Source organism: Malaclemys terrapin, chromosome 14 (assembly GCF_027887155.1).
Source record: "Malaclemys terrapin pileata isolate rMalTer1 chromosome 14, rMalTer1.hap1, whole genome shotgun sequence".
In the NCBI taxonomy this organism is placed as follows: Eukaryota; Metazoa; Chordata; order Testudines; family Emydidae; genus Malaclemys; species Malaclemys terrapin.
The window spans coordinates 18,160,308-18,304,486 of NC_071518.1; the positions used below are offsets into that span (position 1 = coordinate 18,160,308).

Sequence of the window (144,179 nt, forward strand, 5' to 3'; positions counted from 1 at the left end):
CTGGAGTTACTTCCCATTTACATTGGAGTGAGGGGGCTTCAGCCTCCAGTCAGCCTCTGAGAATCAGTCTTTCAGTCTAGCCACACACCTTCCTTTGCGGAGTTGTGTGCAGCATGCTGCCAGTACACCATCACTTGACTGACACATGCAGGGCAGCACTAGGGTAACATTTATGATATGGGGAAGGTTTCTGTTCAAAACGCACATGGAAACTGGAGGAGAGAAGCATGGATCCAGGGTTTGATCTGTTACACTGGTCTGAATCCTGAGTCGCTTGAATGCCACTGGAGTTATTCAGAGTGCACACCAGTGTAAGGGAGATCTTAGTCTAAACTAGAGCCTTTTACAATTGATCACACAGCACTTCATAATAGTATGTAGCAACTTCCTGGTGTTTAAAGTGAGCACTCAAGCCTGCTAAGGGAAGGCTGTGTTGCTACAGTAAGAGGAATAGAAGGTAGAATCAGTCAAGTCCAAAGAGAACTCTGGATTCTTCTAGTAAACTGTAGCAGAAAAGGTTTCTTCTACATAATCTTCTAATTCACATTTAATTTTGTATGAATTAAATGTAAATGCTGGGTCAAATTCAAACCTGGTGTAAGAGGGTGCAATTCTATTGCAATGATTACTGTAGCTCCATTGAGCTCTAACTCTTTCTTAGAATATTTCCGTTTTTACATTGACAATTTTTCTAAGCATGAATGATTGATTTATTTTTAGATGAAGCCTAGAAAAATTCCTCACACCCCTTTGAGACCTTGAGCAAGTCACTTCATCTCCTTTTGCCCCCCTACCTTTTGTCTGACATATCTCATTAGACTGTAAGCTCTGCAGGGCTTGTGATTTTCTTTTGATCTGTGTTTATATATCAGCTAGCACCATGGGGCTCCAACTCAGGAAAGAATTCTCCCCCACCATGTCTAGATATTTTTCTGTACTTTAAATTCTGGTTGGCTTAATATAGTCTTACTTGCTAGTTATCTTTGTCTAGCTTCCCCACCCCCTCTGAGATTTGTACAGATGAATTACTTGGTGAAAGATACACTGCAGAAAGATGTAGGTAATAAAACCTACAATAAAACTAATCCTCCAAGATTCCATTCAGGCAAACCTTTACACCAGAGCAGGGTCCCAGTTAAGTCAAGGGGCTATTCATGGGTGCAGGGATACAGCCACACACAACCGCTTGTAGGATCGAAGCTTTATTTCTTTCCACTTAACTTTTGAAAGACTGCCAGGGGTCGGCAACGTTCGGCACGGGCTCTTGGTAGAATCTAGAATGGGAGTGGCGCGGGCGAGCGATGTGCTGGCCGTGGCTTCTCGCCGCTCCCATTGGCCTGGGATGGCGAACCGCGGCCAGTGGGGGCTGCGATTGGCCGAACCTGCCGCGTCAGCAGGTAAATAAAACTGGCCCGGCCCGCCAGGGTGCTTACCCTGGCGAGCCGCGTGCCGAACGTTGCCGACTCCTGGAGACTTTGCCACAATTCTTTTTTGTTTGTTTGTTTTTGTTTTTGTTTTTTTCCAATTCAGAGTTGATTTAGTCCAGGAACAGCTTTTAGAATTGGACAAATGTTAAAATGAAGGGAGATTTTGTACTGAGAAAAATAACTCATTCACCTCCACCAATAAATCCACAGGACAAAGGACTGGGGAGAGGAATTTTATCTACAGGAGGATTTAATTAACTAAATGATCAATTGCATCTACATTATCACGCACCTAAATTAAATAGATATGTGAAGTTCTAAATTCAGCTGTTGCAATGGAGGACCTACGCTTTGAAGCTAATTAGGTCAGATTTCTAATCCTTTCAAAGTAATTGTGAATAGATTGCATTCAGCAGCCTTAGAATATACACCCCGATGTCTGCTACAATAGCACTGGTTGGCATCATCCTACTCTCAGATAAGCAACCTTATCGCACTGGTACTTAGGAAAACATTTATTTGCAAGAAGAAATTAGGGCCTGTGGTGGGGCGATTACCCCACACCTAGAGAGACTGGGCTGCGGCAGGCCTAGGCGCCTGCGTAGACGTGTGGCCAATCAGGAGAGGGCTTACTGGGAGCCAATAAGAAGGCAGATTGGAGCCAGCCAATCAGGGCCTGGCTTAGCCATATAAAAGGCTGCCCAGAGCAGGAGCAGTCAGTCTGTCCCAGGCCTTCAGAGGGGAAGGTCTGTCTCCAGAGCTGGGAGGCCAGCACCACGGACAGCGCAGTGCAGGCCAGCCTGAGAGAGTGGGAGAAGGCCCTACTCCATAGCCTGCTAGGCGGCAGGCCTGGGAGGAGGAGGCCTAGCGTAGTGAAGGGCTGTTGGGGAAGCGGTCCAGAGGGATAGTCAGAGGAGGAAGGAGAAGGAAGACAGTGAGACTGTCACACGAGGGCCTCTGGACCGGGACTCAGAGTAGTGGGCGGGCCTGAGTCCCCCCCCCTTTTTCCCCTTTGTTTGCTGTGCTACCCCACGTGCAGCCACGGGCCTCAGGGAGCGGCCGGTCAGAACCACACCAGATCCTAGATGGTGAGGATCGGACTTGAAGGTGTGGGGCTGTTGTTTACCCCTCCCCCCTGGAAGGGGGTGTGATTGGACAAAGGGACACTGTCGGAGGGCAGTGCTCCGGAAGAGGACGCCGACGTCGGGAGCGACGCAAGTCCGTGCACCCCACAGAGGCAAGACGACAGGCGGAACGCCACCCAAAGAGGGCGCTCTACTGGCGCAAAACTAATTCCCCGAAGCGGCCAGGAGGAGGCGCCACAGCGGTGAGCTACCAACCCTGTCACAGGGCCTATGAACTGACTTCATGAAGTGTTGGTTTTAGAATGGTTTTTATTCCTGCCTCTGCTGATGACCTGCCGTTAGACTTTGGGCAAGTCACTTCATCTCTCTTTGCTTTCCCACCCATTGTCTGACATGTCTCATTAGACTGTAAGCTCTTCAGGGCTGCTGACTTTCTTTTGCTCTGTGTTACACAGCACCTAGCATAATGATGTTGGATCTCGGTGTTACTTCAATGCAATTCTTTAACAATTAGTGAACAGTTCCAATTCCTAGTATTACAGTTGCCTCATCTTACTGCAAGTTGAGAGAAAATTTGCAATATCTGAACTCTGAACTGGAGTGGAAATGAGACTTAAGTGAGCTGAATGAGAGATATGGAAGAAAAATATTTGCTGAAAATCATAGTCATATAAGTAACAGTTTTAGCTCATGCAGGGACTAGACAGCTATGTACATTTACATTGATACGGGATATCGTTTTTTGACTTTTAAATCACTGTTTCAAATTCAGTCTAGTTCCATAGAGACCAGGTATCCATCTTCTGGTGTTTTAGATCAAATGACTTTGTAGTCTCAGTCCGGTTTCTAGCAGGCAGGTTGCAATTGTCATGAAAATTGCCATCCTTCTTGGTAATCTCAGCAGAGAGGTCAAGGTGTGAGTGGGCCACAAGCTTGAACCTTCCATCCCCTATTGCGGGTTTCTCCAGATAACACCAAAGGCATGGTATGTTGCATCTCCATTAGCAAACTCAGCTTGTAGTAATAGGCTCCTTTGCACCCTGGCATTGACTACACTAGCAAATTTCATAGTCCTAGTTCACCACTGGTGCGTTCATTTCCACGGGTGGGGGCAGTGATGGAAGCTGTACTGCAGGCAGGGCCTCCAGCGTATTTCCTAACTTTACTGAGCTGACAGCTTCCACCTTTGCCATTCCATCGCTGCTGGAGCTGCATTAGTAGTAAATTATGTGTACAAAATGTGTAGCCGTGACTGGGCCCTAATATGAGGAAGCCTGCAGCTGTCTGTTATGGATAAACAGGACTTTGGTCTCCAGAGGCGTGAATCTGGCAGTTGTCACTAGTACCATGTTCACTTATTTAAAAAATATTATACAAATTGTCACCACGTAGTTAACTCAGAAAACATCTTACGGCTAGGTGATAACCAGCAATGGAATGTAGCTGGGCAGTTCATTCAAAGCTACTCTTTGGTGTTGCACTGAACCTCAAGCTGTGGGATAATTTAAAGCCTCTAGAAGTGACAAGTCCTTAATATCCCAGCAGTACAGTAGAAAAGCACATGTGTGAGAGCAGTCTCCATTTTCTAGGTCAGCTGTTTCTCTAGTGCATATAAATGTCTGCTAGAATAAACATATTCCACTATCTTTAACAGAAGTCATAAACTCTGTGACAGGGTCCAAGCTGTGTATGAAGCTAGTCACATGGGCCAAAGGTCCTGGAAAGTTTCTCCAAGTCTTTATGCCAAAAATAGCAAACGCTAAGTATCTAAAATCAAAGGGTTGCTATAAATAGACTCCTCTAAGCCTGCAGAATATCCATGTCATATGTCAGGAAGGTTTATTTTTGTTGAGAGTGTTGACACCACCACTTGAAAATCAAGGCTGATAGAAAGACAGCGGGTGAACCGTGAGCTCCAAGAGTAACACTGTACAAAGAACAACGTGACTCTCATGTGAGCTAAGCAGGGGAAGGCTATCACTCGTGAGCTTTATGTAGTTATCTGGTCTCTTCAGTAGTGTAACATGGACCTCCCCTCGTTTTGATTGGGTCCTCTAGCATCCCTGCATTTTCCTTCATTGAAAGGCCCTACAGTGGGGTGACCCTCCCTCTACCCCAGAAGGGCTGGATGCTGCACTGTGCGTCAGCCACATGTTGTTAGATATTTGAGTGTCACCAGATATTATTCTACCAAGAGCTGAGTTTTCAGCTTCTGCATTATCCCAGCCCTTTCTGACCTGGAAACATTGAACTCTGACTCAGTGATCTGCTGCTAGACTTCCTGGCTCCCTATGTATCTTCTTCAGATGGTTGATGTCCAAAGCCATGCTTCAGGGAAAAGTCTGAATCAAAGTGGTCTCTATCTACTTATAGATCCATCATCACCCTACTCATATGCGCACCTCACCATCTTTAATGTATTTATCTGCACAACACTCTTGTGAGGTAAAGCAGTGCTATTATGCCCATTTACAGACGGGGAACTGAGGCGCAGAGCAGTTAAATGAGTTGTCCCAGGTCATACAGGAAGTCTGTGGCAAAGCAAGGACTTGAATCCAGGTTTCTCAAGTCTTAGGCTAGTTGCCTAACCACTAGGCGATCCTTCCTCTCCCTGAGGAATGGTGAGTTTCTCTCACATGCTGATGAGTTCAGTAGAAGGTGGTACAGCAGAGTTGGAAAATTCTGTGAACTCTTTGAAAAAGGAAGCAGTCAGCTATTTTCTTTTTTGTGTATTCTGTGGATGTCCTAGATGTACACAGCAGTTTGCAACTCCCTACCTTGAAGCTCTTACCAATCTAAAGAAGATGGATGGGCACAGCAGGAACAGATGACACAGAGCAAGGGAGGATGAGAGAGAGGACGGTATAATGACTGGTCACTTGGGAGGCTAGGAGACAGGTCTTGAAAGTGACAAACAGGTTACATGAAAACTCCCCTCACCAGAGCAACCAAGTCTAGGACAGACACCATTTGGTATGTCCTCTGTGACAGGAATCCTTTGGGTGAAAGGCTTCATCCTGTGGGCCAGGCTGGGCTTCTGAACTCGAGCCACATCCACCCACTATCTTCTGGCTAGAGCCTGTTGCTGATGGCAGCGCACGCACTGTGCTGCTGTGGAGCAAGATTCGTCCCTTTGAGGACGTGGTGTGTGGGATGGCAGCTTAGCTAGCTGTGCTGCCAGTGCATTGCTGTGTGCTGTTGATTCATCCTGCCTGGCTGCCTGCGTGTGTGATGGGGAAGAGGGTTCCTGTGGCCTCTTGGCCCATTGACTCTGCAGAGGGCAGGACTAAGGCCTTAATTTCCTTCCAATTGATTAAAAATAATGAATTACCCAACTGGAAATTCCAGTAAATCAGACAATATTTCATGCCGATGTTGAATGAGAGCTCCATGGACCTGTCTTTCCTCTGCTGTCTTACCACCTTATAATTTTTTTTAAATCTCTTTTGAAACCAGACTCCTCTCATCCCCTTTTCTCACTGCGGAGTGCAGGAGGCAATGTTTCTGATCAGCCAGGAAGCATGTTAAATATAGTGCAGCTCTGTTGGAAGATACATAGCTCAGTCTGGCCTGGAAGTCTAGGCAGCAGGGTTTCCAAGTTCCCTATGCCAGCAGTGCCTGGGGAGTACTGTGGAGGCAGGATGCTCAGCCCTTGAAGTCAGAAGGAACTTTACGTGGCCACGGAGCTTCCCACCAGCAGACATGCGGAGTATGAGAATAGTGCAGAATGGGGTCTTTTTGGAGGGGTAATGGGCAAGAGGGAAAAGGCCACACCTATCCTACAAACTAATAGACGTAGATAAGTCTCTGAGTAAGTCTTTTCTGCTGCAGGGGGCGTATTAATGCAAAAATCTCTCCCTTTGGTTTGTGGGTTATGTAAAACAGATAAAATGTGGCGAAATCTGTGCATCCGATGCTCACATAAACGAGAGCCTGCCTTTGCCTCCAGCCTGAGATAAGCATCCTTACAACCATGCAGTACGCACAGTTTTGAATGTACTTTTTGCTGCTTTTATGAAATGATGAAATCAGTTAAACTAAATCTCTTTTGTATGAACGAAGTCATGAGGCGTGATTCTTTTCTATTTACACTGGTGTAAATCTGAAGTAACTCCACTAAAATCAATGGAATTAAACCATTACAAAACCAGCTCGCATGACAGCACAATGAGGCTTTCTAGCCTACATGTTACCAGAGGGAACACAACTCCAGTTCTCCTTAGAGGCTCACAAATTCTTTGTCACACTGGTTACGCAAATTTTTCCTCCATGAACATGGGAAAATTCAAACAAGTCTAAAAACAATACAATTGATTTGCCCCTGAGTTTTTGTAAAAGTGAAGCCCCTGCCAAGTTTCCAGGGAATGTGTTTGATAAGGGCTGGGCATCCTCGTGACCTTACTAAATACTACCCTTAGTGTGGGAATATATCTTACACACCATGCTGAATAAGAATAGTAACAAACAGATAGCTAAAAACAGACTACTTCACACCTTGCGTAAATTATTCCAGTATCTGGTGGGCGACGTGCTAAAACCAATGTGTGAGACTGGAAGTTTGATTTAAAAATAAAGGAGTATAAAAAGAGTGAACTCAAATGTTAGCTCTACGGTAATTAAAATACTCTCTTACCTGGCATCTTTCTGAAGCTAAAGTTACGCATGCAGGCTTACATTGCAGTTCACCACATTAACTATGAATAATAGGATAGACAACTGGGGAGCTCACGTTTCCTTCTTTTCCATAGGTTGCTAATGGAAAAATAGCATTTCCCAAATTAAAATGTCATGAAGTGAAACTAAAAGTATAGTGGTCACCACTAAAGAAAAACACAACAACATTTCCCTTCAGTATCATACCATGGCATCTGAAAACCACCTGTTATTTCCCACTTTAAATATAGGGAAATAATACAGTTTCTCAGATACTACGGACTGGTGACTTAATAAATGCTGACTTTTTTAATAATGACACCTGCCTGGCCTGGCATTTAATGAATAACTAGAATTTAATTCAGTACCAAAATGTATACAGAGCGCGTTGCCTGTATTTGACATAGTCTATCTTTCTCTGTTTCCCAATACCACCTGCCAGTTTAATGTCCTCTCCTACTATGCAACAGTTAATATACAGTAACCAGGCCAAGTGAAAAGGTACATATGGGGGTTTGATGTTCATTTCAGTATTTGTCAACTGTCTGCTTTATAGCGCACTAAAGGTATAATGAGAAAGTTTACAGCAGAGATCAGGCTATATTGATAAATTTAATTCATTATTGAAGATAAATTTACAAACTCTTTGTAAATATGTTTGATTGCCATACTGCCTAGTTCCCATGGTAACAAGGCTTCGCCATTATGTAGTAAACTACAATAAAATATTACAAGAGTACAATTTGTTCTTATGTAGTGTTGACAGCCAACCAAACTGGTTAGCAGCATCTAGAATGATTCAACTCATCCAAAACGCATTAGCACACCCAATCAATGCATCAGGTTTTTTCTCAGTCACGATTATGAAGAATGTCAAATTACACTGACACAGAAACGCTCCTTATTGTTTAAATGATCAATTAGGCTTCTCCCAAAGCAATGCCTCTATTATGTTAACCAATGAAAGACTGTGCATCTCAGTGGTAACAAACCTTTGAGATATAATTAGGAGTCTCGTTATTTTTTTAATCAAATGTAGGTTTTTTGTTTTAAATTGCAACGGTCTCTTGCAGGCCTGAGGAAGACTCACAATTTATTGTTGTTTTATTCTATCTTAAATATAATTTTCTTCTAAGTACCATTTTTTCTTGTCACACAGTTGACCTTCCAACTAAAGCAACTAGTTTCAGCAGTATAAATAGACACAGGAACTCCTTTCATTCTGATTGTGAACAGGGCTTTGAAAACATACTCTCCTACTATGATTAACATCACCATCCACTCTAGACTACTGGAAGCTGAGGCATCTGTCTGACAATAGAAGAAAAAGACCTTGATAGATTTTTTGTGTATTAGAGGTGATGTAATTTAGTTCATCTCTCATAATCAGTCCAGTATAATGCTTTCTTTTTTATAATCTTATTTTTAGATTACAGTGATTTCCTCCCCCCCCCCCCTTCTTCCATACACACCAAGTTTTCATGAAAGATGCTTTATAGTGAGCACAGAAGAACGCAAACCCTCCTCACTCTTCTCCTAGGACAGGTACAGCATGGACCAAGGAAACTGGCCAGATTTTCAGCAAAACTCAGCCATACTTTCAAATGTGCTCAGCATTCATTACTCGGTCAGATTTTCAGACGTGCATGGCTCCTCTTTAGGCAATGAAATCAATTGTGGATGATGAGCCCTTCTGAAAATTCTGTTTAATGTGCTGAAAACCGTAAACTATAAGGGCCTAATCCTGTAAGATGCTCATCGTCTTCTGAGAGTTGGTTAGTCATTGAAACCAATGGGTGATGAAGGAGCCTAGCAATTTGCAGGAATGGGCCGTAAATTAGGCAGGTAACTAAGTAAATAATGTGAGTAGGGAGTAAGTAAATTATGCAGAGAGAATGCAGCCGCTGGGAGAGCATTACTGGAAACAAGTAGATCATGTAAACTGCTTTGGTTTCTGAAAAGTTATTGATAGACTATTAAAAGCTTCCACTCCAACGCTGGTTGAGACAACACCAGAATGGATATTAAGGGCCTGATTTAATGCCCTCTGAACTCAGTGGTACGACTGACATTATTTAATTGGGAATTAGACTGGGTTTGAGCCCTATTCAGGAAAGTTGATCAAAAGAAATCAGTTTTGAGGTGGGATTATCCATACTAACCTTAGTATCTCTGCTTGGTCTGTCAAGAGATTCTTATCAGTGCCAGTTGTGATGGTGCTTCTGGTGATGTGTGGATAACTAAGAAATGGACTGGCCCCACCAATTTCATAAGCTATTAAGAAAGTCCGGTGATTTATTTGTTTTTCTTTTAAGAAAACCTGTACTGTTCTCCTCCGCTCTTATTCCTCCTCAGTCTTTCTAAAGTCTTGGCAGTATCTTAAGTGTTATTTTTATTTTTTGTGCTATCGAATTAAAAGCTTATTATTAGATCTATATTTTCAAATGCAGAAGTCTAATACATTATTGACATTTGTTAGTGAAGCAAATTAAATATTGAAACTTTCTATCCCATGGCTGAGTGGGTTGCAGGATGTTTACTTCTGCACTTTTTTCTTTTTAGACAAAAGTGATATTAAAGTGTCTTTAAATTCTAACATTCACATTACAATAAAATGTGGCAGAAAAATCTCACTTTCCCATCATATGTTTAAGTATATGACTTTGCACTTTAAATTTTCCTGTGTAATAGTTATTTTGCGCTTTAAGTTATATTAAAAGATGCAATGATTTACCATTCGGAATCAAGACAAAATAGACTCTACTGTCTGACAATAACTTTTCATATATTCCCTGTTGGCTCCACCTGCAAGGCACCCTTTCTGATAACAATGGGTCTTTTAATATTACACTTTCTACTCCGTGCTCTGCAGATATAACTTTCAACTGGAGACTGCAGTGTTCTGGGAATCCTTGCAGACTCTGGAATGTGCCATAAATAGAGCATGCACTCAGAGGTAGGAAAGCATGACTTACTTTGTAACTATATACTTGCCACAGATCCAGCTTCCATCCAAAGTCAAATTGTTCTTGTCAGGGATGCCAAGTTGTCAGTCATTCAGAGAAAGCACTTGCAATGTGCAAGGTGACTTCTCAGACCAAGGGATTGGGGTAGGGGGAGGAGGGGGAGTGAGGTTTCCCTTTTGCTGAGTAACTGCTTTCAATCAGGTTTGTTAGTGTCTAAGGTGCCACAAGTACTCCTGTTCTTTTTGCTTTCAATCATTTCACTAGGCTGTGTTGTTTTTAATTTGAATTATCTTCCCAGACTAAGATCAGACTGATTTTTGCCTGTTTTCAAGGAGGCTGCAGTACACTATTCTGAGGTGTGATCTCTGATGAGCCCATATTGGGAGCAGCGGTTCTGCTATTGAGAGGAAAGCGAACCCTTTTCCCTCTCTCCCGCCTTCCCCTGCAGAAGACGAGAATGTAATTGGACTAAAAAATGAACCTTCCTCTTAATTGTGTTCAACATTCTCAGCTGTTAATGTAGTAACCCTTTTAGCTCTTCTAGAGGAAGGAACCAATGTGGGGATAGCTGCTCCAGCACCTGACTACATAGGGCGTATATTCATATTCCAGGAAGGGGCTCCAACACCACAGGACTTCATTGAATTGCTGAGCAGCCAAACCAGAGGCATAAGGGGCATGCCAAAAAGTGCCCCTAATTAATAAGCATTATTGCCATTGAAATAGGGAGGAATGCCCCTCTTCACATTGAAGCTATGGAGAATACTGAAGAGTGGAATACTGGAAAAATCTCTTGGTTCTCTTGGGATAGCGGGGGAGAGATTCCATTGAGTCCTATGTATTTTTTGTATAAACAAATGAAGAAAACATTCAGTACAAATGTTGGGGAATCATATGACTTTATAGGGGCATGGTCTAGTCACTAGACTCTAGTGGTCAGAGCACAGGACTGGGATCCAGAAACCCCTAAAATCTAATCTTAGCTCTGGCCTTAGACAAATCAATTGTCTTTGCTTTAGTTGCCCTACCTGTAAAATGGGATGATAATATTGCTCCTAGCTACCTCCCAAGAGAGTTGTGAGAACTGAATAATTAATATTTGTGAAGAGCTCCAAAGATGAAAATTGTTATGCAGTATCTAGGCTAGGAACTGTGGTACCTCCTGAATTACTGAATATCAGAAATATGTACAGAAGCAACTCATAAGGGCTGCTACTTACCCAGCTTTATCCAAAGGGGGCAGGGCCAGTTCTCAAAGTGAAGCTTAGCAATAAAGGAAGCATCAAACACAGAATAAGTTGTCTCTGGGATCTGTTTTCTTGGTCTTCCTGCTCAGTTTTTGGAGGAGATTTTGGAGGATGGGCAGTGGCTCCCCTTCACTTGCTCAAGTCTTTGACTAAAAAGCTGTGGGATTCTGCTTTTACCTCAGGAAAGTACCCAGATTTCATTTGCCAGATATGAACCATTTTATTAACATCATCAGTGGGGAAAAATATTATACACCAATCTGGTCCCATGAAACTTTTTGTCTTTCTCCTCAATTTCCTCTATGGGGGGTGATTACCCTCCTCTGTGCAGCTTTAGTATTGATATGAAAAGCAGCAAAGAGTCCTGTGGCACCTTATAGACTAACAGACGTATTGGAGCATGAGCTTTCGTGGGTGAATACCCACTTCGTCGGATGCATGTGACGGATGCATCCGACGAAGTGGGTATTCACCCACGAAAGCTCATGCTCCAATACATCTGTTAGTCTATAAGGTGCCACAGGACTCTTTGCTGCTTTTACAGATCCAGACTAACACGGCTACCCCTCTGAGTATTGATATTGTCACTTCTGGCCTGTAAGTACTCATTACTCAGCTCATCAAACGAATTACTCCTGCCTTTACTCCTGATGAGCTGAAATGAAGAAATCAACCCTTCTTGTCTGATTTCAGAAAAACAGCAGAATCAAGAGACCCAGTCGTGGATGGGGCTGAAAGTAACTCAAATCAAGTTCGGGGGGATGGCAATCATGTTCTGAGTTATTGCTTTCTGAAAGTGTCACCCATGTGATTCTGAATTTTGAAAGTGTTGGAATGAGACAAAGATGGAGACAAGTCATGTATGGGTTTGTGTGGGCCCCACTGGTGCTAGTTTTTCTTTAAAACACCAGCAGCCTTTAAGGTGACTTAGCTAGCAGCCATACTAGAATCACCTCAGCCTATGTGATCCTCCAATAGCATGGAGAAGGTATAATGGCTCATACACCACCCTTCTCCCTTCTGCTAGGAAAGGAGGTGTGGGTGGGGACATGGGATTCCCCCAGGTCATAATGATTCCTGGTTTTAATATCAGCTCCTTGGGACTATTGGCAGTCAGTGTAACTCTGAGCAGCCTTCAGGATGCTGTAATTTACACTGGGGGGAACTTGTCTGAAACACATCCACAAGATCTCCTCTGCATCCCCCTCCTCATCTGAGCTAGATGTAGCTCAGGATCTGGGCCAATATTATAAGATGATTGTAAGCTCCAAAAATATTTGGGACCATAGCTTCAAAGGGATTCTGAACATGTGGCGCATTTGAAATAAAAACTGTGCTGCTGATGCGAGGGATTGTTAATGGTAGTGAGAGCCAGGTACCACGCAAGTAACTTTCCTTGCTGTTGAGCCAAGGTCCTCAGTCCTAGTCTATCACAGCCCTGCTTTTCTAGCCCTGGCATCCTAATGATGCTGAATTATTGAAGCACTGAAACCCAACATACCACCAACCCTCCTGTATATTTAAAAGCTTTTTCTGTTATTCTTTTCTTGGTAATTCCATCGGTTCTAGTTAAAGCTTGGCCTGTCTCCTGAAGTAAGTCAGATGGGTCTTTCCAGTCTAGTCAGCTTTTTGTCTTTTTTGCTATTGGGAGGCGCCATGAAAGTTTAGTTTGACAACTGTGGTTCTGCTACATGTTGCTATAGTGCTCTGAATTTGGTCCAAATAACAGAGGAAAATCTGAGGTACATAAAAGGCCCTTTGGGTACATCTGTGGTAATAAAGCAATAATACTTATAGCCTCTGGCTGGACCCTGCAACATCTTCACTTTTCATTGGCTTCTGTGGGAGCTGAGAGGATTGGGCCCTTGTAGAGTATTTCATCTGATGAGCTCGAGGTATGTCACAAAAATATTGAAATCCCCTCTTCCAGGCAGCAAAGTCTTATCCCCATGATACAGAAGGGCAGGATGAGTGCCAGAGAGGATAAGTAACTTCCTAGCAGTCATACACTGAGTAAAATTCAGCTGTCCAGCCTCCCACGCTAACCACAAGGTACATTAGAAAGTAGATAGGTAAGACTCAAGAGGAGAAACCCAGGCAAGGTGGGAGCATATTGCAGTGCAGCCACATCAGGAAATACGATTTCCTACTTAGGCTGAAGAGGAAGCTTTAAAACCAATTTGTCTTTTATGGTGAGTAACACATGGCTCAGGGACATCATTGCCTTTCACCTAGAAGAAGACATAAAACCTACTATAGAAAGAAAGCCACACTGACGACAATGAAGTTCTGTTGGGGTACATGAAAATAAACCAGTAGGTAGAACTCAGATCTTAAAGAGGCAGGGATATTGGAGGCAAAATTAACAGACACTTTGCCTGGGATTTTCAAAGGGGCCAAAAGGAGTTAATTCATAGAAGTTCATTGAGAGTTGGGTGTCTAACTCCTGTAGGCTCCATTGAAAATCCCACCCTGCAGACTTTTCTAAACTATTATCCATTCACAGGGGAACTCTTTTTGTGTTATCTGTGCACATGCACGATTTATTCTTTATTCACATATAGAAATATTCGAGCCAGGGTCTGGGCACTGGACAAAAATTAAAAAGAACATGGCTTGGGTCAGAAACGCCCTAAACGGACCTCCCCACTGTCCACAATGAATCATTCTCTTTTGTTCTGCCTGTCAGCCTTCCCCAAGTCCTCCCCCCCCCCCCCCCCCCCCCACAAGCTATGGAAAATAGAAACATCTTGCTGAGTGCTCTGGAGGTCAGCACACATGGGCTTTGCTGGACTAGTTTGGTAGAATTGCTGTCCTTTGGGACAGTGGTTGCAATCTCTGGATATTCTGAGCAGGGAGGAGAAGTGGGCTCACTGGTCCTCTCCCTAGGACTGTGCACAAGAGAAGCAATGAGCCAGATGAATTCCTGGCGCAACTCCATCTAACTCAGTGAAGTATCCATAATGGGGCAAACCCATCCCTAGTGTAATCGTCTCAAAAAACCCTAAAAAAAAATATACAAATTGGTGGGAACAGCTCTTCCTCCTGCCCCCAGTGTTCCCAGGGCATGGCCTTGCTTTGCTCCTTCTTTTCATAGAAATCCTGCTGGGCCTGTATTTATTTCTGGTTTGTTCTATTTCGATACAGCTACAGTAGATCCTTACTTGCTGGGAGGGTTACAGAGAGTTCAGCCTTATAGTTTCTTTGTATAAACAGCTCTAGCTTTAGAAAAACACTCCGAGCCTCCTTTTGGAAAAGGATTTTTTTCTTGAAAAGAGAGACCTCCTCTTTTCTAAGGGCACTATCCAAGACTGACAGCGATTCTCTTTTTCCACTGCTTCAATTGAACTAGCCCTTAGAAGAAACCTGTGTAGTAAATACAGTCAGAGTTGCAGTGTGGTTTCATTTGAAAACATGCTCTTGGAGGTCTATAATCCCTACGAATTACTGCACTGTTCCATGAGAGCCAAACGCATATAGTTCTCATCACCTTTGTATGGCATTATGGCTCTGATTTGGCAAGGTACTTAAACACATGGCTAACTTTGTGTGTGAATAGTCCTACTGAAGTCAGCACACACTTACATCAGTTGTTAATTAAGCACATGCTTCAATCAATGAAGGGTGCAGTACTGCGTACACACATTTAAAGGCTGACTTTAAAAAACATGGCCCTTTGTCCTCTAGGCAAACAGAAATGTCACAGAGCTATCTGAACAAAAATAAAGTTACAGTGGGTTCTTACTAAGCAGGCATACTCAGCAGCCACACAATAGACAGCAGGGAACACATTTGGACAAAGGGTAAATTAAAAGCTCTTTTTGAAAATCTGACTCAATGGTTTATTCTTAGTAATTTGGGACCTGATTCAGCAAGGTGCTTAGGCACGTTCTGATTTCAGTGAGGTTGTTCATGTGCTTAAAGTTAAGTACCTTGCTGAAACAGGAGTAGGTAAGATTCTGATCTTATGGACCAGCTACATGCCTGATTTACTCTAGATTTAACTTGAACACCTTTTATACTACTGGTTTTTGCAATTTTTTCCTAAGATCTAGATAAAAATCTGAATCTTGTGTAGGGCTTAGAGACAGCCATATCCCTGCCTTACTATCTAATTCACTTTAGACCTAAGTCAACTTCATTGTTCCAGTTACTGTATTTAAAATGTGGTGCCCAAAATAGCAGGAGGCTGACAACAGGCCTCTATCTAAACAGAACATGTTTTCCATTTTATCATATATATGATTTGTAAAGAAGGGAGCTGGGTTGCTGTAATGGGAGAAGAGATGTTACTGCCTCTGTCAGGGTAAAATAATAAAAAGGGGTTTAAAATAAGTGCTAAAAGGCAGTAGGGCAGGGGTCGGCAACCTTTCAAAAGTGGTGGGCCGAGTCTTCATTTATTCGCTCTAATTTAAGGTTTCACATGCCAGTAAACGTTTTAATGATTTTAGAAGGTCTCTTTCTATAAGTCTGTAATATGTAACTAAACTATTGTTATATGTAAAGTAAATAAGGTTTTTAAAATGTTTAAGAAGCTTCATTTAAAATTAAATTAAAATGCAGAGCCCCCAGACCTGGGCCAGGACCTGGGCAGTGTGAGTGCCACTGAAAATCAGCTCGCGTGCCGCCTTCGGCACGTGTGCCATAGTTGCCTACCCCTGCAGTAGGGGAACCTACTGGTGTTAGTGAAACAAAATGAATTTTTAATAGTATCACAGTAAATAGGCAGCTTTGGGATTGTCACCCCCTCTGGTGCAGAGTGAATCTCATGGTACCAGAATGGCCCATTTCATTGGAGGGGAGGGGAGAGTCACCCTGGGGGTAGAAGTAGATTTAATCCTGCTGGAGGTAGGTGGGCTTTTGGAGCAGTGGTTGTAAAGACAATGCAGTGACACTACCTCCTTCTTGACTGGTGCCCTCTTTATGGGGGGGCTGTGCTGTCTGGCTGTGAGCCAGCCCCACAGAAGGTGGGTTGAGGCACCATGCAGCTCCCTTCCTGGCAGACTTTCCAGCTGCAGGAACCCCCCACCAAAGATAGCACCGGCTTATACGGGCACAGACCCTGCATTAGGGACCCTGTCCCTTTAAATCAGTGCACTGTACAGGATTGTTAAAAGAAAGCTGATTAAACTAAAATCAGAGCATCAGTGGGGGGCCCTGAGCTGCCAAGTTCTCAAACTTACCCCAAACTGTGGGGTGTCTTGGTTCAGACCCATCCCTGCTCTGTACTAGACATGTGCAAACCTTTATTTTGAATGTACTCAGTGTGCTGTGATTCCAGCTCACCCTCACCCATTCAGTGGTCGCTCAGATTTTGTTTATGGCCACAAACCTTTGCCCAAGCCAGTCATGGCTCTGGGTTTCATTTGGAGATCCATGAACCTCCTGAAGATGCTGTTTGCTGGTGGAATTATTGTTTGAAGTATGTTAACTGGCAAAGGACACCTGGGGTAAGTTTCATGGTTTTTCTCCTGGATGGTTCAGCCTCTCCCATGTGACCAGATGATCAGCAGTAACGTTTTACTTGATTTCTCAGAAAGAGAAGCCGGATTTTAGCTGAGATCTCTGATCTAGATGGAAAAAGCAAGGGGGAATCCTAGTCCTGGAACTGACTCAGGGAGCAGCCTGAATTTGCACATCGTTGTTCTTTCTTCCATTAGTTGTTATTATTTATATCATACTTAGTACCGTCATAGTTTTGAAAGGGAAGAGTTCCCTGAGTGGCTACAGTTTGGATTTAAAACATCAGCAGGGAATTGCCAAAACACTACTGTTTAATGTCATCCGACAGAAGGCGGCCATGGGCTAACATAAGGCAGACTCTGAGACATGTCAGGGTTGCGACTGATTATATCGGAATGCAAATCTCAGAGCCTGCTTTTGCACATGTTTGGCTTGTAAGTAGTGCGTGAGTCTGGGTTCGTGCATGTGTGGCAGGCTGGTGCACACAAATCTGCACTTCAGAAGATTCGTCGCTGAGCTGGCCATGTCCCAGTGACAAAGGCCTTTGGAAACGTGAACGTTCCCAGTATTGTGTGGAAGGACAAGGCTCAGAAAGCCTATGTGGGGGATTTAAGAACAAACTTAGTAGAAATGGACTGAATAATAAACCTTACATAGAAGCATAGTGGAATCTCTTCCTCTCCCTGAAAGATTTATCTCCTGTGGCCATAATATAAATATCAAAGTACGGTGGAAAAAAGGTCTAAGTAACTCCTGCCTTGATTTCAGTGATTCTCTGTTGGAGTTACTCTATGCCCAGACATCTATGGCTTGAGGCTCTTTATTGCTTTCAGGTTAATTGAAATCCTGCCCAGTGTGTCAGGTCTGAAACCTCAGAATCCGGGTACAATATATGTAGAATATTTCCCAGGCACTCCAATACCATGGTAATGAGTACAGTATAAAAACCTAGATAGATGACATGAGAACGTGGAGATTTCTGGTTCCCTGGAGCCTTTTATCCTTTTGAGAATATAACAGTGGAAAGAGTCAATTGAATTGCCTTGCTTTTCTAAATCAGTCCTCCTTAGCAATAAAATGATTAGTATCTGAAATAAAAAAAAGCAGCATTAAACTGTTATACTGTCAACTCGTAGGTGTCACTGTGGTTACTGGAACAAATTCGTAAGTGGTAGGGAAGGAACAAAAGAAATCATTTATAGTGCCTATCTGGTTAGCTAAATATTTAGTAGGTCCAGACTTAGCTCTGTGCATAATTTATTAATAGAAACTGTTTCACCTTGTTTATTTCTGGTGGGGTTTATCAGGAAAATGTTTTGAAACATTACAGTGTTGTTGTTTATATCTGTTCTGCAGTGACATAAGCAGAATTTGCCAACTTTGTCTTCAGGGAAAACTCTGCCACTTGGGGCTAGATCCGTTTATGAGATTATTCATTCAAGGAGAATCTATATAAAGTAAATTTACTCCAAGCAAAAATAAACACATGTTGCAGTGTTTTCCTTCTGTCTTGTTAACAAGGTTGTTTATTGCTTTAAACATTTAATAAAACTCTATCTTTGTGCTTCTTTTCACTCCACAGTATATTCATTTCTAAGCATCTTCACACACTGGGCTATTGAATTTTAATCTTGTTTATTGCATTATGGAAGAGAATTCCTGTTTTAATGAAATTCTGTTGAGATGTTGTATGAATCTGTTATTCATCATGCTGACAGCCAGATAAATAAAGACTGCTACTGAAATACACTACATTTTAAATAGATTCACTGAGAAATGATTCAGTCTTCGATGGAATATTAGGTAAAGTGAGAAGGAGTGACAGGAGTAGGAAACTGTCTCAATTGTTTACCATAGCACAGAAAACACAGGCAATGATTGTCAGGTTGAATGCTGAAAACAGCTGAATTACTACTTCTTCCTTCAATGCTTTGTGTGAAAGCACATTAACAATGCTCAGATGCCAGAGTAGTGGGCATGATATAGTTAGACAGATTCTGGTGATGTTGCGACCATTGGGTTTACAATTGTTATTTCTCTGCATTCTGTATTGAAATACAATATGGAAAGGGCAGAACATCTTTGGAACTAGGTACTGAATGTGGGTACTGGGTTGTGTACTCGAGTGTGGCCTGAATAAAATATGATTCCAAAACAGGGTGCTTTAAATAAGCTTTGGGGAAAACTGAGTCTGTGGGTCTACAGTCCTGGAGATCCTACCCTGGAAAACATGTTTGTTGCCCAATACTAAGACCATGGGATCATAATTTATGGGATTTTTTCAAAGAATACTTACCGTACAGAAACACCCAGTATTTCCCTTTTTTACAGAGATCCATGTAATAAATCTGTCCAGACACCCTAAGAAAAATCTTTGACCCAATTCAGAACTACAGTAAATGGTGCAGCTTATGCCAGGTCTGCATTTAGTCTTGTATCTCTAGGCCTCATTAACAGAATTAAATCAAAGACTAGGGTTTACAATTTTAAAAAGGCTAATTTTAATAAATTAAGAGGACTGGTAAGGGAAGTGGATTGGGCAAACATATTGCCAATTCGGAGGAGGATCGGGATATTCTGCAGGGAGACTTGGATGACCTTGTAAATTGGAGTAACAGAAATAGGATGAAATTTAATAGTGAAAAGTGTAAGGTGATGCACTTAGGAATGACTAACAATTTTAGTTACAAGCTGGGGACGCATCGGTTAGAAGTAACGGAGGAGGAGAAAGACCTTGGATTACTGGTAGACCGCAGGATGACTATGAGTCGACAATGTGATGTGGCGGTGAAAAAAGCCAATGCGGTCTTGGGATGCATTAGGCGAGGTATATCTAGTAGGGATAAGGAGGTCCTGCTTCCGTTGTACAAGGCACTGGTGAGACCTCATTTGGAGTACTGTGTGCAGTTCTGGTCTCCCATGTTTAAAAAAGATGAACTCAAACTGGAAAGGGTACAGAGAAGGGCCACTAGGATGATCAGAGGAATGGAAAACCTGTCGTATGAAAGGAGACTCAAGGAGCTCGGGTTGTTTAGCCTAACCAAACGAAGGCTGAGGGGGGATATGATTGCTCTCTTTCAATATATTAGAGGAATGAATACCAGGGAGGGAGAGGAATTATTTCAGCTCAGTACTAATGTGGACACGAGAACGAATGGATATAAACTGTCTGTGGGGAAGTTTAGGCTTGAAATTAGACGAAGGTTTCTGACCGTCAGAGGGGTGAAATATTGGAACAGCCTTCCGAGGGAAACGGTGGGAGCGAAGGACCTGTCTGGCTTTAAGATTAAGCTAGATAAGTTTATGGAGGGAATGGTTTAATGGGATAACATGATTTTAGTCAAACGAACAGTGTGCCATTGCTGGTAAATAGTATAATGGCTAATGAGGGTCGGGCTGGAGAATCTTGCCCACATGCTCGGGGTTCTACTGATCGCCATATTTGGGGTCGGGAAGGAATTTTCCTCCAGGGTAGGTTGGCAGAGGCCCTGGAGGTTTTTGCCTTCCTCCGCAGCATGGGGCAGGGGTCGCTAGCTGGAGGATTCTCTGCTACTTGAAGTCTCTAAACCAGGATTTGGGGACTTCAACAGCAGAGTCAAGGGAAAGGGTTGGGACGGCTTTGTGGCCCGCATCATGCGGGAGGTCAGACTAGATGATCATAATGGTCCCTTCTGACCTTAAAGTCTATGAGTCATCTTTCATTGGAAGGACCCTACCATTCCTTGGATGGGCCTCATGGTAAAAGATTCCAAAATAAGTTACATTGGCTTAATTACGTCATCTTCACATGGCTGATTAACATAATGAAATGAGCTTTGAGAAGGTAACATGCATGAAGATAGAAGGGGAAATATAGTGACTGAACTGGTTTTCAGAGGCCATGAAGATAACTGCAGGTTTGCTGACAGAAAGGCACGTGCTCAATTAGGAAAGATGGAAGCATAGCCAATACTAGGATAACAGCATATCCATCCTTCTAACAGCTGTCCAGACTACAAACACAACTGAATCAAGTGACATGATGGCAACACAGTTGCAATTTGTAGAGTGGACAAGACCTAACCATGTTTTAACTATGTTTACAAAGGTAAGGTCCTGTTTACATTATAGGTTGGAAGTGTGTTCTGTCTAGGTCAGGAGACAACTGAATTGTAACTGGGTTTCCTGACTCTCACGTATATGTATCATGAATGAGCCCTTAGCAGGTGGCTGGTGAAAGAAATGCAGGTTAGCTATGTTGGAAGCCATGAACTATGGTAATATAAGTTCTCCTATAGCGCAGGGGTTGGCAACGTTCTGCACATGGCTCGCCAGGGTAAGCACCCTAGCGGGCCGGGCCAGTTTATTTACCTGCTGACGCGGCAGGTTCAGCCGATCGTGGCCCCTGCTTGCCGCGGTTCGCCGTCCCAGGCCAATGGGGGTAGCGGGAAGCGGCGGCCAGCACATCCCTCGCCCACGCCGCGTCCCGCTGCCCCTATTGGCCCGGGATGGCGAACCGCGGCCAGTGGGGGCCACGATAAGCCGAACCTGCCGCGTCAGCAGGTAAATAAACTGGCCCGGCCCGCTAGGGTGCTTACCCTGGCGAGCCGCGTGCCGAACGTTGCTGACCCCTGCTATAGAGGTTGGGGTTTGAGTAGGTTGCATAGTGCCAGGGATCAGAATGTAACCAGTGACTGGCCCAAGACCTCAGCGCATCGTCTGACACCTGCCAACCAGAGACCTCAGACACAATGCAGGGTTAGCCCAGGTGAAAGTGGACACCTGAGATGTCTATTTTTGCAAGTACAGGTATTTGTAGCACAGTCCCATGCATCAGCACAAACATTGTTATTTGATCAGATAAGGCCTGTGCTGTGAGAGCTATTCATTATGGGTCTGCTCCTATGAGGTGCTATGAACTCCTTCAGTACAAGGCATTTGGCATTTTACAGGATCGATCCCTGTGTGGATAGTCAGGGGACAGAGATATGTGTTTTTTCTTTTTCCTGTTTAATTTCCTCCATTATATGCAGTGTAGTTGTAGCCATTTCAGTCCCAGAATATGAGAGAGACAAGGTGGGTGAGGTAATATCTTTTATTGGACCAACTTCTGTTGGTGAGAGAGACATGCTTTCGAGCCACACAGAGCTCTTCTTCGGGTCTGGGAAAGGTACTCCCAAGGTCACAGCTAAATGCAAGGTGGGACAGATTGTTTAGCATAATTAGTTAGCACATATGTAAGGGACTGTTTAAAGGAGAGTGGCCCATTAACACCTCTGCAGTCAGAATAAAAAAAGAGGGGGGGGGTTCAGATTGTAATAAGCCATAAATCCACTGTTCCTTTCCCAGACCTGAAGACGAGCTGCGTGGGTTTGTCTACAGATGCCAGCTGGCTCGGGCTGCAGGGCGGTTTCATTGCTGTGTAGACATAGCATGACTGCAGCACAGGCTCTAGGACGCTGCAAGGTGGGAGAGTCCCAGAGCTCAGGCTCCAGTCCAAGCCCAGCAGTCTACACTGCAAAGAAACAGCCCCGCAGCCCGCGCCCCACGAGCCCGAGTTGGCTGGCATGGACGGCCACGGGTTTTTCTTTGCTGTGTAGACGTACTCTCTGTTTGGCTCAAAAGCTTGCCTCTCTTTCTCACCAACAGAAGCTGGTCCCATAAAAGATATGACCTTCCTCCATTATAGGTTTCCTTCTGTGCTATAAGAACAACCCGTGTGACTGGAACTTGAATATTTTAGTGTGCCCTGGCTTAGCCTAGGTTACTTGCTCCACTCTGGATTGTTTATGTGCTGCTGCTTTGCCTTTGCTGTTGGGCAAACGCTAAAAATAAGAATTTGCTTCTCTAATTTGCATGGGTCTTGGTTCAGTGTGTATGATTTCATTGACTCCCTTTCCCCCAAGCAGTGCACAGATGTTCAAAGCCTTATGACTATGGACTATGCATTCATTGCTGTCATAAGGCAGAGGGGTGTTTTTTCTTCCAGAAGTGACATGCCAAATTGAGACAGCCCTGATTCTTTCTGTGGGGACTAGTTAGAGAGCACAGTTCCTTGCTCTGTCACAGCAGACTCTGGGCTCTGGGGATCTAATTATATTTATTCCCAGGACTGGAAATCTCATTAACAGCTTCCTAAAAATCTGTATTAAAAGATGTTTTGTAAAATGTGTTTTATGGGGGTTAAGCCCATCATTTTCTCTGTCTGTGTCTTTGCTTTAAAATAAATGTAGGGCTTGTGCATGGCATAGGGCTGATACTTGGAAGACAGAAGGTTACTATTTATCCGGAGAGTGGTTATGGTACAAGTAGTGTCAGTGTAAGCTTCCCCCAGCTGCTCCACACATGTACCTTGAGCCTTGCATGGAGAAGCCATCTCTGGGAATGAAAAGGTAGATCAGTCTCCAGGCCCATCTTGTCCCTGGCTGCTGTCAGGACAACCAACACAAGTACCTATTGGTCAATTGCAGTATTGTTTTTCATTGTATGGACAGCTGTCCTCAGGAACTGGACTTAGACCACGAGCTTACATCACATTGGTCACCAAACAGGCCTTATATGGTAATGATGTGGGCTGGGTTGGAACCGGAATAGCCATGTATTCCATTACCAAGCCCTGCTCTAAACCACTGGAATGTTTTGAAATGTTACTCATGGTGGTAGTTTAGAAACAGGCACAGTTGTATGCACACAGTGGCACATACCTAATTGCATGCAGCTATCTAGCGTATGCACTGTTAGGCAGATAGCTATACAGTTGCATTCATGATCAGACCTGTCCTCGCTTACAGACAACCCCCCAACCTGAAGCAAATACTCACCAGCAACCACACACCACTGAACAAAACCACTGACCCAGGAACCTATCCTTGTAACAAAGCCCAATGCCAACTCTGTCCACATATCTATTCAAGTGACATCATCATAAGACCTAATCACATCAGCCACGCCATCAGGGGCTGATTCACCTGCATATCTACCAATGTGATATATGCCATCATGTGCCAGCAATGCCCCTCTGCCATATACATTGGCCAAACCAGACAGTCTCTACACAAAAGAATAAATGGACACAAATCTGACATCAGGAATCATAACATTCAAAAAACAGTAGGAGAACACTTTAACCTGTCTGGTCACTCAATAACAGACCTGAGGGTGGCAATTTTGCAACAGAAAAGCTTCAAAAACAGACTCCAGTGAGAAACTGCTGAACTCGAATTGATATGCAAACTAGATACAATCAACTTAGGCTTGAATAGAGACTGGGAATGGCTGAGCCATTACAAACATTGAATCTATCTCCCCATGTAAGTATTCTCACACATTTTATCAAACTGTCTGTCCTGGGCTATCTTGATTGTCACTTCAAAAGTTTTTTCTCTTACTTAATTGGCCCTTCAGAGTTGGTAAGACAACGCCCACCTGTTCATGCTCTCTGTATGTGTATATATATCTCCTCAATATATGTTCCATTCTATGCTTCCAAAGAAGTGGGCTGTAGCCCACGAAAGCTTATGCTCAAATAAATTTGTTAGTCTCTAAGGTGCCACAAGTACTCCTGCTCTTTTTATTTATAACTTTTGTTCTTTTCTGACCCAAATCAGTAAAAAGCCACACCTGGGTTGTATGCCACTAATGCTTACACATGGCAGGAACCCCCCCATAGATTGATTTCCCATTGTTTCTGTGGTCTTGCACAGCCTTCTGCACCTACTTACAACTGATAGGTTTGGTTTTTGTAACTGAATTGAGCTGTTAATCATTGAGAAATATCATATAAATAAATGACCTTGAGCCAGATTCGGTCTCAGCCACACCTGGGTAAATCCAGAGTCATTCGAATGACTTCAGTTGATTTAGTCCAGATTTACACCAGAATAGCTCAGATTATAATTTGTGTCCCGGACTGCAATCTCTTTTTCAGTCTGGGATGGGTCAGACTCTTTAAGGGAATAATGAAACAACTATGGCAAATCGGGCAAATTTCCTCTCTGACAATGTGATGGCAGGAAAGGCCATTGTAACTTTGGGTTACGTGCACTGAGACCCCCCCATTCTGGATCTGGGGCAGATAATATAGTATCCTCCTAATACAGCCCTTGTGAGAGTACCAGCAACGTTGTATTCAGTTATTACCAGGGAGGTAGAGACAGACGTAAGGGACTTCAGAGAGGAGAAACTCAAAGGATTAAAGGGCTGCAAAGACGAGCAAGATTAAAAGAACTGTGTCTATGTGATGCATTAAAAGGGCGTTGATAATTATATGCAAATATTGAAGCATGGAAACACTGAGGAGGAAGAAGAATTTTTAGCATGGTGTATTGCACACTGACCAGTGGTTTACATACTCCCTCTGAAGAATAATCAGAAGGGAATAACCAGAGGCAGTGTAAAGAAATTAAGAAAAGGACATTTTAAACTAAACACCAAGAAAAATTTCCCAACGGTGCTCTAAGCTGTTGTCTCCCTTGGGCAGTGGTTGAAACCCCTATTGCATGAGATATTTAAAACACCTTCCCATCTTCAGTTTCTATAGTTCTGAGCCTGTCAGGCTGTGCAGGTGCTACCTTGAAGATTCCAGGTGAAATTCTGGCCCAATTGAAGTCAATGGGAGCATTGTTATTGTCATCATTGGGGCCAGGATTTCACCAATAGTTGCAAGAATAACTTCTATGTATGTAGTTAGAAGAAGTGGATAACCCATTATGGGCCCAGAGTTTCTTAAATATCCTCTGTGTTTAATGAAAAAGTGCAAGATAAGTCACAAATGGCTCTAATAAAGTCAAGGCCTACCTGGATGTACCTCATTTGGCCTTAATGAAAGGACATGGATTTACCCCATTTATTGTAAATCCAGGCCCTCTGTTTATCCTCATTTACTTAGCTTCATAGTCTTTCTACTGAAAAGAGCTTTGAGAAAGACATTTCTGACCTTTGTAGAGACATTCTATGCTCAGAACTGGCAATGAGGAAGTAATGTAATAATTACAGTTATGCAATGGCACTTGATAAATTAATGTGGACTCTAATGGAAGAAATAAAAGCTAATGCTATTTCTGGGATGCCACTTAGTAAAATATCTTGAATAAAGACATGGAGCATCCAAACACTGAAGTTGTGCAGTAAGGCACAGATGGGTTTGATCTGGAGGTCTGGGGGAGGTAGATTACACTGAATTTACAGAGGACATGGGATGTTCTCTCTTTGTTTCCCAACTCCCTGACAAGAAGGACACATTTCACCTGAACATTTTTTAAAACTTCAAAAAAAGTTGGGTGAAAGGTGGTGTATGGAGAACCCTTGAGAAGCAAGTCCTCTGTGTATCCATAGAACAGGGAAAGCACAGGCAGGGTTCCCAATACCCATGTGCCTCAGCAATTCTTTAGTTCTTGTCATACCACAGAAGAAGATCCAAATTCCATAGTTCCAGCTATCAGTTCCTGATTGATTCCTATCTTACTTGTATCCTGAACTCCTGTGTCCTCACCTTGCTATCCTGATGTATTCCATCCGTGATGTCCTCTGTCGTGGGTCCATTCCTCTGAACTTGGTGTAGTATGCTGTGTACCTCTGTACCTTACCTGTAGTAAATTCCCCTTTGTCCTCATGTGTTTGGGACCTTGACTTTATGTCAGTTTGTTGTGACAACCTGTACCTGTATGCCCTTTGTTTATTGTTTTGCTGGGGTCCTATAAATGACTGTTTCCTGTTTGAGTCATTGTTTAATAAACCAGTTTGCTTTATAGTTAATCCTGTCCTCCGTTGATAGATGCGGTTTGGGGGAACAGGTCTTCTGGGTGGGGACTCTGAGGTGTGGAACCTAGAGCACATCCATCCACGTTGCTTCTGAAGAAGTGAGGTTTTTTACCCATGAAATCTTATGCTCAAATAAATCTGTTAGTTTTTAAGGTGCCACCGGACTCCTTGTTGTTTTAGAGCACATCCAGTTCCTGGTTAACAGCTCCAGGATGCTAATAACATACAGCTGCTACCAACCAGGGCACATTCCCAGCTGAAGCCAGGATGTACTTGTGTGTGGATAAGCAGAGGACTGCAGTCTCTGGGATTATTAATCCAATGTGTATTATGAGTACTCCATTCCTCTATGATAGAAGTGTGACCATTTCTAAAGCTCATAAATGACCTTGCAAGGGCAATTGCACAACTTCAGGTGGACAAATTCCAAGCATTTCCTGTGTGGCGTTTACCCCTTGGGAAGCCCCTGATACTGACATTCTGAAAGAGAGGCCATGCAAAAGCCAGCACTCCTGCAGGTGAGGGCTGTGTCTGGATTGCTCACCCTGAGAAGAGCTGTGGGTGGATGGAAATCAGAAAGGCCAGCAGTGTCTGAACAAGCTATCCCAATGACTCAGATGAGGAGCTCCCACTGATGAGCAGGGGAGTTGGAGCTGACAGGTAGAAAAGCCAAGGCATGAATGTGTGGGCTGCTTAACAGACTTCTGTCCCAGATGTACGAGTTCTGACACTAAAAGAATCAGTCTCTGCAGCAACAGAACCTGATGTCACAACCCAGCCCTTGCATGTTGTTCTTCTCATCTTTGTCCTCAAAATTGAAATGCAAATTAATCTTCATTTGGATCAACAGAACAATTCCATTCCACCTTAATGATTAAGAAGGATTCAGCTAATCTCGTTGCCTGGGTTTTGGAAGTTTTACAGTAGATTAAATTATTCCCAATCATTACATTTGCAATGCAGACTAAATTTATGACTGTATATTGTGGGGGTGATTATTTTTTTAAGTAAGGCTGCTTTGATAACATTTCCACTATATTATCTTTTACAATTTAATTTGTCCATTTACATTGCTTTTTAAATTCCTTCCTCCCTTCACATTTGACTGACAAAAGTAACAAATTTGAGTTGCTATTTATAAATTTCAGTGGGTGAGGTTGTTTTGTGTTGATTACATTGTATAGTTCCTTCAGTTCTGTTCCTTCAAGTTTATCCATTTCTTGTTCCTCTCCTAACAAATCAATTGGGCAACAACAGAAACAGCTGCACTGATAAGAAAAGCTGCTGTGCAAATCCTATCTTGCACTGGGGATCCAATAGCACATAATGCAGTGGCTGATTTGTTTGCTTTCAACTATTTATTTTGTAACTGCATGTGTTTCCTGTCCTGAATGGGGAGCAGCTTCAATAAGAGAACCAGACAGCCCTTGCAATAGACCTGAAGCTTTCATCCATATACATTAAATGCATACATTTATAAAGCTTGATTAATGTTGTGTTATCTCTGCTTTCCTGTGTAAGAAGGGAGTTTGTATATAGCACAGCTGCTGTGTAGGGTTGCCAACTTTCTAAACACATAAAATCGAACACCCTGGCCCTGCCCCTTCCCCAAGCCCCTCTCTCCCGCTCACTACATTCCCCCTCCCTTGGTGGGTCGCTTTCCCCCATCCTCACTCACTTTCACTGGGCTGGAGCAGAGGGTTGGAGTGCAGGAGGGGGTGAGGGCTCTGGCTGGGGGTGTGGGCTCTGGGGTGGGGTTGGGGATGAGGGGTTTGGAGTGCAGGAGGGGGCTCCAGGTTGGGGAGTGGGGACAAGGGATTCAGAATGTAGGAGGGGGCTGCGGGTTGAGATAGGGTGTTGGGGTGTGGGAGGGGGTGAGGGCTCTAACTGGTGGTGCGGGTTCTGGGGTGGGGCCATAAATGAGGGGTTCAGGGTGCAGGAAGGGGCTCCAGGCTGGGGCAGGGAGTTGGGGTGTGGGAGAGAGTGATGGCTTCGGATGGGGATGCGGGCTCTGGGGTGGGGTTGGGGAGAGTGGTTTGGGGTGCAGGAGGGGGATCCAGGCTGGGAGGTGGGGCTAAAGGATTCGGAATGTGGGAGGGGGCTGCAGGTTGAGGCAGGGGGTTGGGGTGAGGGGATGGTACTGGCTCTGGACTGGGGGTGGAGGAGGGGGCTCTGGGTTGCGGGGGAGCTCAGGGCTGGGGCAGGGGGTTGGCGCTTGGAGTGTGGGCTTACCTCAGGTGGCTCCTGGTCAGTGGCTTCTTGGGGCTAAGGCAGCCTCCCTGCCTGTCCTGGCTCCGCGCTGCACCCCAGAAGTGGCCAGCAGGTCGGGCTCCTAGGTGGGGGGGTCCAGAAGGCTCCGTGCACTGCTCTCACCCACAGGCACTGCCCAGCTCCCATTGGCCGCGGTTCCTGGCCAATGGGAGTGTGGAGCCAGTGTTCGGGGCAAGGACAGTGCGCAGAGCCCCATGGCCCCTCCGCCTAGGAGCCAGACCTGCTGTCCGCTTCCGGGGCACAGCGTGGCGCCAGGACAGGCAGGTACTAGCTTGCCTTAGACCCACAGCATTGCAGACTGGACTTTTCACGGCTTGGTCGGTGGTGCTGACCGTAGCCACCAGGGTCCCTTTTCGACCGGGAGTTCTGGTCAAAAACCGGACACCTGGCAACCCTACTGCTGTGTGATGCTATTGTGTTGCCTTTGAGAAAGGATTAAGTATGTGGAGGAAAATAGAATAGAAAGGGGAAAGGTCTATGCTAAACAGACCCCTCAGTCATCTTGACTCTGTTGCTCTGCATTTTTCAGGAATATGATTTTTTCTGTGTGACTGGTAGTGAGTCGCTCTGACTGGCTGGAGAAAGGAACCTTGTGGACACACTTTCAAAATCTACCTAATTCTGCATCCATCTTTTTGCAGGCATGCTCATTAGCACCTGGCAGAACTCTGATTGTGAGGAAAAGAAGTCAAGACTGTTTTTTTTTCCACTCCCAGGTGTGTTGTTAGCATCATTTGTCAGAGTGACTTTGATATCAAGAAGGCAGAATCTGCAAGCTAGTTGACTACTCAGTAGGGCTGCCAACTTCAGATCCAGATCCAAACTCTTCCAAGGTTTGGAGGTCTTTGGATCTGATTTTTTTTTTTTTTTTTTGTGGTTTGGGCTATTTTCCAAATTTGTATGCATAAATGCGTACTCCTGGGGGAATTTTGCATCACTGCGCGTGTGCAAAATTAATGGCCCCCGCAGATTTCTTTGCTTCCCTGTAGAAAAATGACTCCTGACAGGGGAGGGTTACCATATTTAACAAATAAAAAAAGAGGACCCTCCACGGGGCCCTGGCCCTTCCCGTTTCCCACCCAAGCTCTGCCCCTTCCCCACCCCAACCCCGCCCTAACTCCGCCCCCTCCTCCCTCCCACTCCCAGCCACGCGAAAAGGGCTGCCCGAGCGCTACCGGCTTCACGGTTTGCCGGGCAGCCCCCAGACCCTGCGCCCCTGGCCGGCACTTCCCCAGCGCAGCTGGAGCCCAGGAGGGGAAGCGCCCAGCCGGGGGCGCAGGGTCTGGAGGCTGCCCAGCAAACCGTGAAGCCAGTAGTGCTTAGGCTTCGGGCAGCCCCTATGCCTCCGGACCCTGCGCCCCCGGCCGGGCACTTCCCCTCCCGGGCTCCGGCGGCGCAGGGTCCGGAGGTATGGGGGCTGCCCAAAGCCCGTAGCACTCGGCTCTTAAACAGAGCTGAAGAGTCAGGGGAGGAGCAGAGCCGCCGTGGCCGGAGGCTCTGCTCCTCCCCTGACTCTTCGGCTCTGTTTAAGAGCCGAGCTGCCCGAGCGCTACCGGCTTTGGGCAGCCCCCATGCCTCCGGACCCTGCGCCTCCGGAGCCCGGGAGGGGAAGTGCCCGGCCGGCAGCTGGGGTCCGGAGGCAAGGGGCTGCCTGAAGCCCATAGCGCTCGGGCAGCTCGGCTCTTAAACAGAGCCGAAGAGTCAGGGGAGGAGCAGAGCAGCCGCGGGAGGGGAAGTGCCTGGCCGGCATTTTCCCGGACATGTTTGGCTTTTTGGCAATTCCCCCCGGACGGGGGTTTGATTACCAAAAAGCCGGACATGTCCGGGAAAAAACGGACGTATGGTAATCCTATGACAGGGAAACAAAGGGAAGCTGCAAGAGCAGTCATGCACCCCTCCCCAGCAGTGTAGGCAGATTAGTTTGTACGCTTAGAGCAGCTGGTAGACACGTAAATCACTGCCGGGGTTGGAGGGCTCAGCAGTCATGCATGTGAGAGAGAGAGCGAGACACTCTGTTCTTCTCGCTTGCTATTGCGGCATGCTCAGAGTGGAGGGTCAGGGCTTTGGGATGTTTCTGAGGAGATAAGTGTGGAGCAGGCTCTGACCCTCAGGCAGAGCAGAATGTAGCAGCCTGCCTGCTTAGTGAATTGTTCCCATTGTTCTTAGTGAATTCCCCCAGGAGTATAAAACGTGTAAAAATGTTAAGGCTCCTTTACATTGCCAAAGTGGTGTTAAGGAGCCTTACTGTAAAGGACAGTGCGGCCTTATAAATGCTTATGGTGCTTTAGTGATTAGAACTGGTCTAAATTTTTGGACTGAAAAAATTTCCTATCAAAATGTGCTCCATGAACTGTTTGCTACTGGCCTTTCCAGAGATGGTCAGTAGCCAGTCTAAATTGTGAGTTTGAGTCCCCAGCCCTCACTTACTCTTCAGTTGCCTATGATGTAACACTGAGCACATGGCTGCATATATTTGTTGACTAATAACTAAAAGTAAAGGGTCAATACTAGCTATGTTACTATTAGACAGAGGGGGTTTGGTGACTTCTTCCAATGCCCCCCACTCCTATTCTCCATCCATTGTTCTATAGTTTAAAGAAATTACCAAAATAATTGAAACAAGCACGATTATACTGCATTATTTTAACAAATAAAATATGCCGAATTTTAAAATATTGTGTGCAGAATTTAAAAAAAAATTTTGGCGCAGAACTCCCCCAGGAGTAAATGCTGTTTCAGTGTGGTTAACTCGCATGATGTTAAAAGTGCCTCAGCAGCAGTTAATGTAGCCAGGATAAGGGTGTGTGTGTGTGTGTGTGCACATGCACATACAAGGTAGGAGTATATTTACATATCCACAGTTGCATACATGCCTGCTCCCTAAAATCAGTTCCTAGCTGGTCCAGGGTCAGTTAATTGAGCAGTGTGCCCACTCTTTCACCTATACAGCAGTTACGTATTCAAGTCAGACGCACTCATCCATAAATCAAAAGGATCAAGAGAGAGCTTATAAACTTTTACATCTGTTTCAGGTCTAGAGAAAACAATTACCATATTTAAGGTGTTATAGCCATCCTGGGGATGGAAAAAAGTTTAAAAATACACTTCATGTTTACATTCCTTTTACAGTAATGGCTCTATTCTCATTTTTGGTTCATTTGTTTAATGGCTGATTGCTGATTTTAAAGCTTATTTTGGATTGGAAACTGTTTAGTTTCAGCCCCTCTTTAGTTGCGTACTATATATGGATCTGAACAACTATCACCCAATTTCTGTTTCAGCCGTGACTGCAAAAATTGTATGAGGATTGTGGGAGTGGGAACGGATGTGCTGTTAAAGTCATCAGTGTATAACTGTGAATATCTTACACTTTTAAGAGTCTGGTTTTAGACTTTAACAAAGTGCAATTTCTGTTCCCCTTAACTGCTTAGCTGCTGAATGTTAAGGTAGGTTCTGCCAGAATGCACTTTCTGTGCTGCTAAAAATAGCAGGTATGTCCTAATGATTTCCGTGGAATGTTAATGGTGTAGTATCGACCTACTAGTAAAAGAATTAAGGAACTTTGCTGCATTTGGCTAAGTGATATCTGACTGCCCAAATGAAGGCTTTCCACAGGACAAATCAGAATGTTTTACTCAAATATGGAGCTACAATACTGGTTTATCACTGTGGCACAAGAGACTTTCATCTGACTTGTTCCTGAAGACGGACTGTGATACAATCTGTTATCTTTTGTGCTGCACAGCTCCTGTTTATGTCTTGAGACGCACCTTGGGAATTAAGGTCTTCTTGATATAAAACTTAATTCTCAAGGAGCTAATGCATTTTTATTTGCCACTCAATCTTTTTTTTTAAATCTCTTACTCACTAGAGGAGACATCATTGCTCCATTTGTTTAATTATAGCTTTACTTTTTTTTAATGAATGCAAGTGTTTTTACAGTTCGAACTATAACTGAATATACTGTATTCATTCCATGCTGCAATGCATCTTGCATGATTGCAAGGAGTGGGTTTGTGTGACCATCTCCTGAGGACACTCTTAAAAACAATGACAGGTTTCAGAGAAGCAGCCGTGTTAGTCTGTATCCGCAAAAAGAAGAACAGGAGTACTTGTGGCACCTTAGAGACTAACAAATTTATTAGAGCATAAGCTTTCGTGGACTACAGCCCACTTCTTCGGATGCATCTAATAAATTTGTTAGTCTCTAAGGTGCCACAAGTACTCCTGTTCTTCTTTTTAAAAAGAATGGTTCAGCTTTTGTCAGGCTTGCCTGGCTAAGTATTGGTAATTGGCAATTACAGTACTCCTCAAAGCACCTGCTTGAACCTGGACACTATTCCGTGAGCTAGGAAAGAGATTTATTTTACTCAGAGGTATCATCTTTTTAGGACAGGGGATGAATATGCATAATGCAAGGACAAGAAGAGCAGAAATTCAGCTGGTTTTCATGCAGTGAGGTTGCACATTTATTATGGGAAGCTTTACTTAGCTATAGCAAAGCCATTTATAGAAATGCCTCCCCATTCCAGACCCTAGTTCCTTCTGCCTCTGAGAAAGCCTCTAACCTGGTAAAAGCTAGTCCACTCAGGTTTAGTACTAACCCCACTGCGCCAGTGTTTAGGATTCTAGGACGTAAAGATCAGCTCTGCATCCCTGTGTAGGGTAGTAGAATCCGGCACCCTTCTGCTACGAGATATCAGTTGTCTTGGTTTGCTAGGTGGAAACTCCACTGGAGTTTACTCTCTTCAGAAATGGAACGATGGGCTCATGGAAGCATGCCCTCCCCAGAAAGCCAGCAAACCATATTTTGGTCTCAGATCTGACTTCTGTGCAGGGTTCAGGCCCAAGTCTAAACTGAACAGGCTGTACTGCATGTCCCGGTCACGTCAGCCTCAGGTCAGTTTTATTTTTAGCAAAAATTAAAAAGAAAAGAAAAGAAAAAGCTACTAAAAAAGGAACAAGCAACATGCAGATGGTGGATTTAATTATTATACATTACAAGCTTTGAGATCAGCTTCAATTGTAACAAAGGTCTCCTCACCCACCTTCTCTTTCAATGGAGCTTTGTTACAACAGAACCAAAACCCTCTTCTAATCCCCGGGGATAGTTGTGTGTAAGGCAATGGGTCTCAAACTTTTTTACTGGTGACCCCTTTCACACAGCAAGCCTCTGAGTGCGACCCCCCTAATAAACTAACACACTTTTTAATATATTTAATACCATTATAAATGCTGGAGGCAAGAGGGGTTTGGTGTGGAGTTGACAGCTCACGACCCTCCATGTAATAACCTCACGACCCCCTGTTTGAGAACTCCTGGTGTATGGTCCTTTGCTGTTTTAGTTTTGTTTTTTATGAATTATAAATCAAATGTCTGGATTGGCAAAAGCCCCCTCAGCCAGTTGACTGCATTTTAGTTTCCAAAAATGATTGTTCATTTTTGATTGTTTAGACCAGGAGAGGGCTGAAGTTTCACCATATGAGCATGACCATGTAAGAAAATGGCCTCAGATGTGATCATAGGCACAGGCTGTGGTTCTTAAAGGTTACTTTCATCAGGCAGTGAAATGAAACTTTCTGCTAATCAATCATAAGCCGGTTATATCCACAGAAAGCCAATGAGCAACTCCAACTGTAAAGCTAGCTAACAAGGAGGTGTCTACAGCTACCAGAAAAACAATAGGTGGCTGGATTTCTTTTGCTTGACTTAGAAATAGTTCGTGCTGCTTTTGGTCCTTCCTTTATCATCATGAAAACCTAATTGGCAGTGACATTCTCAGTATGTGCATGTCTCTGTATTTGCCACCTTGGATTAATAAAACAGGACATCCTTGTCTGATTAAAAAGACAACGTGTAGCTTGTGGTGATAGCAGATATGTGTCCAGAGGGTGCAAAGAGGGGTTGTTTGCGCTTGCTCACAGAAAGCCAAAAACCAGTCAGGGAAAGGCCAGAACTGAAAGCTCCTTAAACATAGTTTGAAAAGGGAATTAGAAAAGGGAGGCCGAGTTGACAGAGTGGCCCCCTCTGTGGATTTGCTCCGTCCTCTCAGAGTTCTCCCATGTGGGTTAGTGTCTGAGCTCCTATAACGATCACCATTGGGGGGAAGAACGAGAATCCTTGCTGTGCATACAGGAGCTGTGCAACAGAGCTCCTTCCAGCAGATGACAGGATGACTTTCACAACAAAATCTCTTATGGCTAACAACGTCAAGTGGCTACTTCTTAGAATTGCCTACCCTTGGCTTGAGTCTGGGATTTCAAAGGAGCCTAAGGGAGTTAGGTGCCCAGCTCTCAGTAAATTTCAATGGGAATTGGGCACTTAATTCTCTGTCTCCTTTGAAAAAACCTAGCTTTACACATTAGATTATAGTGACTGTAAGGGATCATTATGGAGTATTGGGTAAAACCCACATATTTTCAAATGACTGCCTAGCTCACAATACATAGACTCCCAATACCACAGCAGGTTGTGGAGAAGCCAGGCAAGTCTGTCAAGTAAATAACATGGTTTTCGGAAAAGTACAAGGTTGTATTTCTAGTGAGGCCTAAACCCAGCCTCCTGCTGTGTGCATGCAATCTTGAACATACACCTGCATGCACACCTGTGAACCCTATTGAGATTCTCACACCTGCATATCCAGGTGATAGAATTGTCATTTCCTATCCCATCAGCTGAGTGCACAGGGGGTAGAGTCTATTACCTCTGCTTGCAGGTGGTGCTGCATCGAAGTGTACACTCAGGAGTGTTCCTGCGCAAAACAGTGCAAACGCAAATGGGAGCCAGGCGCTGAAAATCCATGCCCTCGCTATGTATGTATCTGATTTTGGTTACACAGCAAAAATAAAGGAAATCACGAGCCAACAACCACATTCAAATAACACTGATTACAAACAACCCTCCCAGAGAGTTGAAATGCCACCCACACCTTGTCTCCTCCGTCACCATCGTTGTGCTGAGGAAAGTGGCTTGTTATTACTGTCAGCAACTGTATCTACATCTGCCAGACATATTGTTACCAGTGAAATGCAAGAACACAAACTTTTGTGCTATTGTTGCAATGATCCAACTTTTGTACGTACCAGTTTGGCTTAATGAGTTATAAAGTGGGTTTTGGGGAGAGGATCTGTTAATATCAATGTCCACACAAGTCCTTACACCTTTCCACCTCTCTCTGTAAGCCTCTGCCTTCATATTTGGGGACAAAGCAGAATTACAGGCCATCTTAAATAGTCAGTATTTTAATAGATTGTTCTATGAACTGCAGCTGATTTATAGGTAGCTTCTGTGGTTGTCTATGAAAGAGACATCTCATTTTTCTGACTAAAATCCAAGTTGTGTGTTTTAATAGAATCTCAGTAAGCTGTGCCACCCACAACTAGGAGACACGGGGGGGGGGGACATTTTCAAAAGTCACTGAGGCCTGGTGTATACCTAAAACATAGGTTGACCTCACTTTGTTCCTCAGGGCTGTGAAAAATGTTTTACTCTGTGCAACATAGTTAAGTTGACCTAACCCCCACCGTAGACACTGCTGGGTTGACAGAAGAATTCTTCAGCTGACCTAGCTATTGTCTTTAGAGGGGGTGGATTTACCATGGTGATGGTACCATCTCTGTAGTGTCTGTAGTGCAGTGTCTACGCTGCAGCATCACAGCGGTGCTGCTGTAGAATTTATAATAGTATAGTCAGACCCCTAGGTAATTTAGGAGACTTAGGGGCTGATATACAAAGATAGGCATCTAAAGATAGGTACCTAGTGAAATTTACAAAAGCACCTAAGCAGTTTAGGTACTTAACTCCCCTTTACTTCAATCCTGATGATGTCAGTTAAAGTCAATAGGTATGCAGAGGTTGTAAATCAACACAGAAATTGTCCCACAGCTTTAAGTACCCACATGAAATGTCCATCATCATCCATGACATTAAAAATCCCTAAAAACAATATTTTAACCTGTAAGAGACAGCTCGTAGAATCACAGTCACTGCCAGTGAAAGTATTTAGTGTGTGTGTTTTATACAGAATTGCATGTGTCAGATTACAAACAATGGGCTAGATCCCTGACTGTGGCGAGATATGCTTGGTGCAGCTGGGCTGGCTGGTGAGCAAAGTTACCTTTGTGTGCCCTCAGTCTTGGAGCCAAGCCAGCCCCAGTGGAATTCTGGGTGGCGTTAGGGTCCATTCTGGCAGCCAGGGATCCTCAGGGTGGAGTGATTGTTGGAGCTATTCTGGCTGCTTTTCTACCACCCAAGGATTTCACTTACACCAGGAATGCCTCAGGAAGTCAGTTCAGCCAGCTTCCCAGCAACTGGGTTAGACCTGAGATTCAGGCCCAGTAAATATTAAATCTCCATGTTTATTGGCAGTGTTTCCTTGCTGATGTTTCACAGCCATGAGAAACAATGTGAAAAGCGGTATCTTCTCCTTATGTAGATTTAATTGAATAGCAGAGATCTGAAATTAGTGTTAATGTTGTTGCTTTAATTTCTTATGGTGCATATTTATTTTCCAACATCTGGACATAATATAAAGACAAGCAGAGAAATACTTTAGTGAGCAGAGTCTAGTTTATAGGTCACTTAACTTATCAGAGAAAACAAAAGGGTCATTTAATTACAATATTTAATAAACTCTATTGGATTCATACAACTTATAGCACTATAAAATTCTTGAGCTCCAATCATCATTTAGCCTCCAAATTGCTTAATGCCCCATGAAAATTTCCCAGCAGGTAGAAAATGATAGCTTCCCAGAAATCTACAATTCTTTAATATCTTTTAAAGCAAAAGTCATTATTTTTCATTTGCAGTAAGCTGGAGCAGAAGGAACAGAAGAGTATTTTTCTGCAGTGCTGAATGAGGCCACTAGAATGGTAGCTCTGAAAAGTACTTCAGCTTTCATTTGCAGTTTCTGATCTTGTCATTGAATAATTAGAACCCATGAACTTCCAAGGGGCAGGAAGAAGAGAGTCGAGAGTATCATTTGTAAGAATGAACAAGGATGTAAAATAACTACTGATTGTTTTTCAGCCATTATTGTTAAAAATTCTGTCTTACAATGGGGGATTGAAGTGAATTATACACACACAATGTGATTGGGCTACTCTATTATACTGCAAGACAGGCTAACACTGCTTATGACAACAGGGATGCAAGGCAATTTTCTAACAATAAGTACCCTATCTAAAGAAAAGAGGGAACAAGGTTCTACCAAATCAGCAAGGCTTCCATGGAGTCCAGACTAACCTAGACCTTGTGCTGCTCTCTTACTTACTTATTTGGGGCCTGATCCTGCTTTCATTCAAGTCGTCAGGAGTTTCACCATTGACATGAATGGGAACAAGGTAGGGCTTTCTATTTGAGCTCAATCCTGCAAGGTGCCGAATGCCCTCAACACCCAGCTAAGAGTACCTATTCAGTACCTTTTAGAATCAGGCCCTTAAAGAGAGAAAGGAATCACATTTCTGTTGCTGAAGATGATACAAACCTGGAGTCCCTGGGACTTTGCTCCTCTCTGTCTGTCCCCAATTTACTTTTTCAAACCAATTCAAACATTCTTACACTGACAAAAAACATTCTAGTTCATTTTTTTTTGTTGAAGGAGGTTTCCTAGGTTAAAGAAATATGACATTTCAGTTACTTAGGGAGTTCAATCACTGCATTGTTTGTGATGTATACTGTATATATCCCATATACTGTACCATATTGAATGTGATTTGACACACACACTGTGTTGGCTGACCTATCCATTTGCAAGTGTTTTGTAAAATAAGTTGGGCCATTATTTTGCTGTGTCATGGTATGGACTATAAAGGTTGTCACAAGCTTTGCGTTTCTTCTTTTTATTAGCTCCCAGGAGGGTCAAATGAACAAAGATTATGAGCACGAAGAAACCTGGGGGGAGAAATGGAAAACAAAATGAGTTTAACACTAACGAGCTCTTTGTCAGTGTTCACATTTTTGTATTAGAACAGTTCACAAACCAGTCCTTGTTATTTTTTGCTTTCTTTGTTGTTGGTTTTTTGTGTTTGTAAATGATATTGGAAGTGAAGAAGAAAAAAATGTGAATATTATGGCAGGTAATAGTAAGAATATCAAAACATAGCTTGTGCATCAGAGAATACTTCCACTGAAATGCTACCTCAGCTAGAAATGAACAGACATAGATTCTCTAAAACAAAGTAGACTCTGGTTTGTTTTGTTTTTGTGGGCAATTCCATACCTATAGTTCCCAAGGTACCAACGACAACGCTTACTGCAGAAATCACTGTAGGCTTCCCTTCCATCCTTCCAACCTCTTGCATGCATTCTCCTTCCATGGTACACAAGCAAATAGTCACTGGGTTCAAAAGGAAAGACAAAGAATTCAGGATTAACTCCCATGAGGGAGATCGGAGATGAATAGGGACAATCCCCTGAGTTGAAAGAGCATTCTCGCCAGAACTCAAACTGGAGGGGAGGATGATGAGCTCCACATGGACAGATCTTGTACCTGCCTGGAGCAATCAATTCCCAAGTGGGCACATTCTCGAACATGTTCCCACCCTCTTCCCTCCCCACCCCTTATTTTTTTTCAGTCTGTACTAACAATAGTTGGATATGGCATACCTGCCTATACTGCCTCCTCCACCAAGTCCTGTACTGATTCTTGTGGTAAAGTATAGTAAAAATGTAAGGCAGGGTGTGATGTTATCTGATTAGAGTATGACAATGCAAATCATTGTTGCTACCACTGTTATATAATTGCAAAGAATCTTATACAAAGTGTGACGCATGGCCAGAAAGGGTTAAGCAACTTGCAGGCTGATTGACCCAGATTCAACCTTTAGGGATATATTGGTAGATAATGTTTGTGTTTTTGTGTGTTTGCATATAATCGAGCAGTCCCTGTCTATGCTGTATTCTGTTAATTCAGAGATCAAAAGGAAATATTAACATTTAAATGAACTGTAAACATAGGATATCGCTGTATTCATCTCTCTTTGAAATGTATAGCAAATCACCTGCAAATGGTGAAAACAAGCAATTGATTTATGTTAATCTGTGTTGCTAATTACCGGTGATGCTTAGAAAATAGGTTTACTTCAAAGTTTCCATGATTGCCTCTGTTCGCCTAAGGACTCCGACCTGTCAAGAGAAGGCCTGGAACTGTATAAAACCCCTTTGAATCCTGATCCTTTTTATCTCAGATCTACTTGATGCTTCATGCAGGGGAAGCTTAAGTCATAAGGCAGAGATCTCCAGTCCTAACTGGATCACCCTGAATATGAACATTGAACCTATGGACTAAATCTGAAAGAACCCTTTACAACTACAAAGCTCACCATCTCCACTATGAATCTGATCTCAGAACTGTACTCATGTCTGTATGCATACTGATCTTTTAACCAATACATTCTCTTTTCTTTTTTAATAAATTTTAGCTTAGTTAATAAGAATTGTCTGTAAGCGTGTATTTGGGTAAGGTCTGGAATATTCATTAACCTGGGCGGTAATGTGTCCAATCCTTTGGGATTGGTAGAACTCTTTTATATGATGAATAAGATTTTCAGCAATCCTCATCATATTTGACTTGGGTGTCTGGGTGAAGGCCTGATGCTGGATTGCTTTAAGGGAACCATGTTGGCTTCTTGGTAACCAGTAAGGTATTATAGAGGCTGTTTTGTGTATGTTTGGTAAATCTAACTGTTGGAATATCCACCAGCTTTGGGGGTTGCCTGCCCCATTCTTTGCAGTTCACCCTAATTGAGTGACCTCAGTGCGGCTCCCCTGGGATCCTGGTCACACAGGATTACAAGGTTGGGAAAGGAAAAGGATCCTGAATTTGCAGCTGAACTCAGCTCTGCCTTATTTGTAACAAAATAAACCCTCCTTCTGGGCAATCCAAGAATGGGAATCAGAGAAAATTATCTAAAACTACGAAAGAAAAGGATAAGCAGACACAGGCAAAGACCTGGTATTCATATGGGTAAAACTCAAACAGATGGGAACTCAGGTCAGCTTCAGACTAGGATTCAGGGTTTATTTTGCCCAGATAAGTTCGCCCATCCCCGTTCTCAACCAAATTTTTTGATGAGCACCTCACATATCAGAGGTGTAAACAACCCTGAACCATTTCTCTGCCCTCGCCTAGGTATTTGGCAAAAATAAAAACCATCTTCCGTATATTTTAAACCCTAGCTAGCAATGTGACAGGGAGAGAAATTGCAAAGAAATCATTAGCAAAATTATTTTAAAATAGTAACATCTTCAGTAATAACAACTTTCCAACCCTACTTAGCACAGTTAGCTGTATAAACTAACATTTTAAAAGCAAGAGCTTGGCTCATATTCAACTCCGTATGTACCAACAAAGCCTCAACTCTGAGATATCAGTCTTAACCCTTTCATGAGAAAATCATTTGCATTAATAGAACCCGGTGAACAGCTTACAAGTAATTTATAAGGTAAATTTAGCTCTTTTCTCTGTTCATAGATTGTCTGCAAACAGACCTGTGATTTTATACATTTATTTGAGATTCAAATTGTTTGACAAAAGCTTTGTGTGACCAAATCTCTGTGAAATTCTTAGGAACCCATCCTGCAAAGATTTATGCATGTGCTTAACTTACACATGAGTAGTCCTTTTGAGTTCAGTAAGACTAATCATGTATTTAAATCGGAGCATTTGTCTACCTAAACTTACAGATGCACTAGTCAGTTTCACTAAAGACCCAGTCCCAAGACCATTGAAGTCGAAGGGAATCTTTCTATGGACTTCAATAAGACTTGGATCATGGGACATTCAATGAAATTAAAAGGTGAGAAATTTAAAACTGATAAAAGGGAAGACTTTTTCACACAATACACAGCATGTAGATCTCATGGTCACAAGAAGTCATTGAGGCCAGGAACTTAGCAAGATTCAAAAAGGGACTTGTCATGTAATGGAGAACAAGAATATCCAAAGTTATAACAGTTAATGCTCACAAAAATTTTGGAAAGGCTATTAAATCTCATACATCAGGGTTTAAATCACTGTCTATTAGATTAGATTAATGGCGGATGTCAAATTTCCCAGGTCTGCCCACTGTGGGTTCTTAGACCTTCCTCTGAAGCATCAGACACTGGCCTTTATAGTTTCGTCTACAAAGGGATAAAAAACCCACTGCTGGCCCAGGTCAGCTGACTTGGGCTTGTGGTGCTCAGACTCCAGAGATGAAAAATCATTGTGGAGACGTTCGGGCTCAGGCTGGAGCCAAAGCTCTGGGACTTGCAAGGTTGGAGGGTCCCAGAGCTTGGGCTCCAGCCTGAGCCCGAATGTCTATACAGAAATGTTAGCTCTGCATCTGGAGCCCTGCAAGCCTGAGTTAGTTGACCCTGGCTAGCCACGGCCATGCTGCGGGTCTTTTATCCTTGTGTAAACGTAGCCTATCAGAGACTATGGAGTAGATAGATTTCAGTCTGACCTGGTATGGCAGTGATTCCATATGACAATCCAAGAATGGGAATCAGAGACCCAACTCGATAAGGTCCATGCCCTTAGTATTCAACGGAGCAATAGCCCAGTATCCTGCCATGCTCTTATGAGGGTGAAAGAGTCTTTTGGAGTACTCTTCTCTCCTGTCTTCCCAGCGCTATAGGTGCGCTATGATTTTGCCATTGAATTCACAGAATTCTCTTATTTGAAAGTAAGTGCCTGTGTTAATGAATGGTGTTACTACTACAGTTCATTATATGTATTTACTTTCTTACTGCAGTCTTTAAAAAGGAGCTATGGAACAGTAGTCTGATTACAGACAACTGGGGTGCAGCAGAATAATGATGCATTGATATTAAATGTTTCCATTTATCTTTTCAGTGTGTTCGCACTTAGGATGTTCCACTTAATGATCCTTAAAATAGCCCCTCTAAATGGTTCTCTTTCAAATACAAGTGCAATGCATGCAGATGAATCTGTGTAGCAATTTTAAATACAAATATCAAAACATTACAGACTACTGAACCCACGCACATTTACTGCCATGGGCTCTCAAAAATGTAAGTGCCTGCTGACCTTATAAAATATAACTGAGGCTTTTGAAACATCTTATGAATTCAGACAAAACAAACTACAGTGCATTAACTATTTAGAAATCTCAATATACTGTAGCATCGTGTCGTTGATTCTGATCTTGCAACTGGATCTGTTCCATGTGCTCACAGCATCCAGTTACAGTATGTGTGACTTAATATAAAACTGAAACTATAAGAATGGCATTTGAAACGTAAACTAGTACCCTGTAATTCCCAAACTGTGCTGAATAGGAATATGTCTGAGGTCTTGTTGTATTTTAGTTACGCTATAGGTTGTTGGTGTATATTGTGTGTTTCTCTGTTTTGCAGCAATGCCCAGACTGAAGAAATAAGAATACACTCCCTTGAAGTGCAGACTGTCTGCTAAAAGAGGAAACGTCTCATTAAAATATAGTTCTACCAACAATGTCCCTAATTCCGGAGTGAGCTCCAGGCAGGGCACCCTGTGCAGAACCCCACTGACATTAACAGGTGCTCATTGCAGGATCAGATTAAGTCAGTAAATGTTTTGCAGTTATTTTGGTGCCATTTGTTCATTGTTCACACAAGCCTGTCCTAACCCTTTCAGTTTGTCCCAGCACTCAGATGCCTGCACATTTCTGTAACAGTGCTGAGCCAGAGGAGCACCCTGAGTACTGGCAGGGCTGTGAACAAATCAAGCATCCCACTTTGCCTCAGAGAGGCTGTATTCAGCACTGCCACACGTGTAGCTGTGTGAACCAGGCCAGAGTTTTCTCCAGGCCAGAGGCAAAGCCAAGGATGTGCTTTATCCTATTAAGGCTCATCAACACATGGTACAGCAACCTGGTCTGATACTCCTGACCTATGCCGTGAGAGGAAACATGCCCAGGAATGCACACCTAATGTGGGTGAACCCCATCCTGCTAGGCCTCGGAATTTCAAACCACTGTTGTAAGCCTGGATTGCTCAGATGCATGCTCATAATCAACATACTCTCTTAGATTCCATCATTTCTTAGCAGTGTTTTACTCTCGGTAGCAACTTCTAAGTGTTAGACACTTTTGAGGATGGTCTTTGCACTGAGGAGCTCACAGTCTTAAGGACAGATGGGTTAGGGGGAGGGAACACTAACAGTCAGATTATAAACTAGTCAACTCGATAAGCATTGGGACAGGAGGATCTTTAACAGGCACTTAAGCGTGGACAGTGGAGGAGCCATTCTGGTAGAGTTCTTGGTAGAGTTTCAAACTCACTGCATCCAAGTTGCAAGGTTGTGCAGAGTCAAGTTTGAATGCACTAGTTACGTGTTTTCTGTGCTTGTACAGGTAAGTACTGCAGAAAGTACTCCCTTTCTTAGCCTCCTAATTTAAAAACATGCTCACGGCTAAGCTAGACAGTATTAGCTTATCCAGCTGTCTCTGAATTTGAGCCCTTTATTATCTATTTAGTTGAGTGAGTGTCATCAGTAAGAGTGGCCATAAGGTCAATTGGTCATTCCTGTCAGACACTTAGATGAGGGAGCAGTACTGACCATCTGCCCATGATGACATTCTGGGGTCAAGGAAAAAGAGATGGTTCAATTCTGTTTCTTCTGTACAGGGCTCAAACAAGCAAAATTGTAAGAACTGACACTAAACATGGGAACAATGTTCAAAATCTCCTCCAAATGCCAGATGGAGTCATTGCCCATGGGGTAGCCTTCTGTTCTCCAGCACCAGAGTAAAGTGAAGCTCATTCCACCAGCCCTTTCAAATTTCTCATGAACCTTTGCATAGCTCCTTGATTAGGAGCTGATTTTAATAAATAAATAATAAATAAATTAATGGAGATATCCCATCTCCTAGAACTGGAAGGGACCTTGAAAGGTCATCGAGTCCAGCCCCCTGCCTTCACTAGCAGGACCAAGTACTGATTTTGCCCCAGATCCCCAAGTGGCCCCCTCAAGGATTGAACTCTCAACCCTATTTATGTAGATTCATTTTTAACAGCTCATGTTTCGTGATCTAATCTCTTATTCATGTGCCTAGGATCTCTCCTGCCACTGAAGTCAGACTTACTGGTCTTGCCTTCCCTGACTCTTTAGACCCTCATTCTTCCTCCAGTCTCCATACTTCCCCCTCTCTGTCCCTAACAGCAACCATTAGAAGAAATCTCTGTATATGGATCAGCAGCCACCCCAGCCATCTCTCACATTGCACATGAGGGGCTTTTCCATCCAATTACCATAGCTTCATCTGGGTCTGTAGTAGGAAAATTACTGTGGATATTTACTTGGGAGAGGAGCGGTAAGTGAACTGTTAACATGTACACTGTTGGTAGTTAAAAATATGTTCTGCACTGTTAATACAGTCCTTGAACAGGGCACCTTAATTCTGTAACTCTTTGGGGCTCTAGCATCCGGTGTTTATCCTTGAGGAAAGCTTTCATTTTCTTTACATGACATAACTAGCACAAGAGGTTCCACCAGACATTAATTCGGTCTAGGTTCTTGGTAATAAGATACAAATAAGGTAGAGACTAAAATAATTGACTGCATATCTTCTGTTGAAGTTACAAATGTTTTCATAAATACAAAGGCAACAGCTCAGATGCAAAACAGAAACACAGATTTTCAGTTCTTGGCCTAGGGCAAAAATATCATTCATGCATTCACGTACATGCTGTCAGAGAAACAAAACTGCTCTTCCCAAAATGTATTCTGGCACTCAGGACAGTTTGAAGGAAGGCAGCAAAAATAGCGTCAGTAGGAATGCACAGAACAGCCTCAGCATTAGGCCACTAGAAGCTCAATGCTACATGGTTTAATTCTCTGGAAAATTCATTTTTATTTTTGCTGAGGCATGTTCCTAACCTGGATGTTTTGAGTAACAAGCATGAACTCTTTCTCTATTGTGCTTAATAATTTGCACTGGCTGGAGAATTTTGAAAGACTCTACAAGTCCTGCACGTATTGAATAGCTTGCTGTGAATATTTCACCTTTTAGAATCACAGGGTTGGAAGCAACCTGGGGCGGTCATCTAGTCCAAACCCCATCATCCCATCCAGGGCTTTGTCAAGCCTGACCTTAAAAACCTCTTACCTCAGACTTATGGATTTTAAGGCCAGAATGGACCATTCTGATTATCCAGTCTAAACCCCTTGTCATGAGTCTCCCTTATCGGCCAAATCATGGACTTGCTTCTCTCCAGGACGGATAGGGAGAAGGTGGCTGACTGGAGATACTCTGAGGACTTTCATCAGTGCAACGCAGACACATATACCGTCCCACAGTGAACATGCTATATTGTGCTTACACCTGCTACAAAAAGGAACCGCATCTGCTGTCGCACAGTGTGGCAGGACCCTGGCCATGCTGCTGGCCTTGCTGGCTGCTTGGTGTAGTCACTTGCCTCACACAGCCTGAATATTAGATCTCTGTTGTCTGGCTTCTGCACTGATGTGCTAGTTGGAGAGGCTCCCTGTGTCCGCTCCCCTTCCTAGGGTATTGGCAAAGGGGAGCTGTAACTATTTAGCCCTTTATTTGGAATTGACCAAGACTGGTCCAAAGAGTATCCTTGGGTTTTCCTGTCTTTCTTTCTGTGTCTTCTCTTTGCCAGTCTGTCTCTTAGTGATCCTTCTTCCTTTCAGAGGGTTGCCATGGAGGCACTGTATCTCTGGCTGAGATGAGGAGCAATCACCCACCCTAAGATGTTCTGCTGTGGCTATTGTCTCTTAGCAGGCATGCCCCCTTTACAGCCAGCGTATCTGAGCAACCTTGTCAAATCAGGGACTTTCCTGAGGTTGCACTTTACCCTGCGTCTCCCCCTGTGCCAGATCTTTCTGCTGTTACCAACACTTTGTGCTGCCTGACATGAGGCAAGACTCCTTTTACAAGCAGATGTCTGTACTGAAGCTCCAGCGTGGCACATGGTGTGCTGTATATAATGAGACTGGCTTAAATAATAGAACACCAGTGTGATTATAAAAAAAACACCCTCCAGATTAAAACCCAGAAAACAAACTGAGTGCTATGTGAGATGACATTCTACTGCAGGTGCTACATTACAGGTGCCACATGCAAAGAGGGGAAAAGAGAGAGGCCGGCAGAGACCATAATTTACAAAGGAAGATCTTTGTAACTCCTTAACTTACTAATGTGGAGAAAAGAGTAGATATGGGGCTCTCAAACTTCATTGCACCGCGACCCCCTTCTGACAAAAAAAATTACTACGTGACCCCAGTGGCAGATTAATGATTTTGCCGCCCCTAGGCCCTGAAATAATTGCTGCCCTTCCCGTCCCTGACCCCGTCCCGACTCCACCCTTTTCCCGCCCCCATTCCAACCCCTTCCCCAAAGTCCCGCCCCAACTCCGCCCCCTCCCTGCCCCATTGGATCCCTTTCCCAAATCCCCGCCCCAGCCCTGCCTCTTCCCCCAGCACACCGCATTCCCCCCCTTCCCCCTCCCTCCCTGCCCCGCGAAACAGCTGTTTCGCAGCGCAAGCACTGGGAGGGAGGGGAGAGAAACAGGACGTGGCGGCACGCTCGTGGAGGAGGCGAGCTGGAGCAGGGGAGCTTCTCCGTGGGTGCTCAAATTTGCCGCCCTAGGCCTAGGCCTTGTCGGCCTAGGTGAAAATACGCCACTGCATGACCCCAAGAGAGGGGACTGAAGCCTTAGACAAAGCCCGAGCCCCACTGCCCTGGGTGGGGATGCCAAAGCCCAAGAGCTTCAACCCCAACAGGGGGCCTGTAACCTGAGCTCCACCGCCTTGGGCTTCAGCCCCGGGCAATGGGGCTCGGGCTTTGGCTCTGGCCCGAGCAAGTCTAAGCCAGCCCTGGCGACCCCGTTAAAATGGGGGTGTGACCCACAGTTTGAGAACCGCTAGAGTAGATCAATGGACTGTTATAAGAACCCTCTCATCATGAAATGCGTTCTTATTACCTGGTAGTTGAATGTGTTGGGCTTTAAATGGAGTCCCACTGTCTTTCAGGATAATGGTAACAAGGTGCACTTTGGGTTCCAGCCAACTGATTCCCATGGTGAGATAAGCATGTGTGTCTGCGGAGTAACAGAGAACATGCAAAATGAAACAGAAGGACAAATATCAGAGCTGAGGGTGAGAAGGGAGGGAGAGAGAGAAAAACAAAACAAACCAGTTGTGGCTTGCATTCATTCCCTCTCTTCTAACCTTACACTGAAAATATTCAGTAACATTTCCCATTAACAATAGCCCTTAAGAGAAAATACTTTGATTTTGGTATCTAACACAAATATTATATTAAAATCCCTACTGACCCATCTATCTCTCTATCTTGGAGTTTTATTTGTGCATCTTTCATGTAAACACCTCATAGATCTATTTGCCAGATGTGAGAACTTCCTTTGACTTTTGAAAACTAACCAGAGGTTGAATTAGTTCAGAGGCTGATGACAAAACCTTTCTCTGTTGCTATAATTCCTTTCTCCGTAAGCTTCATCACGGAATGATAACCACATCTGGCTTTCAAATATTGATAGTTTCTTAAACATTTTACCACTCCTGCCTTTGAAAACTGCCACTTGTGTGAACCAAAGTTTAAAATGTTTGAAATTTTCGGTGTAATGTTATCATATGCGGTAGTCAGATGGACACAAACACAGGAGACAATTTCCAAAAGTTTCAACAGGGAGCCATTTTATAGTCTTTTGATCTCCCAGTGCCTACTCAGTTTAATCAGCATTTTCAGAAAATCTTCTAGTTGCTATTGAGACTTAACTGGAAGAGCTGGAAAAGTGAGACTATTACCCTTCTTTAAGAGTTACAAGGAGATCAAAATCAGCCTTATATTGTATTTTCAATCTTAACTAGGAAAAAAAAAACTACTGGTTCTCCCTAATAAAACAACCCTTATGTGCTGACCTGGAGTGCTTGCCTCCCGCCCCCACTCCAAAAATACTGCCCTCCACCACTTGCGTGGAATGGAGAACTGTTAGCAGTCAGCTATGGAAAAATCCTATTGCTCTCTAGGCTGAAACCAGTCAATTGAAGGAGCATGATCAAGTGCTGATCCGGCTCCTACTTGAAGCCAATGACCAAACCTCCAATTGGCATTATCAAGGGCAGGAATTGGGTCAGTAACTCCCATTGAAATCAAAGGGAGCAGGATTGGACCCTCATACCATCCATAACAAACAATATTTGATCATTTGGCTTAATTAAAACTCCTCTCCTTCAAATACATTCTGAGCTTTCCAGGGGTGTTTAACCATGTGGAACGTTTGAAAGTGTAGTAAAAAGTTATTAGTGTAAGACCCAAAAAAGAACAAAAAGCAAATTTTGAAATCAGAATAATGTTTTAGTGACCTGTAATGGAAAAACCATTTGCCAGATGTCGTTCCCACTTCCCACAAACATTCTCCTTGGCCTTCATGTTCAACATGGGAATTCTCAGCCCAAACAATTTTCCTAAGAGAAAGTTAGAGGGGGACTAAAACAGGGCTTTCTATCACTTCTCTGTAATGAAGCCTGTAGTTACCATTCACCCACCATTGATCAGGTTGATCCTCCAGTTTCTCTGAAGCATGGGGCTATTGGCAAGAGCAAAAATCAATGGGACACTGTTTCCTTCCCCATCGGGATCAAATGCACTGATAATGATGGATTGCTTTTCCCTCTGAGGTGTGCAGAGATGGGATTTGGAGTAGTCTCCTACTAGGAATGGAGAGTTGTCATTGACATCCAAGATGTGGATTGCTATATCAGCAGTGACCATCATTGATGGGCTACCTGCAAGAAAACCACAAAGTGAAGCAGATAAAATTGCAGTGAAATTACTTCTGAGCTAGAATTACTGCTGTTTATAATGTTTCCTTGCTCTTCTGGAAATCTGGAACCAGATCTTCAAAAATGTTCAGTACCCAACTGGCCCCCAGCATTCTGAGCTGTTTTGAAAATCTGATTCTGGGTGCTGAGCCCTTTTGAAAGCTTTGGCCATAAAACTTGAGAAAGTGGGAAGGTTTGTGTATGAAACCAGACAGTCATATAAAGGAAATGAGGTTCACAGAAAGCCTTAATAGAATATAGCTCTGAATCAAATACTGTAATGCGATCATGGTCTAACATCTTAGGTAATATAACCACTAATATCTTGGAAGTTTCCTCACATTTTCAGCCTGGTCATACAGCATGAATCATTTGGCCTTGAGAACCTTCAAGTAACTTGTAAGGAGGAGAATGAAAGCATGTTTCCTTATCTAACTTTATCAGAAATCCTAACCCTCTCTCCCCATAGGAAGTCAGTGTAGACTTTCCAGTGCCAAATTTTCAGGTGTTCTCACCCATTTACACCTATTGATTGCTAGCATACAAGTGCAATGCATTCAATTACAGCATCCAGTCTGTATGACCAAATTCTCATTTGTGCACACACGTATACGTGCACTTTCATGTCTGCACATTTAATGGCAACAGCTGAAAACATGGCCCCAGCTTTCTTATTAGTGCACTGGTAAAATTAAAACCAATCATCTTTATTTTTTTAAACTCAGTACTTGGGTCTGAATGCAGTCTTTCATGTGATGTATGATCTAGATATCACTTGTAGGAGAGAGGGATAACAACACCTCTTTATGCTGCCTTGATACAGCAACACTCAAAGGAATATCTATAATTTTAAGCTCTTCATAAAAGGGATGTTCCTAGACCAGAGAATCTAAAGAAGGGTGACAAAGATGTTCAACGGATGAGAATTTAAGTCTCAACCCATGCGAGGAGGATGCTCTTAGGTGAACCAATTGATATTTCTTAGAAGTTGCAATAAAACCATATGTATTGGCAAATACTTTCCAAATATCAGACCTAATCAGTATAGTCATGAAATCCCGGTCAGAGTTAACGGACAAAGCTATGCACCAAAGCTGTCCATGTACTCTGCCCCAACCAAATGATCAAAAGCCAGAATGATTCGTATTGTGTGGCAAGTCTTGTGAGCCTCAAGTTGAGTCACTAGCACCTTTACCAATATAAATTTGATAAAGTGGCAGTAGGAAAAAAATCCCTTACTAAGTAGTAGCAGCCAGTGTCTGTGTTAGAACTGTGGAGGTGATTCCACTGTTGCCCTGTCAGTACTCAGAACACTATGTATGGTTACAGACAGTTCTATGAATGGACCCTCCCTCAGTAACCAGAGAACACTAAGCTAAGCTATCAGGTGTGATCCTGGAATGTGCCGAGTTCCTTCCATAAGGTGCTGAGCTGTCTCAACTCCTACTGTGCCTTGCAGGATTGGGTCTTTTGAGCGCTTGTGGCTATTTATATTTTGGAATGAATCATCCTATTTGTTTCTCACTGCAATCGTCTGTAAAGAAATGTGATCAGTCATTTCCTTGACCTTGCCCCTTTAAATACATTCAGTGATTTACCATTCAGTGGTGGTGGTGGCTTTAGGCAATTTGAATGCCAAGCCTTTCATCCACTACACACTGCAGCCAGATGACTATAGCTTCATACGACATAGAAGATTTTTATATAATTACAATACTTGCATTCACGTATGATGCTTTCATTGACAATGACAATAGTAAATTCTCTATCTGGTGTCAGACACAGGTGTGAATCAGACAGGCTGAAAGAGGAATGTTCTTGTCTGAATTAGTTGTTTGTTTGTTTGTTTTTTAAGTAAATTTGTTTGTGACATCACTGAAGTGTGAATCATTGCTGAGAAGCACCGTTTATAGGAATAAATGGTTGATATGCTTTACTTAACAGCTTTGGTCTTTAAAAAAACAACCTCGTCATTTTCCATCCATACAATCAGACCATGCACCTGTTTTCCACTGATTGCAGTGGTGGTAGAGTTAGAAAAATTAAAATCAAGTTATGCTGTTTGTGATGCTGAATGTGAATTGAATATCACTCAGCAAGCTCTCTTGTTAAATACAACGGAAAGAGTTTTTTAAGTCTGGACATTTCAATAAGGCCAGCCATATACAATTCTTAGTGTGGAGGGGTATGGAATACAGATTGTGGTGAATGGCTTTGATTAACAGAAAAAGTAGCTAGCTTTTCTTTAGGTATGTTTCAAAATATTTGTTAAATAATTTGTTTTCTTGGCATTAAGCAATTTCCCTTAAGTTTCCCAGCTCTGTAGTGGCCACTTTATTTTTAAATTGACAAAACACTTGGGGGGGAAAAAGTGATATCTCAGGTTGGTTGGTTGGTTGGAAGGTGAAACAAAAGATCAGATTCTTTTCTCAATTACATTGATGTAAATCTGGTGACTTAGGCTACATCTACACTACGGGGAGGGGGAGTCGATTTAAGATACGCAGATTCAGCTACGCGAATAGCGTAGCTGAATTCAACATATCACAGCCGACTTACCCCGCTGTGAGGACGGCGGCAAAATTGACCTCTGCGGCTTCCCGTCGACAGCGCTTACTCCCACCTCTGCTGGTGGAGTAAGAGCGTCGATTCGGGGATCGATTGTCGCGTCCCAACGGGACGCGATAAATCGATCCCCGAGAGGTCGATTTCTACCCACCGATTCAGGCGGGTAGTGTAGACCCAGCCTTAGTGATGTTACTTCAAATTTACAGCATGTAAATGAGAGCAGAATTTGGCTGTAACAGATCATCAAAACTACTAATCCTTGCAGTCTGTATATCTCAGATATGGATGTGTAGATGATGCATAGGTCCAGGAAGTGCAACCTGTCCTTTTCAATAGTAAATGGACCACCAGTAAGTCCATTAAGGAAGGATTTTGGTGAAGGTGTGTTCTGCTGCATATTTCATATATGGTAATGACAGAACTGTTAGTTTTTACCTCATAATGTAAACACAAGCCCATCACTGCTTACAGAAGTCTTAGTCCCATGTCCCTAAAGTAAGCAGGAATGAAACCTTAAGCTAGAAATCTCTCTCTCCATGCTGTTGGCAAAATTAGTGAAATCATGCAAGGTTTCATAGACTCCTGATGCTCCTGTTTTTGTAATCGAGATAGACTCCATGGAGAGACAAGGGGCCAATCTGAGAGGTGTGTCGAAGTCTAGAGAAAGTACAACTTTTCTGCCCCCCTTTTCCAAATGCATATGTTATGCCAATGTAGACTGAATGTCTTATTTAGACATATACCCACTTACAAATATGCCACTTACAAACCTGTATGCATCACCTCTGAGTTTGGTCCTCCGTCTCTTCCCTGAGAGCAAAAGAAACATCTCTCATCTAAAACCAAACACACATTCTTACCTTTGTCCTGAGCAATAACCTGCACTGTATAAACATCCTGCATCATTTCTCTGTCCAAAGCCTGCATGACTCTAACTTCTCCAGAATGCTCATCAATGGAAAGCCAGTTCATTGAATCATTTCTTAGGGAGTAACTGCAGAGTGAAATGTGATAGCGGTGATCTATAGTATGTTAAATGAATAATAAGACCATAGCCTACTCTGTTTTGTTATTAGCCTGTAATATCATTGCAAGTTCACAATGAGCAGAATATGATTTATTCCTCATTAGCCTGCCAATTCTACTATGCACATTTATGATGCAGCTATTAATTATATAATTCACTTCACCTTTCCCCTGAACAGTAAGATTCAGGCTGTGGGGTAAAGTCAAAATCACTAACATGAAATTAAAGGAAGAAAATTCCAATCTGCTAAATCAAAAATTAAGATGGAATTGACAAAATATCTAGTGAGTCTGAAATATTCAAGCTCAGAGCTTTAAAAACAGATACTTCATTGTATAAATAAATGTGAAAATAACCCTGTCTCTTTTAAGGAATTCTTAAAGGAGCATTACCTTTAAACTGGGGACAGTAGATAGAAATGCTCCTGGGGCCATATTCTCCCATAGGGGGATACAGGTGATTTCCACTGAAGTCAATGAGAGGGCCTCTTATTCTGTGGAGTATGGGGGCTGTGTAGATCAATTTCAGTTCAATGAGTTAAATCACTTGTGGGCCTGATTCACAAAAGTGATGGGTTTTTATTGCTACGGGTCAAGAGTTCTGGACCAGTTATGGTTGGCGGGCAGAAGAGATGGGGGTGGAGAGAGATGCGCACCACTGTTTTCAATCTGACATACTGTCTGACTGGTGGGCAGTGGTGGAATTTTTAGGGCCAGATCATCAGCTTCACCAGCGCTCCATCCCAGCATGCCCCTGGCTCCAGAGCGTGCTGCAAGGAGGATTCCTGGAGCTGGCTACACCAAGTCTGTGCCAGCTGACAATTCCATCACATTGAAAGAATCCCCACCTGCATATTCATGGACTTTGATACTCAGGATATCTGATATGGTGGAGAAAGGGGAGCCAGAAAATGAACCTGAGGGGAACAAGAGGGATGTTAGAAAGGCCAGGGAGGAGGAGGCTGCAATAGCCAAAATGGGAGAGGATGAGACAATGCTAGCATGTTGTAGCATGCATTTGGAATAGAGCCATGCAGCACTTTCACAAGTTACCTCTGGCTTTCCCAGGGAAAACTGTATTTCAAGTACTGGGTACAAAATGGAAATCCAGAATTTTGAAAGCCCCTAGGAATCTGCTGGGTAGGATTCCCTTTGTATTTATATTTAATATTGAACACTATTAGACCAGTGGTTAATCCATTTTTAAAAGGATCAGATTAAAACCGTGTCCTTACTTTAATGCTGTTTGGGTACACATTTACAGGAACAAATAAGAGGTAATTTGAACTGTAGACTGTGCTTTGAAGGAAATTATACACTGGCTCATTAATTTCTGCTTGCTTTCCAGCAGGGTGCCAGGGCATCTATAATTTACCTCCTCCATTTTAGCCAGAAATCCAGACATGTGCCTCTAAAACATGTGAGAATTTTTCATTCTCTCTTGCCGTGGATGCTCTTTAAACAATTACAATTTCCATTTTATGTTTTGAATAAAAAATGAACTGTTAACCTTCTATTTGATTAAAAAAAAAAAACCCCAACCCATGGTCCATGGGCTATTGCAGATGAGTTTAGCATTTTGAACGTATTCGTCTATAAATATCTTTTTCTAACTACTGTCCCCAGTTTAAAGGTAATGCTCACATGCTGGTACATGCAGTTCCTGCTCATGTGTTAATTTGACAACCTCTCCAGCATCATTAGGGAAACAAACTCCACATGTCCGAATGAACAAAATTATCTTGCAGTTAGCATTCCTTATACTTGGCTTTTACATTTATTCAGATAGTGAAGGATATAAATGTGATCATATTTATGAAAGCTTGGGTACTACATTGCCTAAACCGGAGCCAGATTATGGCCTACATAGGAAAAGCCCGAATAAAATCTACATTATTTCAACTCAGTTTTCTACAGATCATCCCTTTAACTTAGGGGTGGATTTACTTCATTGCTACTAGCAGGAGAGGTGTGGGTATAACCCTCAAAACCCTGGGGTAATGGTGTTTTATAGGGAATTCTCATGGATCTTGGGGGAGCCAGGGAGAGCTGGGGCAGTTGTGTGCCCCCTCTCTATTCCCTGCTCCCACTGTGACTCACTTCTATCTGCCTCTGTCCCTCAGGTTGTTTCACAGTGCAGAGTAGTCACCGGGTTAGGAAACTGATAACACAGGGCTTGATCTATTGCCTGTTCAACTCCGCAGCAGTCTGTCCATCTGGATCTGGACTGGCGATGGCAGTATCAGACATAAGGAAATCCCAACAAATTTGAGTGTGGTATGATGTTTTTCTTCTGGTTCCTCACTGCCCAGCCACATTCCTCGCAGTCATGGATCCACCAATGTGTGGATGTGGTGTTTAGGACTTCCTTCACCCCTTTGGCTCCCTTCTAGGGGAAATTCACAATGCCACCCACTCCACCCTGCATGGGGCTTTACTGAGGGTAGGGGCTGGCCCCAAGTGTTGGAAAATTGCCAGGGTGGGGAAATGTCCTTTTGGGTTGAAATAACCTATTATTTCCCTCTAAAATCACAAGCATACCAGCATCTCATATTATTCTTTTTGATCAGCCAGTTCTCTCCAGGCATCACCACCTACAGTTCCTTAGTGTGATAAATTCTCTAGTGTGATTATTCTAGTTCAAGGTGTTGTCATTTCATGGTTATAGATTCATTACTGAAGGTGGTTTTGTCCTGTATAGCAAAGAATCAGGCCAGGAGTGGCTGTCTCTAATGATGCCTGCCATTGGGCTAAATGCAGAGGTGAAAGTAAGCCGGTACTGTCCGGTACAGTGTACCGGCAAGAGCTGATACGCCGTGCAGGAATGGACCAGCTTCTCCGACTGTGATTTAAAGGGCCCAGGACTCCAGCCACTGCGGGGAGCCCTGGGCCCTTGAAATCACCTCCGGAGCCCTGCCGCTGCTATCCCAGCCTGAGCCCTGCCGCCCCGGGGTGGTGGCGGCAGGGCTCCTGCGGTGATTTAAAGGGCCTGGAGCTCCACAGTGGCCGGAGCTCTGGGCCCTTTAATTCGCCCCTGAGCCCCAGGGCTCCCAGCCGCCTCTGCACTGGTAGCTCCAGGGTGATTTAAAGGCCCTGGGGCTCCCCGCCACAGCTGGAACCCCAGGGCCTTTAAATCTTGAAAGGCCCCGCCTTTTCCGGTTGAGGCCACGCCCCGCCCAGGACTCCGTCGTACCGGTAACTCCTTTAAGTTACTTTCACTCCTGGCTAAAAGCCATGTCGAGGTACCAGAAACTACCATGTTCACTGAACACATCATTTCGGGCTCTTCAAATGAGAACATTTCCGAGCACTTTAAAAAATCATCAGTCCCAAAGGATGCAACATAGCGCAATCTTATCAGAGAAAGGGAAAATCTTACCTTAATGATGGTGTGTGAATGTCAGGATCAGTAGCCTTAACAGTCAGTAGCACTGTTCCCAACGCCACACTTTCTGGTATGCTGACCTCATACCTTTTCTGTGTAAGCACTGGTGCTTCGTTTACATCCTTAACCAACACATGCACTGTAGCTGTAGAGCTAGCATCCTGCTCTTTCCCAACCAGTTCTTCATCATTTCTCACCGAGACAATCAAAACATACTCCTGAACAGTCTCGTAGTCAAATTCCTGTAATCACATTAATTGGGTGTCTTTGTTAATCAGGCTAGTCAAAAATTTACTGATACATTTTTTGACAGAAAATCGGGTTTTGTGACTGAATGAAGTTTTGCCCTAAAAGCAGCTGCTTTCCGTGGAAAATATTGTCTTTCAATTGAAAAGCTGAACGCCCAAAAGCCAAGACGTTTAAATTCAGAAATGCTGTTGCCTCATAGCAACAGTTCTAGTCTGTCTGCCTCTTGCCCCATCCTCCTCTATGGGCCAGGTTCCCTCACCCGACTACATCTCCCATTATGCACCAACACTAAAGAATCCCATGATGTTCAGCTGGCTGTGGCTCAGCAAGAAAGGAGACTGTGGTGCATTGTGGGAGATGTAGTCTGGCCAGGAAGCCCAGACCAAAAAAGAGAAAGGGGATACAAAGCATATAAACTACAACTTCCTTGAGGCACTGTGGTACCATTTTGACTAGAAATTTTTGTTGTTAAATTTTTTGCCACAAAGTCAAAATTTTCTATGGAGAGAAACCATTTTCCAATTAGCTGTTTTTGTAAGTCACCATATTTAAAGGTAAGCCATTTCAATCACTGTATTTTGAATTATTTAAAAAAATGGGAATGAAATAAGTGTTTCATCTGAATCCCTAACAGAAATGCACTGAAACCAGCCACCTATATCTAAAGCCCTTTGAATTTCACTGAGAGGAAATTTGAATCGCCATATCCAAACATATGCCTAGATTTTTGTTCTGGGTTGGGTCCAAAACTGGAAGGGATGTAATTTGGGTCGTCTGTGAGTTAAATTTCCTGAGAACAGACTTTTTCCATGACAGTTTCAAATGGTGAGAATTTGGGTATGTCTTCACCTACCGGAGGGTCCGGCGGCAGGCAATCGATGTTCTGGGATCGATCCCGGAAGTGCTCGCCGTCGACGCCGGTACTCCAGCTCGCCGAGAGGAGTACGCGGCATCGACGGGGGAGCCTTCCTGCCGCGTCTGGACCCGCGGTAAGTTCGGACTAAGGTACTTCGAATTCAGCTACGTTATTAACGTAGCTGAATTTGCGTACCTTAGTCCGAAGTGGGGGCTTAGTGAAGACCAGGCCTTTGAGACTTCTACCACTTAGGCCAAATTCAAACCCTGCCCTAAACTTAATCTCAATACCAGCCCTTCTCTAATTCTTAGAGCTGAGTTCTGCCTTCAGGTATCTTGACTGGGGGCTTACACCTCAAGGCATTTATGTTGTATTATGTATAATAAATCTTTCAAGTCCCTTCTATAAAAATACTACAGTAATTACTCTTGTGTTTTGGACCATTACTATCAAATATCCTAGTCCATTTGTGAAAGGGTTTCCCATTACATTATTAGCACTTGTGGTTTAACATGTAAACCTGCAGGTCAGCAAACACAGCAGGAACAACTGAGAGAGATGCCCATTATATGCAATATTTCACTAAGGCTTGGGGGTAGAAATCTCCTTTCTTCCTTATTTGGTCATGGCACAATACTCTGTGAGCATTCCGCCTCCTCAGTGTGCATTGAAATCCCCCTGCTAAGAAACTAACTTGTTTTGTAATTATTCCTCTAGTAAACTGAACCTGTGGAGACTTTGGGATACTGCCTCTGTCATAATGAGGGATATGACAACATTACTGAAAGGAAGATGCAATTGTAATATGGGATCTTTTAAAAGAGGCAAAATACAAAAATATAACACTGCCTCTTTCATTCCAGAGAGGAAGTGTGGTGTACTGGTTAAGCACGCTATTGGGAGTCAGGAGATACTGGTTCTAGTCCCAGATCTGCTGCTGAGTCACTCGGGGACCTTGCTCAAGTCATTTCACATCTGTGTTTCATCTTTCCTGTGGGTAAAGTTGGGTTAATATGTATCTAATAATGAGCTGATTCTGTGCCACTGAAATCAATGGAAGCTTTTCCTTTGACTTCAGTGATCAGGCCCTAAGTAAGTAATTGATGATGTTTTTGAAGTGAAATCCTGGTGCTATATAAATTTAAATTATTAGGCACTGTAAAATATTTCATTTTATTCTACCTATAAATTGCAATGGTTGTCTGATGTTTTTATATATAAATACAGAATGCTCCTGCCACTACTTAGCACCGACCTAATACTTTTGGGGTCTTCCAAGTTTTTTGTTTTTTGTACAGACATTCATGAAACCCAACAACCACAATACAAGGCTGATAAACGCTATTATCCCCATTTTCCAGATGGAAATCTGAAGCAGAGCCACTTGCCCCAGGCCACAAAGAGGTGTCAGTGTTAGGATATGTTTACATTGGCGCTCGAGTAGGCATATCTGGGCTAGTTTTGATTGAGCTAGCATGCTAAGAATGGCAATGAAGCCATAGCAGGGCACAGGCATCGGGACGGGCTAGTTGCCCGAGTAAGTACCTAGAGTTTCACACAGATTGTACTCGGGGCAGCTAACCCAGTCTGACACCCATGCTGTTGTGACATTATTGTAACTTTCAGCTCGCTAGCTTGATCAGAACTAGTATAGGTATGTTGACCCGAGCTGGAAATTCTACCTCCTGCTCCAGTGTAGACATACTCTGAGAGCCCCATCTTCTGCTCTCTTTTCAAGTCTGAATTTAGTTGAAACTCACTTCTAATGTGTTTATTTGTTTAGATACAGAAAATGCTTTAACTTCTCGCTTCCTTATATGTTAAAAATCAGCAAATTAACCCCCACCCCAAAAGAGCCCCTAAAAAGGAGAAGGGAGTAGGCGTGCGGGAGAGAGGGGGAGGTCCCAGCCAAGCCAACCAGCACTTCTGACAAGAAAACCAAGGGCCCCAAATCAGAGCCAGGGAGGAGGAGCATTCTGAAAACAATGATGACTTGATAGAATCTTGGTTTTACAACTCTTCTGGACTGGCAATGATTTACTTCCAGATGTGCCTGGCTTGCGTCACAGAGATGGGGTAGAATTATTAGTAACCCTGTTGGTTTACTAAACAAAGTTAACATTCCTCTCAAAGATTTAAAATAAGATTAGAATACTGTAATCATCATCATTCTGTAAGGGCAGCTTTTAAAACACAGACCAAATAAATACAATCATGGATTGAAACCGCACTCTGGGATTGGCTGCAACTCACTTTTTGGTGCAGGATTCCTTCCTTTCTCCTACTGATTACCTTTGTGATTATGTGTAGCTATCTCTGTTATAGTATCTCTCTGAACCATAGGCTTGTGAGAAGGAAGGAGATTGATAGATTACTCTCCCAGTAGGTTTAACCATAGTTTTAAGCATTTAAGCATAGTTTTAAGCATAATAATTACACTTAGCACCTACATTTTCAATAAGCTTCATGCTTTTTAACTAACTAATTCTCACTGCACCCTTCTGAGGTAAGTGAATTGTGAAATCCCCATTTTAGGGATGAGGAAACTGAGACGTGGGACAAAGTGACAAGGCTGCATAGCAACTAGAAGTTAATGTCAGAGGATTAGAACTCAGGTGTTCCTGGCCTTGTGCTCAGTACCCTCTGCTTTGGTACAGAGATACAAGGGGATTCTTCTGTGTAATTTCCATCTTGGCTATGAGCCAAATGCTGTCCTCAGATACATGTATGTGATTTCAGCTACCCCAGTGATATGCTAATCTGACAGTGGAATTTGGTCTGATATCCTTGTTATCAAGATTAGAATTTACCCCTTAAATTTTGTGCCAGGGCCTGATCAAAGCCCATTGAAATTCATGGGAGTCTTTCTACTCACTTCAATGGGTTCTGGACCTTGGCTTGTGGTTTATGCCTATAGAGCATTCTGGGCTGGGTTAGCGTTTTGTGTTTTAGATTTTAGGGTCTAACACTCTTGGTGGCTGAATCCCACAAAGAAATTTGTTGATTCAAGAGCTGCTTTCTCTGATTCATTCTCATCACATTGTTCCTGACTATTGGGTTCTCAGTCCCCCTGCTGTTCTAAAGGGGGAGACCCTCACAGCAACTCAAATGCTCAGATAAGACAAGTGAGATGTCTGCTGCAGTCTAAAGGCCAGAATTTGCAGCTCATGACAGTAAAATACTGACTGGCTCAAGCCAGGGATAGTGCAAGGTTCTCCATGCAGTTCAGCACAGTTCATCTCAAACTTAACTTGCCACATCCCCTCCTGGCTATCTCCTGAGCTAGGACTCCCAACTGTGATATTAGAGGGTGTATTTGTCCACCAGGTATTCAGCTGATACTGCCGAACTCTAGTATTTATGACCCAGACACTGCAATTTGGACAAAGAACTATTTGAACTTTTCCTATACTGCTTATGACCTCTCACTTTTGTGCTATACAAAGTCGTATGCTAAAAATGAAGCTCTGTGCCACTGAGCCCCTAGTTTTTAAATATTATGTTTAACATTATGCCACTAACTTTTTTCAAGGGCTTAACTCTCCTTGTAAGTGGCACACGGCAAGTAAAAAGGTAAGGCTTTAGCTGACTTCACTGAAAGGAAATGATCACTTATACTGCTGTCTGCTGAAGAGTATCAGCACTTTCGGTGATGACACTGAAGAGCCAAGCTTTTACCCTTTCACTGACGTCAATGGAAAGGTAAAACTGGTTTACACAGAAATAAACCAATAAGGCTGTACTGCATTATATAATTACTAAAAGTTAATCTCTTTTGTTGCCTTTATTTATTAGTGACTCATATGGTCCCAGGACAGAACCCTCATTGCCTTTTTATGGCTTTGATTGTTCCTTCTTGAATGTGGAAGAAAAATGGATACATGATAATATAGAAGGGCTCAATCATACAGTCCTTAACCAGGCAAAATTCCCACCGAAGTCAAGGAGTGCAGGGTCAGATCTCTAATGGCAATCTCCTTTCCTAGGGATGATGGCCAAATGACTACTTCTGGTGCTTGTTATTTAACAAGTGCAATGACTTAATTATTTACTCAGTCTGTAGTTGATCACTTTTAATTCAAGCCAAAATTGCCACTTTTAATTCAAGCCAAAATTGCCAGATTAAAGTGAATAGAAAACCTGAAACTTAATTCCCAGGATTTAGAGATTTATTTTTTTTTCTAAGAAAGCAAATAGTTTAACTCCAAAGTTCTAGAAAGTTGTGTATTATTGTCTTTTCCCCACCTTTCTCCTGTAACTTTATACTGCATTCTGCTGGCTCTCTACAAAAGAGCAGAGTAAAAGGAATATCTGTCATAGGAATGTGGAGTTTGCTATAACCCTGCTCACAGCCTTGTCTGTTTTTCTTCAAATTTTCTATTGAGACTACCACTGGTGAGTAGGGTGACCAGTCAGCAAATGTGAAAAATCGGGACGGGGTGGGGTGTAATAGGAGCCTATATAAGAAAAAGACCCAAAAATCAGGACTGTCCCTATAAAATTGGGACATCTGGTCACCATACTGGTAGGCGCGCTAGTGGTCATTGATGTTCATGAGCAGCATGTCATGTAGACCTTGAGCAAGGTTAGACAATACCATGCTTAAAACAGCCACAGCTGCCTAGAGCCCTGGCTAAATTAGTGCTCCCACAATTGGTACCAGTGGTATTTTAGCACAGAATTCCGCACCGAAGTGTTGATAAGGTCATTGTAAACAGAGATCTCGCTAGCTCCTTTTTCCTATCGCAGATGTTCTTTTTAGCTTAGTGCCCATTAACTCGGCTCCTTTTGTGGATCCTCAGAAAAATGAAATATCAAGTTAGAAGAAGAAGAAAGAAGAAAAAAAGGTAAGTTTCATAGTGCCTCCTTTTTGGATACGGATCGTGGAACTTTAGGCATCACATAAGCCTTTTAAAATACAAGGCAGATGGACAATCCTTTCTAGGGGGCTTGTCTTCATTGCTAAAAAAGATACATTTTATTTTTTTATGTCAGGGTAACTAACGTGTGTAAGCTATCCTGAGGTAAAAACACAGTGAAGACAAGGCACTTTAGTTTTACCACGAGGTAACTACATAAGGTCAACCCTAGGCGAGGATATAGTGCTGACTTCACCTAGCTTAACTTGTTGTAAAACTTACCTTGTATTCACTGTGTTTTTACCTCAGGATAATTCACCTGCATTAGATACCACAAGGTAAAAAAATGAACCTTTTTTAAGTAATTAAGACATGGCCTAGGTCTGACAGTCAGGCACCTTTCACAAACATTGTTTATGCTTAAAAGAAATTCAGAACAAAAGCCCCTTGGATTTAATGTTTGGAGGTAGAGCTGGGCTGCTTCTAAAGTCTCAGTAACCCCTATCCTCATTAAACCGTAAACCAGAAATGGGTGAGACTGCCATGTAAAATACGTTCATACACTTTGGGTAGAATCTGGATGTCAATTAGAACTGGTTGGATTCATCCATGTTCAGACAATTCAGTGCTAATGGCATTTACCTTATCATATGGTGCCACAAGACAAAGGAAAACTGTAGTGACTAGAGAGAGTGCTAAGTACTGACTAAATAAAAGCATATTAAATTAAAACAATTCTGTTATCAATATGGTGGTGGTCTCTCAGCAAGAGACCAACTTCCTAACAGTTTTCAGGAGAGCCAGTCTCATGACACAGAACAGGACGTGACTGGGCAGATTCTGTTCTTGGTTCTAACAGAGTAAATGCAGAATAACTCTACTAAAGTCATTGGAATTACTCTACATTTACTTTGGAGGAACTGAGATCAGAATCTGGCACAGGGGTTTTAATTCAGAAGTGACACTAAACTGCTGTAATTTACACCTTATTCCTGAACATCTGAGTAAAACCAGCTAAGACTCAGGGTTTGTCTACAGGGAGAGTTAGTGCATGACAAGCCCACATGTAAATCTATAGTGCACTAGCTTGCCATACTCTAATTGGCTGTGTGGATCCTGGTACCACACACTAAAAGTTCTATAGTGCACTTTGACATACTGCTGTCACTTCAGAACTTTTAGTGTGTGGTAGCAGGATCCACATGGCTAGTTAGTGTATGGCAAGCTAGTCCTCTGTAGCTTTTCACCCTGGCTGGCCGTGCACTAAATCTCTGTGTAGACAAGCCCTCACTCTTTACATTCTCACTCACTTACAAATAGGTACCCTAGACCCAGTTACAAATTGCCTCTAATTTTGGCCCACTAAGTCTAAGGAAATCTATATTAGTGTAATTGACTGGTTGGAGGAAAGGGGTGTAGAAGAAATAGGTGGTGGAATAGGTGGAATAGAAGGAGGTGGTAAAAAGGAGTATATTAAAATAGCAGGGCAGCCTATTGATCTGAGCAAATTTAAAGGTAGAGGGCCCACTCCTGTGGTGTACACACACACACACACACACACACTATTCCGTGACCATATTCCAGACTAAAAGCACATAGTACCTTTTCAAGCCAGATGCTGGCTGTGCCATTTTGCGGATTGCTTAGAATTTTGAAAGTTTCATCTTCATTTCCTGATTCCACGGAAAAGTTTATGAACTTGAACTTCATCTCTTCATCCGCGTCTGTTGCTGTAATCATTGTTATTAATGTACCTACTTCTGTATCCTCAGGAAAACTGAATGGCCCATACTGCATTTAAAAAGATGAAAGAGAAATCAAAGTTCTATTTTTTATTGTGCTACTGTTTTACACCTTCCCTCAGGTTACTTTTAGGTGCAGTAGAAGAAAAGAAGTTGGTATAAGACATAATGATTGAACCAGTGGTTATAAGTATAGGATGATTATTAGACAGTCTCTCTCTATTTAATATAGGATTGATTTAACTAGGATTTGGTTTACCCGTATTATTTGCATTATTCCTATTATGATAGTGTCTAGAAGTCCTATTGTGCTCTGAGCTGTACAGCCATGTAGAGGAAATTATCCAGGCCCCAGTGATCTTACATATGAACATACCAAGTAGTTATAAAGGAAATGGAGGGGATGAGGGAAGAAGGAGGAGGTTACAGTAATATAAATATGTTGCATAGAGAAGCTATGTGCACAATTTGTAGGTAGCCAGTTTTTATATAAATGGTAAATAAGCATGGTAGTATCTTAAGTCCATACAAACTCTCCATTTTTTTTTTTAACTGTGACAGGTCTTTGACTCTCTAGCACTACGTATCTGAATTTATTTGTAAATGCCTTTGTTATTGTAACCTTAGAAATGGTAAATTAACATTTGTGATGAAGTGCCAGGTCTAATACATAGACATTAAGGGAAGGATTTTCAAAAACACTTATTAACTTAATTCCGCTCTCACTGAAGTCAGTGAGAGTTTTATCCTTGACTTAAATGGGAGCATAATTAGGCCAACACTGAGCATGTTTGAAAATCCTACCCTTAACCTTTATTATATCTATCTACATATGGAAGTGATTAAGCTGCAGGGTTATTTGCATTATATTCAGTGCACCAGGGTGCCATGCTGTAAGATGTCAGCACTCCTTTGACAGCTAGCTATCAGAACAAAGTTTCCAACTCTGGTGTGTTAATCTTTGAATTCTGTCCCCACTGAGATCAAACATTGCACCTTCTATAATAAGAGTGACAACATCTTAACAGGGCTGATATCAATCAAGAGCACTTGGAATCGCTTCTGTGTTTTGTGCTGTGTTTATTTTACCCTTAAGCAACCCAGGGAAACATTGAAATTACAAGCAAAATCTGTTGTCATTCTTTTTGAAGTAGTACTCAGTTCATCAGGACCATTTGTGTGAAGTAAGCGAGCCTTTGCTTTTATAAAATAATGTTGCAATCAGTAAATAGGATGTTGTCAAAGCTGCTACAGTCAGTCAAAACTCTGACCTACGTTAAAAGTTTCATGAGTCGATTCTCAGTGTTCTACCAATTCTTTGTCTTTATACACCCAATTCAGTGTTGTTAATGCTCATAATTTTATTGAGAGTCTTGCGATATCTGGTGGTCTGCTTATAGCTCAGCTCCTAGAGACAGGTGATTATGTGACAATCTCAGCCTTTATTTAAAAAAATATGAAGAGCACGTTTTTTGCTCTTTTATATGTGGAGAAAAGCTTAAAACTGTGACTGAAGTGTTACCTCTTACAAATTCAAAAATTAGAAAGAGGAAAAAAAGAGCCGCATCTTTATTTTTTCTAAATTTTGTGGCTTTTTAAGATAATCTCCTGATTTGCGGGGCCAGACTCATAGTTTTTGAACATCTGCTGTTGTCAGTACTCTAACTCCCTGTGCACGGAACTACCCTACATGCACACACCCTGCTCTTCTAAGGGGTTTATGGGTGTTCCCTTCGTTATCACTTCTGCGATGAGTATGGGAGGAGAACAGTATCTCGAATTGGAGAATACAGACATGCACACACCAACACAAGTAGATACCAACTATCTATGCATACACACACACACACACATATATGCAGGAACCCACACACACATACAGCCACATGCACACCTGCATATACAGCCCAACCATACAGACACGAAGCTAACAAACTAACTACATGCTGCTAGTCAAAAATGCATCCTCACTTGAATGCAACAATCCAAAACTGCAGACACCTTTTATAAACACACCAATACACATGTACAAGACACAAATAAAACCATGCACAAACACAAGCCCGAACCTACCCACCCATGCACAAATATATGCATCCATGCACACCCACACCTATTCACAAACACAAGCATGCATGCATATACCTACCCATGTGTGCCCCTGCATGGACATTGCATGGACATTGGTTTGTGTTCCTTCATTAATACCTAGACTACATTTTTATCTTTCTTGCTTGGACTGTTGAATCTAATGTGCTCTGGATTCCTTTCATCAATAGAACTGAGGGGAGAATACAGCATGTGTCTTTACAGTGCTGTAATATTCATCACTTTGTGGATGTCTTTAAGACCATACCATATCTTCCCAGTCACTGATCTACACGTATTGTAAATCACTCGCATACTGTGTAAGAGGGTCACCTTTGTCTGTGAGAATACAGGAGGGCTGTCATTTACATCCACAACTTTAATGAAGACTGTACAAGTGCTGCTGAGACCTGGAAACAAACACAAAGGATTTTTTCAGATTTCTTGATCAAAGTAAATATTTGATGCAGAAGTAGCTATTCTGTAATGGAAGGATGTCTGGGATGACTGGTACAGAGTCAGCAATATTGTGCTTTTGAGAGGAGATGATAATCTTGTTTATATTCTGGGCCTGATCTGAATCTGAAGACTACAGAAGCCAGGACAGCAAAGTCTGGGTGCAGTGTGTAGACATCATAAATGGGAGTTGAAATAGCAGTTCCTTAATTCCAGAATTGTCTGTATTTCAATGTGTGGGCACACAAATATAAAAAAATTATCTAAAACATATGACACACCGATTCACTTTAAAAATAACCTTTCACTCCCTCTCTTCTGTATCCCAGCCATTCCAGTATGAAACCCTGCCTCCCCCTCAGTTGTACGGTATGTCTCTAGTGCATGTGATCACTCACAAGAGTTCAGGGACTATTTTTTTTCTCCAGGGGTTGCAATGTGTTTAACACTATAATCTGCATGTGGGAGGGAGCAAGATACCTTGGTTAGCAGATGAGACTGAGACCAGATTCTCAGCTGGTTTAAATCAACAGAGCTCCATTCACTTCACTGGGGTTACACCAATTTACAGTAGCTGAGAATCTGGCTCTTGAATTCTAGTCCTGGCTCTGGCACCTTGTACAAAGTGTTAATAATACTAATTTCTTTCCCAAGGAGGCAGGAGGTTAATTTCACTGGAGAGAGACTGAAACTTTACAATCCAGCCTGAGTAAGGTGCAGTGCAGAACTGTGCCAGGAACCAAACTAAGGGCTTGTCTATACTTACGCGCTGGTTCAGCGGCAGGCAATCGAACTTCTGGGTTTGATTTATCGTGTCTTGTCTGGACGCGATAAATTGAACCCAGAAGTGCTCCCTGTCAACTCCGGTAATCCTGCTCGGCGTGAGGAGTACGCGGAGTTGACGGGGGAGCCTGCCTGCCGCGTCTGGACCGCGGTAAGTTTGAACTAAGGTACGTCGACTTCAGCTACATTATTCACGTAGCTGAAGTTGCGTACCTTAGTTTGAATTGGGGGGTTAGTGTAGACCAGGTCTAAGACTCTGACAGACAGCCTGACCTGTGCTTGGCTCCTGGAGAGGGTCAACTGTGAAAGTCCTTTTATTGGTTTAGCTTATTGTTCCCTCCCGTACAGCTCAGCTGGGGCAGTCCTCAGGCTCCTCTCACTACTTCTGCCTGCCATCTGCCCACTCCCAACCCATCTCTTCAGCCTAGCAGCAGCTGCTTTTCCTCCCACCCCTTCACACAGTCTGGCAATGCCAGTACCCAGTTTGGGGACGAACAGACGCTTCTTATTCTTTGCATGGGTGTACTACCAGACTCATAAGTGGCTTTTAGTATTTGTAAAGTGCTTTGAGATCCTCCCATAAAATGTTATAGAAACGACAAGTGTTGCAGTTGCTAAGCTGCACCCCGTGACTTAAACCAGCAGGTTCAGGAGCTCCAATGGTGCTGTATCACTGGGTGATCGCTAAATAATCATCTCGATTCATGATAGTGGACCACATAACAAATTTGTATCTAGAATGTGAATGCCACAGCTACTGTCTGACTAAATATTTACATGTAGGAGACCTACTATATTGAGCAGTTTCCCCAAAACGGCAATTGTTTTTGGACTTATTGAATTTCACTTCTGGAAAGTGATGCATGTTGTGACAATTTCATGACATCTGCAATTTGATCAATGTATTTAACTGAGGGAGTGTTTGTTTTAGGTGAGGTATTTTGTTTTGTTTTTTTACATTGGGCACTGCAACAGGTTAATAACAAATCACTGCTCAGACCCCATGATCCTTCAGAAAACATACCCCCTTCAGTCCCAGCAAGATCTGCTGCGAGAACAAGGAGGTGATAGTACTTTGCAGCATTGGTCTTCAGTTCGGAATCCTGTAATGTTATCACTCCACTGTCTTTCCCAATATGAAATAAAAAGCCTTCTGACACTTGAGGCTCCTGGCTCAATATCTCATAAGCAATTTTAGCATTGTTGGTTTTTGGGTCATCAGCATCTTCTGCTTTTACTGTGATAATCTCACTCCCTGCATGCAGAGAAACATCACCAGTTACCAGTGAATAAAGGAACTATAAACACAGCAATTACAAAAATGACTTTTTAAAGCAGTGATTTATTTGTCATTTCAACTCTTCAGTTAGCATAAGAGATGAGCCTAAGTTGCAACATTTAGAATCAGATCCAAACTTTCCCCAAGATCAGTGTGTTTTGATCTGCAGTTTGGAGCAATTTCTTCTTAATATACAGGATTCAGTGAATATGTTGGCACATTATATCTTCACAGGAATATAACCAAAACAAGAAACTCGACAAAAGGACATTTTGGAACATGCCCATTTTAGGTAATATTAGTACAGGCAGGTACCATTTTAGGTAATACAGTTGCCAAATTTTCCCATAATTAAATTACAAAGGTTTTCATTTCCCTTTTTTACTGGTCCTATTGGTTTATATTTAATTTTTATGTTTTAAGGTGAATACAAGATTCACAAAGTGTTTAGTTTGCCATAACCCACTTCTTGATGGTGCTCACGTGGTGGCTTAAGGGAACAAGCACTCCCCTTTGAATGCAAGGGGACTGAGTTCAAATGCTCTCCTTGCATTTTATTTTAGGTCAGACTAGAGGATCCTAATGGCCCTTCTAATGGCCTTAAAAATCTATGACCCTCTGAATTATACCTCCCGCCTCTTGTGCAGGCAACGCTCTCACTGAAGTCTTACTTTGTAAGAACTGCATGACTGGGCCGGGGGTAGAGAATGGTCATCTTATCAGTATTGCTTCCACCCACATGTTGGCCACCATCAGCATTTTGCTTCCTGTGATGCCACAGATAGACAACTCTCACCTTTGGCTGTGTTCTCCTCAAGTTCTACCTGATAAATCTCCTGGGAGAATACTGGCCCATTGTCGTTCTCATCCATCACTGTTAGCAGGAGCTCTAGTGGCTCATTGTACAGCATTCCATCCTTGTTCTCGGCAAAAATCTCAATCTCATACTGACAATGTTCAAATGAATTCACAAGAAAATTTATAATTAACCTAAGATTTAATCAACTTTATTCATTTAATAGAACTTAACATTTATATTTGCCCTTTTGGAAAAGTCCTACTCAGTGCAATGGGGATAGAACCAATATGCTTCTGTAAAAATTATATGGGAGTTCTATAGAAATTACTCCGTCTATAGAATTCAATAGAGAATGAGATGCTTTCTTTAAGATTTTTAAGCCATGCTATAGACTATCATAGCAGAGATATAATTCTGTGAGAAATTATATAGACTGGTTACCATTCTCTATTACACTGTATAGAACTTTTCTATGAAACTTCTTATAAATTACATAGGGCCTAATTTTGCACTACTTAATCTGGCAAATCTCCTATTGAAACCAATGGGAGTTCTGCTGAAGAGAAGAGTGTAGGACTGGACCCGTAATATTTAACATTCTCTCCCCTTTCCTGTGCTACAGATTGTCCCTCCAGCTAGGGGAAGTGATCCATATGAAATTAATTCTTATGAAACTCTGTGCTGCATATAAACCATGACAGTGGGTACTATAAACAGCTGAGTTACCAGCACAGTCTCACTTGGAAACTAAGCTTTACCAAAACATGTTAATCTTCGGTCATATCCGGAACATGAGACTTTGTCCCATGAGCTAATCATTTCTGGATTAGCATGCCTCTGAAAGACAGCGCCAAAATTTCATTCTATTTATAAACTATGCAGACAAGTATTGATCAAGGTTCAAATTACAGTATGATAAAGTGGTTTGTTTGTTTTTTGTAACGGGTCTTTAGACCCTCACTTCATTGGACATGGTGCTCTCAGCTTTATACATTCCAGGGATAAGAATCTAGAGTTTGAAGGTAAAACTTGTCGTCTTTCTACCATCAGTGATACTTTAGAAACCCAAATGCCAGCTTGCAGGCTTTCCAACTATATGGAAGGTCCAGGCCTCCTGCTATAAATACTAGGGCCATATGTTCCCTTAATACAGAAAAATCAGCAGACTCTGTTCTGAATAATCCCCTTGCCAAAGTGTGACCTGTGGCATTGTGGTCAGGACATTGCCTCCTATTAACATGTAGGCCAAAACTGTGCAGACAATAGTGTCCAAATCCTTGAGTCCAGCCATGTTCCACTTGGCTCAGGATCCGCATTCAAACACCTCATGATACCCCAGCTGACTGCTGGGAGCAAATTCAGAAGGGACCCCAAAGGCCAATTACAGCCAGGGATTTCTTGAGAATAGCCGTGCTCAATCCAGGCCCCCCTTGCTTCAAGAATGCCCCCAAACAACCATCTATACTCTCTATCCCAGATGGGGACTCTTTGTACAACATAGGCCAAAATCTGGCTCTGTTCTTCTCAGTGGGCCAAAGCCTGAGGTCCTTACTCAAACCTCATTCAGGTAAATAAATGTCTGTTGATAGTAATGACATTCAGCAGAACCACGACTGAATACAATCTGGCTGAAGATCTTAAGATTTAGCCCACTGAGAACAACTACATGAACAAGCAGAGGTCAGAGTGATACTGGCATACAAAGACAGACCGTATTAATGCAGTCCATTGTATTTGGATGAAAGAAAAACAAAATACTGGCTTATTTATATTTGGGAGTTTGCTGAAGGTGGAGTATAAAGATGCTAGAGGTGCACTGGTATAAACAATAGCACAGCCTATCACTAATAAGCGAGGAAAGCTAGTCTAGGGGATAGGAAAACTGTAGGTTTAACTCCTGGTTCAACTACAGACTTCCTATATGAACTTGGGCAAGTCACTTAATCTAGCCCATGCCTTATTTCCCTATCTATCTGTAAAATGGAGATAATAGTACTTCCCTACCTCCCAGTGATGAGAGCCATATAAGTACATAAATAGATAGATTCTAGTTGCATGGTTCTAACTGCATGGTTGTAACTTTAAGGTTCTGTTTCACATACATGCAGGTTTGTTAATGAATAAGTATCTAGTGAATTTTCTCGTTAGTCAAATCTTCAAGTGCTAATTAAGGGTTGGGTACTGAAATTTTGGATTTATTAAGCTAAACTCCCTAACTGATCGTTATATTCATACGTACCTCTGCTTGGCTTTCTCTGTCCAGTGCTCGTGTCACATAGATATTCCCTTCTAGGTCAATTGAAAAAAGGCCTTGAGGGAAGCTCTCCTTCAGATAGTAATGGACTTCTCTGCTATTCCAGTTAACCTGGAATCAAGGGGACAGACAGCCACAGAAATGACAAGTATTCCAAATTTCACAGGAAATGGCAATAAAATAAGAAAGGCTCCATCTCCAGAATGTACGCCGATGAAACAAGTTGGTGGTCTCAGTTCAGTCCTAGTGGACAAGAGATCACCCACAGTCACTATCACAATGATCACTAATTGGCATATTTGTTGGCAGTCTGAGAAGAGAAACAAGAGATTGACTATACATAGAAAATGAACTGCCTTCTCACCCTATAAGTCTTCCATTCAGATCTGTGTTGAGGCATATTGGCAGAGCAGCATGGGGTTGTTTGCACAGTTTCCCTGTTTGATGGATAAATGGAGGCTGTTGATCTCTGGAGTTACCAGCCCAGCACCTTTCTTTAAAATTATGTTCATTTTTTAAAAGGCAGTCATGGGGGCGTGTAACAAGCAGCATTGCTCTGACACCTAGACAACGTGTAGTATCTGTCTTTAAAGCAGCTGTGGTTGGAAATCGTGCCATGATACTTTGCCACAAGAGATTTTAAAAACAATTTATATTATCTGCAAGTGCTGTACAGATGTCGCCTGCTGGCTACAGCATGGTTCTGGAAATCAAGAGAATTGGACTCTATCCTCAATACTGTCAGATTATCGTATGGCCTTTGGCAAGTCACTCAGGGCCTGATTTTTCAAGGCTGAGCAGCTCCCATTGACTTTAATTAGATTTATGAGTCTTCATCACCTCTAAAAATCAGGTCTTCCCTAGCCCCTATGCCTCTGTTACTGTGAAATAGGCAGTAGTTGCCTACCTGCCCTTTGGAGTGCTGCAAGGCTTAAATACTTAATGTTTGTAAGCGTGCTTTGAGATCCTTCAGTGACAAGCACTATAAGGTCATATCATTGTTAGTCAGGCTGCAGACAAGAGATGGCAAATGTCCAATGTACCCCACTCAACATTTATATCCATTAAATTCAAATGGCTAATAATGCTTTGATCGCTGGATGCTAAAAATAACTGAAATTCTTATAAAGCTTTGGGACAGGTTTCCTTGTAGTTCTATGGTATAATCTGTACATCCTCTCAAGCCAAAGCAGAATCAAATCAGCGAAAGATTTGCCTGGCATCCTTTAGCAGACTGAAAGTTAAATCACTTCAGATTGATTTAAATCCAAAATTAAATTACTAGAGCTAAAAAGATCTGCAATATCATACCAGCAAAAAGTGATAAACTGTCTTAGGCCAGATATTATAAGGGAAAGTGGACAAGCAAACTCAGAGCAATTTTTTACTGTTGCCATAGAAATGTTGTAGATACAAACACTTTTGTTTAGACTGCACAGCCCTGGTAAAATATTACCTGTCAGTTGTTTTTACAAACATAAACCCTTTCAGCTCCATGGGTGCAGAACAGTTCCTAACAAGGAGAAAGTGGAATGGTAACTCTTATAAATGGGATGTGTGTAATGCTTCATCAAGTCTCAAAATAACGGGAGAAGCCATTATGGAGGCCGTATTCTAATTTAAACATCCATTTATTTATGCTAGCACTAATGTTTCTTGGATGACTTTGTTTAGCTTTCATGCTTCTTAACCCATATGACTCTATTCCCAAACTATGTACATGGAGTTGTGTGGCTGAACGCTCCCTTACTGCATTTCTTGACTAGCCACCAGAGGAGAGTAGGAGAGACAGTGCAGTCTGTGAGCAGTGTTTAAAATAAGAATGTTATTTTAAGCAACTTTTTTTTACACTCTTCATCTGTTCATTCCTGAGGGATTCCCTTCAGAGTTCCAGTAAACAGAACCACAGCAGGTTTCTGTCCATACATTACACAGCAACAGCGCTGCATTTCTGGAAGTGCTGGAATGGGGCGAGCTTTACAGGAAATCAGGCAGGTTTGGATGAAGAAAGCTGGGGAAATCCAACAGTGATATCAGCTATTGTGTGTGTAGGGGTATGAATGGCAAACCCTGGTGTTGAGCTTTGACACTTTGATAAATAGATATGGCAGTCTGAAAAACCAATGGTGTTTAATACTATGGCATGGATGAAGCACACATCCATCAGTCATCACTTTAAGGTCACAGAACAAGAACCCTTTTCAGTACTCCTAATTAAACTCAGCCTGCTGCCATGATGGTTTTACTTGGGCTTTTTAGCTTTTTGACCACAACAATCCTTTCATAAGGAAGCTACACTCCATGGCTGCAGTCTGTAAGTGCACGTGTAAGTAATATTATTGAGTTCACTGGGACTATTCATATACCCAAGGTTGCTCACATGCATAAGAGTTTGTAGGATCAAAGCCTATCCTACTAATGCAGGAGAGCGCTCAGAAATAGTTCTAAAGGGTGTGATGTTAATTCAGCCAAGTAACATGAATTTGAAAAATCTGCTTCCTTGACTCACCTTTGAAATCTTCTTTGGATAAGTTACATTTAGGTGTTCTTGAAGGAGAACGGGACTTGGGGTTATCCAGGTGTTCTCCACAACTGCAATTTCAACGTTCGCTAATGCACGATATCCCAAAGACTGATTTCCTAGGTCTTTAACTTGCACAACTAGTTTATAATTGCTGACCTGGGATGAGTCTAGCAAAGAGCTACCTGCAAATAAAGAGAATTTTGTCAAATGCATTTTTATATCCTTTAGCAGAAACATAAAAACTGGACGGGGGACATGAAAACTGGCCCCCTCTTCTTTGGTAGGTTAGGCCAAACAACTAGGCCAGTTAGTTTGCAGTGGGGGTCAGGGATTCTGTGAGTTCCTATATCCTACCCGCCCATGACTCACACTAACTTCAGCTTTGCCATTCCCACAAAGTCAGGGGTAGAAGTGCCGCCTCTGCTTCCCCTGCGGGTGATAAGTGGTAAGTACATTGTATCCCTGATATCATCTTTTGTCACTGGTAGTGGTGGGATATTTTCTGTTAAATCTTCTCTCAAAGGTGGTTTCTGCTGCTGAAAGCCACAGGAAGCAGTATTGCCTGGGGCAGACCATCCAAGAGCCGCAGACTGTAGAAGAACCAGCCAAGGGAGGGAGATGATGTGTTTGGACTCCCTGGGGAGGGATGTGGCAAGGAGGTAGGTGAAAGGGAAAAATGAGAGTTGGAGCCAGGGAAGAATTCAAGGTGAATCACCCATTCTGCTCAGGGCTGGGCTTTGACCTGAATTTGCCATCACTTACCTGCAATGTGTTCCACAAATTTCCCATGACAGACTAACTGTGCTGTCTGCGATGTAGCACATGACTTCATCCCATTGCAGAAAGTCAGGATAAAGGGCTTCCAGTGGCTCTCATTAGGACTATCCTGTTCCTGCTCATTAGGGTCCTTTCACCCAATTCTGCCACATCTTTAGCGGTATTGGGTCCTAGGGTCTTTGGCCCCCACCATCCATTGGTGTGATGTTGGCTGCTCACACTCTAGTGCTGAAGGGGGTTGATGTCAATTTGCTTCATGCAGACCAACAGCTTTGCGGGAAAATAACTTCAGGATGTTTCTCACTGTAGTGTAGCCCTGGCTGGGGCATGTCACACGCTTCCCCACATTACTCTTCTTTAACCGAAAACCACCATTCCCTCCTTCCCTAATTCTTGTCACAAACCCACACTCCAGATCTGAACCCATTCATTATTACCTTACCACCACCCCAGTCAGGGCCGGCTCCAGTGTTTTTGCTGCCCCAAGCGGCGGCAAAAAAAAAAAGCCGCGATCGGCAGCACTTCGGCGGCAGCTCTACCACTGCCGCTTCATTCTTCAGCAGCAATTCAGCGGTAGGTCCTTCCCTCCGGGAGGGACTGAGGGACCCGCAGCTGAATTGCCGCCGAAGACCCGGACGTGCCGCCCCTTTCTGTTGGCCGCCCCAAGCACCTGCTTGCTGCGCTGGTGCCTGGAGCCAGCCCTGACCCCAGTCTACGTGCGAATGAGTCCCCCTTGCTGGGATGGCAGGGAAGTATGGAGCAGGTTATGGAGAGGAGACATTCACATATTGACTCTTGGGCCTTTTAGTAGGGGCTGGCTTTGCACGGGCTCCCAGATTTACTTTAAACAGCCCTTCCCGCTCTACAGCTCTGTCAAGTTGGACATGAAGGTCTAAACCCTCAAGCGATCCCAACCAAAACCAGCCAATACTCAAAAGGCTGCCCCTGAGTGCTTGAGTGAAGCAGGATGTGAATCCAAGGAGCAGTACTGTTAGGGTTCCTGGGGAAACCTATCTTCATACTTTAATTAAAATCATGGAAATAGTCTCTTTGGTTAGACAATATTCTAGAACACATGGCAGTTAGAAAAGAAAGGAAAGTCTAAGCCAGCAGGACCTGCTAAGAGTAATATCCATTGAAACCCACACAAGAAGATTCCTTCTTCAGCTGTTGTAGCATGGGATGAAAAAACTCTAAAGCTGGGTATTCTGTTGTGGGGGAGCAGCAGACATTTAACCTATTAAGGACTTCTCTTTGCCAACATTTAATATTATTCTATTTTCTTCTAGGCTTTTTACAAGAGTTGTTTTTCTCTTAAGCAATTTGGTTCTCCACTCCCCATTGATATCAATTAATAGGTTAGGCACAATTTGTGCCATGAATCGAATTATGGGTTTAAAAAAGCTGTAAAGATTGATTTAATCCCCTCTCCATTTGTATTGACTTAATTTAGCTGCACTTTCCTGATTTTTCTGACTGTTACATTCACATGGGCTTAGTCTTTGTAGCCTCTTTCATCCAGTTCACAACGACTGCTGGTATGTGCACAAAGTGAATTTCTAAAGGACCGTTCATTGCACTACAAAACCACGACTACAGCCTGTCATTACCGGCCATGCAGTATGTGGGTGTATACAAAGCATCTGGCTGCATTTTACAAGGGTAACAATGTTTAAGTGCTCAGCTGTATTTTATAATCTGCAGTTTCAGAAAAATCTAGTACAAAATAAAACCTGGTTCCATGCAGAAAGGATTTTAATCACAAACCAGGTAGAAATCTGTGTGATTAAATAGTTTCCTACAGTACAGCAATATAACTGGGTAGCCTGGTGGCACAGTCGAAAGGCAATGGGAAACCAAGAGCAGGGACTCCATCCAGGATAGTAGACAATCTACTCAACTTGGAGGTTATGATGAAGTGATACTAAAATGAGTAATGCGATGGGATTAGATTGGCACTGTTTAGATGATTTAAAAATCTGAATCAGACTCTTGGAAGGGGCTTCCCTATTTTGTCAAAGGTATGGGAAGCTCTTGGAAATGTAATATATAAAAATTTAACAAGGAGTTTCGTCATGGAGTGGATATTGCACTCTGTTACTTTTCCATTGTGTAGAAATTTGACTATCCAGAAGCCTTATCAGCAGAGTGAGTTACATGTGAAATAGACTTGCATATGCAATGAGGCTTTCCAGTCTATTGGTACATAAACAATATAGGTGCCAGCTCTCAAAAGGAGTGCCTGCTTGCTTTCCCCGGGTATGCACACAAAAGGAGGCAACTGACCTCAGGCCCTTCAACCTTAAGACCAGAATTATTCAGACACTTCAATACAAAGGACAAAGCAACCCAGCGTTATCTTACCTTCTGCAGATAATGAAATAGCCCCTGTCCTTGAATCTACCTGGAACATATTCTCTAAGGGTTGGCTTGGAGTCTGAGTGAGGATTTTATACCGTAGATCAGCATTTGGTGTGGAAGGGTCATCCAAGTCAATAGCACTGACCCGCATGAAAGACGTACCTGGATTTAGAAAGATCACAGATTGGGTTTGGTGGCACAATGATTTATCTAAAAAAACATTTTAATTCAACACGAAAAATGCTTTCTGTCACAGAATTTTAATTCTCCTTCCTTAACTTGAATCTTCCCATCTAGAATCAATTTAACTGTGTTGTGACTATAGGCATTTTATATGTGATTTTTTTTTTCATGTGAGGGTGACAGCGTAAGTATAGTGTGTGTAACTTCCCCTCAGTTGCTTTATTTAACCTGCCTTTGTGTAGTCACGCTAGTATACTAGTTTCTTTTGTAAACTTACATCAATTAAGATTTTAAATTCCATGGATCCTTCAGATGGCTACCATACATGATCTGGAATAATAAATGCTTTGCAGTTATGTAGCACCTTCTATGCAAGGCACTTGGAGTCCTGTACAACCAATGAGTTAAACCTCACAACATTCCTTATGATCCCCCTTTTACAGGTTCCGTGTTTCCAGCCCTCACTGTAGTTGGTGTTTTTCTTAAAGCACCGACCCCTGGAAGCATTTGATCAAGTGAGGATCTCAGCTGGGAAAAAGTAAATGTCTAGCATGCATGGTGGCAGAAACAAGTTTGAAAATGTGACCTAAGTGCACCCTAAAGGCTCAGAAACCAGAAGGCAAATATAACCCCCTCCACCCCCACCCAGTATTATTATTTATTATTATTTTATTTTTAATCTCATGATTTTTAAGACAATCTCATATTTTTGAGGCCTGATTCAAGAACACCAGAGCTGACTGTCTTTAAGACGTGGTCAGAGTAGAGCCAAGTTCTGCCCTGGTTTTACCCCTTGTGTAAGTGGGGTAAGACAGAGAGTGGAGAGCAGGAATTGGTTCATGGATTATACAATCAGTATTCATAAAGTGCTGATGTCACACTGTCATCACAGTCATTTGGCGGGTTAACAAACACAGACAGACATTGACAGAGTCCCAAGCACCTGCCCTCTGACCTAGTTCCCTTCCTTCCTGGATAAGCCATAATGATGGTCCAATAATGTCTTTAAGGATCATTCCCGGGGATGAGGGGTACGAACCATCAGACTCAATACTTCTGCTATGTTCCTGTTACCGCATAGTGGGGGAAACTATGGTCATATAAGGGTTAACAGTTGGACTAATACAAATTGGAAAATAGAATCAGGAAAATGCTGTTAGGTTAAATGCCAGTAACACATTCAGATTGCAGTAATATAGTTCTCTGCCTGTTTTCCTCAGTCCTCAGTTTTTGTGACAATTTGTAGTAAATGACAAGTACCCATTAAAACTCATTTAGTCTTCACACTGTGAAACCTGTTACTGCAGCATGAGATTGCTTCCATGGCTCTCGCAATCATATGGAAATGCACTCCAAACTTTTTATAACATTCTACAATACAAAGAATGCTGTTGTCAAGAACCCCCTCCTGGGATATGATTCAAAGCCGCACAACCAAAGCAACCCAAATGAATGCATTGAGGAAGCTGTCACACTTAAAGCAACTACAGATTTCAGACAAAGAAATTGTATTATTAATTAAGGGCCTTATTCTCCTCTTATTTACACCTGCTTTACAGCAATATAAGCCAGTGGAGTTCAATGGAGCTACAGCTGATTTTCAGTAGTGTAAGTACCACGGCCTCTTACCTGCTGTCCTGACTGACACCTGTATTAGCATAAAATGCTACCTTTCTTAGATGGGAGCTTTTTACACCTCCTCCGCTTTCACTTTGCAGGGGGTAAAGTCAGTGGAGAACCAACTCAGTGTTTAACCTAGACCCTCTTAGGGTATGCTGGGCAAGGACGAGCAGTGTTTTTAACAGGGTGCTTGCTAACATGTTTTAAAACTTTACTGTAGATAGGATAAGATGTGTTTTAACACACATTAGCAGATAGAAGCAACCCATTAAACTCCCCCTTTGGGGTTCACCTCAACCGGCTAACATTAAAATACAACTTGCCCTGTCACCACTTGAAGCTTAAAATGTGATTTATTTTTTTTTAATCTTCTCAAGACTCATCCTTATGCAGAGGAGCCAGAAGTGTAAGTTAAAATAGGGTGGAGGTTACCTCTACTTAGACCTCTTTGGCCTTGGTAGAGTGGATGTAGGTAGTGCTAAGGGAGTCTGTTAGTGTAAGGGAACTCACCTTACACATCTTTTCTGATCTTGGCCTCTCTATGGTACTGGGTGAGCAATTTAGGCCTAAGTGTTCAGAAGTGTCCACTAATGTTGGATACCTCAGTTCAAGGTGCCCAATTTGAGACACTTACCCACTGTGCCTTGGTTTCACTCAGCTTTTCCACAGGGGCATTGTGAGGTTTAATGTTTGTGAAGCATGTTGAGATCATCAGCTGAGAGGCTGTAAGTGCAAAGTACCTCAGCATCTACCACAAGATATCACAGCTCAGGAGATGTCCCAGAGCAACTTGCATGTACTCAGTGGAGATGCTGAGCCAAGGGGAGGTTGCACTAGTGTCTATGAGAGCTGAGTTTGGCCCCTGTGTCATAGAATCATAGAAATTTAGGGCTAGAAGGGACTTCAAGAGGTCATCTAGTCCAGCCCCTTGTCATCTCATGCCATCATGACATATCAGTTGGAAGATACCTCATTTCACTGAGGTGCCTGACTTTGGAGGGAGTAAATTTTCAGGAAACCTTTCTCTGTGTTTGATAGCCTAGATCACATTCAAATGTCTTTGTTGACATGAGGACTTAGATGCACAGGCAGATTGATCTGATGGTTTAACCATGTCAGACTTTCTGACTTCCTGTAGGAAAGCCCTGAAATTACCTTGGGTTCCATTTTAAAAACATTCTCTTTATGACTTTATGCTCAGCTAGGCAATAACGTTTGTTGTTTAAAAATATGTTGTGAATTTTATCTATAAAACTAATGATAGAACAGTCTAGCTTCTAAGATAGGCTCCTTTTAGCCTGCTTATCTCCTCCCTGACATTTCACTACTGAGCATCAGTGATCGGGAAGCTTTGTACTGTGCAAAAGGCTATGGAACAAGCAATCACATGGTTTCTATATTTTCTCTCTTGTTTACTGCATATATAGCAGCCAAATGACAAATGAAAAGAATGTGCTAATCCCAAAGAGAAAGGCACTCAGCTTCTCACATCCACACGTATGGTTATGGTTATCTCTGAGGAGGGAAGCCATTTTGTACTTGTTCATTTTCCCTCTAGCCCACTCGTCCTCAGAGAGCAGATAATCTCTGAGTTGTTTCTAATATAAACATGATACAATTTATATAAATGGATGGATGGTCTTAAAAATGGAACATTTCATCAAATGTACCAAGATTAGCATACACATTGTATAAAAACCTTGGCATGAGTCAAGGGGCGGAGGCAAGTAAAAATGAAATAGATCTTTATAGAAAGGAGTCAGGGAGTCACTGTTACCTTGCTTTGTCCCTTTGCTAAGAATTCCAGAGAACGTATCCTCGGTCAAGACTGGCATGTTGTCATTTTCATCTTTTACTGCTATTGTTATGGTTACAGGGTTAAAAACCAGCTGCTTGTCTCCATCTTTTACAGTCACCTGATTTTAAAAGAACATGTATTTCAATAGTACTCATTTGCACATGCTGCCTTTTAAGGTTAGTGTGAGGGTATGTGTACTGTTTCTGTAAATCTATAACGAGAAGCCAAGAGGGAGGGGTGCTGAGGAAGGTTCTAGGCAGAAGCAGTGGAAAACTAGACTAGGGTTAGGGATAATGCTATTTTATTTAAAGTTCCTTATTCAGTGTTAGAAGAAAGTTGTGATTCTTTACTGTTGTCACATGACAGTAAGATTAATATACCCTGTGTATACACCAGCCAGCTATGATTTCTTAGTGACAAATGTGCTGCTCATTGTGGCCATCTCTAACTTCACTGCAAAAGTGGGGAATGGACCCAAATCCTCCTGCACTGAAGGCACAGGCTACTAGCCCTTGAACTGATGGAGAATCACCATTAGCTGTTAGCAGTAAGGGATCTATGACTCTCAGACCAGTTCTCATTCTATCCAGTAGAGGGCAATACTCAAAATGCAGCAGAAAGAAACAAAACATAATATATAGGTTTATATGATAAAGAATGGTGACCTCTGGCTCAGGCCTCACCTGGCCTCAGTGCTGACATAGGTAATATGCCTCTGGTGGCTGTGGGGAGAGGTTGATCAGAGACAGCTCCTGTAGTTCTTTTTGTGAGGATGCAGAATACACTGCTCTTCTGTTCACTTAGGTCCCCAGCCAGTGCAGAAGGGGTATGGGAGAACAGCCTTGCCTTCACTCCACACTCCCAGGCCTTTCAGGGTATTTTGCACCACAGTCACTAGTGCTAACAGCCCCTCAGCACTAGCATAAGTTAGGGGACTGTGGTTGTTCCTGACCAGGTGAACAATGGGAGGGAGTTTCTTGCACCCTCTTCTGCACCCAGACAGGGCTAGCCACAATCTTGCCCCATGAGTTGTCCAGAAAGAAGGTTGTGTGGACAGACAACCCGATATCTGTATTTAAATGGCATTCCCATTTCATATGCAGAAAACAGCCCAGCTCTTTTACTGCTGGGCAGTCTATTGACATGATTGTCTTACTTCAGTTTGTCACAAATACACAAAAACATCACCAAATCCATGCGTGGGAAAAAGTACATTCTCTGCCCTACAGAAAACAGGCTTATGCATCAGCCACACTGGGAGGAGGTTTCTAGATCAGGGTTGAGAGCATTAGAACAGCAGTGAGGGATGTTAGATACTTATAATAAATCTGAAGAAGGATAGAAACTCGTGTTAGGAGTAGGTACTGCGCCTTTAAGAGCAGAGCACATGTTAGAGAGAAGGGGATTGGGCCAGGAAGAACCAGCTGGAAGCAGTCCAGATGGTTTCTTAGGAAAGTCTAGATATGGTGCTGAGCTACTGTAACTCCTGTAGAATTCAGTGGAAGTTGTCGGTTCTCAATAGGTGCTCAGTAAACCTCCAGATCTGGCCCAAGCTGCTGTAAAAGGTGGTACAAAGTAAACTCATTGTGCCAGTAATCGGAGTATTAATGCACAGTGCACTAATGCAGTTTTGTAAGGCTCAGCGTGTAAACAGGACTCTGTACATAAGCTTTACTTTGTGTAAATGCTGAATCAACTGGAGCAGACTAGATCTAATGCATTTAGTCTGTAAACCTTGGATTCAAAGAACAGTGACAGACCTCCATGGAGTCAAAAACAAGGCGGACACAGTCTCCGCCCCCAAGCCCAGGGCCATTAGTTATTAAATTCAAATTTAGGCACCTAAATGAATGGCCGAAATGATTTCAGATGGGCTGAGAGCACCCATAGCTTCTGTTGATTTCCATGGGAGTTTGCCAGTGTAAGGACTGAATAAAAACTGAGGGAAGGTCTTAGGAGTTGGTCCTTGAGTTTTTTCCTTTTGGTCTCTGGCAATATTTACTTCCAAGAGAACAAATGACAATGGCATTAGACAGCTGTGGGAGGGGGGTGTAGTAGGGCAGTGAGATGAGATGGGGCTTGTGCCATCGGAGTGTGCCATACCTGAAGAGTGTAGAAAGCTTGTTTCTCCCGGTCCAGTGGTCTAGTGACGTAGAGAATGCCAGACTCTGGATCTATTCCAAATAGGCCTTCTTCATTTCCAGCCAACTGAATGTCAGCCTCACCATTGAGCGTGTTGTTTATCTGAAGCTGGAAATCAGGTGATTAAGGAAGTATGTTAGTGCAAAGCAAAAGAGGAGAAAACATTTTACTCCTAATAGATGCATCTTATTTACCATTTGGGGCTTCACAGCTACTAATGCTCAAAGCGCAATGCCTGCCATTTGTAATAGCTGGCCACCAAGGGCCATTAATTCTTCTTGGTTCATGCTCAGATTCCATGGATACTAATGTGAGATCACCACTAGGCGTGGCCCAAAGAGCACAACACATCTGTGGAGTAGGCAGAAGATGGGGAGGTCTTTTACCACTGGATACCTGGAGAGTATTGTCATCTGGAAGTGACATTTGTCTCTGGGAGAGGTTTGAATCCCCAGGTTCCACTTTCAAAACGGGAGGCTGTGGTGAGCCAGCAAGTGGGAGGGCAGAGAGGCATACTGGGGAATGATGCAAATGAAGGAGGCTCCGCTCTTCTTATGTGGCCCAACACTTGACATGTATCCAAGAATGGCCTTTCCCACCATGGACCCAGAGCAATCCTCATTTGCAAAGTCATACTAGTCAGATGGGGATTCTGGCTGACGATGTTAAACAGTTGCATAGTTTTAAATTAATATTTGTTTCTAATTTCTTTTGCTTTTTGGCTCCTGTTCTGTTACTATACAAATTCTTATTCTTTATATAGAGCTGCAAGTGCACATGGCACTTTGCAACAGCTGATCTGTGTCAAATAAGTAAACCTCTGTCTCAAGAAGAACAATAATACTTAGCTCTTGTATAGCACTTTTCAGCCATAGATCTCAAAATGCAGGGCTTAAAATTTAAATGTACAAGCAAGCACAATAGACAGACAAACAGAGTGGTATCCAGTCATTAAGGGCCCATTCTTTCTGTACTTACTCAGGCAAAACATCCAGTGACTTTAGCGGACATTTTGCCTAAGTAGGAAATTCAGGATTAGTTCGAATGCTTCAAGAACAAGTACATTTTGTAAGTTATTTTCAAGGAGGAGGCATCTTGACACACAATAAGATACTGAGTTTATTATTCTCTAATTATTCTGATTAAAAATTGAGAGGCAGATTTTCAGTCTTCAAAAATGTGCCTACAAATATTTGCAGGTATATTCATTTGAATGCATAAAACTTGAATTTCCACACACAACTGTAAAAGCAGCAAAGAGTCCTGTGGCACCTTATAGAGTAACAGTTTGTTAGTCTATAAGGTGCCACAGGACTCTTTGCTGCTTTTACAGATCCAGACTAACACGGCTCCCCCTCTGATACTTCACACACAACTGGACAGTTGTACACTCAGAGAGTCCCGTGACCATTACATGTTGCACATGCAAGGCTTATTTTTTCAGGCCCTCTGAAAATATGGCCCTTAATATTTTTATTTTAAAAAATGTCTCTGTCCCTGGCACCAATCCATGTGCCCATGCACTTAGAAGGTACCAGCTCTGGAAAGTGATACTGCTGTTACTATCGACAAAGTAGTTCTGACACCAAAGACTCAGGCCTGGAAATACCCATATTTTTGTGCTGATACTGGCTTTAACTTTACTGACTATCAAAGCTGACCTTAAAGCATCTGAGTTGGTGGTGCAGAGAACAGCAGCCATAAAATGGCAGTGATCTGCTTGAAGTCAATTTAAGTACAGACTGAGTTACAGAAAACACTTATTAAATGGCAGATGGTGCTTGTGACTATGAAAGAAAATGACGTTTTACTTGCTATTCTAACAGAGATCAATTATTGCATTCAAACAGGTTGTTACGAATTTAAAAAAATGCAACTATCAGTGATAGTTATTGATCTTGTTTTGTTTCAGTAATGTGCTCTCTGACTTTTGTGTTAAAATCACTTAGCTTTTATTTTCTTATACAGTTTTACCTTTTCCCCATTTCTAGGGAATGACTTTTTGGAATCTATTAATCAGAAGAATATCTATATGGCATGGGACTATTTAAAATACACATTTAACCTGAGTGACTACAGTAAATGGTGTTTACTTACAGATTCGGATCAGCATTTTTTATTTTCATCAAACATTATGGAAAGACCACACTTAAATGGATACTAGTGTAAAACCTAAGATAGACTGGATCTGTTCCATATTTCTGTGAAGATTAAGGATATGGGCCATAGAAAACTGAAACATTTGGGGTATAAATCGAAAAATTTCTATTGGAAATGCCAGTGAGGTGCCTTATGGAGTTTTCGTTTCGGTCCCTCATGCCCTCATCCTTCTCTACGGACTGGGTTCTCCAGACAAACATTTCCTGTGATGCACCATGGCCAAGAAATCCTATGATATTCAGCTGGTTGTGGTTCAAGAAGAGGGAAGACTATGGTGCATTATGGGAGACATAGTGTGGCTAGGGACCCCAGCCCAGAGAGGAGAATGAGATCATGAGGCACCTGGACTAAAACTCCCAGTATGTAGTCCAGAAGCATTTTCAAATCAAAATTTTCAGCTTTCAACCCCTTGTGTTTTAGTTGAAATGTTTTCAGTTTTTTATTTGTTGCTAAAAATTCAGACATTTCCATGGGAAATTTCAACCATTTTTTTCCATAAAATTAACAACAAAAAATAGAAAATTTCAATTATTGAGTTCTCAGCTCTTTAGGCAAATTAAGATCAATCGAATCTTTCCCTTTTATTGTTCACATTGAACTCCCAACTTCAAACCATGTCACTAACACAAGACATGGCTGAAATAGTTAATCATTATGGAGCAAAAAACAGATTGCCAAAAACAAATGTATTCAATTCAATATATTTTTATATGATGACAACAGCTGGCTCCTGTGTTTCCTGGATACTAGCACTTTGAGGATGGAAGAGAGCTACTAGGGATTAGAAAGCAGACAGAAAACAAAGAGTTAAATTGACTTTTTTATATATAGCAAAAAGGTCCTATTATACAATGGCCCATTGATAGAGAGTCAGTAGTCTGACTCTCCTCTCCATCATGCCAGTTTTGCCCTGGCATGACTCCATTAATTTTGGTGGAGATACTCCAGATTTACACCCGTGAAGATGAGGATCAGGCCAATGAAATCTTGATTAGGTCTTTAGCTGAAGTCGAAGGTATTTTACCATTTGTCACCTTGTTGGTTGTATGAATCAGTATTTAAATTCCTACCTTCTTCAGATACAGAGGGAATGAACCACCATAATTTTCAGGTACCTCAATGTATTCTTCGCTGTTGGTGGGATATATTGCAGACAACACTGGGAAAACCTGTGGAAGAGGATTTAGCCTCTTAGTTTTGTCAAAAGCAAATGAAAATATTTCTTAATTTAATTTTTTTCCTGGCAACATGTCCCTTGCTTCAAGTTCATGGCCCAGATTCTGATCTCATTGACACCAATGTGACTCCATAGAAGTTAGCGGAGTTACTCTGGATCTACACCAGTGTAAAGAGATTAGTATGGGGTTCAGTGTCCTCAGACTTTTCCTAGTGAGAGTAAATGTATATGCAGTGCCTGTAAGGTGTTACTCTAATCCGTCTCTGCTCAGATAAGAGATGTGGAGCTGATATGGAAATGGCAATCATTTTGCTATGAGTTAACAAACTAAATAGACCATCCTATTACATATCTATCTTCCTTTATGGTCACTGTCAGCAGCCTGACACAGAACAGCTAGTCTCAGCCAAGGTTCAACCTGTTTCTAGCAGCAAATAGGATAAGGTAGTAGGTCCTCATATAGGACCTGATTTTGAAAGGTGCTGAGTGCCCACAACTTCCATTGAAATCAGGGGAGCTGCGCGCTCTCAACACCTTTTAGTATTAGCTTTTGGTCACTATGATCCTAGCTCCCTAGTCTGACAACAGAACCAGAAACAGCTCCTCTTCCCCCTCCCCTGCCCTTAAAGTGATAGCTTGCAATTGCAACACAGTCCTCAATATACCACAATAAATGTTTTGAAGACCTCTTCTTTGTCAGAGCTGTCAGCTATCATGATGATGAATACAATGCCTAGATTGACCGATGTCAGAGTAGCCTTATACACTACTTTTCCTTTGTTGTATTTTATAGACTTTATGGATTCCTTCTTATATAAAATGTAAAACAGGAAAACTCTGGATATGGCTATAAACACACCTTGCTCAGTCTGTTTAGTTAATATGATGTCATCAGAACTCCTTGCTATGCATAGCACTGTTTCTCAGTACTGGTGTAGTAGTGTCTTCAGTATAAAATGTCTCTGTGAAATTGGGTCCATATGTGTGTTTTGTAATGTGTGTTTGTGTGTGTGTGTGTACATCAGGGGTCGGCAACATTTGGCATGCGGCTCGCCAGGGTAAGTACCCTAGTGGGCCGGGCCAGTTTATTTACCTGCTGACACGGCAGGTTTGGCCGATCACGGCCCCCAGTGGCAGCGGTTCGCTGTCCCGGGCCAATGGGGGCGGCGGGAAGCCGCGGCCAGCACATCCCTTGCCCGCGCCGCTTCCCGCCACCTCCTTTGGCCCAGGACGGTGAACCGTGGTGAGTGGGGGCCGCGATTGGCCGAACCTGCCGCGTCAGCAGGTAAATAAACTGGCCCGGGCCGCTAGGGTGCTTACCCTGGCGAGCTGCGTGCCAAACGTTGCCGACCCCTGCTGTACATAGAGCATATGCCATCCTATAGAAACTGAAATCACAAGTAACACATTTTATTTATTTGATAACTAGAGTTAACAAATTATATATGCAATAGCAACTGAGAAAGGAAGATACACTATTATTGCTCCTTATTCTAATACAGAGACATAATAGATATAGCCAAATCTTGAACCTCAGAGAATTGTATTATAATGTACAATGCTACTCTAATGGATGGTGAATGTGTTACAAAAAAATCCAGAAAGGTACAAATGATTCACAGAACAGTAATATATAACAAAAGAAAGCCTTGAATAGGGAAAGAAAGCCTTGAATAGGCAGGGACCACTCTTATAACCATTCACAAACACACAGAACATTTCCCACTGAATACAGGAGTACTAATAACTAGAAATGGGGAGATCTCACCAAGTATGTGTCTCTTTGGTACTAATGTCTAGATATCAATACCTAACATCAAGAGATGTCAATGAAGTAAATATTCTTCCATTGGAAGTGCGTGTGTGTGTGAGAGAGAGAGAGAGAATATGTTTTGTCAGTGTTTAGGTGTATGTGTAAGAGAGATTTATTTTAACCTGTATAAACTCTACATCATTAACCTCCTGCAGTGTTTCGTACTTGTGTCCATACTTCTCTACTCTTGTTGGGTCATTGCCCTTATCAACCTGTTCCCTTTCTACCTAAGTATACAACAGATGCATTAGTAAGTGCATCTTGGTCAAATGCATTATGGATTTATTGTGTTCAGAGCGTTCATAATCATATTTAGCTCCTCTGCTCATGGTGTATACACCTGTGAGAGTTCACAATATGCTTCAGGAATAGGTTCAAATCAAACTTCTTCCCATGCTCCACGAATTGTGTTTGCAAAGCTGAGGGTTTTTCTGAGCCAGTAATATGGGGGGATTTGTGTCACAATATCATGGACCAAACAACATCACATCACAACACAGCACTGTAACATTATGGTTGCTAACCCCAAATTCATGGAAGTTTGTGTTCAATTTGCTATTGCTTAGAACTCACCCTGCTCTGGTGAGACTGGATTTTAATCCTTCTCAAACCTTTCACCCAGCCATACCCAACTTCATGAGTATGGATCAGTTGGTAAATGTGGCAATGATGAGGAGCTCTGGCTTCAGCATTTGTAGGTGTGGATAAGAGTTGTATTGGAAGACGTCTTAGGTAGGCTTCACAATTAGGACTTTTTTTTTTTAAGATACTGCTGCATATCCAGAATTAGACTCTCTGGGCCCTATCTTCTGCTGCATTGCATCTTGTGTATGTAATACCAACAGACCCCAGTTGTCGGTGGGCGGGATCAAACTTGGGACCCTGGAACTAAATGAATGAGCCTCTACTGCATGAGCTAAAAGCCGTATAGCCGATAGCTAAGGCTGTAGAGCAAACTCATTACTCTCTCTCTCTAAGTGGTCTCGGTGCCACTAGATGGGACAGAGCACCTCACCCATGAAGTGTGTGGGTTACATGTAGCCATTTACACCTGAGTGCAATATTTCTGATTTGGTAGCATTTTACACCCACTTTGTACAATGGCTTCACTGGGTGCATGACAGTGAAGAATCAGGCCCTGCACACTTCATCTGATCTAACTTACCTCAGTGTAAACTCGACTGAGTGGGGTAGCTCCTGACTGAGACCTCATTCAGCAAGATTCTTAAGCATGTGTTTAACTTTACGCACATGAGTAGGGGGACTAGTCATGTGGGACAACTCGTGTGCTTAAAGTTAGTCATATGCTTAAGGACTTTGCTGAACTGGGGCCTTACATTGGTAAGCAAGGTCAGAATCAACCCCAATAGATGTTGCCGAGCCAAAAATGTCTCTAGACCCGGTAATAAAGAATCTAATTTCTGTTTCTTCTCTTATTAAAAGGCACAGGCCAGATTTATGGCATGAGAAATTTACCCTGCACTTTGCATCATAGGAGTTTAGAAACAATGGGGAGTGGATGGGTGGGGAATTACAAAATTGTTCTTAAAGCTAAAAGTTGTTGTTTTATTTAATTGATATATATAATGTCAATTTTGGAGTTTAATATTGTTTTCCTCTTTGTTCTCAAGAACTATATCTGATACTTTATGATAGAATATTGTACTAGTTTACGTAGGGTGACCAGATAGCAACTGTGAAAAAACGGGACGGGGTGGGGCGTAATAGGTGCCTATATAAGAAAAAGTCCCAAAAAACGGGACTGTCCCTTTAAAAATGGGACATCTGGTCACCCTAAGTTTATGTTCATTCTGTTATAAGGGCCTTTTATTGTCTGACTTCTAGCTTATTTAGTATATGGAGTCTTGTAGCATGTACCATAGTAAAGTTATTAACATAAGCAATGCATGTATGTTCATAGAAACCTAAGATGCAATACAAACATGATATGTGTAAAATATATCACTCACTTGAATAACGGAAGAGTAGATAATCAGTAGCCAGACAGGAAACATGCATTTAGACACCCTAAAGTTAAATGAAAGAAACCTCACATGAGTTGGAATTCACTTAAGAAACAATATTCCCCCCTCCCCGACTTAAATTCTCTGTTTTGCCTCTGAAATCACATAGCAAGATAAAATTTATATGGTGAAACATGGTTATAATACATATCTGAGCCCGTTTGAAATAAAGTCAGGGACCTAGAAATATACAGGTCCTGACCAGGAAATATGTAGACTGCATACCATCTAATGTAGAACTGGCAGAAGGTGCTACATGATACAGCTGGTCACCCCCATTTTTGAAGTTATGTATTAAATCTATCTACGATTATCCATTAAATGTTTGAATGCATGTTGATAGGACAGGAGTACAAAGCTTTACATCTAACCACAGAAGAGTTTCTGAGCTAGCAGAATTAAAGCAAACTCCCCACACATTATTGTCAATGCATCTCAGCCTGGCCCTGCATGGACCCCCCCTACAGGAAAGAGGGTAGTCCTTAGCCTTCCCTCTGGCACTGCCAACAAGCATTACACTTGTGACAGTGACTTTTGTGATGCTGACACCTTTTGAGACCACCAAACCTATTTCATTCAGTTAATAATGACTTTCAATCTGTGCTGACCCGAGTCAGATTTCAGTCAGTGGCATCATAGCAGGTTCTGTTGCTGCTGCTGCTATTATTTTTGCAGTGCTGAGAGGCCCAAATCCAAGGAGGCCTGTTGTGTTAGGTAATGCTTAATTTGTAAAGAAAGAGGTGCCAGGGTTTAAGCGAAACAAAATGGCATCCTCCGCATCACATGACCTTGCACTCACCATATGTGCAAGGTCACGCCTTGCATGCAATGTAGAATTGCATGCCTTACTAAATGCCACTGACAGAAGAAGTACTGGGGCTGTGCCTAGCATGAAAAGAGGGGCCAGGGCTGAGCACAGGGAAGCCTCAGCACCAGGGCCAGCTCCAAGGTTTGCCTGGGCAACCAAAAAACCCAGGCAGCCAAAAAAAAAAAAAAGCCGCGATCGCGATCTGCGGCGGCAATTCGGCGAAAGGTCCTTCGCTCCGAGCGGGAGTGAGAAACCATCCGCCGAATTGCCGCCGAATAGCTGGACGTGCCGCCCCTCTCCCGAGCGGCCTCCCCAAACACCTGCTTGCCAGGCTGGTGCCTGGAGCCGGCCCTGCTCAGCACAAGTTAAGCCCTGATGCTAGGTACAGCACAAATACATAGCAGGAGATAGTTCCTGCCCGGAAGATGCTGCAGTAAAAATAGGTGAGATGATGAAGGGTGGGAGGGCAAACAGTGAAGTGAAGTGACTCACCCCAGATCACCCAACAGGTCAGTGGCAAAACCAGGAACAGAACCCCTGCCCCAGTCCAGTGCCCTGACCACTGGATGTGCTGACCATCTGGCCCCTATACTTCTGATTACTCCAAGCTTCACTGAAAGATCTTTGTTTCTTTAACTACTTAAAATAAGTTTGATGTCTGCAACACTTTTTTGTTCTGGTGAGGTTCAGCCAAAGAATGGATCATCAGAAGAGCAACACAATGGTTTGATACCCCAAGACAAACCACTGTAAAGGAACTGTCTTGCTAGAAAGTTCTTAAACTTGGAGAGCTGTAGCCCTTTTTTTTTTTGTCACTTAAAACAACGGAATTTTGGCCTTGTGGTTTATTGTTGTTTTATGTGTCGATGTATTTTAAAGGACCTACAAAGAGGGTAAAATATAGTTGTGCTCTTGTTGCTTCTTTCTGTTATTTAAAGAAGACTTGAAAGGAGTTCTTAAAGCACTTTTTTCTTCTTTGCTTTTCACAGCAGAAATAGGTCTTGATTCCCTGACTTTGCTGGAATGCTACTTGTATGACTGGAGAACTCGTTGGATTATAACTTCACAAGACTGAAACCTGAGCAATTTAACAGAGAAGGGATTTTTAGTGAGGCTGTTTAAAATTTATTTATTTAGTTTTATTAACACCTATTTAACTCGAATTTCTTGCAAACACTTGGGAGGAAAGCTCTCTTTGTTAAAGATTCTCTTCTCCTTCAATGCACAATTGAGAAAGCTCCTACTCAAGTCCAAGGAGTTAAGTAGTAGATAAACAAAAACCAAAACTTAATATTCCTGATGTTTGTAATGAAAAAACACAAAATAGAATTTTTTTAAAAAAACTTTCAAGCTTTTTTTATGCAACATAAAGAATCAAAAAGAGGCACAAATACATTTTTTTCTTCTGTAGGTCACCTTTAGCATAATCCTACAGTATTCTTATTTTCTCTCTCCCTGAGTCCAGATAACTTGAGCTGGTAGTAGGCCTCTTACTATGCTAGGTTCTAGTTAATACTATGCCAGGAAAATACTGGTTCACACAAGCTCAACCTGCCTTAAATACATTGCTCATGTGTCACATTAATTTACTTGCAGATCCTTAAGGCAAAAATTAAGCAGAAGACCAAAACAAAGACAAAAAACCAAACCAATACCAAAACAAACAAACAACATTGCCAGGATTTCTAAGCTCTTATTTATGGTTTCTAAAAAGTTTTGCCTCCTTTCAAGGGTGAGAATTTCAATCGAATGTAAAGATTCCATGTTAATGTTTTCAATGTTCTAAACCTTGAATTCTGCTAAACAGAAATACCGTATTGGAATGCTAATGTGAAAGATTGTTATAGCATAAAGCAACAGAGAGCCCTGTAGCACCTTTAAGACTAAGTCTTAAAGATGCTACAGGACTCTCTGTTGCTTTTTACAGATCCAGACTAACACGGCTACCCCTCTGATGTTATAGCATAATAGCCCTTAAGTTAGATTAAGTGATGGTACTGTGGACACAAATTGGACAGATTGAGCCCAATTCTCAGTTACCTCCAAGACAGATAAAGGGGTTGCAGGGTGTAACCAAGTTGTTTTTATTCTACACGTGTTAGAAATATCAAATATGAAAATAACAAAATATTTATGAATAACAAATCCATTTCTTATCCACAAATAAATCCACTATTAGAGCATTCCAAGAGAGAAGAGGACATTTGGGCTTAACAGAAATGTTTAAGTTTATTAAAAGAGAATAAAATGGGAAAAAATTGATTCTTCAAAAGCCAGTTATGATTTGCTGTTAGGTTCAGTGGGAGAAACTTGGTGTATTTGTATCCCTGATGTACAATATTTTAAAATAGTTGACAGTTCCCAGGGTATAGGGCAACAAACCAAACAGCAGATGAATCATTTTCATTTCTTCTGTTTTTATATGTGTACTGGACATAGTAAGTTATTATTCTATCCTTAAAAAGCAACAGAGAGTCCTGTGGCACCTTTAAGACTAACAGATGTATTGGAGCATAAGCTTTCATGGGTGAATGCCCACTTTATCGGATGCAAGGTGATGCATCCGACGAAGCGGGCATTCACCCACGAAAGCTTATGCTCCAATACATCTGTTAGTCTTAAAGGTGCCACAGGACTCGCTGTTGTTTTTTTTACAGATCCAGACTAACACGGCTACCCCTCTGATACTATTCTATCTTTGTTTCCTGATGCCTTTAAATCTATTATTTATCAGGGAAGGAATATTGGATTGAACACTGAGAAGAGTAATGCTAAAAGAGAAAGAACAAGCTGATAACAAAATTAATCATGAGGGCACTAATCCAGCAAAACCCTAACTCACAAGCTTTAATTTAAGTGCCATTGACTCTTATATCAGTAAAGTTAAGCACCTGTGTAAGTGTTTGCAGGATCAGGTCAAATTAAATTCTTCTGCATGTTAATTTTAGTTTGGATATTTTGGTTGTTCAGTAAGTGGTAGCTTGGTATGTCCTGGTCCTGCAAACACTTAGACGTAACTTTACTCACATGCATAGTGCTGTTGAATTCAGTGGGACTATTCATGTGAGTAAAGTTAAGCAGTGCATATGGTACATCTTTGCAGGATTGGGGCCTCAGTTTCTATTTTTAATCAAATAAAGCCAAGAGCTTTACAGTAGTTTTTGTTGTTGTTTATTGCCTACCAGACATAGAAACATAGTTTCATATTTAGATCATTCAAATATTCAAGACTGTTGCAACAAAACTAATCAACAAATCTTTGCTGGGTTCATTTTCTTAATTGCTCTGTTTGGGTGCATGCATCTGTCAAAACATTCTTGCCCAAAACACAGAGCAAGAAGACGTATCAGATGCTTCCTATTCATAAGTTCATCTCTTTCCTTATTTTCGTCCCCCCTCCCCCCACACACACTCTAAAAAGGGCTTTGAGATTGAATAGACCCAATCCTGCAAGGAATGCAAAATCAGGTTTTATTACATCTGGGACTGCAAGGAAAATATAGGATCATTGGGTGATGTTCTGGCCCCATTGAAATCAATGGCAAAACACTCACTGGCTACAAAGAGGCCAGGATTTTACCCACTTTATTTGTTAATCATTGGTCCCCATCATGGCTGGCTGGCCCTTTGAGGCAAGCTGGGCTCAGCTTTGCCCATGATTTAGCACAGGGGTGCGCAAACTACGGCCTGCAGGCTGGATCCAGCCTGCAAACTGTTTTAAGCCAGCCCTCAAGCCACACCAGCAGCTCGGTTCCACTCCGGCGCTCCAGCCGGGGTGCTGGGTCTGGGACCGCACTACGTGGCTTGGCCCCGCTCCGGCCTGGGCACTGGGTCCGGGGCTGCACCATGCAGCCCCGCTCTGGCTGGGGGGCAGGGTCAGGCCACACCACACAGCTCCTGGAAGCCGCAGCATGGGCGCGCTCCATCTCCTATGTGCTCCAATGGGAGCTGCAGAGGCGGTAGCTTGCAGATGGAGCAGCGTGCAGAGCCGCCTGGCCGTGCCTCCGCATAGGAGCCCAAGAAAGGACATGCCACTGCTTCCGGGAGCCGCTTGAGGTAAACCTGAGGGTTCCCAGAGCCTGCCCCCATGCCCCAACCCCCTGCCCCAGCCCTGATCCCCCTCCCACCCTCTGAACCCCTCGGTCCCAGCCTAGAGCATCCCTCCTACACCCCAAACTCCTCATCCCTAGCCCACACCCCAATCCCAATTTTGTGAGCATTCATGGCCCGCCATACAATTTCTATTCCCTCAAGCCAAAAAGTTTGCCTACCCCTGATTTAGCAGCTATCCCTCACTTGTGAGCTGGCAAAATAAGAGCTAATTAGTGGTCCCAGCTGGGTGTAATGGTGCTTAATTAGAAAGGCTGACCCCAGTCAGTGGTGTTGAAGCAGGGTGAGCACGGTTTAAACAGAGATGGGAGCTCAGGAAGAACCTAGAAGGAAGTTTCCCCTCTGGGCAGAGCCTGAGATAGTCAGGCTGTCACCCACAGGGCCAGCCAAAGGAGAGAGAGAGACTCACAGGGAGCAGAGTAGGCTCCTGTGGGAATGTCTGTGATAGGCCCTAAATGAAGTGGGGAGATCATCAAAGGCAAACTGCAGGAGTCCCTGGCAAAAGGAAGCAGCTGGGGAAGAAGCAAGATAAGAGAGGCTCTGCAGGGACCAGGAGAAGATGTGGAGGAGCCCAGACTTCAGTACTACCTGAGAAGGGCAGAAGAATTATTAGTCTGAGCATTTGATTTGGACTTTAAGTTGGATCTTTTTTGTTACTCCAGATGGGGAGTAAACTGTTGTGTGACTTGGCCAGAGGGTTGAGCTACAGAACTCCTACAGAGGGAGTGAGAAGAAGACAGTGGTTGGGACTGGCCATAACAGCCAAGGAAGTGCCCACTGATGGGGAGTACAAGAAACGAAGTTCCCTGAAACATGGTGCCCAGGCGTGAGGGGCTACCCTAGAGGTGAGGGCACATGCATGTGACAAAATTCTAAATGATATGGGATGATTTTATACTGTAAAATCTCTAAGATCTTCATAATTTAATATCTGTCAATTTACATAAATGAAAGCAAAACCCAGACCTCAAAATAGGGAAAGAGTGTGTGATGTACTGCAGCTCTGTCAAGCTTTTCTATCCTTTCTTTTTCTAAATGGCAGTGGGTCAGAGCATAACCATCTCTCCAGTTAGACCTTGGCGATGCCCTAAGATCCAATTTAGGTCTACCATAGGTTGTCCTCTCTCCTAATGAGGAGCAACTGATGGGTATAGAATGAATGGTACACTTCATAATGTACTGAATCACTGTGAAGAGTTAATAAAGGAAGATTTGGGTGTAAGTGGAAAAAATTTAGACCAAATTCTACTCTAAAGTCAACAGAGTCACTCTTAATTTACTCTGGTGTAATTCAAAACAGCAGTGAGTTTAAGAATGGCAATACTGGGTCAGACCAAAGGTCCATCTAGCCCAGTATCCTGTCTTCCGACAGTGGCCAATGCCAGGTGCCCCAGAAGGAATGAACAGAACAGGGAATCGTCAAGTGATCCATTCCTTGTTGCGCATTTCCAGCTTCTGGCAATCAGAGGCTAGCCACCATCCCTGCCCATCCTAGCTAATAGCCATTGATGGACTTATTCTCCGTGAATTTATCTATTTTTTTTAACTGAGTTTATTTTCTCTTTGAGTGAAAATGGACGCTTTCTACTAATTATTGCAAAAATCCTCAGTATTGCCAACCCCAAATGTTCAAAAATTATGAGTCAGGAACCAAAATATTATGAGATTTAAATCGATTTATTTAGTATGTCTGAGTGACGTGCAGGATGGTGGTGGTGGTGTTTTGTGTGCCTTTTGGGGTTAATTCAAGTCACATTTTCATGCTTTTCTCTGCATCCATGAGGCCTAGAAAGCTGAGTGTCACACAAATCACTTGTCTCCAGGAGTTGGGCCTTGAAGGAAAACCCCATGTATTGCCAGACTCATGATAAAAGAGGGAGAGTTGGCAACCCTGACTCCCCTAATGCTGAATCATGGCCTAGTTCTCCTTTGTAAAGTTCAGTCTCCCATTACATTCATTTGCTGAGTTGATGATGTAACCATTTCTTAATGATTTTTAACTAAATGTACCATGCAGAACTATATTTGCAGTGAACATTCTGAGAAACCATGTTTAATTTGGTATAGATTAATTAAAGTTCCTCCTTGTCCTGGTGATGTGTACCTGATAAATCCTCCCCTTTCCACACCCCCATAAAAAAGGATTGGGTAAAAATAAAAGCAGCAATTTGGTGAAGCAGGACAGGGATATAAACTGAAGTATTCTAGCCTTGTTCAGACTTTCCCCAGACTGATGCCTATAGATTTTGGTTTTATTCCAGTTCAAAATATAGTGCTTGGTCCTGCAAACATACCAAATAGTCACAGGAGTGACTTACACAAACAGCCTTACTAGGCTAAATTCTGCTTTTGGTTACCCCATTGCACAGCATGAGTACAGCCCCAATCCTGCAAAAATTTAAACATGTTTAACTTCACACTGAGTGCGTAGTCCCACTGATACAGTGCATGAGGTTAAGCATGTTTTTGTCTTTCCAAGATCAGGACCTAAATCCACTGATTTACCTGGTTTTACTAGAAGCAGGTTTGGCCAATTACTTTAGTGCTTATGCAAGTAATCTCATTGCTCACAGGAGTAAGGAGCTGCAGGGTAGGGGCATACATTTTGAAATAAAAAGGTTATTCCTTTCCCTGTCGCTGCCCAGATAGTGATGTTAAAATAGTAAGTAATATTAGGGTTTTTCAGCTGAGCTCTTTCTTGTTCATCCTTGTAGAAAAATCTAAAGCTGAAAGAAACAGGAAAATTAAAATGCTCTACATCTACTTAGTCCATTATGCACCAAGTGACCCTAACAAGCCACATTCAGTGTCATGTAAAACGTTGAAGATGTTTGTACGGTTTTGACAGCTTTCCTCACAACCCCTAAAGATGAATTAAAGGTAGTGTCTAGGAAGATGCCTAAACTTCATCACAAAGGTTTACAAACCTGATCTGGAATTTGTTCCCTGAAATAGATGTTAGTAACCCTTTGAGTCTTAGTTACACCTCTATCTTGCCTGTTTGGAAAATGAGTCTTGCAGTCAGTGAATTAAAAATAGCTTGTTGTTTCTTAAGGGGCCTTTTGAAATATGCAGTATAGAAAACCTCCTGCAATGCATGACACTGTGAAGAAAACAATTATACTGGCAACATAGAGCCCCCTCATTTGCTTACTCTCAGTCAAAGCCCCCATCTTTTGTCTGAGCTAAATCCAGACCCTGGCTTATGCAGCAGTAAGGGATAGATAAGCTCCTTATAACTGCATAAAGCAGCTGCACTCCAGACTGACGAATCCTTCAGTGGGTGCATGAGGGTGGGGCAAGGGGGACCAGTGCCTGCTGGGAGTAGCTCAAGGGCGAGGCGTTAATGCAAGCGACCCTTTTATTTCCTGTCCCCAACCCAAGCAGCTCCATGTGTATCCAAGCCCGCTGACTCTGCTCCTTGGGTTAGCAGGAAAAAGTAACCTCTGCCCTGGACTGGGACCAAGGCTCTGTATTTTTGAATATGGTGTTGGGAACAGGGGAGTCTGGGGTGGTCTTATACCCCTGACTGATTGCCTTCAGAGGGGTATTCTACAGCCTATTGGTCCACTTGTTCCTTCCCTGTCCATGAAACAATATCTCTGGGGCTGGGGTGAAGCCAGAGGGCTGATTGCTGCATGGACACTTGAGTCCATTCCCTGCATGGAAGCCTCAGGCTGTCCTAGCCCCCACAGACCATGTCTGTTGTCACTCTCCCCCTCCCCCCGCCCATGGTTACGCAGTGCTCAGTCAGGTTACTCGGGCAAGGGATTGTGGACTGGTTTGCCCTTGCATTTGGTCAAATCCTGAGAGCTGCTGAGCGCCCCTGACTGCTATTGACTCCAATCAGAGTTGCAGGGGCTCAGCACGTCCCAAGATTTAGCCCCTGGCTTTTTTTAATGTATGTTTCCCCTTAAATTTCTAACGTGCTCTCAGCATAGTTGTCTAATTTCACCATTTTTGTGTTTACTCTTTTTTTTACCCCCAACATGGCTTCCCTTAGCATTGTGATAAAACATTTTGCCCTTGTTTTACACCCAAAGCTCTGACAGAAGTCATTAAAAGAAAAATTCCAGTTAAAACAAATGTGATGATTTTTTTATTTAAATAACCTTAGCTTTGATTTCTGATTAGTTTGCCACCTTGATGAATCACATCTAGCGCAAAACTAAAACCCTAACACACAAACACTTATCAAATCATTAAAATCAAACTAACAGTATTGGTTGGTTAATATAGTAAATGTTCAAAACCTTTACCCAAGAAAGATCTGAAGTTTATGCCCAGAATAGTAACCTTTACAATAGACACAAAGTTTCCACCCCTTCCAAAAATTGTCAGCAGGTTTTTTTCTGTTTGACATTTGCTCGCCATCACATCCCTCACTTTAATACTTTGTTAGCATGTTTCTAAGCATATTTGCAAAACAAGAAGCTTCAGAACCTAAAATCCAGGCAAAACTGCTAGCTTTAGGGGTCACTTTCAGAAGGCCAGACTGTGCGACTGCCTTACCCTTGGCAAGTGGGGGACACACATCCCTTCAGTGGGACCAGCGTGAGTAAGGAGTTCACAATCTAGCTCTTAATTTTCGCAGGAGGATGAAAAAGCTAACCTATTCCATGCTTTTCTTGATAAAAGGAAAGTGCTCCTTACCTCATCATGCTGCTTGAAGGGCAGAACATAACATTGAGAATGAAATAATAAAGGCCTGGTGGTTAATTATTTACTTTATAATTAAAAATGTACCAATCACTAACCAGGATCCCTAGAGGTTAACTGCGCATTTAATTTACAGCTCGTTTTCCAAAACTTGGGTATGAAATTGTTCATCACAAATCTGTTAGTATTTTGGGAATTCATGGGATTTTTAGAAAACAACATACCTTCTCTTAAACTCCCATAAAACCACGGGAGTCTTGTTATTGATTTAATTGGGAGCAGGACTGGGCCTTAATCATGAATGATAATTCAAGATGAATGTTAGTGCAAAGGAAACATTGGGGATCATTAGGATGAAGGGTGTGTTGTTGAGTGTTTCCATACTATATCCTTACTTTCAGGGATTTATCCATTTCAGTTTTCGATCTGACATTTAATTAGCTATGCTTTGTAGTAAAGTTAGTTGAGTTATGCATGCATGACTGACTTAGTTATCAGGGGAATGTGTGTGTCTTGCAAAATGTGCATTGAATGAGATGGTGTTCTGCAGGAGCTGTTAGTGGCTTGACCACTGCCACTTATTCCTTGAATATAATATTAATTTGATCTCTGCACCCCATTTATTTGAAAGTTTAAAAATTGTGTATTAACTTAACTATGAAAAAGAAACAAAAGAACTGTGTGTGTTGTTGGTTTTTTTTTTAAAGTGGGACATTCCAAAAACGTTGTTTACAAAGCAGTGACAACTCCAGCTGTGCTAAACGGTCTCCTAGCAAGTTTAACTGTCTAGTAGAGAATTCCTTGCTTCATAGACAAATTCTCCAATGGTGCAGGGTTAATATAGTGGCTCTTATGCTGGCTTTCTCCTAGCATGCAGTACGACCAGCATATCCTTTGCCTGGGTTCCCAGGAGGGAGTTTAGCAGCCAGGGATCACCAGGCATGTCAGGTGTAAAGTAGCCCAGTCTTGAGGTTCGGGTTGCCATCTGTCTAGTTTTCACCTGGACAGCCTGGGTTTCGGCTTGCGTGTCCAGGTGCCATTTGACAAGACCTGATCCCCAGTTGTTGTTATGGTTTTTTTTTATCTGGGGGGAAGCGAAGCAGGCGGTGAGGCCTCAGGAGTCTGGTTACCAGCCATTAGAAAGGTGGCAACCCTACTTGAGATGGCTCCATTTTACACTGGGGTTTAGTCTGTCTGCCAGGCAGACTTGGGATTTGGAGGCAAGGTTGAAGAGGGGACATAGAAATGTACCTTTGGATACCTTCTAGTTCAGCATGAAGCTCAGTTCAGCTAGATCATAACTGGATCATCTTTATTCTTACCAAGTATAAAGAAACACGTATTCTATCAGGCTCTTGTGCTGCTGCCTGTCACTGTGGGATCATGTCACATTAACTTTTATATTGTAAGCGCTTTAGGGCAGGGGTTATGTTTGTTCTGTTTGTACAGCTCCTAGCCCAGTGGGGTCCTGGTCCATCACTAGGGCTCCTAGGCACTATCACAATACAAATAAATAGTAGTTGTAACTCACATATGCATGAGCATGCACACACTACATGTATATTAATATAATTCTATTTCCTTACCTATGTGACAAGTAAAACCTTATCTTAATTTGTACTGAAAGAATTAAAAAGCCTAATCTACTTTTTCACTACTTCTGCTTGGTGATGTCTTTGCTTTTCAGCCTGGGCAGTGAATAGAGACCAGGTGCTCAGATAGTACAGAGATGAGAATATGGTATACCGATTGATAGACACTAACCAGTTTTGTATTTTCATAGTCAGTTCCCATTTCCAGCTTCTCCTGGACTAGCACAAGGCTGCAATGTGTGGGTTGCAAATCCTGCAGAGAAACATTGATTTGTTAATTCCAATTAAAACATTTTTATTCTTTAAAAAATCATGGAAACCTTTCTACTGCGCCTATCTGTGACCTGATAGCAATTCTTTAGGAGGTTGCGTCAAGCGTCTAAGCATATTTTCCAAGTTGGACTGAGTAGCCTGGTTGAGCTGCAATAGAACGGTATAAAGCATTCTGTGAACAGTGAGTGCAAAAGAGCATATGCAACAATGGCCTAAAAGAGTTCCACTGCAGAATGGACTTAGGGTAAAAATGAGGGAAGGATGTCAGATTGCATTAATTATTAAACGCTCCATCCCTATCCATCAACAGATTGGCAACAAGTGTACCATTCCCCCACTGCCCTGTAAGCACCCAGGACCCCTGACATTCAAGGAGAGAGTAATTTAATTTGCTATGCTGTCTTAATCATGGATGGATGTACAGCAAAATCTGACATTTTTATCTAGACTTTATTATGTAAAACAATGGGCTGGGGGACCCAGTTTATATTGCACTGTTGACAGCTGATGTTTTTCAATAATTTTTTGTAGCAGCAGAGGGGTGTCACTCTCCTGCTCCTATAGAGCTACTGCTGCAAAAGTGACAGTACGTAACAAAGGAGGGTGGATAGATATAGTGGAAGTCGGCATAAAATGCTGAGCATGTGATATAAGGGAGTCTCTCAACTGAGATACCTGCAAGGTCCTAGCTTAACATTTGACATATCAAAAGAGCATTTCATTATTGTTTGTACTAAAGCAGGTCAGTGGATAGACCTCATTACCAATTCCGGCAGTGGAAAGTCGTTGACTTTAAAATGCAGTTCATGTGAGTTGGTTTGCTTTTAAAATGCATTGTAGGTTCTAGTTCAGCCATGTTTTGTTTGATGGTTTAGGGATTTGGGGTTTGTTTTTTATAACACCCTGGATCTTGGGAGGTAGTGAATAGATCTTTGCTATGATGCCTCATAATGTATCAAGTCATTTTGAACTGAATGTAAAAGCAACTGTTAACTTTGTTAAGCACAAGAAGTTCAGGAAATACCACAGTCTTACAATAACTTCAACGAGCTTTGCAGGTAACCAGAAAAGAGGCACCAAGAGGAGGCAGCCTCAGTGTTAGCCAGCAAAGGCTATTTACAACTTTCTAGATAATCCTCTGCTACTTGCATTGCACCTAGAAATGTATGATAAGCCAGGCCAGAGCACAGAAGTTATGTGCTCCTTTTGGCCTGACCAATTTAATTCATCTGGTGATATTTTCTACTAGCTGAAGATCCTGGATGTTTTGTTAAGCAGAGCACATTGCAATAGTTCAGCCTGTTCCTCTGCCATGGCATCTGCAAAGTATAGACTCTTCTGAGTGGGGGACATCATGGCACAGATTCTGTGCCCACTCCTCAAGCCCTGGCTATTAGCTACCCCCACTTTGGGGCTGAGTGGAACTGTTTTTTAGGAGAATGGGAAAACAGATATTGTATGTATAAAATACATGTTCTTGGGCTCAAGCTCTTTGCCAAATTTATGTCAGAGTTAAATCTTTTACTACTCATGTGATGTGATATGGGAAATAGAAAAAGTTTGCCAGCTCCCAATTGGTTTTCACCTGATTGTTTTAAACAGAACAGTTTGAGGAGACAAAGAAAAAAGAGAGTGAGACGAGAAATCCTTTAAATGTTCTCCATCTGTTTTTGTCTGTGGTGGTAATCCACTGGGAGGAAGATTGACAGTTTTCAGGATAGGTGATTATTAGGGCATGATAGTTGTGGGAAGATAAGAAGTCCATAGCTGTGCCTCCTAGAGCAGAGTGCTAGAACTTTGTATAGGCTTCTAAACTGAATCAGCTGTTCCCCCTTTGATTTTTAAATCGTTTTTCAGTATAATTTTATTTAAGGATAAATATCAGATCCCTCTTTCTCTCACTCAAGATGCAAACTGTCATTGAGTAGGGGGGCAGTTCAAACCAGTCAAACTCTTAATTTTTTAAACTGGAAACTTGTTTTAAACGTTAAAAAATTTCAATACTGGCAAGGTACGGTTATTTTCATTTAAAAAGGAAACCAAATTGTCCTAGGAATGATAGACAATAACAAATAAAATAATCAATATTAATTAGACAACACCTTTGTTTAGGGATAGAGATGCAGTGAGATCTTTGAAACGTACAGAGTAACCATACATAACAGTACTTTTTTTGTTTTTAATAGAATTGGCCATTGTACTTTACCTAACTTCAGTGTAATATTATTATCCTACTTTCATTGAACTCCTGGTGAGCATTCCTTTGGGTTCTTAATCCTTAGTTCACTGTTCATTCTTTTTCACTTAAGAATGATCATAATAAGGGCTTAAATTCAGCCAGAGCTGTCCAGATCAGAGCTCTGGTAAAGATTTTTAAACCTGTGGGGCTAAAGCCCCAAGCCCTGGCATGCCTCCTCCCTCACAGGGCTAAAGCCCTGAGACCTCTCCAGTGTGCAGCTGAAGCCCAGAGCCCCAAATGGGGAGAGGGAGCATGGGGAGCTCTGGGAAATATTGTTTGAGAATTAAGCCCTGATCATAACCATGTTCTACCACTTCTTTATGGTTAGTAATGCTTTTTTCTGAGAAAATATTCCTGAGTGAAACTATTATTTGGTAATGCTACAATTTACCCAAGAAATAGGCATTTAGGGAATAATAAAGCATCCACGGATTTGACTCTTTCTATTGTAAATATTTTTGTTGTGGGAAAGAAATGATACGTGTTTAGCATCTTTCCTATTGTAAAGCTACAGTGGTATTTTAATAATAATAAATTGAGGAGACTTCACTTTGTTTACAGGTTAGCAGGATCAGATGTAGGTTGACTATTCGACTATTTCTTTCCACCATAGAACATAGGTGCTGGAACTAGGGGTGCTGCTGCACCCCCTGGCTTGAAGTGCTTTCTATCATATACACGGTTCATAGTTCTGGTTCAATGGCTCTCACCACCCCCCACTATACAAATGGTTCTAGCACCCATGCCATAGAAAATGCTGATAAATCCACTGTGAACAACTAATTATGCCAACAACACAAAAGCCACCACCACTGAATAGCAAGAGGCCCTCTAGTTAGCAGTCAGCAAAAAGGCAGAGGATTAAAGGGGGTGGAGACTGAATTACCTTCCTATCCTAAAGCCTGTCTCTCAAAGTCAGGGCTGATGTACCATGGCAAAGCAGTCCAGGAAAGCTTGCAGTGCCACTGCCCATCCTGTGTGTGTTCTGGAAATAAACAGAAGACTTTGCTCCCTGCAAATCTCTTTCTGGTAACTTTCATAAGCACTAGATTCACACACACTAACAATAGCATTCTGAGCTGACTTTCCAATTGCAGATCTCAAAGTGCAAAAAATTAGAGATGATACTGATACTCAAAGATGTGGAGTGGAATTTTCCAAGGCATTTAATAGAATTGGGAACCCAATTCTCATTGACATTCAGTGAGTTGGGCACCTAACTCCTGTAGGTGCAATTGAAAGTTCCACCTAATAACATGAGGCTGGAGGAACTTCATGTTGTATTTCATTGATCCCAGAATTATTGGCCCTAGAAAACAGTAATTCTACTGTTACAGGAAAATGAGTTGGGATTAAATTACTATTAATTGTCCTATTGTGGTAGCACCTAAGGGATCTAGTCATGAATTGGGAACCATTGTGTGAAACCCTGTACAAACATAACAAACAATGAGTATTTAGAATAAATATCTTTGTACATATTTCAACAAGAGAGAAGATTAGACTGGTCATGGTCTCTTTAGACCAACTCAATTTGTTTCATACAGTTCCACCATGTGACAATGCTCTCTCTATAAACAATTAAATACTTTGCAGTTTATAAAATCTCTGCCTAGGTGTTCATAAATATGTCAGATTAAAGAGTTGTCCAAAATCCATTCTTGTGAATTAATGAATACAGAAAAATGTCTGATTTACACTGCACAGTAGTCATGAGCACACCTATTAACCATGACCTTGAGGAGGCTTTGCTGCCACATTCATGTTGTAGCATGAAGTGACAATCATCATACATTGTGCCTTATCAGACCCCAAATTTTAAACAGTGGTCTTGCATCACATTCCTTGTATTTGTTAAAAATAGAATTCAGAGCCCACATTCAGTGAAGCAACTGTATCTAGTGTGTCCTACAAACAAAGAGTAAATCTGACAGGCTATCACCCCTCCAGTGGTCATTCTGAAAGCACAAGGTGACTATAAGAGCAAAGCTCCATAAAACATTTGTAGTTTTGGCACAGAGTCCAAGGGGAACATGCTCAGATTCTGTGCCACAGCAGCTGCATGTGACTTGGGATGTTTTGCAGCAGAGTTAATCTTCCAGTGTAAATAGATGCAGTTGTGTTGCCACTGCTGAGCAGGATTAGATGATTGTGACCATAGTTTAGTGCAGTGAAGAGTACTGCATTCAGTTGAAGTTTCAGGGGAAGAGGGTTAGGGAAATGCATGGAATCAACCTTGGTGTTTTAGTTAAAGTCCAACACAGCTAACACCTCTTATGACAATTGTCATGGGCTCTTTACAAGCATTCAATAAGTTGGTACCTAGGCACCATTCTAGAGCATTGATTGACTACAGAGTCTGAGCAAAGAATGCCATCTGCAAAAGCACGGATTCCTCTTCCTGCAGTACTTGGCTTTTCCTTGGAGGTCTCCCACGTATTGGTCCACACGTAGCTTGTGAGCACCAACAAGATCCAGCAGTAAGGTGGAATGGATATACACTAGTTATTCTGTGTGTGGAAAAAGTAAAAGCCACCTATACAAAAACTTGGCCATGAAAGTTTGAAGCTCTTTTGAAAATATCATGCTAGATGGGAGGTGAGGGAAGTAGGAGAGAACAGGAAGAGTGTTTTGGTTAGAGTTGGGAGTTGTGAATTTATGTAAGAGAATAAGTTCTATGCCTGGAATGAAAACTGATGCAACACATGACTTACTAAGCCAACAGCTAGACAAGCCATCTAATCAATAGGGAAAAATCAGAAATATTAATAAGGAAGCAAAAATAACACTAGAACTAAGTGGAAACAGCACTCTAGACCAGAATGGTATGTCACTCATATTAGCCACAGGGCTTGCAAGCTGAGGCTTTTATCAGAGCTTCAGAGAATTCCCTGATCTGCCTCTTCTGCAACAGGACAGTTCCTAACAGGGGGGAGAAAATGAAGCTCATTTGCTCCTTTAACACCATGTAAGGCTATAAAGCACCTTAGGAGTAGCACAGCATGAACTTCAATATATCATCTATTGAGACACAAGACTTGCATCTGGCTAAAGCTTTTACACAGCAGGCTTATTCCTGCTCCTGTTGAAGCCCATGGGAGTTTTGACACCTTAAACAGGTGAAGGAACAGGCCCTTACTGGCATGAATAGTCCTAGTGAAATAAATGGGTCTACTTATGTGGCCAAGGAGCTATCTGTAAAAGAATCGAGCCGTTATACATATTTATATCAAATACTCTTGATTCAAGATGAATGACATCCATTTTTAAAACCCAGAATCTTATCTAGTGTACATCTGCAGAGATCTACTGAGGTCTATTTATACCAGCTGAGAATGCTCCTGGCTAACTCCTTGTCTGGACACTTATTCCATTTTAGTTTAATGCATTTCCTGAGCAGGCAGACAATCTCATTCCAGAATAAGGAAGTTATTCAGAAATATCTAATCATGGAAGTCCATGTGTAGACAAGTCCTAATTAGGATCTGTGCTTGGTAGATTTTTTTGTACAGTAAACACTAGCAGAAAAATACTGCTGTCTCACTTTGTGCTTGCTATGAGAAAAAACATGGCCTAATAGCATAACAGGAAATAACTTTATTATAAAATCTGCATGTAAACAAGTAACAAATTGAGTAACAGTTAATGGAAGTGCAAATTAACTTCATAAAATGATATTTATTCTGTATCTAACTATATCTATTTTGCTAACTCCCATTCTAATGCTGTTTGAACTGCCCCCCCATTTAAATTTAAAAAGTATTTATCATTGCTTTTTTTAATACTAAAAAAGTGTACGAGCCTGCGTACAAATGTTTTCAAGTTTTGCTCTGCAAAGGAGACAAGTTTTTCACTTCCTATCATCCTTTATCTTTGCATCTCTGGTATCCACAGGACAGGAGGACATGTAACAAATGTACAGTGAAAACGAGGGCATATGAAGCCACTTGTTTAAAGTTAGTTCATTTACTTGCACACACTGATGCTTAAACCATTTACCACTGAAGTGAACATGGTAATACAACTTCCAGGTCTTGCTTATGAACCATAAGGCATTACGGAGAGTCCAATAAGTCCACCCTTTTCATAAGTCAAATGCTTGTTCACAACCCATGTACAGCATCTGGCCTGGCTGAAAGATTCTAAAGCACAGATAAATCATGGCAAGACTTTGACTTTGCCTTGAAAGCCATCTTCTTATTGTTCTTTGCCACAATTCTCCCAAGGAATCGCTTTGCCTTTTTGCTTATGCTTTCTCTTCTTTTTGTGTTGGCCATTCTCCGGGCATTGTCTTCCTTACTGTCTTTGCGAAGTCTGATTTGTCGAATGATACCTTCAAACAGGTCTTTCACATTATGATGAAGAGCAGCCGACGTCTCAATGAATTTGCAGTCAAACACCACAGCGCAGGCCCGTCCCTCTGGAAATACAGAAAGAGGGACAAGTGAGTGACAGTAGAATGAGATTTTCCCTTCATGCACATCAGCATCCAAAGCTGCAATGTGACTTAAAAAAACCAAACACATGCACACCTTATTAGGTGAATAGGGCCTTTATACCACTATTGTACTTTGATGCATGTTGAGATGAATTTCTAGTCAGAATCATAGAACTGAAAGGAATCTTAAGAGGTCATCTAGTTCATTCCCCTGTATCCTCAGGGATCCTTGGAGAAGGCAGTCCCCAGTCTTTTCAAGATAACATGCTAGGATGGACATCTCAATTCCACCAATTTGATGGAACATAAGGCAACAGACAGTCCCTCAAATAGCATGGCCCACTATTCTTGTTTAAACTGAACATGTGCGAACAGGCTTGTACAAGAGTGCAGCCAGCATAAGGCACAGAGAGCAGATATCACCATTTCTTTCAGGTGAAAGCTCTGGTGCAGCTGTACTGTCACATTCTGCAAAAGCTGTAACCAGTGAATTTTCCAAGATCATTCCAAATAAAGCAGGTTACAGCTAGGAAGGCCAGATCACCAGACCCATAGCTAGCGGTCAGGAAAGCATAGGTCACTCTGGTGTAGTGAGGTCTGCATCCACAGTAAGAGGTTACAACTCTAATATTTCAGAGATAAAGCTACTTTACACCATTGCTGAAGCATGAATTTCCATGTTCAGCTTGTGGTAAAACAATGACCCTGAAGTTGTAAACTTAATCAACTTGAGCAGAGCAAACCACATCAATAAAGAGGCTCACTGCTGAGGCAATAGAGACTTTCTGGGCACTGCACCAGCCCACAAGCAAGTGACTGCTCCATGTTGCCTGGGTTGAACAACCTGTGCAGGCTAGTGGGCAGTCTAAAGCAGGGAATGAGAGGACACCATGACAGAATCAGACTGAAAGAGCTAGTATCTCATCAGGGTACTGATGGTATCTTGTAACATTCCACCTAGTGAATATAAAAATGATTTTCTTTTTAAGTGTGGATTCAGTGCTGATGTGGATTCATGCAGATGCTTGGTTGACAGTCTTGGACATGGAAATACACAGAAGAGTGTCAGCATGGACTTAAGCAGGGCAAGCGTCCCCACATTGCCCTGCCAACATATCTCCATCCCATCATGAGATCACTTTATAGGAGAAAGGATTGTTCAGTCTATATGGTCTTGCCCTCAGCAGAAATTGCCAGTTGTGGGTTTTGTACCTCGGTGCATTAGGAACAGAAATGGACACATCAAGTCATTTTATAAAAGTGTCCTTGGGCAGCCAGAAGATGGCTAATGACTTTCAGTCACTATTGACCTTGAGATGCACGCAGTAGTACCCTGAAGCTGCAGCTCTAAGCCACTCCTTTACTACTGCAGCTTCAGGGCACTATGCCAAGGATAGTCAGAAATCAACCAGCTCTGCTTCTCTGACAATTTGCTTCTCTGTGCTCCAAACTCTTTGAACATGGAATGTCTATAAACCAGACTCTTCAAATCATGTCCCTTTCTGCAGTAGAACAGGATTCTCTGCAGCCTTGGTTATTAACTTTGACTTGAATTCACAATTCAGTAGCATCTCTTACCATCTACTGAGACTTCTCTGGATCGGACGAGGTCACTTTTATTCCCTACCAGAATGATGGGAATATCTTCTGTTTGTCTTGCTCTTCTTAGCTGAATTCTCAGTTCTGAGGCCTTTTCAAAACTAACTTTGTCTGTCACTGAGTACACAATAATATAGGCATCCCCCATTTTCATACAATGATTCTGAAGCCACTGGCTGTCATCCTAAAAGGAAAAAAGAATGGAACCATTTATTGCATTGAAAATACATAAAACTAAACATTCTAATAAGTGAATGATTTTGGAAACCCTGCTACAGCTAGTTTTCTTGCAATTCTTTTATATGACATTTTAAGTCCGTATTAAAAATTTTACTAAATCATTCTTGGGAGGGAAAAATCCTCATTTTGGATGTTCTATTACGAAGTAAAAGCTTTTCTATTTCCATAAATTGCATCAATGCCTGGGATGGGCCAGATTGTGACCCCCTTACTCTGACTGATAAGCCGCTACTCCCAGGACTCCCTCATTGGCTTGAGGGAGTCTGTTTATTCGGGTAACTCCCCAACAGCAGGGGTAAGGGGTTCAGTCTGGCCCTAAACTTGGTCTGAAATAGCCTAGCTACTTGAAATGTACTCTAGAAAACTAGATGAGTGAATACAGAACAAAGAATCTCAATATTTTCTATTAGGATGTTACTTAACAATGAATAGCCATACACAATCATCTTATTCTGAATCTATGCCTAGGCTGTGCAATTAACAAATAACCCATAAATAAAATGAACTATTCGTACCTGCTCCCATATGTCAAACACTATGAGAGAAGCTTCTTCTCCATCGACTATAATCGATCTGTTATATGTATTCCCTGTAGAGAGAAAATTTTAAATTATTAGACTTCATTGCCAAGATTTTTGCAGTCAATCAGAACACTTAACACCTGACTGACTAAGGTAGAGTGATTATCAGTTATTGCTTCCAAACCCGTTCTTAACTAATTTACTATTAGTAGATATTTTCATTAGGGCGATAGAGAAGTTGCATGGTATGTGCAATATATAAAATACTGTTTGTCTCTAACAAATTTTGAATTCAAAAATATTTTTTTTAAATGCTTCTATGTTCGAGTACTGACCTAAGCCAAGAAAAGTAGGTAAATTCAGAGTAAAGGCCATCACTCCATCCTTCACTCACCATGTTATACCTCAATATTGTAGCATATATTTAAAAATAATCTTTACTCAAGCATTCTCATTGACTCAATAAGGACTTCAGGATTGTGCCCCAGGGTATAGAATATTATGCACTGAAGTCTCACCCCAAAGACTCCTGCAGTCCAGTCGCAATACATAGGCACAACTCTATAGAGAGTGATAAACTTAACTCTGCATTTTCCTGCTGTTTGGGTTTAAGTGAGAACCCTCATTATTTTAGGGAGGCTTTTTTTTTTTTTTTTAAACTTAATGTCTGGCTTTTTTAGGAGTAATGTTTAAAAGTGCCTTGATTTCCTTACTCCCGATAAGCAAAACTGTGAACTTTGCTTCAGGGCAGTTCTAGTCAATTGACTGCCATCTATGTCCTCAACAAGAGGCATTTAGAAACATACTATATGGAAAATGGGGATGATACAGCCCTCCTTTGTAAAGTGCTTTGGGCTCTAAACTCAGTATAAACAGCTGGGTATTATTTGTTACATGAACCTTTAAACCATCTAATGGGACTGTGTATTAAATTATGAAAAATTAGTTTGTTCAGTAGCCAAACTTAAAGTGTTAAGAAACTTAACTGTTAATCTTTCTTAATCATAAAAAGCCTTTATTCTAAGGAACAAGGCCCTGAAACTAAGCCTTTCCTTACTAAGAGGAACATGTAATGAGGATCCCAAATCAGCTACATTTACACAAATATTAATGTATTCTGACTTAATCATCAACTATAGTCACGCTTAATATGCATTCATACAGTAATATGAATATGCAAGCCTATTAGTGTGTGAATACATATTCATTTTGTTGAACCACACATTGTGTTATATCCTATACTGGTCTATGTCTATATGTAATATACATGTGAACACATGGCGTTTATGGACACACTACACGTCCAGCTCGAGAAGGGGTCTGTAAATCCCTCCGCACTAAAGCTGTAGTTCAAGGCCAGGCACTGTTAAAGCGGCGGCTCTGTAGCCAAGCTCCAGCCTGGGGCTCGCTGTCTGGACAGGGCGGGGAGGGGGTGAGTTGCTAGCGCCGGGGCGCTACGGCTGTGGACGGCGCCGCTTCCCCCCTAGATCTCTCGCAGCCCGCGGCTCAGCCGCCCTCACCTGCCTCCTCCGCATCGGGGCAGTCCTCCACCCCGCCGAAGATCCTGGCCAGGCTGGTCTTGCCCACGCCGTGCTCGCCCAGCAGGATCACCTTGTAGAGGTTGCTGTCGGAGTCGCTGCCCGAGGAGATGACCGAGTCGGAGGAGTCGGACGCCCAGCTCTCCCGGTCCGGGTTGTACGAGGTGCAGCGGACCAGCGGAGAGAACTCGCCCAGCAGGTCGCCTGGCGGGACGGACGTCTGCAGCTCCCGGTCATCCACCGGCATGCTCCGCCGGTGCAGGTGCTGGTGGGCGGCGAAGGGCGTGCTGCAGCGCCGCTTCTCCAGGTAGCGCAGCTTGTCCCCGCGGTTCAGAGTCATGGGGGCGCCTAGCTGCGGGGAGAGCGACCCGGGCGGTGTCAGGCTCCGCAGCTCCCCGCCTGCCCCTCGTCCTGCCAGGCAGCGGGGCGCTGAAACCGCCTCCTCCCCCCGCCCGACCTCGGGGGGACCCCGGCAGCTTCCCCCACCCCCTCCCCAAAGTCCTGGGTCCGCTCCCGGCCGGCTTACCTGGGACGGGGCCAGAAGGGAGACGGGATTCCCCGGCGGTGCCTGTTACCACGCGAGCGCCGCTCCTGCCTCCAGTCACTGCTCCTAGCAGCCCGCGCCGCCTCGCTCCTATTTATGCCACGGCCAGCCCGGCCCTCCCCGGCGTGACGTGACGCTGAGGCAAAGCCCGGGACCGCCCCCGCCCTGGAAACCCGGGGGGGTTCCAGGCAGGCAGCTGGGGCACGTCCACGCGCCCTGTACACACCGGGGTGCAAGGGAAAGCCCGGGTTGTGGCCTCTCCTTGGCGAGCACCCAGGGGTCCGGCTCCGGGGCATCAATTAGTTAATGCGCGTCCAACGCCTGGAAGCTGTACAGCAGGATGGAAGTGCTGATAATGGTTCCTGTAAGCCAGCGGTCTAAGGTATCTGGCTCATCACTGCGGTATCTGCTGTCTTTAGCCCTAGTTACACAAACATAAATAAACGTGGGCAACTTCTATTTAATTATTAGCAGTGCAGTAGCCTTGAGAGGGCTGCCACAGGGTCAGGCCCCATTGTGCTAGGCACTGGACCGTGGTAAAATAAGAGACCGACCTTGTCTCTCAAATTTCAGTAAAACTGTACAATACCGTATTTGTATTTATTTACTGTTTGGGTTTTTTGTGTGTGTGCATGAATTTAGTAGAGGTGAAATGTGCCAAACTGACATTCTGGAGAGGAGGGTACTCAGTTTTATCTAGATTCTAGAGCAGAGGCACTGTAGTAACAGCGCGAACCTCCCCACTCTGCCCTATAAATGTGCTACGTGTAGTTTTGTTTCCTTATTCATTCAATCTTTGGCTTTTTTTTTCTTAAAGGCTGCAAACAAGGTGCTGGCTGAGATGATTTGTCCCTTAATGAGTCTGTTGGGAAATGACTATGACCAGCAAATTTATTTCCCATAAATACCAACAGCATTCTAGAATAATGATCCATAATAGTACAGTTAGTGATGATGATGGTGTTGGGACTATCAATACAACTCTCGTACTTTTTGTAAGGGTGAGAATTTTGTAAAGCATTAAACCAGTTTTGCAAGACTGAACCATAGAAGTCTGTATTGATATTTGGGACACTACCATATTAGTGTCCCAAATATTTGCTGCATCTGAAGAAGTGAGGTTTTTTACTCACGAAAGCGTATGCCCAAATAAATCTGTTAGTCACCAGACTCCTTGTTGTTTTTGTGGATACAGACTAACACGGTTACCCCCGATACTTGATACCATATTAGAAATATTATGAAAGGCTGGAGTCTACCATATTAACCAAGCCCCTGGTTTGAAATGCACTATAAAATTATGGAAAACTGATCTGTAACATAATTTTAAAAGCTGAATATTTCAGTAAGAAGTGTGTTCCACACTTCAATTTAATAATGTTTGTGTTATAAATATGTATAGAGCTTAAAAAAACCTTCTTTTGTTAAAGCAACGGCACATTGGCTAGGTTCTACATCTAAACAGAGCCATTTCCGGTTCTATCCCCTCATGTGCGCACATCTTTGTGGAAGATCCCAACACTACCCGCTAAATACACAAGTCTAACTGCTTCCTTTGTTCCCTATTACAGTGCTGTATTTAATGTTTCCATGTGTGTATTTGTGAATGGTATAGGATGCAACACACTTTTTGTCACAAGGCTAGTGTTGTGGTGTTCTTTTGAAAATGTCTGTCCCACAGTTTTTCAGATTTCACTTTACTGGTCAGGAGTTTAATATTGCTGCTGTTTTACAACAGCATTAGGAGTTAGTACTGTAGCATCTAAGAGTCTGCTCAGGGACTAAGACTATATTATGCTAGGTGCTGTACAAACACAGAACAAAAACACAGTTCCTGTTCAAACGAGCTGTGTGTCCTTGCGTAAGATTCTCATAGACCAGGGGTCAGCAACGTTCAGCACGTGGCTCGCCAGGGTAAGCACCCTAGCGGGCCAGGCCAGTTTATTTACCTGCTGACAGGTTCGGCCAATCGTGGCCCCCACTGGCCGCGGTTTGCTGTTCCGGGCCAATTGGGGCGGCGGGAAGCCGCGGCCAGCACATCTCTCGGCCCGCGCCGCTTCCCGCCGCCCCCATTGGACCGGGACGGCGAACTGCGGGGAGTGGGGGCCGTGATCGCCTGAACCTGCCACGTCAGCAGGTAAATAAACTGGCCCGGCCCGCTAGGGTGCTTACCCTGGCGAGCCGCGTGCCGAACATTGCCGACCCCTGTCATAGACTAATATAAAACATAAAGGGACAGATTCTTCTCAGTTTCACCTGGGCAACCTAATGTAACTGTGACATTCTCTCCCCAATAACACAGAGCTGCTCTAGTCATTATCCTGTAACCACATGGGTAGATATAACTAACCAGACATCTGTATTTATATTCTGTTTGGCTCACCAGAGCATCATTTAAAATTATTTATTTTCACAGGACCCAAACTGTGCTAGGCACTTTACTGACGGTCTAAGGCAGTTTCCTGCCCCTAAAAGATTATAAGCCAAGCCCACACTTCTGCAAACTGAAGGGTGTGGGCAAATCCCTGAAATCTTATGGAATCCCTTGTTATTGGGGTTCCATGCAGGTATAAGGATTGTCCATGTAGATAAGCCTCTAGGATCAAAGCCAGTGTGGACAGCATACCAAGGAGGGGGAGAAAGGAAGCAAATAGGCAGAAACAGATGAGAGGGAGGAAAGAATCCGCAGAATAGGTAGTGGGGTTGCTGGACCAGTTCAGTACACAGCATGTTTGCACCTAAATTTCTATTCTCATGTAACATGTTGTGCAGTTGAAGCCACTTACATCAGACACATAATTAGGGAAACCACTATAAAGGGACAAACCTCAGGGAACTGACTTTTTTTGCTTTTAAATCAAACAAACATCCCGCCACTTTCGTGGAATTGTTGTAATAGCTTAGTCGATGTTGGGATGGCTTTTGGCCTACCTGTCCTGTTGGTTACAATTAGAGGTATTCATAGGGCAGTTAAAGGTCATCAAATGTTCGCAGCTAGTGCTCTCTGCCTTGCAACATGGCAAGCAAAAAATGGCCCTAAACTTGTCAGTTGTAATTCTAGACTTTAACGGGGTGGTTAAAGGTTGTAAATGCTTCAGTTAAATTGACTAAATCGCAAAGCCAAGGCTAACATTTTAAGTAATGTGTAAGTAAACTCTGTTTAAAAAGGGGATAAATTGGGATGAACTGGGATCTATCAAAACAGATTGACTAAGCGCCTTCTACATGCAATTTAATGTGTCCCATGCTCAAAAAACTGCCCTTCAGCTTATCGTTAATAAGAGCTGTGTGTTGGGCAGAGGTACACGTGGTTCTGTCAAAACCACCCCCTATATCATGGTTACTGACTGGAAAATAAAAAAAATAAAAAGAAAGGGGGGTGGAGGGGCTGAAAAATTGGGACTTATTGGAACACTACTTTGATCCATTTCCTGCTCTAAGAAAATCTTACATATTTTTATGGTGTGATTGCAAGATAGAGCCCTCAAGGGAAAAGAGACAACATGAGTAGGCCTTCACAACAATCATTGAACAAAAACATCATGAGAACAATGCTACAGGAAAATTAACTAAAAATAAACATTTACAGTAACAGCATTCAAAGAAAAGAAAATCTTACCAGGACTGTGAGAAATATAGTGTGTGTGTTTGCGTACATTTATGTACAATGAATAGATCCAAATATGTGATAAGAAGGAACAAACTCACACTGAAGCATTGAATCTATTTTAAAAAACCTAAAAGATTAAAATAATAATTTTTCTAAAATTCTAAAACTATCCTGTTGTGACCCCATGGAGGAAGTCCACTCCGGACACATAGGATCCAGTCCATTCTTTGGAAATAGTTGTGTGGCTCTTTGGCAAACTTGGGAGGGTTGTTGGAGTGTACTCTGACTGTACTTTGGGGAATACAATAATACACCAGGCATGCGGGGACTGCTGAGGCACGATACCTCTGGCTCTGAGGGACTTGATGCTGGGTTATGTGAGTAGTCTTTTTACAGAAAGTGAGATGGCCTTGGATTGAGTCCTTGAGGATTCACTTATTCCTGGTGGGATGACTAAAAGTTTCACAGAGGGAGCACAATGGCCAGGGAGCTAGGTCTGTTTCTCATCTGCCTCTGGATCTGTGCCTGGAACCTGAGAAAGAGATTCATGACAGGTCATACTGCTACTTGATGCCCTTTGAGCTGCATAGGACCGACTATTCAGTGAAGTTGGAAAGAATTAACAGATAAGGCAGGATAATTACTGGAGACGGATCACAGCATACTTCTTTGCATAACATCTAATTCTATTATTATTATTATTATTTTATTATATTACAGTAGCATCTAGTGACCTCAGCAAGATCAGGCCACTGTTGTGCTAGGCACTGTATAAACAAATAGAGACAGTTCCTGCTCCACAGTGATTACAATCTAATAGCTAAGATGCACAAAGAATGGAAGAAAGGGAGTTGTTCTAATACCCAATGACTTGTCCAAGGTCACACAGGGAGTCTGTGGCAGAGCCGGGAATTGAATTCAGATTTACTGTGTCCCGGGCCAGTGATTTAACCACAAGGCCATCCTTCTTGTAAATTGAGTTAAAATTTGAGGCAAGCAAAAGCCATTGAACATAGTGAAGATACAGCTGCACTCCAAAGTGCTCCGCAACCCAAGACTAGATCATCTATTTTATCACTTGTAGCATTTCCAAACTTGTTAATAGCATTATCTTATTTTACATCATTCCCAGAAGTACCAACAGCAAAAGCAGCTGTACCGTAGGATGGATAAGTGTTCTTCTATCAGAACAGCGTCTCAAACATTCACCCACATCTGGAGCTGCATCCAACTGGAGGGAGGGGAATTGTTTAGGCTGGCTTTACCAGGAATAATTGGATGAAATTAAATAAAGGAAACTTCCTAGTTAAGAGCTAATGAAATCAGAATATTTTTCTTCTGTTGCACCTTCTATAGCACCCTTTTTTAAGGATCTCAGTTCACATTACAGACAATGTATAAAGTCTCACAATATCCCCATCCGGTAACTTATTGTTATCCCCATTTTACAGAGGGGAAAGCTAAGGCATAGAGCCATTAAATGACTTGACTGAGGATACAGAGGAGGTCAATGGCTCCAGGATATATTTTATTTAGTTGTCATATTTAGATACCTAAATAAAAGTGGCCTGATTGTTCTTCTGTGTTGAGTAACTGTATTGCAAACCTTCTCACTGAAATCAGTGGGAGTTGCATGTGCTCAGTACCTGTGAAAATTGTCCCATTTTTATTTAGGCATCTAACTGTAGGCACCCAAGTTTGAAAATGTTGACCTTGGCTCTTTGGGGGATTCCCTGCCCCAACAACCACCTCCCTGTACTTTTAACAGATATTTCAATTGTAATTAATCGCTAATTAAAAGGCAATTTTGATTACTGCTTTTTTTTTAAACTTATTTCTGCTTTTACTGGACCCATGGCCTGTCTGAATAAGTGCTTTATTCATGTACCATAGACTTGGTGTCTTTAGCAAACGTAACACAGAGTATCTCTGTGATGTTGTGCAGTCTATATGGTTTTATAAAAACATGATAATAAGTGAGTATAATGTAACTGGGATATGCTTCATGCAAAAGGTCTCTTGTAAGGTGTCATTACAAAGCTTATAATCTACAGAGTATGATCATCCAATTTGTATAAATGTACCACTCTTGTATCTAAAACTAGAAATATAAAATATAACTCTGAGGGCCTATTGTAATTATCTAAAGTGTGGGCCATTAATGATGGTTTGGAATCTTGATGACTCCCATTAACAAGGACCATTATCCTCAGATGGCTGTGTTTACCTGTGAGTCTTCCTGTATATGTGTGTACTGGCAAGTGGGCAATGAAGTCTTGCAGTGATATGTGATCATGTCACCTGAACTGCAATCCATCTTTAACCTGGTGCTTTTCCAGTGGGGGGTGGAAACCCAGAGGGACAAGGGGTTCCCGCCTTATGCAAAAGATATATAAAGGGGTGGAACAGAACAAAAGAGGGAGAGGAGCCATCATGAAGAATCCCTTAGCTATCATCTGAGCTGGAACAAGAGCTGTACCAGGGGAAAGAATTATGCCCAGGCCTGGAGGTGTCCAGCCTGAGAAAAACTTACTGAAGCATCTCTGAGGGTGCGATTATCTGTATTCAGTTTGATTAGACATAGATTTGCACATTTTATTTTATTTTGTTTGGTGACTTACTTTGTTCTGTCTGTTACTACTTGGAACCACTTAAATCCTACTTTCTGTATTTAATAAAATCACTTTTTATTTAGTAATTTACTCAGAGTATGTATTAATACCCGGGGGAGCAAACAACTGTGCATATCTCTCTATCAGTGTTATAGAGGGCAAACAATCTATGAGTTTACCCTGTATAAGCTTTATACAGAGTAAAACGGATTTATTTGGGTTTAGACCCCATTGGGAGTTGGGCATCTGAGTGCTATAGACAAGCACACTTCTGTGAGCTGTTTTCAGGTAAACTTGCAGCTTTGGGACAAGTGATTCAGACCCTGGGTCTGTGTTGGAGCAGACGGGAGTGTCTGGCTCAGCAAGACAAGGTGCTGGAGTCCTGAGCTGGCAGGGAAAACAGGAACAGAGGTAGTCTTGGTACATTGGGTGGCAGCTCCCAAGGGGGTTTCTGTGATCCAACCTGTCACAATCTCTCACTTTTAAATGGAAACAGGAAATTACATAACTATTGGTTTTGCATAAAGCCAGATTCTGAGTCTATTCGTGTTTATGGCAAACCCCATTCAAGTCCTGCATAACAGATCTCTGGAGCTTAGTGAGTGAAGGCTATCACTTATGGTGAATTCTGAGCACAAGATTCTTTAATAAAGGATCATAAATTTGTCTGTATTTCTTTTCCCCCTATTTTTTAAATCCTAGCTCTTTTTTTTTTTTTTAATTTCAGTTGCTTTCTCGCTGAAGGTTTTTTTTTTTTTTCCTCCATACTTCATTTTTCTACCTTGCCTGGTTTCTTTCTCCTTATTTCCTCCAGTCCCTTTTCTTCTCTGCCTCCTTTTGTTCCCTTTTCAATCTTTTCCTAGCTCTTGAAAAGTGCCAGCATTCAGTTCCAGTGTGTGTCATATTGGCCGGACTACTCTTCATCATATGGAAATTGTCTGATTTTTTTTTTCTATTATTTGTTGCTGGGAATAATGCTTGTGCCTTGGGTTGCTTTGTGCCATATGAAGTGTAGGATGCATTTCCCATTCTAAATAACAGCTACATTTACTCTCTTTGCGAGGTAAATTCTAATAACTGGAGATAGGGACAGAAGAAGAATCTTATTCCTTGATCTCTTTGAATCTTGTGTCGGGGAGCGGCAGGTTCAGATTTGATTCATTGTATATGAGTCTGTCTCAGTGGTATTGGTTCCAAGTGAAATGACTCATTAAGAGAAATATAGTACAGACGCTTCCCGGGTTACACAAACCCGACTTACGCAAATCCGCACTTACGGAAAAAGTTCCGTAAGCTAGAAAGTTGTGTGTGTGTGTGTGTGTGTGATGATCGGGAATACGTTCCCGACTTATGCAAAATTCGAGTTACATGAGACGTTCCGGAACGGCACGCTTGCATAAGTCGGGGAGCATCCATACAGTAGAACCTCAGAGTTACGAACACCAGAGTTACGAACTGACCAGTCAACCACAAACTTCATTTGGAACTGGAAGTACACAATCAGGCAGTATCAGAGACTCCCCCCAAAAAGGCAAATACCGTACAGTACTGTGTTAAATATAAAATACTAACCAGCATTTTTCTTCTGCATAGTAAAGTTTCAGCGCTGTATTAAGTCAATGTTCAGTTGTAAACTTTTGAAAGAACAACCATAAGGTTTTTGTTCAGAGTTACAAACATCCTCCATTCCCAAGGTTTTCGTAACTGTGAGGTTCAACTTTATGTAAATTTTGTAATATAATATTTACAGCATTTTTCTGCTGTAATTTGTGTGCAGTGTTGTTGTATCCATGTTAGGTCCCAGGATATGAGAGTGAGAAGGTGAGTGAGATTGGTCCAATAGAGGATATTACCTCTCGCCCACCTTGTCTCTCTCACAACTGTAATTCCAGTCTTTGCATGGCTGGCTGTCTTTATGTTTGTGTTGTTTCATCATCTTCATTGAAATCAGTTCCAGCTCATAGGCTGGAGCAGTGCATAATAATAATGAAAGAGGTGCCGGGGCTCAAAGAATTAGGTGCTGGGGCTCAAGCAATTTTTTTCCTTTCATAACTGATGTGGCAGGCCCAGAGGAGCTGGGGCTATGAACTGCCAAGCCTAGAAGAACCGGGGCTCAGCTCTGCCACAAATTAAGCTCTGGGCTGGAGTAGCAGCACCAGGGCAGGGCAGATAGAGTTGTCCATCAGTCTGGTTCCACGCTGGGAGAGGTGGATATCATCTCTTCAGTCTTTCTCCCCTAGTTCCCTTCAACTCATCTCCATAGAGCCTAATTAATCAGGCTTTATGTGGGTGAAGGTAATTCTACCCAGACTGCAGAAATATCCATAGAGATCTGATCTTGCCAAGCTGTATGACACATTGCTCCAGCTGGAGAGTGAGGCTGGCCATTTCCCAAATTCCTGGACTAAAAAAAGATCTAGAAGCAATATTTTAATTATTTTTTTAATTACAAAACTAGCACACTGGGGTCAAAGAGAGGGGAGATGGCATCTTGGTATTTTACACAAGCAAAAGACACAGAAGTGCAGGGAGTAAAATAATAGACAATTTCCATCACCTAAAGTGTTCTAATATCCCTTTATGTGCAGAATCTGTATTAAATCATGGAGCTGCCTAGGTGTAGATGAGGGCAGAATTTGGGTATGTGGGATGTATTCAAAGGTACGTTGGATATTCCGGTCTGTAGTGTACCATATATTGTATTATCTCATAAATAATACAGAATGATACAAAGTTAGAGCAAATTTTATATCCTATCCATAAAGGTACAGATTCAAGATGGAGGTTGCATCCTTCGCTCTGTACTTTGTTCTGATCGCTTGATTTCTCAGCATTAACTTGGCCTCCATGCTAAATCTGTGCGTGGAATATTCCCAAGGGATGACATTACACCTGTCTGGCTAACTAAGGAGACAAATGAACGAGCTCTGTAGCCACATCTATTATTGCATTTAGTCATATCCAGACTACCAGAAGACTGGTGACTATGAATTGGGGCTTCGAGGATGAGGTGGAAACGGGGGAGCCTTCATGGCTTTGAATGGTTACAGAGCTCACCAGAGAGAAAAAATGCCCAAAGGGACTTCATCAAATTTAATCCTTGTATCTATGGAATTAATAGTGGGTCACGAACCCGGAGTTGCTGTGACCATGTACTGGCTACTGGCACAGATGCTGTGATGTCTTTTACACCCAAACTAGAAACTCTAATGCCTCAGTTGTTAGGGACCTTAAAGGAATTTGCTCCTTTTTGGGATTTTAGATCAGTATTTCAATATATGTAGCTATGCTTTCTTTCCCCCTCCCTCCCCCCTACTGATTGCCACATAAGACAGTGATATTGTCAGTAACTACCTCTCTGCAGTGCCAATAAAAGGCTTCAAAAATAGCTAGGGATGGGGATTACCCAAATGTTGCTCATCTTCCCATTGCTTTTTACTTCATATTGCTTTGAGAAATTTCCAGAGATTTCATCAGGGGACTAACGTCCGGACCAACTGGACTGGATGAATCACTGCTCTGAAAAAAGACAGTCTGGACAAATGGTATATCTAGTTTCACTTCTGCCCACAAGAAATTTCCCAGTTTTTGTGTGTGTAAAAGGATCAGATGGCGGGGCTGTGTATTTGGAGGGGGTAAACTGACCCTCTGGGACACAGTAGTAAGGAGTGGTCTGATGCAGTCTAATTTCAGGCTTACATTTATTTTTAGCGTTTGGTCTTCAAGTCTATTTCTTACTGGTACTGTAATATCCTGATAACGTGCCCTGACTTAGTACTAAAGTCACAATTTGGGCATGCCCTTGAGTCTTTTGGTCACTGTGGAGCTGAATCATGAGCATGTACCGTATGTGATCATCTGTTTGCTCCTATTGCATTACAAGTTTGGAATAAAATCAGGACGTGACCTAAGCTTTTTCCTTAGTTATTTTCTCTTAAACCAGGGATATGCAAACTTTTTGGCCTGAGGCCACATCTGGATATGGAAATTGTATGGTGGGCCATGAATGCTGATGAAATTAACAATTCAGAGATATTCAAATAAACTTTATTAAATAAAGATACATTTTAGTGGAAATAAACATTAAACCTTACTTCCTATTATAAATGTACCATCATAAAGTATTACAATAATTAAACCAAACTTACCTCCTTTCCACGTCCTCTTTGATTAATGTGAACAATGCAGCTGGCATTCCCTGGCCAACTACTCTGTTTTATCCTCAACAATGGAAAATTAACACTAATAAAACAGCAGAGTCACCGAAGCCAACAAGTAGCAGGCACGTGGGCTTGCAAGTACCAGGCTCTGATGGCGCGTTTGGGTTGTGCAGCCGCAGTAACATGCGTGTCCTCACGCAGGTCCCACCTGAACACGTGGGAGCCCCCGACCCCACACCCCAGCGGGAGCGCCAGAGCAGGGCAAGCCCCCGACCCCGCTCCCGGATTAAAGGTCTGAGGGGCCGGATGCGGCCCATGGGCCGTAGTTTGCTCACCCCGTCTTAAACCCTTTCAGTGTCAGAGTCTGTCAAGGCCAGTGTGTGCAACATACACCATCCATAATTTGACTAAGCATGGGATAATAAATATCCTGTTACTATTACTTAGGGCTATTTGCTCTTGAGTGCTGAGTGAAGACTACCTCAGCCTATAACAAAAAGCCCCTTGCAATAAATATAATATCTGCCTACTAGTCTGATGTCATGACAAGTTGAAACCCTTAAATAGTGCAACACACAGCATCTATTTCTTCCATTCAGCTAAAAACATGGTATCTGTGAAAGTCACCTGTATAGATGCTTCCATATGATACCTGAGAAAAAGTGAAAAAGCTAAGGCCTGGTCTACACCTGAAACTTAGCTTGACCTGGTTTTGTCGCTGTTTGAAAAATTTACAGCCCTGAGAGACATTGTTAAGTTGACCTAAGCCCCGGGATAGACACTGCTAGGTTGACAGAAGAATTTTGCTAGGGGAATGGATTTATTACAGTGACAGAAAAACTTCCATCACCGTAGCAAGTGTTTATGCTACACTGGGGATAACAAAAGGAGAGAGGGCTGTGGGATTCAGGGACTGGCAATCTGGGCTGTATTTAAATAACGAATGATCTCAGATAAGACTAACATATGATGGATGCTTTTATGAATATGGTGGCTGGACAAAAGTCTATTGAGAACTAATATAATCCTGGGCAGCAGGATCATTTTCGCCGGAGTCTTTGCATTGGGAATCTTTCTACATATGTGCAATTGTGGTGATGTGGCCTGTCGTCAAACCTGCGATAGATTTCATAGTACTGGTGCAGGGTTTTTTACATTATGCCTTTCTTGAGGATTATGCTTTATACACTCGCTGCTCCTTATGACAAATGGGACTTCATGTAGATTTTGTAGCATGCTACAATGCAACTTGCTGTTACCATGTACCTGGTCTTTTTCAGTGTGATCCAATAAATGATGCCCTTTTCCCACAGTTCAAAATATTGTTCTAAACAATTAGGTCTAGGGAGCTGATGTTAACAAATCCATTTTGTCAATATTTTTGTTTTTAAATTAGGAGCTTCCCCATTAGTACCAGACCTCATATCATGATACCCCTTTTACAGGTGGTGGCCTCATTTGGAAACATTTTCACCTCCACCATGGCAAGCTTCAGGGGGAAGCTTTTTTTTTAATAAAAGCTTCTGACTTCCTTTTGAAGACACCTTTGATTTAAAGATGAAGGGTGTGTCTCTCAGATTTAGGTCGTGATCCAGTGAAGCATGTAAGCATATGCACAATCTCACTGACTTCAACGGAACTTTACTCATGTGCTTAAAATTGAGTATGTGTTTAATTGCTGAATCAGGCCCTTAATAAGAGAATTGACTTCTTGATTAAGAAATATGGCATGTTATTTCACATGCTGACATGTGCAATGAGTTGATTTTACTCTGCTCCACTGGGTGCTGAATTAAAAGTTGCCTATGAGATGGAAAAGAGGTTTTTGGAAAATCTTCTTCCAGTGAAAATCCATAACTATGTATTGGGTTGGACATAGGCATATACCCAGGGATCTCAGAGGAAATGATGGGGAAACGATGGGAATGTGTATCAGAAGGTTCATTCTCAAAGGAGGCTAGACAAAAATATATAAAATGTTGGTGTCAATGTAAAGTGAAATTTGAATTGTACTGCCCTCTTCTGTGTGCTGATTATGGTTAAGGGCAGGATATTCTCCTGTCAGCGAGTTTCAGCCCTCCCTTCCAAATGCACATTTCTAGTTTAACCACCTGTAACAAAATATAACTAGTCAGTGCATGTCATTGAGAAGGTACTTATTATTATTATTATTATTATTATTTTATTATTAATGTGATTCAGTAACTATAACTTTCAGCCCCATCCTCACAAAACTGAGCCAATGGAATCTGGATTAACCAGCCTGACTTTTGTGGACATAGTATAAATTTCAAATGATCAAGGTCTAACCAAGGCCGGCGTTTCCACTAGGCGAGCCTAGGCGGTCACCTAGGGTGGCAGGATTTGGGGGGCGGCATTTTGCTCTGGGACCCACCGCCGAAGTGCCCCGAAGACACAGAGCGGAAGGACCCCCGCTGCCGAATGCTCAGAGGAGGAGCGCTGCCGCCTAGGGCGGCAAAAACCCTGGCACCGCTCCTGGATCTAACACACATTGCAAAATGTGAGGTAAAGAGCCCAAATGAAGGCTGAAATAATAGAATGGTTTGAAATGTTTACTCTGGTTTGTGATTTGTAGGAGGCCATGTGATAATTATTAGAATGATGCATGTACATCTTAGCACACGGAAAATTTTATTTAAAAAATAATTACAAATGGACCCAAATCAAACACAGATCCAACTTCATGGCCAGCCCTTCTTTCTAGAATGAGCTAAACCAAAACCCCTCAAACTTTGGGATCAAACTTTGTGACTTGGGCCTATCTCCAGAAGTAATCCACTTCTCAACCAGCTACTGCGAAGCTACTGTGAAATTATTCTATTTTGCTGTCAATCTTACTAGCCCCAGAAGTAATCACTTGTTTTCAGGTCCAAAGAATGGCAATGTAATGGAGTCCTTTCAATTGTATTTTTATTACACCGGGTTGTGGTGGTGGTCCAGGAATTATTCCTCACATTCTTGCACTCTATATGTTATACTTGTGATGGGTTGGACCTTCTGGGATGCCACCTGATGAGATAGGGTCTCACTGAGCCCACCCTTACTCTCTCACTGGAAAGGAACTTTCCAATAAAAGATGCCTTTGAAATGAACAGAAATTCAAGGGTCTTAGACTGGTTTTAAGAATTTCTTAAAATTGCTAATTGTCAAAGGTATCTGGGTTTAAATAAAGGCAGTAGAGGTATAACTCCTAATTTGCTATCTCCATTGCTGTCTTGGAGTTGCTCCTCATTTACATTGCTGTAAGTGTGACCCAGAGGGTCTATTATCTCCTTGATACCTACTCTCAGTGGTAGTTAACATGAATGGGATTGACGTGTGAAATCCAGAGAACAAAAGGCCATGCAACCACTTCCTTGACACTAGGCTCTAACATCAAAAACGTCAAGTCTGTGACTTCACTGCCAGCTCATGCAGCAGTGGCTGGATTATGAGGGGGAAATGGTCTTATTTAGCAGCTAATAACATAAAATATGAGTACAGTACATTGCTCCTAGTGTAAATGTTCTGTCTTATTCCCATTTGCCCCGGTTCACGGTCTTTCTTTAATAATAATCACCAAACAAAAGATTGGGTATTGATCATTACACCTCTGCTCATATTCTGGCAGCAATAACAAAAAAAAAAAAATCATTCAGATGACTTTACAGCCTTCTAAGGTAACAGCAGCAAGTAACTAGGCAACAACAAAGAATATAGTAGTTTGTCGAAAGGGTTTTTTAAAATGATCTCACTCCGATGCAGTGCGTTTTCCCTTATAAGAAGAAAAGTGTTAATTGAAAAACTAAAGCAATGACTCTGCCATATGTCACTGCAAAGTCCATGTGGATATATATGAAACTACGTTTCTTTTGATTAACTGATAAAGAAAATACCATACCAGTATATTGCACTTTACAGATGTATAAAGAGCAGACAAATAATTTGCTTCACAGAGGCTAAAAACCATACTACTTTGTAGATTTCATTAACCGTAATCCTAATTAAAATTGAACGCTTCAGTAATTACCAGGTCAGATGGGATAAATCCCATCCCAGTGCAGTTGGGACAGCCTCAGAACTGAAAAAAAGATTTTATATTTCAGACTGAGAAGATACAATGATATGGACAGGTCCTGTGCAAACCAGTACATTTTGGTGCAACTGTTTTTTGGAAAATCTTCTTCCAGTGAAAATCCATAACTATGTATTGGGTTGGACACAGGCATATACCCAGGGATCTCAGAGGAAATGATGGGGAAACGATGGGAATGTGTATCAGAAGGTTCATTCTCAGAGGAGACTAGACAAAAATATATAAAATGTTGGTGTCAATGTAAAGTGATCCAGAAATAGGATCCTGGATCCTATGAGTCTAAGACTTTGGGAAGATTCAGTTCAGTGAAAACAGAAGAAGAACCAAGCAGAAAACCTGGAGTAACAGATACAGTGTGGGCACTGGATACTACCGGTCCAGTCAGAAAGGATAAACAACTCCTCATTCTACAGCTCAGTCTGGCACCATGAAAAGTGAAGGAGAAGACCAGTCACTTTTATTGTGTGTATCTGGCTCTCACTATAAGCAGGAGACAGCAAGAGTTTGTCTCCCCCCAGCTCTCAGTTGTGTTTTCCTTAAAAGTTAAATCTCAGAAAATGCTGACCTGTGTGAAACTGCAGCACCATCTGCTGGTATAAAGCTAACATCACCTAAGGAGCACTACCCTTTATGAGGGTGTCATCTTGAAGTTTCAAGAGGATACTCAGTTTCTGCTGTGGTGAACATTTATGTACAGATGGCTCCAACCAAAACCTTGTATTGAAACCCCTCTGAACCTGGGGGAGGGGAGTTCAAGCTTTGGATCCAGATCTCAACGTTGCACTGAGCCACTGGAGTTCAAGCTAGTAATGCTGTAATATTACTAGAGGTATCCTAGAGCAGGAGGCCTTACCGTACTAGCCTCAGATCAGTCACATGAGCAGTCAGCCCCTTTCCAATTCCTCCATAGACTTTCCGTACCATATCTGTGGGAGTGCATGCAGCACATGTTGTTGCAGTTTCTGTGGTGAATACTTTTTACCATCTACAGCCAATGTGGGTAACCAGAGTGCAGCTAGGATTTCCCCAAGGCAACTTTCATCCATGCAGTTTCCCTCTTTGGCATATTTGTTTTATTTGTGTATTCTGGATCCTCTCCAATGGGAGCCTTTCCAGTGATCCCAAAGGGTGATGGATTAAGGTGCTATTCATACCACATTGTTCTGTTTACTTGCCTTTCTCTCCTTTCTGGATCAAGGACCTAACAGAAGAGTAGCCAATTATATGTACAAGAACAAGAGGGCAATCCAACATCCATTGCAGTCAGTGGAAGAGTCCTGTTAACTTCATGGGAAGTTGGATTGGGCCGCAAGAGTTTTTACACATAATAGAATGAGTGCTAACATTTGGGGAGAAAGTGATATGATATGTATGCTTCACCTTTCAGCTGCTCTTCCAGCCTCAGTGTTAAAATGGCAGAGGGTGCCATGCATACACATCCTGTATTTCCATTGTAATACAAATATTGCACCTATTTTTATGAATTAGTGGAATCTATTGTTATTGCAATTTCCAGTTCAGTTAATGGTGCTGGAAATAGCATTATCTGGAGTATATTATCTTAGCTATAGGATTAATTTTTGTTCAGCTATAAAGTAAAAATCAGTAATTTACTACATAAGAACATAAGAAAGGCTGTACCGGGTCAGACCAAAGGTCCATCTAGCCCAGTATCCTGTCTACTGACGGTGGCCAATGCCAGGTGCCCCAGAGGGAGTGAACCTAACAGGCAATGATGAAGTGATCTCTCTCCTGCCATCCATCTCCACCCTCTGACAGACAGAGGCTAGGGACGCCATTCCTTACCCGTCCTGGCTAATAGCCATTAATGGACTTAACCACCATGAATTTATCCAGTTCTCTTTTAAACTCTGTTATAATCCTAGCCTTCACAACCTCCTCAGGTAAGGAGTTCCACAAGTTGACTGTGTGCTGCGTGAAGAAGAACTTCCTTGTATTTGTTTTAAACCTGCTGCCCATTAATTTCATTTGATGACCCCTAGTTCTTGTATTATGGGAATAAGGTAAATAACTTTTCCTTATCCACTTTCTCCACATCACTCATGATTTTATATACCTCTATCATATCCCCCCTTAATCTCCTCTTTTCCAAGCTAAAGAGTCCTAGCCTCTTTAATCTCTCCTCATATGGGACCCGTTCCATACTCTTAATCATTTTTGTTGCCCTTTTCTGAACCTTTTCTAGTGCCAGTATATCTTTTTTGACATGAGGAGACCACATCTGTACGCAGTATTTGAGATGAGGGCGTACCATCGATTTATATAAGGGCAATAATATATTCTCAGTCTTATTCTCTATCCCCATAATCTGATAAACATACAGTACAGTGTCTGATAGACCTAAATGCTTATCCAAGGAAATTTAGATAATTCTGTCTAGTGTATGAATCAACTGCATCTGCATTTGAAGCAATGCTGTCAAAGATAAGGTTAAAATTTGATTTAACTTTTGTTTTATGTATATTTGTTTGTCAAATTAATTTAACTCCTTATTTTTGCTACAAATAACTCAGTGCTCTTCTTACTGAAAAAAAAATGCCAACATCTCATCACTCATGTGAAACCCTACAATAACAATCAGTATGTGACCTCAATGTGTGATCAGTGCCTTGCGAATTTGCAGAATGAGGCCCTAAACATATAGTGTGCAGGGGGGAAAAGAAACTGGTTCAGAAACAGATGTCTGTTTCAAGCTCCCCATCACTTACTAAAAATAGTGACCATCATTAATGAAATGTAGCTTGACAAGGTATTTTTCAGGATCTGCCTTCATCGTCCAAAAACAATTTTGAAAATATCATATGCTATGAAAACAGAAGCCAAAATTGAGATGGAAGAATCTATCTGTCGCTTGTTGCTGTTTATCAGATTTTTCTTCTCTATCCCAGAAGCAATTGCCCTTAATAAATTGTTGACTACAATGCTAATACAACCACTTTTTTCAAACACTAGATTTTAAATAGCCGGGCCTTATTAAAAAGATTTGAAAAGCTGTTAGTGTCCCTCGGTTTCCACTGTGAAGGTTTCAGATTATTTGGATGATGTATTTGTTACCCTGCAAGGGTGGGGGAAAGGCATCTGAATAACTTCTTAATCCTTAGATGGCGACAGATGCCAGCACTTCCATTAGCACAAATCATCTCAAATTGGAGAATTGCAACCCTCTGACATCATGGGGGTTAAGAGCTCTTTCTACTAATACAGGTGCTCCTATAATCCTTTGAGACTATTGGAGTCTAATTCCTATGTGTGCCAGATTTGATGGTAGCCCAGATGAAACCTGACTAGGTAGGTTGTGAGAATAAGGAATACTTAGAAGAACAAGCATCTAGGAGAATAATAGAAATTCCCTTCACAAAAGCGAAGGGGAAGGTGCTGAGCATGACGGGGTTACCCTGACCTACCAGGGATTGCACCCAATTCCAGCAGCAGGGAAGGAGAAAATTCTCCAAAGTGACCAAAGCCCAGACCCTCCTCAGTATTGAGGCACCTAATTCTTGTGGGTTTCAGGGGGAGCTAGTGTCTCAATATCTTTGAGAGTCTGGGCCCAAGTCCCTGGCTCAGATCAACCCTGCTCTGCCACGTCTGTGCGCAGCTGCTATTCAGGCCTGTTCCAGTTCCCACTGGGCCCCTTCGCTCATGGTCTCTAGTGGCTTGTGTGGCTCATGGCCACCCTGGTTATATTCTCTCTCATCTTAACGGCCTAACTTTCTGCTACCTGAAGATCTGGGGTATCCCCCAGCCCTCCTGGGCCTTTATGTCCCTAGCTGCAGTTTGGGGGCCAGGGATTTGGAGTGACCCATACTGGGACAGTATGGGATTTCCTGTCCCCTTGTGCTTTTTGAGGGAAGTAGTGGGGCTGCCTGATTGGCAAGGAAATGAGGAAGCGCTTAATGAGAAATACAAGGCAAAGTTTATCTGCAAGAGAGACAAGGTCTGATTCATGATACCTCAACCCTACCCCCATTAGTATCACAGTGCATGGTCCTCTGTGTTGCCATGGCTTGAAAACTGGCTTCTTATCAGATCCACCTCTGAGGACATTATTTTAGGCACTAGGGCAGCGGGGACACCCTAAGCACGGTGCAGGGAGGGGTCACTCATGTCCGCCTGCAGGTGGGAACTCCTCAGGACAGCAAACAGCCGCTTGTAGGTCTGTCTCCTGCCATAGGCTGAGGGGTGACTGTCCGGACGGGCAGGGAGAGGTGTCTCGGATTCTTGGTGATAGGCAGCACCTGCGTGCGGGGTGCAGCGTGGGAAAGGAGCTGCCATACTGCTCTTGCCTGGTGGGCTTGGGTGTGGCTGCAGCACCTGCTCCCCCACACACCAGGCTCCAGATCCGCCTGTGCCCCTGCTGTGCTGGAAGGTAACCTGCTCCCTGGCTCTCCCCACAGCCCTGTGAGTTCCAGGGCTGGGCTGGAGACAGTCTCCTAGCTGGGGTGCATTGTGCCCTGCCTGTGCTGTGGGGTAGGGAGCTCTGGTTGGACATGTTGGGGGAGTACCTGGGGTGGGTCATGCCTGACGAGCATGCCCCCATGGAGAGGTGGTTGTGACTCCTACAGGGTGTGGCTTGGAGTTACTGGTCCAGTGTGCTGCTGAGATCGCAGCTGTTGATGCTCAGCAGCGAGGAGTGGTAGAGATCTGTGCCTGGCGTGGACACTTGGCTCTGCCCAAATACATGAGTCTAGCAAGGAGTCCCCAGACTCGGGGCGTACAGCAGGCTGGTTGCACTAGTCGGTTCATTCAGGGATGTGCAGGTCCGGCCATTGTGCAAATCACAATCGTGGCACCAGTATCTCAAGCTCTAGGCTTTGTAGAGCATGGTCAGGTTCCTGTATTGCTTGGTGTGCTCAGGAAAAATCTTGGTGCTGCTGTGAAAGAACAAGCATTGCATGTCCTAAATAACCTCCTGAAAGGCTGGGATGTGTCGGTGGGGGTGTCCAGGCACAATGGCTTCCAAGCTCTAGTGCCCTTCTCCAAAAGGGATCAAGACAGTTGCTGCTTGGCTTAGCAAGGGCCATTTGTGCAATAGCCCACGACAAAAGCTTCGTTGAAGCGCTGTACTCGGCTAGCACTTTCCCAGCACATAGTGCAGCTAGTAGAGGCAGCAGTAGCAAGTTAGAGAATGGCAGTGAAGAGACTGTTTTAACGTGTGCTGTAAGGGGCTGGGCCTTGAGGGCTGAAGCTTGTGAATGCTGTGAGGATCCTGGAAAAGCAGCCTTGCCTCCTGTCAGGATCGGTGAGACTGGCTAAGGAATGTCACTCAAAGAGCCTGATGGTGGCATGGAATGAAGCTGTGACCGGTGTGGTAGCAAACCATCAGTGCACCCAGGATGCTTTGATCACTGGGAACGGGGCTGTTCCTTAGATCCACGTGGCAAAGTCACCACTTCGGGCAGTAAAAGTTCTTCACAGGTGAAGTTAACAAAGGTAAATACGGTAATTAGCAAAATCAGTTATGAGTCCTAAGTCTTGTGTGTTGTCAAACTCATGCTTCAGGGCATAAGAGAACCTGTGACTAATGGGGCTCGGAAGTTATTCCATGAGCTAGCTATTCTATAACTGCCTGCTGCAGAGATTTTTGCACCTTCCTCTGATGCTGTTGGAGTCAGGACACTGAACTATAAGGACCTCAGTCTGATCCAGTATGACAATTCCCTGGTTACTACTTTTTTTGCTATTACTGTTAATTGCTCAAATTTTTCTCTCAGATGCTTCCTAGAAATGATTTTATACTTAACTAGAAATAATTCACTTCTTACTATTTAAGTTCCCTTTGTCCTATTCATGTTTTTAAGTATTTGGAAATAAAAGTCTCTATTAAACAAGAACAAAAGATTAAAGGAAAATAGCAGATTTTTTTTTTACTAAAGCTTTTAGCAGAGGTTTAAGGAGCATGTAACATGGCTATTAATGGTCACTAAGGCATTGTGCAATGTAAGGTGTAATGCAGGGGTAGGCAACCTATGGCACGCGAGCTGAATTTCAGTGGCACTCACACTGCCCGGATCCTGGCCTCCAATACGGGGGGCTCTGCATTTTAATTTAATTTTAAATGAAGCTTCTTAAACATTTTAAAAACCTTATTTACTTTATATATAAACAATAGTTGAGTTATGTATTATAGACTTATAGAAAGAGACCTTCTAAAAACGTTAACATGTATTACTGTGTAATGTGTGGGATCAGGGGAACTTCTAGAGGCTGAGCCTCATCTAAATCACATCCGTTCAAATCAAGAATGAAATCAGAATCGGGGCCCCGTCTTGTGTTCATTTTATTTTTTCAAATGTTAAAGAATTAGCCACTCCAGGGGAGAACCACATGGAAGGAGAGAACTTGCATGAACAGATTGACACGCTTTCCCACCAACACACCTTACGCTTCTCGCCAAGGTGGAGTTATTATGCCGACAGGAGAGTGCTCTCCGGTCAGCATAGCGCGTCTTCACCAGATGTGCTACAATGGCACAGCTGCACCGATGTACTGTAGACTTGCCATGAGTGTATCTTCTCAACCAAAAGGGCTAGACACTTAATTTAAAAAAAGGAAAAAAAGCTCACCTTAGATTCTGGAGAAGCTGATGGCACCCCCCCAGGAAAGGATCATATATGCACCGAGTGGATTTTTCTTATCCTGATATACAGCACTATATTCTTTCACTCTAACTCAGAATTATTATTTGTTTGTTTCCAGTAGCACTCATGATGTACAAGATGGTTTCCAAACACATGAAATGCACAGTCCCTGCCCTGAAGAGCTTAAGTATAAAAGGACATCATCGTGTGTCAGTTGTCTAGTGCAGGGGTCGGCAATGTTTGGCATGCAGCTCGCCAGGGTAAGCTCCCTAGCGGGCCGGGCCAGTTTATTTACCTGCTGACGCAGCAGGTTCGGCCAATCGCGGCCCCCACTGGCCGCGGTTCGCCGTCCCAAGCCAATGGGGGCGGCGGGAAGCTGCGACCAGCACATCCCTCGCCCACGCTGCTTCCCGCCACCCCCATTGGCCTGGGACGGCGAACCACAGCCAGTGGGGGCCACGATTGGCCTAACCTGCTGCGTCAGCAGGTAAATAAACTGGCCCGGCCCGCTAGAGTGCTTACCCTGGCAAGCCGCGTGCCAAATGTTGCTGACCCCTGGTCTAGAGCATTGAAAGTGTGGTGAGGAAAGGGTTCCCATAAAAACGACACTGCTCCTCATTGTGTTGTAGGAGGGAACATGCAGGTTGAGTTTTGGGGCTCTCTGTCGTGGAAGCTCCACCAAAGAGGAATAGAAATCCTTAGTGTACTTTTGCAAGGTCCGTGTGATGTGAGAAATGCCATTTCCTCCGCAAATGGAGTGGAGCATCTTGTAAAGTTGCTGCTTTCCCAGAGAGAAAATATGGTGTAAAACACAAGCTGAGCTCTTCGCTCTGTGTGACCTGGTGTTGGTAGTTGCGCCATGTGAAATCTTGGCATGTCTTTAGCTTCTTGAGCAGCTAGGAAACAAGCAGTATCATAAAATTACCTTACTGGTAATGGGTTTACCACAACACTTGAGTGGACTTAAATGCACAAATAGCTGCATCAATTTCACTAGGACTTACTTGAATAAAGTACACAGGATGGCATTCACCTTCCCCAGGGAGAGTTTGCTTTTGCTTGTAATATAAGTCTCCCTTTCAGATGAGGAAACCAACATAAACCATCACTCACTCACCCTCTCTGTTTATTTCAAACTGTATTTTGTTAGGAAGGGGAGAAGTGGCATAGCGGCCTGTTTGACAGACTAATGGGAAACATTTGCAATAACTATAAAACCATTGCAAAACATGTAGTTTATAAAATGAGGTTCCAGAAGGAGATATTTATCAAACTGCTCCATGGATGTAAACACATTAATCGCGAGCACAGGCAAAAGACCAAAATAACAAAACATTCTTTTTACAGACAGTTCCAAGTGTGTGTGGGATACATGTTACAACACCCAGGGATATGAGAAATGAACAGGAAAAGTGTCATCCATCAGTATGTAAAGTGAAGTTTAACACATTTCCCCTGGATTGTGTCTAACTGTGTTTCTAGATACAAAGCTAGCCCAAACTTTTTATTCACCACTCACGGGGCTCTCAGAATCCCAAGATGAGACTGTGCTGGAAGGCAAGGACGTGGTCCGAGTGGCTACACAGATGACTCCATACTCCCATGGAGCAGAACTCTGTGCTATGCCAGTGAGTAAAAAGTGGGGGAACTGAGGGCTTCCCAGGAGCAGAGATACTCAAACCATAACGGTGCAGATCCAGTGGCTCAAACCCACCTTAGTGTGCGTATCGGCTACAGCAGCTATTTCGACGTCTAGGTTAGAATAGTGCCCGTGGGTGTCTTGTATTGATGCCCTGCCGGTTTGGAAGAATGAATTCCATTCCCTAACCCCCACGGAAATCCTGGCACAAAGCCTATGACCTTTGTCTTTTCCACCTTGCTCTAGACAATGTCCAAGCAGAAAAAGATTTCTGGTGCTCTGTGTGAGTTTGAGCCTCTTTGTATCCCATGTGCCTGGTAGAAAGAGGGATATTTTCTGACAGGGCATACTCTATTATGAAGCATTAAAGAGACTAAAATACTTTCAAAAACACAAAGTTTGGTGCAAATTATTTATAAAGCTGAATTTATGTTCAACCTCCTCTTCTCCCACCTTTGTTTTTTGAGACTCACATTCCTGCTGCCGTTGCCGATATATTCTCATTCAGAATCAATCCAGGTGAGGCAGCCTATAGTGTGGGTGCTGTGGTCCTAGATAAAGCCCTCTGAACAATACCCTAGACTGAGTTCAGCTGTGAACAGACCTGATGACAAGGTAACTCCGGATTAGTTAGTGGTTTGTCCTTACTGTGGATTCATTCTTGGCACTGTCATCACTAGTACAACGTCCACGTTGGTCAAAGAAATACACCAGATCCAAAGCAATACAGGGTTTCCCCTCCACAAAGCTCCAAAGGGTGGTGCTCAGCCACGGTTCATTGATAGCCTCCAGCATGTTCCCTTTCCTGAAGGCTCCCCTTCTGTTTAACTAATGCAAAACCAAACACTTTAACCACGTACTGCTGACTAAGTGACCAGGCAAGTGAGGCAAAGTGCATCTCCAGAGCTGCTGCCTGTGCCAGGTGTCACCATATAGGTGCCAACACCCCAAGAAAAGAAAAAGGACCAGCTACCACCATGTAGTATGCAGCCAAAGCCACCAGGGAAGTTGTTAAACATAATTTCCAGACCTCTCCCATTTGGAGACAGAGCTGGGAATAGAACCCAAGTTGTCCTTCCTGCCAGTGCACTACTTTAGACCAGCCCCTCTCTTTACAAGACTTCATGTACCTATTACTAAAATACAAGTGAACACGTTCATGTTCCAGTTTCTAGGAGTAGGCGCTTACTGAATGCTAATGAATGAGTAATGCAATGGTGAAAAACTTTCATTTAATAGTATCCATTTTGAAGTTTGTATAGAAACCTGTAGTCACTGAGGGGAATCTATTTTGGCAGATTAGCTTGTTTCCATACTGCTTTTAGCTTCCATTTGATAAACAGTACATCAATTATTTCATTTGTCTGAAAAATTAGTGACTAGTTGGTCTGCTTCTAGAAAAAAAATTACTGGCGTAAGTATCATACGTTGTTTTTAAAGGGATGACTGACTCCTTTTAAATGCCTGTATCCAGTAGTTTTACTACAATCTCAGGACCCTTACGCAATATGCTGGTCTAGTTCACGTGACCATATAGGGTTGCCACTTTCTAATCGCACAAAACCTAACACCCTTGTCCCGCCCCTTCTCTGAGGCCCCACCCCATCCTGCTCCTTCTCTGAGGCCCCGCCCCTGCTCACTCCATCCCCCCTGCCTCCGTCACTCGCTGTACCCCATCCTCACTCACTTTCACTGGGCTGGGGCAGGGGGGTTGGGTGCGGGAGGGAGTGAGGACTCCAGCTGGGCGTGCGGACTCTGAGGTGGGGCCAGAAATGAGGGGTTCAGGATGTGGTAGGGGGTTCTGGACTGGGGCAGGAGGTTGGGGTGTGGGAGGGGGTGAGGGTTGCCAATTTTGGTTGGCAGTATTCCTGGAGGTTTCATCACATGACATAATCTCTAATTAAAGATTAATCTGTAATTCCTGGAGACTCCAGGACAATCCTGGAGGGTTGGCAACCCTAGAGGGGGTGGGACTCCAGCTGGGGGTGTGAGCTCTAGGGTGAGGTTGGGGATGAGGGATTTGGGGTACAGGAGGGGGCTCAGAGCTGGGGCAGGGGGTGGGGGTGTGGGCTCCAGGAGGGAGTTTGGGTGCAGGAGGGGGTTTAGGGCTGGGGCAGGAGGTTGGGGTGCGGGAGGGGTAGTGGGGTGTGGGCTCCAGGAGGGAGTTTGGGTGCGGGAGGGGGATCAGGCCTGGGAGGTGTGAGCTCTGGGAGGGAGTTAAGATGCAGGAGGGGGTTCCAAACAGGGGCTGGGGCGTGGGAGATCATTAGTTGGCAAGAGAAAACAGGACAAATTCCCACATTTGCCAAAAAAGTGGGGTGTGCCCCCCAGGAGGTCATGGAGGAACATTCGGGAGGGGGAGCGGTGACACCAGGCGCTGGGTGGGCAGCAGGGCTCGGGCTGTCCTAGGAAGCGGAGTGAGTGGCGACACCAGGCAGCTCCAGCCAGCCCCAAACAGGGGGTTTGGGAGGGGCTTTGGCTAGCCCTGTGGGAGGAGCCTAGGAGGGGGTGAAGAAGTCTTGGGCCGGTGGGGGAAGCGGCAACGCCAGACCCGCATGGTCACCTGTTTTCACTTTGGGAAATATGGTCACCCTATATGGGAGGCACTATTGAACTCTCCAAGTCTTTCTTTCCACCTGTTCTTTCACATCTCTCAGTCCCTTTCCCTTTAACATACCTTATATAGCAGCTCTCCCCCATGCTCTCAAGTACATTGTATGTACTCTGATTTCATAATGCACAACTCTGTTTTACCAGAGTGTTTCTGGCAGTGTTAAAACATCTGTCTTCAGCTAATCCTTGTATTTCTGTTTTCGTTTGTTTTATAAATAAAGAAGACATTAAAAGAAGGCTGTGGGTGAAATCCTTGGCCCAACTGATGCTAATGGCAAAACTCCTATTGACTTCAGTGGAGCCAGGATTTCACCCAGTTTATTTAAAATTGTGTAAGGGATTTATTTTAATACAAGCACAGATAAAGAGAATTAATTTCAGAGAGACACTCTGAGCACTTTTCAGTTGTATGTATGAGCTGGCTCATAACTCAGGGTTTTGTCGTGGTTTTGGGTTGGAATATATAAATGACTTGTTTTTACTACTGTGTTTGGCAACAAATGAAAATCTGGAGCTACTTTACTGGAATACAGACTTCCAATGTACATACATCCTTCCCCTGTTATAGCCCACTGAGGGAGAGAAGAATCTCCTGGCTGCTGGTACCTTAGCAACATTTGCTGGACATACACAAATCCATGGTGCCAGATGCAATGCATCCAAGGGTGCTGAGGGAGTTGGCTGATGTGATTGCAGAGCCATTGGCCATTTTCTTTGAAAACTTGTGGCAATTGGGGGAGGCCCCGGACGATTGGAAAAAGGCAAATATAGTGTCCATCTTTAAAAAAGGGAAGAAGGAGAATCTGGGGAACTACAGACCAGTCAGCCTCACCTCAGTCTCTGGGAAAATCATGGAGCAGGTCATCAAGGAATCCATTTTGAAGCACTTGGAGCAGAGAAAGGTGATCAGGAACAGTCAACATGGATTCACCAAGGGCAAATCATGCCTGACCAACCTGATTGCCTTCTATGATGAGATAACTGGCTCTGAGGATATGGGGAAAGCGGTGGACGTGATATACCTTGACTTTAGCAAAGCTTTTGATACGGTCTCCCACAGTATTTTTGGCAGCAAGTTAAAAAAGTATGGATTGGATGAATGGACTATAAGGTGGATAGAAAGCTGGCTAGATTGTTGGGCTCAATGGGTAGTGATCAATGGCTCGATGTCTAGTTGGCAGCTCGTATCAAGCAGAGTGCCCCAAGGGTCGGTCCTGGGGCTGTTTTTGTTCAACATCTTCATTAATGATCTGGATGATGGGATGGATTGCACCCTCAGCTAGTTCACGGATGACTAAACTGGGGGGAGAGGTTAGATATGCTGGAGGGTAGGGATAGGGTCCAGAGTGATCAGACAAATTGGAGGATTGGACCAAAAGAAACCTGAGGTTTAACAAGGACAAGTGCAGAGTCCTGCATTTAGGATGGAAGAATCCCATGCACTGCTACAGGCTGGGGACCAACTGGCTGAGCAGCAGTTCTGCAGAAAAGAACCTGGGGATGAGAAGCTGGATATGAGTCAACAGTGTGCCCCTGTTGCCAAGAAGGCTAACGGCATATGGGACAGCATTAGTAGGAGCATTGCTAGCAGATTGAGGGAAGTGATTATTCCCCTCTATTTGGCACTGTTGAAGACCCATCTGAAGTATTGCGTCCAGTTTTGGGCCCCCCACTACAGAAAGGATGTGGACAAATTGGAGAGAGTCCAGCGGAGGGCAACAAAAATGATTAGGGGGCTGGGCCACGTGATTTATGAGGAGAGGCTGAGGGAACTGGGCTTATTTATTCTGCAGAAGAGAAGAGGGCAGGGAGATTTGGTAGCCTTCAACTATCTAAAGGCGGTTCCAAAGAGGATGGGGCTAGGCTGTTCTCAGTGGTGGCAGATGACAGAACAAGAAGCAATGGTATTAAGTTGCAGTGGGGGAGATCTGGGTTGGATATTAGGAAAAACTATTTCACTAGGAGGGTGGTGAAGCACTGGAATGGGTTACCTAGGGAAGTGGTGGAATCTCCTTCCTTACAGGTTTTTAAGGTCTGGCTTGACAAAGCCCTGGCAGGGATGATTTAATTGGGGTTGGTCCTGCTTTGAGCAGGGAGTTGGACTAGATGACTTCCTGACGTCTCTTCCAACCCTAATCTTCTATGATTCTATGATTTACTTTCAATAATGTTAATCATCAGCAAGTGACTGCTTGAGCAGGGGCAGTCAGATGGCATCATTTCAACCATTTCTGCACTCCAGCAAAGAGATTCAGGGAACACATGCGCTGTTTCCCAGTAAATGACCCCAGGGAAAGGACATTACTCCCCAGCATTAAAACAAAGTGAAAATAGGCCAGGGTTAATAAAAAGTAAAATGTAGCAGGAAACAGTGAAGTGGCCTCCATAAGCGCCACGTGTGACTTTTCAGTGAAAACTTTGATTTCTGTATAAGGACCTGATCCTGCAAACATTTAAGCACAGGACTAAATTCAGTGGAACTTCTCATGTGACTAAGATTACTTCTGTGTGGAGCGGGTTCTAAGAGTACTGTGCTGGGAGTGGCTATCGTACCTCACTGCCACAGGGGTTATATCACACACCCATCTAGTCTGTATGACTCCTGTGACCAGTGGCCCCAGCTGGAGATGAGATCCATTCATTACTCTGCAGGGAGATTGTCAGCTCCCCTAATGATGTTAAAGCTCCATTTTTGTTTGGATTTGTCTAAATCAGGGGTTCTCAAACCAGGGTTGGGACCCCTCAGGAGGGCACGCGGTTATTACATGGGGGGTTGCGAGCTGTCAGCCTCCACCCCAAAGCCCGCTTTGCCTCCAGCATTTATAATGGTGTTAAATATATAAAAGAGTGTTTTTAATGTATAAGGGGGGTCGCACTCAGAGGCTTGGTATGTGAAAGGGGTCACCAGTACAAAAGTCTGAGAACCCCGGTCTAAATCTACTTTAACCCTTTTAGCCTGTCATTATCTATGAGATCTGTGAATGAAAAGTGCTGTAGTATAAGTACTGTATTGTTGTTTATTGATATGCTATAAACAAAAACAAAGGCACAAACTAATTCTCCTCCTTCCCCTTTTGCCGGCTACATTTTAAGCTCAGTCATAAATAGGGGGCACTATGGAGCCACAGCCCCCAGGTAGAGCAAGGGGAGACAATTCGCTCTATAAAGTTGTAGCATATGCTCCTCTTGGCAGCCGCCCAACTCTGCCCCATCTTGACCTGCCTACCAGACTAGTGGCCACCTGTCCACCATTGTGTTGGCCCTAATCTGGCCTGTAATGAGATCTGCTATGCGGTTTACATCATTTCTGACCTAGGGAAGTGTCTTGGTTTCATTGTGAGTGGAGTTTTACTGATTGTCATCCTTCCACGTTACGTGTCCTTGCAGGCTGTTGTTCTGTGTGAAATCATTCCAAACAATGAACCAGCTAATACCCCTGCCATAGGGATCAGAACTATAGTGGATACACTGGAATGCTTACAAGCATACCAGACACTAGCTCTGGCTGCTGACTGTGTGACCTGCTTAGCACACGCCTGTGCAGGTAAAGAGCAGCCCACCCTGTTGCCTCTGGGCTCTTTATTCCCAAGGGCAAATGTCAAGGCTGCTTCCCCACTCTGAACTTTAGGGTACAAATGTGGGGGCCTGCATGAAACTTCTAAGCTTAACTACCAGCTTAGATCTGGTCCACTGCCACCACTCCCAAAGTGCTAATTCCCTTCCCTGGGTAGCCTTGAGAGACTCTTCACCAATTCCCTGGTGAATACAGATCCAAACCCCTTGGATCTTCAAACAAGGAGAAATTAACCATCCCCCTCCTTTCTCCCACCAACTCCTGGTGGATCAAGATCCCAGGGGTCGCAGGGACATGTCTGTCTGAATCTGTTCAGGGGGCTTGGAATGTTAGAGTAAGTCCCATGGAGATGTCTTCTGCCCATGAATCTAAGTGTGGCAGTTATGATAAACTCTTTTACAACAGAGATATCATCACTGCATATGTGGTGAATATGTACACACGCATACTAGACATATGTGTGTAAATACAGATTCCCACAGAGCAGCATTTGGGTTAAAATGCATCGTCAATTAAAGAGCCAAATTCTTACCTTGTGACTCCTAGCAAAAGAAATAGAAGCCACGCACATGTATTGAAAGGTACAACTAGGCTACACACAGGTTAGAAGGGACAGGAAGCACATACCCTATCCAACAAGGACTCAGGGATTGTTTTAGAGAAGCAAAACTTAATTACTGAAGATGGAATCTGGTCAGGTGACTGGCACTAGCATCCTTCATTCTTGTGAAATATTCCCCAGGAGGATCTTTAATGATCTCAAGCAATCAGCACCAGTTTCGTGAAAGACTGAAAACCCAGCAGCAGAGTTCCCCCATCACTAGGTTGGGACACTGGTTTGTTACTATGGAATTACCAACATTGATGTGTTCCTGTGACCAAAGCACATGTTTATGCAATACAGATTTTTTGTAGTTTTTATAAACAAAGAGGCTTCTTAAAGCCATTTAAAGCAATCTCAATGTTAGATAATACCAATGGAATAGGACTATATTTGCATCACCCAGCCCAGGAAAAGTAAACCTTTCAAAGTTGAGACCCTCCCTCGTAAGTGTCTTATTTTTATTTTCTATTCCCTCATATTTTATCACCTGGCAAGAGGAGCTGAAATAGACACATGTGGAGATGATGTTGTGACTAATTCTGGAAATACAGCAGCTCACATTGGATTGCCCATTTGTTCTCATTGCACTCTCTGATTCTTGCCTAGCTCTACGGTGTGTATTTAACATGCAGAAATAACAGGTGCTACTTAAATATTCAAGGTTTCCCTTGTGTTTTTCTTATAACTAACAACTGGCCCCTGAACAACTTTCTATAGTTAGAGATCTATGCTGTGACTGGATTTTTTTTTTCTCCCCACCAAAAACCTGAGGTGCCATTAAACTTATGTCAAATAAATGGGTCCCATATGGACTGATTTGGAGGTAAAGATGTCATAGACAGAGCTGGTATAATGGACAATGAAAACAAACATCCACCACATTGCTCCACAGCCACTAGCTAGTTTTATGTATAATTGTATTTAAAAATTGTCAATTTCCTGTTTTGAATTCTGAAGACTCACTAACCAACACTCATAAAGCAAGATCTATGAGCAATCTGCATGAAGATACCAGCCACAGCACTGGAACATCCTTACAACTCTCACTAGCACAACACTCTTGGAGAACACACACCATGCCCAAGTCTGAATGTAGAATGGCATAACGAATAGGATACATATCTATATTTTCAAATGGAGGCTAATTTGTTACCCTTTCTACATTTTCCAATGCTTTCAACTTCTCCAGTCGCTATATGAACTAGTTGCTTTCATTAGAAATAGTTCTGTCTCTAAGGTGGCAGTAAAAAAAACACTCTGAATTCAGTTGCTTACCTGCTTTGGACTGAAAGCTATACAGGAGAACCTCAGAGTTACCAACATCTCGGGCATGGAGGTTGTTTGTAACTCAGAATAAAATGTTATGGTTGTTCTTTCAAAAGTTTACAGCTGAACATTGACTTAATACAGCTTTGAAACTTTACTATGCAGAAGAAAAATGCTGCTTTTAACCATCTTAACTTGAATGAAACAAGCACAAACAGTTTCCTTATCTTGTAAAAAAAAAAATTTAAACTTTCCCTTTATTTTTTTTAGTAGTT

The 144,179-nt window shown here is 42.7% G+C and overlaps 2 protein-coding genes across 3 annotated transcripts; both read right to left on the reverse strand.

Annotated features, from left to right (window-relative positions):
- Positions 1-37,311: 37,311 nt before the first annotated feature.
- Positions 37,312-100,174, reverse strand: CDH16 (cadherin 16). Of its 2 annotated transcripts, none has more exons than XM_054049432.1 (18): positions 100,142-100,174; positions 90,517-90,574; positions 86,627-86,725; positions 83,358-83,498; positions 81,234-81,372; positions 77,657-77,815; positions 74,501-74,697; positions 71,977-72,102; positions 69,735-69,885; positions 68,684-68,914; positions 66,754-66,830; positions 64,193-64,381; positions 56,621-56,868; positions 53,076-53,209; positions 49,372-49,611; positions 47,787-47,903; positions 39,073-39,189; positions 37,312-38,744 (listed from the first exon to the last, which is right to left on the reverse strand). In XM_054049432.1, exons 1-18 carry the CDS (start codon positions 100,168-100,170, stop codon positions 38,632-38,634), a joined length of 2,565 nt encoding a protein of 854 aa, XP_053905407.1. In that variant the 5' UTR covers positions 100,171-100,174; the 3' UTR covers positions 37,312-38,631. The 2 variants fall into 2 exon arrangements, with proteins under 2 accessions (XP_053905407.1, XP_053905406.1); XM_054049431.1 differs by having other exon boundaries at positions 83,358-83,504.
- A 7,654-nt stretch (positions 100,175-107,828) lies between these two features.
- On the reverse strand, positions 107,829-113,221 carry RRAD (RRAD, Ras related glycolysis inhibitor and calcium channel regulator). The gene is made up of 5 exons (XM_054049404.1): positions 113,114-113,221; positions 112,570-112,939; positions 111,044-111,117; positions 110,268-110,472; positions 107,829-108,671 (listed from the first exon to the last, which is right to left on the reverse strand). The coding sequence occupies exons 2-5, from the start codon at positions 112,925-112,927 to the stop codon at positions 108,394-108,396; spliced, it is 915 nt and encodes a 304-aa protein (XP_053905379.1). The 5' UTR covers positions 112,928-112,939; positions 113,114-113,221; the 3' UTR covers positions 107,829-108,393.
- Between the last annotated feature and the right edge of the window lie 30,958 nt (positions 113,222-144,179).

Excerpts from the sequence above, each read along its gene's own strand:
- CDH16 (XM_054049431.1), bottom strand. The coding sequence starts at position 100,170 with ATGTTCTGCCCTTCAAGCAGCATGATGAG. Across the intron at positions 74,698-77,656 it reads TATTTCATTATCTGCAGAAG|GTAGCTCTTTGCTAGACTCA; the intron begins GTAAGATAACGC and ends CTTTATTTGCAG. Across the intron at positions 56,869-64,192 it reads CCAGCATCTGGCTTGAAAAG|GAATTTGACTACGAGACTGT; the intron begins GTACTATGTGCT and ends ATGTGATTACAG.
- RRAD (XM_054049404.1), bottom strand. The coding sequence starts at position 112,927 with ATGACTCTGAACCGCGGGGACAAGCTGCGCTACCTGGAGAAGCGGCGC. Across the intron at positions 111,118-112,569 it reads CCCCGATGCGGAGGAGGCAG|GGAATACATATAACAGATCG; the intron begins GTGAGGGCGGCT and ends TTCTCTCTACAG. Across the intron at positions 108,672-110,267 it reads CAGAGAAGTCTCAGTAGATG|AGGGACGGGCCTGCGCTGTG; the intron begins GTAAGAGATGCT and ends CTGTATTTCCAG.